This window comes from Uloborus diversus, chromosome 6 (genome assembly GCF_026930045.1).
Source record: "Uloborus diversus isolate 005 chromosome 6, Udiv.v.3.1, whole genome shotgun sequence".
Classification (NCBI taxonomy): Eukaryota; Metazoa; Arthropoda; class Arachnida; order Araneae; family Uloboridae; genus Uloborus; species Uloborus diversus.
In genome coordinates, this window is record NC_072736.1 from 58,803,795 (window position 1) to 58,947,973 (window position 144,179).

The 144,179-nt window shown below is 34.6% G+C and overlaps 2 protein-coding genes across 2 annotated transcripts; one reads left to right on the top strand and one right to left on the bottom strand.

Annotated features, from left to right (window-relative positions):
- Nucleotides 1-3,028: 3,028 nt before the first annotated feature.
- LOC129224668 (conserved oligomeric Golgi complex subunit 8-like) lies at nt 3,029-5,138 on the bottom strand. Its single transcript, XM_054859211.1, has one exon. It carries the CDS (start codon nt 5,067-5,069, stop codon nt 3,126-3,128), a length of 1,944 nt encoding a protein of 647 aa, XP_054715186.1. The 5' UTR covers nt 5,070-5,138; the 3' UTR covers nt 3,029-3,125.
- A 471-nt stretch (nt 5,139-5,609) lies between these two features.
- Nucleotides 5,610-68,630, top strand: LOC129224665 (probable ATP-dependent RNA helicase DHX37). The gene is made up of 26 exons (XM_054859205.1): nt 5,610-5,743; nt 6,127-6,315; nt 11,601-11,701; nt 20,578-20,998; nt 23,242-23,390; nt 29,159-29,345; nt 30,229-30,342; nt 31,905-32,006; nt 38,575-38,655; nt 46,400-46,638; nt 47,703-47,874; nt 47,981-48,088; nt 48,367-48,494; nt 49,690-49,786; nt 49,872-49,937; nt 52,184-52,262; nt 54,752-54,963; nt 55,779-55,844; nt 55,930-56,086; nt 57,160-57,280; nt 58,753-58,807; nt 60,687-60,801; nt 63,383-63,523; nt 65,488-65,656; nt 68,203-68,300; nt 68,506-68,630. The coding sequence occupies exons 1-26, from the start codon at nt 5,663-5,665 to the stop codon at nt 68,583-68,585; spliced, it is 3,528 nt and encodes a 1,175-aa protein (XP_054715180.1). The 5' UTR covers nt 5,610-5,662; the 3' UTR covers nt 68,586-68,630.
- The last annotated feature ends 75,549 nt before the right edge of the window (nt 68,631-144,179 follow it).

Below are 144,179 nucleotides of genomic sequence, written 5' to 3' on the forward strand. Positions count from 1 at the left end.
AATCTTAACTTTCACATTAATTGATTACATTAAGTTATTCAGTTAATCAGGCTCAAATTTACGTTCAGTGTATTTATCACTTAAATAGCATTTGCATATTTTTAGATGTGGCAAATTTAATAAAATATTTTCTTTCTTAGTAATTTTTATATATACTTGAAGACACAATACCTTGGTGGTAGAACAACTAAAACATACATATGAAGAAATGATTTGGATACAATTCAAGCAATAAAAGAACACTTTTTTACTTTATTTACAACCTTTAAAAAATTAAGTTTAAAAAGTTCGCCTACTATTCCTGGTCTCCCCTACTAGTTGAAGGCCAGATGTTTAATCGTAAATAATATATATTTTTGAAGAAACTTGGATTTGATAAAATTACTAACCATTGAAAATTAGTGTTGTGATCCTGTTTATTTTTAAAAAATCTTATCTAAAAATTAGTCATGACAGGACTGTTTCTAATAGTATAATTTGCCTTGCACTTTTAAAAAGTTTTCAGAAGGTAGCCAAAAAAAATCAAATTATTTTTTAAAAACCCATGCATAATTTCTCTTGAAACCAAAATCTATTAATCTCAATACATTTGAACTTTAGCTGTTTGTGTTGAAGGGAAAAAAAAAAAAAAAATACAAGCTCAATACAATATGAACTGGCATCTACATACACAGTAGTTAACAAACAAATATGGTCAATTGAAAGTGGAGACAAAGTAACTTAGTCAGACTCCATGGTGCTTGAAAAGCTATTAAAAGGGAAAATTCATAAAACAACTTTCGTCTGATGTTTGATCGAAAACTGACTATTGATAAATTGTTAAGGAAGCATGAAGGAGTATTGTAAACACTCATAGGACCAGATTAAATAGGTCCAGGATGCCAAAATTTGTGGGGCATCAATTCTGTAGCTATATTTCAAAAATTGGAATAATTTCATGTTGCACTATAACAAAATGTACATATTGAATGTAGAAAAAAAATATTTTCTCTTAAAATTTCAAACTCTTTTGCAAGTAGTTCCAAAGTCACTCCAGGCTTTACTCAATATTTTCACTCTTACTACATTTAAAAGTTATAAAAGATACTTTTGATATTTACGTCTTCTTAAGGGGTGTTTGTGATCCAGAAATTCAGAAAGTTTTGGATTGAGGAAAACATTTTCTAAAACTGATAAATTATAATAATATTCAAAAGAAAAAGACTTAAGACTTTTAAAATGATTTTTGTATGCATATTTGAAGCGTTTTTACAGGGGAGGGGGGGGGGCTTCCTTTCTGAAATTTCATTGTCTTCAGAAAATTTTACCATTTCACTATCACGCCCAGTCTTGTTACAGCCAGGCAAAACTTAACAAATTCTTATATTCTCATTAATATTTATTGAAAAAATGTTTGAACTGATATAGTGATGTAATGAATAGTAATTTGGGTGAATACCGAATATTCTTATCAAAAAGTAAACCACAGGTTGCTTTTAAAGCAGTTTTGTATGGTTAATAGTTCAATTTGCATCATAAAAGATTTTAAAAAATGGTTCGGGGCAATTTTTTAGATTTGCAAACATTATTTAAAACTTTAAAAATATTCATCCATATTTAGCTGAAAATTACCAAAAAGGACTTTTCTTATCATGTAATAACTAACAAGTATTTTCAAACATGCATGTATTTGTTTTCAAAATTACCTAAATATCTCAACATATCGTACAGTATTATCTTTTACAGTAGTTAGAAATACTCATCGTTATCATTCTGCCTGTATATGAGCCATAAACAGTTTTTTTTTTTTTTTTGCAAGTAGAACAAATGTTCCTAGATTTATTTCCGCATTGTTCCATTTGACACTGTTTTAATCTTTTTCTTGAGGTAGAGACTTTATTATATGTAGCAAAATTGATCAATGGAGGTGACTTGGAGGAAATAGGAGAAAATTGAGAGTTCTGTTTTTGGATTTTCTTTTTCTTTCGGTGTTGTACCCTTTTCCCTTTACTGGTTTCTATATCTTGCGCATCAGTTTTTATTAGTGAGGTTTCTTCCGATTCTGAAATTTTTTTTTTCTGCAAATCTAGGTTCCGAAAAATGTTTGCAACAATCTTTTAAAAGCAAGTGGACCCGAAGTCATTTTAATCCTGGGGCTCCATATTGTTATGATAGGGACCTGCCCTGTCCCTCTCCTTGCAGTGAAGGGAGACTGTTAGATGGTAAAACAGCCCCACTTAGAGCACAAGTTGTTGCATTAAAATAAATCAGTTTTTGGAACTTCAATGTTGAAAATTTCTGAGCAATGAGGTTCAAAACATCCATCCCTCTTGTAAAGTCTCAACATAGCCTAATATTTGGTTTTTAAAACTTCAATGTCAAAAAATTGCTATGGGCAGCCTCAAATTTTTCATCTGACGAGATTATTAGTTCTCGAAAGATTACCTGAAACTGAGTTTTAAAGTTTAAAACTTCAAAAAATTCCAAGGAAGATTCCTAGATAGGGAGTTTAGAATATTCAAAGGTAGCCTAAAATGTTTTTAAATACTAATTTCAATAAAGCTCTAGGGAAGGGTCCACGAAACTTCCACCCCTTTCTCAAATATAACAGCTTAAAATTTAGCTTTAAGAAAATTCTACGAGACAGCCCCCTCTCACTTCTTAAAAGCAGACAAAAATTTATGTGTTTTGAATTCTCTCCCCCGGGTCCTTATCAAAATAGCCTGAAATTGCAATTTCAACACTTCAATATCGAAGAATTTCTGGGGGGCCATCAAATCTTCTACCGTAATCGCAGTTAGCTTAAATTAAACCTTAGTAAAACAAATATAATTTGAGGAACTGCACTTCCCCCCTCTCAATACAGAAATGAATGTCATAGCATTTGAGAATCATATCATAACAAATGAAACTTGATCTTATCCTCAATTCCAGAAGAATAAACAAATTTTTTGAGAAGGCATTAACCATTGATTATAAAAGAAAACTAATGGGAATAGAGGAAGTGGGTAGCTTGCAAAATATAACATGTCAATAAAATTTTATTTATTTAACATTTTGATTTTATAAACTTCAAGAATATAATTTGTACATTAATATATTTTATTAAATATAATAATACTATGGCTATGGCAAATGAAGAGCAATTAATCACATTTTTGTTCCTTTTCATTAATTGTCTTTAAATCAGCTTCTTGATTCAAAGCCTTTTCTTCATTAATATCACTGTCTTCAGGAAATTTTAAATTGGAGTTAGTTTCATCAACTGCACTTGTTTGTTGAGTATCTCCGATAATTTCTGAATCTGTAACCTGCTCTTGATCATTGTTATCACTATCCTTGTTCTTCAAATTATCGTTTTTTTCACATTTTTCACTTTCCTCCATATTTGATATTACACTAGTACTTGTTTCATTTACATCTTCCTCTTTCTTAGAATTAAAAGACATTGTCAGACCTATATCTACATCATCGTCCTCACTTGGAGGTAATACTGCATTAAGAGTTTTCAACAAGTCGTCTATATCTAGCTTGCACAAAAATTCAATTTTTTTGAACTCTAAAGATGTTATTCCCAAAACACGAGAAATATCATCCGAAGAGAAAAGCACATTCAAACACTTGTTAAAATGAGGCAGCAAATCCGATGATACTAGAAAACAAAATTGCATAAAATTCTTTCTTTCAATTTCACTCATTTTGTGATATTTTTGGTTATGAATGTCAACTAAAGTTTTCACCACTTTGGATATTGATTTTGAGAGGTATTTTGTAACATCTGATGCTACTGCAAAGGATGGACATAATTTCAGCTCATTGAAAACACCCAACACATCATTACAGTATTGTGCTAACGGATAAAAGTCTAAAAGACTGTTCGGAGGCTGTAAGGAATTTTCTGGTACTGTGTTGGACATCAATATAGTGGTATTTGTATAACTAGAAAAAACATACATATGCATGTTCTTAATAAATCCAAAAGTGGCAGAATCGACTTCTGTCCGAAATTTTGAGAGCATCACATTTTGAAATATTGGTAACAGAAGAGACCTGAAATCTATGTTCACACGGCTAAAGGATAATCCGAAATACATACATTGTGCCAACACCGAATCTATCCTTCCACCCAGGTTTGAAGATATATCATTTTTTAGGACACTCAGGAACCATGATATTTTCCATACCACCCAACTATGAAAAATGGATGAATTACACTTTGAATTATCTCGCACCAGGGACAGAGGATCATCATCAGAAAATATTGCACGATACTGAGTGATGATGTCAAATAGATGGATTCGACTATTTTCAATGACTTTCATTATGTGCGTGTACAGATCTCCTTTCTCGATATCACCAATAACTTTCTGAAACCAAGCGTCTCTTGCCTGCAAGAATTTGATCCGTAACTCGGTCTCATCAAAGACGTCCATGCGTCTGAGGTACCCAACCACCTTTAGGCACTCAGGCAGTTGGATGTTTGACCGCAATTTTGATAATAACTGTGTGAGCATCACATTCAATGCAACCCGAACATCCGCCACAATGGTTTGGACAAGAGATATATCTGAATGCTTCCTCTCGAGCCTTTTTACATACGCTGACAACTCCAAGGCTTCGTCGTAACATCCTGTCCTGACGTAATTATCCATCAACTGCGGCATTTCCAGGAATTCGAGTAATTGCGGATGCTTGGACAGCGTAGAAGAAGCTTGATGCCATCTTGCGTTGATCTGCTGGGCTTGCTTACTAAAGTCAGAACATTTTCCTTTGAATGGAGGCAATTTGTTCAGCAGAGAATCCAACCTTGTTTCGATTATGTTGAAATCTTGGAATATTTTCTGAGAGCATTCAGCTGCTTGGATAAAAGTTTTGTAGTTGTGAAATGCCAGATCTTGTGTTTGTTCTAAAAGGGCCGATTTTTCCTCATTTAAGCGTTCCGGCTCTTGACTTAAACGCTGCAGACCCAAAGAACCCAATTCTGACAAGTATACCAAAACATCGGGATTATCTTTACCGTAGTCTTGAAAGGATTCCGGTAAAACGGCAAGCACTTCCTCATAGTCTGCAATATTGTGTTCCGTCGACATTATAAGAATAAACTATTAAATACTTAAAATATTTCATAACAAACACACTCAAATACAACACACGTCAGATGCAAACATTGATTTTAACGTTAACTGCCACAGAAAAAAGATATTTTCTTAGATAGTTTTGCTTTTATCTTTTTAAAAAGTATTCGGGAATTAAAGGATAAAATAATTCATCATTTTCATCGAGGTACTACTTTTTTTTGCCTGTAAATAAACAATTTTTTTAGAGACATCTGAAACCATTGGGTGCGTTCGACGAGCACGACCGAGAGCGACCGGTTAGTTAATCACGTGACAGCTAATGATCACGTTCTCCAATCAACCAATCAACTGCTTAGAATGGTAACTGCTGTGGTAACCGGTGATCATAGAACGCTTTGGTTAGTAACCAGTTACTTACCGGTCGACCGGTGAGTTTCGTCGAACGCAACCATTGGGGCGTGGTTGGAGCATTTTCGGTGCTTTTTACGGACAAGCTGTGTTACGAGTTTTTCCCCCAATTGCAAGATGTAAACAAAACTTGTGCTCAGACGTGATTTTTTGCTTTACACGTGAATATTTTATAATTTTTAACAATATCTTTGAAAATGGGACGAATGAGGAAACGTTTTAATGAGAAAGCACGCATGTCATCTGAACGTGGAACTGAAATAAAAAACGAAATTGAAGTAACAATAACTTGTGTTATACTATTTTATTGATTTCATATCTTTTTTTGACTTTCCAGATGAAATTTTTTTGGTTTTGTTCTTCAATTTCCATCGGTGTTTCACGATATTTTTTTTTTTTTTTATTTCTCAATTATTATTTAGTTGTCTATTTCTTCTACTGTAGAACATACAAGTTACTACATGATGTTCCTTTTTTTTTAAATTCTTCAGTAATAATCTTAGCCACATATTAAATTAACTTCTGGACCTAATTTATTCACCGTCACTTTCAAAAAATTTTGGATATTAAAAAGGATGTAGTTATTCTCTTCTCGTTTCTTTATTTATTTGCTTATATTTTATAAGGTGTTTATCAAAAAACATTTTTTTTTTCCCTTTAGGAAAATGTTCAAGTGGAATTCGAAGTAAAAGAAGACCAGTACGATCAGAGCAATCCTCTTATATTAAGTAAAAAGAAAAAAGTAGCTAAACCCAACAAGAATGCTGCTGCTATTCCAGTCAAGAAGCTTTCCAAGAAGCAACGAAAAAAGCTGCAGAGTGTGATTGAGAGGAAAAAAAAGAAAGCAAATGTAAGGTTTTTACATGTGCTGGAACCTAAACACATTTAAATTGAAATACAGTATAACCTCGATTTAAGGATTATCCAGGGGCTGGAAAAGGTTATTGTTAAATCAAGGACATAGTTAAATCTAGGAGCATATAGGTACATTGTGTTGCAGTTAAATCCAGACCAATGAAATGTATCATTAAATTAAGGAAATTGTTAAATCAAGGTTATACTGTTTTCAAATCCTTAAATACAGACGTGAGAGCCCCTGATCAAGAGATGTAAAATAGGTCTCAATTTAGTCCAGAATTACACTGGCAGTGGTGGCTCCTGAGAGCCACCACTGCTCTCCCCTCATTTTTATTTAACTCACAATAATTTATAACTTTTTAATTTATTATCTTTTTTTTAATTGCGTACGTGCTTGAAATTTGAAAAAATGGATTGTACCGTATTTTTCTGTGTATAATCCACGGATTATCTGTTAAAAAAGTAAAATTAATGAGGTGCTCTTTATATACTGCCACATATTATCTATGTATGTGTGTGTGTGTTTTTCCATCATCAGCAATGCATTGAAGCTCAATATTTACAGTAGGATTCACCGAGACCGTTACCAAAGAATCTGTTACCCTGCTTGTATAATGTTTATTTTACTTAGCTTGAATGCTATTAATATCTTTCGTGATTTACTTATTAGATTAAGTATTTTGTAGCTTGTCCTGTGTTTAAAATGAATTTAATTTTATTTATTTAACACAAATATTTATTTTAAGTTTAAATATTTCTTTTCTTTTTTTTTTCAAAAAATGGGGGGAGGGGGGGGGACTGCGAATGCACCCATGATCTGGCACCCTCACTTTTTCAAGACACGAGCCGCCACTGGTAGGGAGCCATAGGGCAGACAATGCCATTGAAATTTTTTGAGAAGTTTTTTTATAAAGATTTTAATCTCTTATAGATTGTGGGGTTTTTTTTTAGGGGGGTTATAAAATTAAGGGGAGCTACCGCACTTGGGGAGGAAAATAGGACCCCTAGCTACATCATATACATAACAGGGGTCTGGCCAGAGGAAATTTGGGTCCGTTAACGGACCCTTCACAAAAATCCGATCAACCAAAACGGACCTTCCACAAATTCCTGACCAACCAAAACGGACCCTTCACAAAATTCTGATAAACAAAAACGGATCTTTCACAAATTGTTTTTTGGAAGAGCAAATCTCAAATCAAAATAACGAGATAATGTTTGGAACCTTTTTTAAAGTTAAATTAGAGGGATCAACTTATACAAAATCTGCTAATTTTTCAAGAAAAAAAAATCGGCACTCTTGTGATGCTCCTGCAAGCAATAAATAACAACTAAGACCAAATAAATATAATGCTTGTTGTTGGTTTCTTTGAAAGAAATTAACAGCTGAAAGTGAGTTTGGTTTATAATTTTGCTTGTTTGTTTTATGCAGCGGTGTTGTAAACTTATCTGAAAAAACGTCAACCTTCAGTCAGTCCAGTCGTGTAAGCACTTTTCTCCCCGCTCATGATTTAATAAACAATAATATACAGCAAAATGAACTTAGAACTGCAAAGGATAGTAGGGATGGGGGGAAAATGTGATCATGTGATCGCTTCAGATAGGGTTACCATTTTTAAACTTAACGCCACTTAGCGACTGACGAGAGCGATGTTTAACTGTTTATCGCCACTTAGCGTCTGGCGGGGCGATGTTTAATTGTTATTTTGAGGAGAAAGTTATATGGGTTTGATTTTTCAATGCTAAAAAGGATATTTAATTTTAAATAAACTCTTTTATTTCTCGTTTTTATCTTTATATGTCTACATTTTGAAAAGCGCAATCTTTTTACACTCGATATGAGAATCATATTTTATTCTTTTTTCAAGCTAACTTCGCTTTATTAGGATGCAAATAAATGAAGTCTCTTTATTTTTATATCAACGCTTATTATAAGTTTTTAAAGCGGAATTCCATTTTCTTTTATAAGTCAAAAATTTAAATGCTGAATCAAAGGTTCATTTTTTATTTTATTTATTTATTTATTTATTTCTTTTTCTTTTTTTTTTATTCAACTGTGTCCAGACATTAATGATATGTTTATCATAGGACTCTAAAATGCAATTCTAAAATAATTTTGTCAAAAATATTTATTTTGCGAGCTGTTTTTATACTTTATATGTTTTCACTTGAGGATTGCAATCTCTTTGCATCCGCTATGGGAATCTGATTTTTCAAATTCTCGATGTTTAGTACACTTCGTTAAGAGGTAAACAAATAAAATAGTTTTTTATTTTTGTAAAAATTAGAGTTTATAAGTTTTAGACTAAATTCTGTGCTCTTTAACAATGTCTTGGTTCAAAAGGTTAAATGCTAAACCTCTGCCTGAATTTCTTTGTTACAATTATTTTAAATACTGTACATATAACATTTCTAGAAAAATGTAACATAATGTAGAATAGTAAATAAATATTGATACTTGAGTGGTGCCCATCTCCCAGAGAGCGATGCCGCCTTCCCGTACCCCAATACTCGAAAAACACGCAAGAATGATATTATCAACAGAAAAGAGGGAAAACACTCAACTTTAAGTGTCAATGATGCAGTTTGCGCCATCTCAGAATTCATTTTTTTTTTTTTTTGCAAAACTTGATTTTTTACAAAATTAATTGATTTTTCACAAAAATAATTGATTTTTCGCAAAAAACGGACCCAGGGAAAAATCCTGGACAGACCCTTGCATAAGCTCTGAATTGCAGAAAAGTCATCGAACATCTTGATAAGCAAATATTCCAGCAATTTAGTCGAATAATGATAGTTAGAGCAGGGTACCCATTCGGGGGGGGGGGGGGACACTTAAAGTTGATTATATCATTGAAATTAGCAGAGAACTTTTTTTAGTCTCTTAAGTAGGGAGTCTTGTTTTTTTTTTTGGGGGGGGGGGGGGGGGAACAGTGTTGTTTGGTAAAATTAAAAATTAGGGGGGCCATCGTACTTACTGGGGATTGGCAACCCTAGCATTATTATCTATACATTAAGATCTGCACTAGAGAAAAGCCTACGGAAATCTTGAAAAATAAATATTCCAACAATTTATTCTAATAATAGCTAAAGCTGGGGTGCCCATTAAAGAGGAGGGGGGGGGCATGAGCCGCTATACCACTGAAATGATCAGAGAATTTTTTTTAAAAGATTTTAGACTTCAATAGGGGAGCCTGTTCTTTTTTGTGGGGGGAGGGGGAGACACTTGCTAAAATTGAGGGGTGCCGTTTCACTTGGGAAGATGTGCTTCCCTTGCTATATTATTTTTGTATTGAGTTCTGCAATAGAGAAAAGCCATCAGACATTTTGAAAGGTAAATATTAAAGTAGTTTATCCTAATAATAATTGCTAAAGCAGGGATATGTTATTTTAAAGGAATTTTATTGTCTTCAACAGAGGATCCTGTTTTTTTTTGGGGGGGGGGGCTTGGTAAAATAGAGGGGAGGGACAACACACTTGAGAAAAATTGGCACCCCTAGCTATAAAAGTCATCAAAAATCTTGATCAGTAAACATTTCAGTAATTTTCCTCATAATAGCTAAATTAGGGGTGCCCATGCATGAAAAGGGGGGGGGGGGGACAAACTTTACCAAAGAAATTTTTAATGAAGTTATTTTAAACGGATTTTAATCTCTTTTATGAGAGGTCGTATTTATTGGGGGGGGGGGACTTGGACTTATATCTATGCATATAAAGATCTGCAATAGATAAAAGCCCTCGGACATCTTGATAAGTAATATTCCAGTATTTTTTTCTGATAATATTCGCTACAGCGACCCTTCCCCCGCTGATGTGGTGAGTAAAGCCCTAAATCGTAACTTAAGTAGCGACACGTCCACCAGCTTGGGGCCGAAAGATGCTTTCTTTTATGTCTGCTATGGTGAAGTAGTATATTTTACTACTTGAATGTGGTGTTTCTTGAGTGCGGATTGACATGGAGTTAATAAGAAACCTCAATCAAGAAGCAAAACAACACTACTTCACCATAACAGACGTAGAAGAAAGCATTGTTTCGCCCCAAGATGGTGGGCCTGTCGCTACTTAAGCTATGATTCAAGGGTGAGGAGGGTCACAGCAAATGGTGCTTGAAAAATTTCAAATCTTTATCAAACAGATCAGTGAATTGTATTTTTAGGGGAGTGGGGGGGGGGGGCGTAACACCCATATTTAAATCATCTGCACATTAAAATTATTTTCCTTTACATAATTTGCAAAAAGCATACAAGTTCAGAAATGCAAGTTCATTTTCGATTTTATACGAAAATCAATGTTTCCCAGAAAACCGGAAATCCTAATATATGCTACTCTAATTCCGCAACCTATGTTTAATAAGTTATATAAACCAAACTATCGGATCTTGAGGGAAAAAGATATAACTCCGCTAATTCTGATCATTTCGAAAGAAAACGCAATTGGTATTTCCTTGAAAGCAAACTCACAATCATCGATATCGAAAGACATATACAAACGGCTTTACTTCTCGAACTCCGTAACTAACCTACAATGTCGGAAGTTCTCAGATGTGAGGAGTTATTCATTCAATCGAACGAATTACGTTTCTTGGATTCTATCTGAATTTCTTAATGCAACAAGTGAATTCTCTTACAGCAACCCTGGTTTCAACTCGGCGCGGTGCTGCATTCTAGAAAACGCTTGTAGCGCCAAAACTGGCAAGATACAATTTTTTTGTTCCGAAAAGCACAAAAATACTCGAAAATGTTGCTGGTAATCAAAACAAGGGAAAAAGACATGAAAATCCGTAAAACTTCCGGGAAATCTGAAAGAGTTGACTGGTATGATCCACTCATTAAGCACAAAGAATTATGAATAAATATGTATTTTTAAGTCATTATTTCAATTAGTTCTTAGGTATGTCCGGTCCAACGATATATCAGACAGATTTAAATCTGAATATTGTTACTGTGGTAATAAATATATATTGATATATTACGGTATATCGCCCAGCCCTAGTTATGACTGAATTTTTTTTCAATTATGTTATGTCATCTACTGCTATTTGGATTCTGTATGTTCAGGAGTAGATTTTACACAATAGGATGTTAATTTGGCTATTTTTTCTGATATACTGCATACTTATGATGTGCAATCCTGCTAGTGAAAAATATTACAGAAACATAAGTAATTATGTTAAATGCTTTTTCGTGCAAGGAAACTTTTTAAATGCATGTTTGCTACTTTTGAAATGTATTTATTGTTGTAATTTTAAAAGATTAATTTATTGACTTTTAAATTCAGAGAGCAGAGCTGTTGGAAAAGTTGCAAAAAGTTCAAGCAATGCCAGAAGATTTACAGCACTTGACATCCACTGCTGACATGCAAACATATGGGCTGAAAAGGTATTAATTAGTTTTCAATGCCACATAAAGGGGACGCATTATAATCAGGGTTCGTACGGCCTTGAAAAACCTTGAAAAGTGCTTGAAAAAAAAAAGTTCATTTTCAAGTGCTTGAAAACCTTGAAAAAGTTTCAAAACCTTGAAAAAGTTTTAAAACCTTGAGAAAATATAAAAACTACTTGAATTTCACAAAAATTCATTGAATTTTGTATTTTTCTCTCTCTACGATGTACCATGTGCCAAAGAACGAGAAAATGAATCACCTTCCTTATCGCTCTGTTCTTTGTTACTGCACGGGGAGGGAAAAGAGACGCGTTTTGATTGGTCAGTCTTCTGTGAGTCAGCCGGCACTTTCGAAAGGCAAACTGAAACTTGGTTTTCGAGTTTTGAAGACCACGTGATCGCAGCTACCCTTCGCTCCGAGCTGGGAGATCGTGCGTAATGTTTTGGGATGGCGAGCTTCACTTTAGTGTTTGTGCGCATAAAATGCGGCATATTATTAACGCTATTTGAACATCGAGCTTGTAGGTCTTTTGAATTATTTTTACTAAAATAGTTTTTGGAATACAATTCTTTGCTGAAATGATTTTTTTCCTTGGGGGGGGGGGGGTCGTTGAAGTTCGATAAACGAACTTTTGCGGCTTTGACTTTTACTTTTTTCTTGCCTTATTTTAAGGCAAAAAATAATTTTCCAACTTATGCTGGCGACTCCCCTTTACATTGCATTTAAGCAACTATTTGTAAGGGTGCTTTGATCTTGGGAAGAATTTTCCAGCTTGCCGATGGAAGCTGAGAATTTTCCCAAATGATCAATTACGAATATAGACATATACTTACATCTAATGAGAAAGGCATTAAACATTCTTTTCTGTTTCTTTTCTTTTTTTTTTGAGTGAAAAAAGGCAATTTTGCAATGCTGTCTCCAAATTTGACGACTTTTGTCCAACAAGGAAATTGTTGGGAAGTCACAGTTCCTCCAATTCGGTGCATTCTTATTGCACACGTCAAAGCATTTCATTCATCAGTTTCCATGCTTTATATCCGATGACTCCAGGGGAGGACTGACCCACGAGCCAGTGCTCCCTCCCGTCCGTGTGCCTTCGGTTTGCCCCCCCCCCCCCTGAGCATGTGCTCCTTTTTTTTTCTCGCGCCCTCGAAACTGCGACTTCGTCCCCCCCCCCCCCTTCCTTCGTCTTCGAATCTACGTGCCTTTGGGTTTTTTGATAATAATTATTATTTTACTTTTTGCGCCCTTGAACTTCTTTGCCCTTTGGTATTCAAGGTTGAAGGCCTCTAGTTTTAGACTCCGATGACTTTTTACAAAATAATTCCCGTTCTTTTTTTTTTTTTTTTTTGTATCTGGCGATGTAAAAAATATGTAATTTGCAAAATGCGGAGTAAAAAAAAAAAAAAAATAGAAGCAGCATGAATTCGTCGCTCGCAAATCGTAACCAGCAACAGACTTTTCTTCAATTAATCCTATCACTCGATCAGAAGATGAGGAAAAGGGGATTTGAATTAGAATGTTATTGTGCGATGCTGATGAGGCAGTTCTTAACCTTCAACTCAATCATGTAGTAACAGACGAACCATTTCATTCGCGTCGAGTTGAGGCAAGGAGCAATGGATTATTGTTTGTTAAATGTTTCCTTTCAGGGACCGCTGATGATAACTTAAAGAAGCGTTAGGGTCCCAAAGCTTTAGGTTCTTACGTCAGAGGGGAAAATACTGATTTGTGCCACCCCCCCTCCCCCCGCCCAACAGTCTCAACAGATTATTTTTTCTAAAGGGGAAAACGATAAAATTTTAGTTCTTTGATCATAATCTTGATACTTTACTCGGGGGAGGAGGGAGGTTGCACCTGCAAAAAAATCTCCACTCACTTGTTCTTTTCAGCTTGGAATACTGACCCCCTGCTGCTCCCCTCTTTTCTTTTCTCTCCACTTTCTTTACCAAGAAACGGAGAAATTCGCGAGGGAGCATCCTTCACACTCTCTGAGGTCAATGAAACAAGGGAGTTCTGTTTCATAACGTCTTTGGCATGACCTTCAAATAGTTCTTAGTTTTTGTTTATTCTTCCACTCGTGCCTGTGTATAAGTCAATCCCTTTCCAGTCAGCGAACAATGGCTGACCCCTAACTGGATGGGGGTGTGGACAGAGGTCGTCTGGTCGTTGATTGACACTTGACAGTTGACAGTCCTACTTCCCCCTTTTACATCGTTCTACTGACACCTATCTCTTTAGTCCGGCACTGGCCTGAGTAGCGGACACCTACAAAAGATGTCCCTCGGGGGAGGGGGAAGGGTCTTGGTCGAGCTTTTATCTGGTTACTTTTCGGCAAATTCTAACCAACGATGCGTGCGCTGACTCCGTCCACGCATCCTTTGATGATGAATGTGTCGGTCTATAATAATAGTCAGCACATTTAGAAATTTAAGGATGCCCTTGGCCGTGTGTGCTTTGATGTCGCACGCGCGGCTGTAAAGCCAGACTGGATGTCTCCTGTGTTGACATTCCCACAAATTAAGACGGATATAGACGGATTAAGACTGGCTGTCGGTCCGCTCTTTGCGGCCCCAGAACTCATCCAAACAAAAAGGGCGTTTCCTTAAGAAAACTGGCGCCCGTTTTTAAACAAATCAGAGATCGTTGACCATATTAACCAGCCCTTTTTGGTGACAAGTAAATTTCAATACCCAATCCAGATTTTAGGGAGGGATGGGGGGTGGGGGGGGGCGAATTTTAGGAATTTAGAACCTGCCTCTTCTTTGAACCACTGTATCTCATTTGAAAAGGGAAAATACTGAAGTTCGCTGGGAGAAAGTGGATGCAGTTCCGTATTCTGTTCATGTGTTGAAAGATGAAGTGTATCTTGCTTTAAAGTTAGTGATTTTGCTGCTGGACATTTTTAAAATGACCAAATGTGTTTTTAATAATGCGTGGTTGGTAATGCCCAACTATCGAAACTGGTTGGCATGTCATTTGACAGATGTGCATTCTGCAAAATGCCGCTTGTGCAACAAGACCTTCAGCATTGCATCGATGGGAGAAAGTGCCCTCAAAAGCCATTTAAAAAGTAAAAAGCATGATGAGTTAGCCAAAATAAGGAATACGGCTAAGAGTATATCTGTGACTTTTAATAAAAGTTCGGAAACACCTGAACCAGCTCAGATGAACACTTTGGAATCTTCTTCATCTCTTCAAGATCATGTGATTAAAAACGATGTTTTAGATGCAGAAATTATATGGACCTTTAAAATAGTTAAGAATCATGCATCTTTTAAATCAAATGAAGATATTGAAAAGGTTTTCCGTCGCATGTTTCCTGATAGTGCAATTGCAGGGAAATTTACATGCGGTGAGCGTAAAACAGCATATTATGCAACTTTCGGTCTTGGGCCATATTTTAAAAATATGGTTACTGAAAATTTAAGAAATAAACCTTTCGTATTGCTTTTCGATGAAAGCCTAAATGAAATGAGACAAAAAAAGCAATTGGATCTACATATCAGGTACTGGGAGCAAAACAAAGTAAAAACTACATTTTACAATGCAGTTTTCATGGGCCATTGTACTGCAGAAGACATTTTGGAAGCTGTGCTAAAGTCTGTGGAATCATTGAAACTGTCTTTAGCTGTTCAAGTTTCGATGGATGGGCCAAATGTAAACTGGAAATTTTATAAGTTGCTCGAAAACTATTGTCAACAAGAATTTGGAAAAAAGCTCCTAAATATAGGAAGCTGTGCTTTGCACATTGTGCATAATGCATTCAAAACTGGGTGTGTAGCCAGCACGTGGGAAGTTGAAGATTTTCTTCTTTGTTTATATAGTTTACTTAAAAATTCGCCTGCAAGGCGTGAAGATTTCCTTCAAATTTCTGAAAACGATTCATTGCCACTCAAATTTGTTCCACATAGGTGGCTGGACAATGTTACAGTTGCAGAACGTGCCATTCAGTTACTCCCTGACATTGAAAAATATGTTAAAGCTGTACAAAGTAAGAAATATACAAAACCTACATGTAAATCCTATGCAGTCATCGAGAAGCATTTAAATGATAATCTTTTGGGTGTAAAATTAAAAGTTTTTGTTTCCATCGCTAAAGTTCTTCAGCCATTTCTAGTGCGGTACCAAACAGACAAACCAATGCTTGTCTTTTTATGTGAAGATGTGAAGAAAATTTTGGATGTTCTTTTGCAAAGATTTATTAAACCTGAGGTACTGAAGCCTGCCAATACAATACTTAAGCTCTTGCAGCTGGACATACAAGATCCTGCAATTCACAAGACTGCTGATAAAATTGACTTGGGTTTTATCGCAGAGAAGGAATTGAAGTCTCTACAGAAAACAAAAAAAAAAGTTAGTGACCGGGTCAATTTCGACACTCGCATGGAATGCAAACAGTTTCTTGTGAGTTTAGTTGATAAAATTTTGGAAAAATCTCCAATTCAGTATTGTTTAGTGCGCAACTTATCTTGCCTAAATCCAAAGAGTATGGCTACAGATAAAAGTGGGTGTTTAACGAAAATGAAAAATATTTTGCATTCATTAACTGAAGCTAACCAGGTATGCGAAAATGATTGCGAAGATATATTGCAGCAATTTTCAGCCTTCATGGATGAAATTTCAGTGAACCAATCAGAATTCACTGATTTTGATGCGGAAAAATCCAGGCTGGATGAACTGCTTTGTCAGAATATGAAATCAGAGAAGTTTTTGAAATTGTGGAAGACTGTTGAAGTTCTGCTCTTAATGAGCCACGGACAAGCATCTGTTGAGAGGGGATTTAGTGTCAATAAGAATATTGAAGTTGAGAATCTAAAAGAAATCTCCTATGTGTCGCAAAGATTAATTTGCGATTATGTTCAAGCAACTGGTAATAATGTTCACGATATTGATATTACAAAAAATATGAGGACTTATGTTTCCAATGCAAGACAAAAATACTTGCAATATTTAGAAGATCAGAAGCAGCTCCAATCTTTACAAAAGAAGAGAGAATTAATTAATGAAGAAATACAGAGCTTAATGAACAAGAGGAGGTGTTTAGAAATAGATGTAGCTGCATTAATTAAATCTGCAGATGAATTTGCCGAAAAGGCTGAAGAGCATAATGATATCACATGGATAAGCAAATCTAATAGTCTTAGACGTACTGCCAAGGAAAAACAAGAAAAACTATTAGAAATAAATAAAATGTTAGAAAATGCTGAAAAATCATAACTAATAATTATAAATTAAATTATGTAACGAAGGAACACATTGTTTTCTAACTAATAATAATAATGTTTTAAAATTTTCTAATTTCATATGGTTATGTTTTTTTTTATGGGTAGGTTAAATTTTAATTACATATGGGGGGGGGATCTCTTTTTAACTTCATTTCTGTAGCATTTCCTGTGGCAAAATTTGTTTTAAATTATTTAATAAAATGTAAAAAGCTTTCAGTTATATGCAAAAATTCAAAGTAATACCATGAATCTTAACATTTTTCAAAAACATTGCTATATTCGATAGGTGGGCGAGTACAAGTTTTAATATGTTTTGCGTAACTTATAAGTTGCATCATAATATTTTCTTGATTTTTTTTTTTTTTTTTTGTTCTAGCTACATGCAGTGTTGATTCTTTTATTTTCATTAAACACATATATATGTTTGGTGCTTCTTTTTAAAGCTTGTTAAAGGTATTTTACTATTTCAAATGCAGTCGGATAAAATTTTCTTTTGATGTACGGTTCATTTTTAAATTGTTTGTGTGATAAGTTTTCAAAAATCTTTAATAATGCTTACAACTGCAGTGTAAGATGTTAATTATTTTAGAAGTTTGACTTTTCAAGGTATATTTTCAAGGTATAATGATTTGCTGGGAATTATGCAATTTAATTGAATTCCATTAGCTTTGATTTACTTACCTTTTGTTGATTCACATGAAATTCGAAAAATATCTGAATTTTCAAAAACATAATTATTTAATAGATAGGTGAATACTATTTTAATATTTTAGGTAACTTATAATTAGAATATTGTTTTATTTTTTGTTTCGACTATCTTCATTTTTTCTTATTTCCTTTAAATACATATTTTTGGTGTTTCTTTTTAAAAATTGTATTATAGGTATTTTACTAAAATGCAGCGGGATGAAGTTTTTATTTTGATATATAGTTGTAGCACTTTTAAATTGTTCATGTGACAAATTTTCAAAAATCTTTAATGATTGTCATATAACTGTAATGTAACATGCTAATTATTATTGACAACAAGTCTTGTTTCAAGGTATGGTTTTTTTTTTTTTTGAGAGTGATAAAATTCAATTAAGTTACATCAGTTTTGTTTTATTTATCTTTCAATGATTCATAAGTAGTAGAAAAATGGCTCAATATTTTTACCTTTTTGAAAAGCATTACTTGATTTGATAAATGAGTGAATACTATTTGTAATTTTTTGGGTAAATTCTAATTAGAATGACTTAATTTTAATTATTAGTTTGAAAAAATAGTTTTGACTATATCAATGTTTTCAAAACATAACTGAAACATATATATAGTTTCATATTGCTGAAATATATATTGTTTAAAATTACTGTTATAGATATTTTACTATTTCAAATGCTGGTAAATCAAAATGTTTCATTTGATGTATGGTCGACTTTTAAGTTGTTAATGTTATGAGTATTCAAAAGTCTTTAATTATGCTCAATTGCAATTTAAACTAAATTATTGGTAGCCTCTCTTTCTTTAAAGTATATTTTTAGTTGGAAATGATGTAATTAAAAAAAAAAACCTTTGTTGATTCATAAGTAGAAGAGAAAATGTCTTAAAAGATTCTATATTTAGGGGACAGTTCAATTTGTATAGGTACATAGCATGTGCAATCTGAAATAATATTAATTCAACATTGTGTCTGTTTGTCATTAATATTAGCATTTCATTGAATAAAATGATTCAAATTTCAGTTAACCAACCTGTATATACGTCATTGGTGTTTTATAAATTTCATTAGAATTTAATTTAATAGCTATTTCATGGAAATATCCGTGATAAACAGTAAAATGAATATTGTATTAGAATGCTTTACTTGTTACTTAGCCTTCCTTTACATATTAATTAGAAGGTTCAAGTATCTGAGGATAATCAATAATTTCCAATATAATTGGAAATTTAGCTAATTTATTTAATGATTTGTAATTCCCAATGTGTAAATTATCAAAAAGAATTTCATTAACAGAAATACAAATAAATATGTTCTCAAGAATTGGAAAAGTATAGTTTAAGATGGTGCAAGCATACAGTAATATCCAGTGTAAATTTTTGTTTCTAATTTTTATCTGTATGTGGCCAAAAGTAAAGCATCTTCCTAATACGTATACTTTTATGCATTTGTAAAATTGTCAGAAATTATCTTTTAATCTTTCCTGAGATTAGTTCAACATTCATTCCACCACAAAAACTCTTCTTTTATTTATTTCATTTATTTATTCCTTTACTATTATTATTGTTATTTGGAGTGCATAAACCATATGTACATTTTTATGACATAAGGTTTTGAAATATAGATGTTGCAACACAGATAGAATTTTTCACTTATTTCCTTGCATGATGAAATTCAGTAATTTTACTTTTTGCACTATCAGTGAAAAATGACATCAAAAGCTTTGACATGGCTAATAACTACCATTTGGGACAGTTAGGGAAGTCATACCACAGAGATATTTACATTCTCTTTTCCCCCAACAGCGATAGCACACCTCTCAAAGGTTACCGAACACCCCAATTGAGAATTTGAGTTCAAAGAGAAATTAAAAAGACCCTTCAAAGCAACCTCCTTAAAAGTTTTGAAGCGAAATCTTTGCATCCTTGTAAATAAGAACGCTTTGACAAAACACCCGCTCAAAAGTTACTCTGGCTGCTTTATGACTCTGAAGAATGTATCTATTTCCTATTATTTATGTATAGATATGAACGTATGGTGTTAATAGTAGTGCCTTGAAAAGTTATTTTTTTGCCTTGAAAAGTGCTTGAAAAGTGCTTGAATTTTTTTCTTCCTGAAGGGTATGAACCCTGATAATATATCCTCCCCATGGTCTTCCTCCCAAAACAACAACGCAAATAAGATTTTGTGAACTATATTCCTTTAACAGTATTGGAAAACGAAAAGATGCCTATTGTTTCCTACTCTTCCCCTGTTGCTCAGACATGTCTATTGAAAACTGCTAATCAAATTTCATGTTAATTTTGTTTTATACATTTTTGTCTTTTCCATAATTTAAAACCAGGATGCAAGGATTACTAAAAAGTGCAAGAAATTTTGTAGTTACTGGTCCATTGAACAAACTAGCTTATTTTACTAAATTTCTACCCCTGTATTGTAGCTAATTGAAATTCAAAATATTTTAATAGGAAGATATGTTTAAAACATTTTTATTAAATTTATGTTATTTACCTTTTTTTTTTTTTTTTTTTTTGAGAATTCATGTTATTTATTGTTGCAGTAATTATTATTTACTTTGCCTCAAACACTTTGTGGAAAGTGTCAAAACATCCATCTTTTCCTTTTAAATGTCAATTTTTGACTGTCTCAAAGTGTCCCACCAGGCACCACGTAGTTCACCTTGAGGTAAAGTACAAGTTCACTAAATATATTTTTGTCTATAATAGATATAAGAATGAAACCTATTTAATGATGTATGCAAAGATTAAAAGAGTGTCAGGTTAAATTTTAATAGCAATTGATGAATGTTAAAAAACTAGAAAAAGGAAAGAAAAATCCCAAAATGAACCATTCTCCCCTACTTCAATGTGAATAATTATTTGTTCATTTCCTGTCCAATTCATTGCCTTTCATTTTGCAAAAACTTATTTTCTTGTTTCTTTTCCAGAGTCTCTGAAGATTCCATAAATGTGTCTTCCCGTTCTACTAAAATAAGCAATATTAAGCGTAGCAAGAAGGATCGTTATCTTCCTCCATCAAAAAAAGTGAAATTATCCTCAAATGTTGTGGATTTTGAGCTGACTTCTTCTGACAGTGATGAAAGTGATGACATTGAACCCGACAAAGAAGAATCAACTGAACAAAGTTCTGACATCCCCTTCAAGGACAAAAACCTTAAATTTGTGGAAACGGAAAAAGTGGAATTGCCCATACAAGTGGAGGAGACTAATTCTTCCTGTATGAAAGAAAGCCCGAGAAACAATGAAGTGTCTTCTCCAACAGTTGACCTGAAGCTCTCAGATAAAGGTGTCAAAAAATCATCTGCCCCTGCTGTTTTTTTACCTGTTCACAGACTGCCGGAAATACAGGTTATATTTGATGTTTAATTTGTAATACAATGAAATCCCTTTATAATGAACTCCTAGGGACCACACATTTTATTTGTTGTAACAGAAATTTTGTTGTATAGTATCAAGCTATATAATGGCAATTAAATCGGGACTGAAAATTTATTTCTCTGAGATGGATAATTTGTATTGTTACTCATTGTAAAGGGATATCACTGTAGTTCATTAAACACAGTTCTATTAATGCTGATGAACTCATTCAATGTAAGCATGAGAGCTAGGATATGAGGCAATTATCTCATACAGTGTTTTCTGTATGATGAACTACATCAGTGTTTTCTTCATGTTACACTAACCAAAATTAGAAATTAAAAAAAAAAAGTTGAATTAGAAATAAATTGAATGCATATCATCGTCTCAGAGCAACAGTAAGATATCTTAGTGTTATTTCTTTGATTAGTTATCTTACTGTTGCTCTAAGGCGACAATATATACTAGGGTCAGTCAGAAAGTTAGTTGCACTGCTCAAGAAAACAAAAAAGGATTGAAATTTTATAGTAACTTTAATGTAATTTTGAAGTTCCATTCAAAATCTACTTTTTAACGTAACGACCTCCATTATCTAAGCATTTGTCGAGGTGTGGTACAAGTTTTTCGATGCCTTCTGCTAAGAAATCCCGTCCAATGTCCGATAACCATTGTTGGATTGCAGCTTTCACTTTGTCATCCAAATGGTATCATCACTTTGAAAGTTCTTGTTTTATGGGACCAAAAACATTGAAGTCAGGAGGTGAAAGGTTAGGGTGACTTGGGAAGGTGATTCCACACTTCCCACCTAAACTTGGTTTTCCCTCATGCTCAGCGTCGTCAATATCTGCACGTTCATTCTCAAACATGTTGCACCGTTTCACTATAGCTTGACGTGATATTGCATTTTCACCATGAACTTCATGCTACTGCCCATAAATTTCAGTTCAGTTGCACCTTTTTTGCCCACAAAATTGAATCATTGCACGCATTTCCAATTTGGATGTTACTGCAGCTGTCAAGACATGTTTGCGACTGATAATCAGAAAAACTAAACGTGTCTTGGGGAAACCACTGTGTCACTCAATAAAGGTACATGTCTTAAGTATTGCCACAGAATTTCATCAAAATTGTCTTTGATGGAACAGATTTACGAAGAAGTGCAACTAACTGTTTGACCGACCTATGTATATATTTTATATTTTTTTGTGTATAAATTGGACTGATTCAGCAAATGTGAGTTTTTTTTCCCTTGGATAGAAAACATAAACTCTCATGTTTATTAAGGTGTTTCTATAATTCCTGTGAACTGCTTAACCATATTGAATAGCTTAAGTTCCATAGTGAGAAAAAAAAAAAAAAAAAACCTGTAATATGTTTTCAGAGTAATCTCTAAATCAATTCTAAGTTCAGAGAAAATTTTATTTTGCATTATCATTTTTTTTTTTTTTTTTGTTATAAACATATGCCAGACCTAGGCTTAACTGCCTCCAGTTTTTGTTGGGCAGCCCAACATAGTTCAGAAAAAAAAAAAAACTTGAAATGATAAGCAGTATTTTCAACTACTTTTATCATGAAGTTCAGGACATGAGTTTAAGTGATCACCACTCATGTCAAAATTAGCTGAGTACAGCGGGCAAGTGATGTAGTCTGCCAGTCGAACTAAATGTAGATTGATGTTTCCCAAGATAGTCATGTACCCTTTTTTTTTCCAAAATTTGCAACACCCTCAGGTTTGGGAAATCCTTTTGGAATAGGATTATCTGAGAAAGAACCTCAGCTCTTTTCCTCTTCTAGGTTAGAAGTCGGCAAATAGGAAGATTTGGTTGTAAAAGGTTAGATCTAGATCTCTAGCAAGAGAATCAACACGCTCTTCACCTGCAACAATACAATGATTAAATGATACAGAGGGTGACAAAAGTCTTGTTCGGCAAAAGCAGAGACACAACAAGTAGGCGATGAACACCACCTCATATAGATAAAATGTGCAACAAGTTTTTTTTTGTTATCTACAATAGAAAAATCAGGGTTTGGTTACCAATATAATTGTAGTACGTTTTGTCAACATTGTTCAGCATTCTGCTCTGATTTTAATATGAATTCCCGCATTGCCCAAAAATGTCATTCATTGAATTTAAATAAATATCTGTTTAAATGGAGATTTAAGTTTCTTCACCTAAACATGTACGCCTGACATTTGTCTGATTAATTGTCTTTTTTTTTTTTTTCTTTTGCAGTCTGCCAGAGAAAAGTTACCCATCTTTTATGAAGAGCAATCTATCATCGAAGCCATTAAAGAACATCCTGTGGTTGTTATTCATGGTGAAACTGGAAGTGGCAAGACAACTCAAGTGCCCCAGTTCTTGTATGAAGCTGGGTTCACACAGTGAGTGACAATTATTTAGCTACCAGTAGACTTTGTTATTTGCATAATTTGATATTTGAATCGAGTATATTTCAGAATGGGTCCTACAGAAATCCATTGGACTCACACCCTTTCTGCAATAATCAATTTATTTGGAGATGAACAATTTTCGCAAAATTCATCAAATTGCAGAAAAGCCCCCCCTTCAATGTGGAGAAAGATTTGAACTTCTAATACTAAGCAGAACATTTTGTGGTTTCTGCTTAGTCACAGTTCCTTTGATTATTAGTGTCCTTTTTAATTAAAAAAAAAGTTTAAAAATATTTTAGGCACTTATTTTTTTAATTTTCGTTAACATGAATTTTCTTATTTTTTGTAAATAAATTTGATTTGTGAATCTTTGAGTTGATGTCTTTTTCAACAACCATTTTTGCAGGGAATTCAACTGAAACGCGTTCGATCGAGTCAGGAACGGTCGAAATTCTCCTTCGAATTCGAACGTTTTCGGAATCGTTCGAATTTCGCACTTCAACTTACTTTTTGACGTTCGATCGAAATGCATAGGGTGCAATCGAATGTTTTCCTCGCTCGACGTTTCGTCATATGGCCGGAAGTTTGAGGCAGCTAATCACAAAATTGAATGAGGGAACGAAATTTACCTGTAACTGCAGCTGTTGTCCTTGTTTACGTTTGTCATGTCATTCTCGTTTCGTGTGTTTATTTTTCTGGATATCTGCAAGTTATCTTTTAGTGTTACATACAAATCTGAAAAAAGACACACACACATTTTTTTTTTTCTAGAAAGCTACCAAAACTTTATAACCATAACCATTTATTTGTGTGGTTCTTTTTCTTCTTAGAATAAAAAATATTTTTTTAATCTCATGAAGTTAAAATGTATTATAATTTTAAATTTTCATGGTTCATTGTAAATCGCAAAAAAATATATTGATTTTACTTTTTCCATGTAACTTGCATCACAAACAATTGTTGCTTTTATTAGTTTTTAGTTATAATAATAGCTTAGCTCAATACATTTTGCTTTAAGTTGAATTTTTAAAAGTATATTGAAGGGGGGGGGGGTAACCGCTGCTCAGATGCAATTTTATTTTCACAAAGCACAATTATTGTGAGAAATGTCAACGGAAAATCATGGACTTGAAAACTCTGAATATAACAGATACTCTGTACATAAAACTTTGAAACAAAAAATCTTTTCAATCACATTTTGATTGTTCAGTGGAGTCTATTAAAAACAACAGCATAGTTGAAATATTGAAATTTAATGAATAGTTATTAATTGCAAATTATTGATTTGTTTTTACACTTATGATATGTATGTTTTCTGTATAAAAGTAACCTTTTAAATAATTAGAACTTCATTTTATCATTGGATTTAATATTTTTACGAAACAAATTACAGTTAAGTGTTCAGTATTCTGTAAATATTTAATGTTGTTAAATTTCTTTTTACTGATTTATTTTTTTTATAAGAAACATTACTTTAAAAAAAAAGAGAGAATGTTTGGTTTAGAAAATGACAAAAAATGCAATTTACGAGTAGCAGTATAATTGAGAGAAAGATGCAATCAATAATCAAGTACGGCAAAACAATATAAAAAAATTATTTTAACCTTGAAATACTTCCTGCTTTTTGTAAATAGCATTACAACTTTTTTTTTTGAGCAATCATGATTACTTTTTGTTCTCACTTGACTGTTTTTGGCGTGCTGTGATTTTATTTTCCCACTGCCTCCCTCTGCCAGCACCATCGTCGACTGGCCTCACGATGCTGCTCCTCCAGCAAAAATCATCTACAGGTTGCGTCCATATCCTACATACACACACGCATGCCTACACAACACACACTTACACGCATACCCACACACTCATGCCTGCACACAGACACATACCCACGCACACACCTGCACAGAGACAAATACCCACATACACATGCCTGCACACACGTAAAAAATATGTGATTGCGAAAACCATAATTTGAATTCAAGATGTCAAAATTCAAATTATTTTTTTTTTAAATCAGTCTTCACAGAAATTACACTCCTCCCCCTTCCTCAAAAAAAAAAAAAAAAAAAAAAACAGTTCCTGTAATTAGCCATGCAATGTTTCATTAAATAATAACTACCATTAATTTTAAATTTATCAAAATGATATAAACTTATCAATTGTGCATAGTTAACATTGTTTTCAATAAAACAAAACATTTATTACAAGTACAAACTCATTTATTGCAGATTTGTGCTTCACAATTTCTAACATTATTTGCTTTCACAAATGCGGAATTATTAGTTTCCTTTGCTGTCATCATCAGTATCTTTGGCACTCATACTTCTCTAATGTAAGAATCGTATGTACAACCTGACCATCTTTCAACAACTCCAATTATTTGCAGTTATTGTCAGAGACCTAAATTACAAAAGATGGATAAGAGTATCAATGCATTATCAAAAATATGTAACACACAAGGCCGTCCACAGAGATTTTGGATCCCATCACAAAATGAGTTTTCCGCCCCTCCCCCCCCTTCATATTGTTTACTTCTATATTCCAAGCCTAGTTTTGAAAATATTTGGCCCCTATCGGGCACGGGTGTCCCTTCCCTCTCCTGTACACACTCCTGATAACAAATAAACTTTTTATTGAGTACACTATCAGGAGTCTCGTCATAAACATACACGTCAAAACAAAAAAATTACCTACGGTAGGATACTTGACTAGATTTTTTCTTGGCAACAGGAAAATAAGCTGACAGCAAGCGAAATAAGTAGTTCAAAGCACTGTGTCGAGGTTTGAAGAGATATTAGGCGTTTTACTTTAAATACATAGTTACTCTGTCAAACTGCTGCATTTTTTTTTGCTATAATTTTTTTAATTAATAATTTCAATTTTACAAGCAGCAGTCTGTAGTAAATGTATTAGAATGGAATGTGCCAGCCAATAACTCAAAAACAATTTTCAATCTCTTCTGATTCGCCAAGTAGGTAGCTATAATTTCTGTAAGTTACAGCCCATTGGCCAGGGCTAAGGCAGAAATACATGAAATACACCGCCAGCTCCGTCATTCCAGCCGAGGACTGCAGTTTTGTGCTTATTAGCACTCAATTTGTTTGGCACTCTTGGCTTCCTTAAGAGGTTTTCCACCTCCAGCTCAGTCACTTCCTATGCCAGGCTGTTGAGTGCTAATAAGCATGAAACTGCAGCCCTCGGCTGGAATGACTGAGCTGGCGGTGTATTTCAGGTAGCTATAGTTCGGCCAAACCTAACCTGGCAACGATGCAATACTGAAATAGGATCTGTCTAGCCTTCACAATACTATCAAGTTAGGTTTGCCCCAACTATAGTAAGTATAACATTTTATCTGCTAACTCGATTTTTCTACCGAACCTCATTACTTGACTCTGAAGAAAGAAAACAAACTTATCCGTGAAAAATATATATTTCAGAAAGTTATATGAATTAGTTTGAATATATTAATCAATAATTTCAAAAATAGTGTCGTAAAATGAATCATAATAGATATAATCGAGCTGTATCTCGATATAAGGTCACCCTTCCGGACTGTTTGAAATTGATCTTAGAAGTGGGTGACCTTATTAACAATTCATATTCATTTGTCTACAGTTTCTTTTAAGCTTAATATATTCGTATACCTAGTGCTGTACCCAGTATCCAGTATATCGTTGCTCAGAGCAACAGTGAGCTATCTCTGTTGCTCTGAGGTGACGATATGCTCACTGGCCCCTAAAATTTAATGGCGCAGTCTGTCTGCGCTATGACACCCCTGTTTAAAGTATATGCTCAGTGCTGGCCTGATCAGAAAAACCTCAAACTTGTAACTGGAGGGTTCCGAGTTCGCTGATGGTGACTGGGGCATGTTAAATATGCTGTGGTCACAAAGTCCTCGAAGTGAAATGATACTTCTGATGGTGCTGGACCAGGGATTGCTCAATTTTTGGTACAACAAGGTTAATCAAAGAAAAGCCAAATAAAAAGCAGCTTTGAAATTGATCTCCTCAGCATTGGAAATCACCAGGCACCAGTTCTACAAATATACTGGATCCAACATGTCACACAGGTGACTTAAGAAAAAAAAAGTCTAGGCAAGACTCTTTCAGAAGATCTTTCAGATTTTTCCTATTAACTCGGATAAATAATTTGTTGGTAGCCTACAGTTTTTTTTCTGGCAACCAAGAGTTCACAATTTTTGTCGGACTCTGCACATGCACTGTACGTGTATATACTATATTAATTTTACATGCATATGTAACACATCATGTTTTTTACTCACAATTTGATATTCACAGCAAATTTACCTCCTCTGTTCAAGTAAGGAACCCAATAGGTACCTGCACCTTTGTTTGATCAGTTGCATTCCGTCCGTCATTTTCATATTTCTTAGGAACTGAAACTTTTGGAAGAATTCCATTCTCCTGCCCCCCTTGGAAGATTCCAGCGTTGAGAAGGTGCAAGTGGACAGCATCTGGAATGTCAAAGAAATTGCTAAGAATAATATGATTCAAAGTTCTCAAAATAATGTATTTTTTAATGAGGAATAATAGTTTTTTATTCATTTCCTTAAAAAATATATATATATTATACTCATTTATACAAATAACAAGCATTTAAACGCTTGGAAGAGGGGAGGGGGGAGGGAGGAGCAATATACAAAACTGTTTTCTTGAAAACCCTAGTAGTTTAACTAAACCTAGATGCTTCAATTTGTTTATTGAAATCTAATCAGTTACAAGAAGCAAGTTTTTATAGACATAGTTGTTACTCATAAAATTTAAAATAAATTTAAAAAAAACACTAGTATTTTCAGTAATAAGCAATATTTTTTAATTAACCTTAGATGTAAGCAGTAAAAGAATTTTCGGAAGTAGATATATTCATTAAATAAAGTAATAATTCATTAAATAATTTCATAATTCATTAAATAATTTCATAAAATAATCAAGACTCAATGCTGTCACATGTTACAATTACTTCGTAATTAGAGGAACTTTTATAAAATAGCTTCTTGGCAAACAAATTTTGATTTAATTTTGGAAGCTTGCCACGATGTTATCAAGTTTAAAAAAAGGATGAATGTTCGAACTAGATAAAAACTTAATTTTAAGCAGCAATCATGGTTACAGAAGTCATTAAAGTATTTATTTGTAATAAAAATGTAACACTCACCTGCAAATCAACTGCGGATGCGAATATAGCAAAATATTTGTCATCGGCGATAGCGATTTCTGGCCGCTACACTTCATACGCCATTGCTGGAAGATAAACAAAAATCAATCGAATCTTCCCAATCGTTCGAATCCAACCACTCGGATGGGTCACGTGGTACAAAACGTTTGAATCATTTCAGTTGAAGCCGGAGACGCTGCTTTTGATCGAAGCGTTCGATGGAAAAGGGGAAAACGTTCGAAAAATGTTTCAGTTGAACCTGCCCCTTTGTCACTTCCAATAGAAAAAAACACATTTAACTTCTTATAAATTATTTTCTGTATTTTAGTCTTTTTCCGTGATAATACATTCAAACCTTGTTAATACAAAATTCTTGGGACCATGATAATTATTTCATCTTATTTGATACATTATTTAGTGACTGTTAACTCTCACAGGACAAAACAAGTATTTCATGTTTCTTGAGAATGTTTTGCATATTGACAAGGTATAATGCAATATTAATGAATGTAAGGTAAATCAACTGTGTAGATATAATATTCTCTAGCATACATTTAGAATCCTATTATATCTTTTTCATTTTGAAGAAATAAAAAAATGATTGGCATTACTGAGCCGAGGAGGATTGCTGCAATGACCATGGCTGCCCGAGTGGGGGAAGAACTGAACTCACCTGAACTGGTGTCTTACCATATAAGGTACAAAAAGACGGTGGACGAGAAGACTGAAATCAAGTTCATGACTGATGGGGTGCTGTTGAAGGAAATGAGACATGTAACTATGCGATAATCGCCACCTTTCTTATAATTTGGAGTTTTCTAATGAATATTTTGTGACAAAAATTTTATACTGTAATATTGTTTAAAGTTTCCAAATTTAAATGAGGAGTCCACATACCACATTAGCGATGTCTTGCTTAGAGGGGCGGAGGTGAGTTTGTGAAATTGTGAGTTTGTGTGATCAAAGTAAGGGTGAAGGTAACAAGAAATGTGACATCACACATATTTTGTAACATTATTAGGGGACTCCGCCCCCTTCTCACCTACACCTGTTTGCCATCTGCTTTGGATCAATGCTACCTGTAGTGTCCAATAATTGACAGTTTTAATGCTTTTCAGTGTGTCAGAACATCCTCAGGACTGGATGTCTGGCCCCTTAAAATTTAAAAGGTGAGACAAGGCAGAATCGTTTTCCCTGGATGTTCTGTATCTAACAGTACCAGTATTAATCTGGTAGACATTGTTCGGATCAATCTGGAAGAGTTAGGGTTACAGACAGAGACATATATAGGTTTTAATAGTATGAATGCATATTCAATATAGCATGACATGTAACAAGGGGAGGGGGTAAGGTGAAGTATGACTCTTTGTGACAAAGAAGGGAGGGGTCAAATATGATTAAAAAAGAGTGACATCATATATGAACAGCCTTAAATTAAAATATAATCGTCAGTGATATTAATATCCTAGTATATAGGCTGAGCCTTTTCCCAAAATTATTTTTTGAAGTATCATAATAGGAGTTCCTTTTTCTTTATTTTTCCTGAGAAGAATAATGTGAGGAGATCTCATTGCTAATGTCTAAAAATTTTACTCACACTTTGAGATTTTGGTGTTCAAGCATCATTGTTTTATTTTATTTTCATTTCTTATTTCAGGATTTTCTTTTATCCAAGTATTCAGTTATAATCATTGATGAAGCACATGAGAGATCAGTGTTTTCTGATGTCTTGATTGGCCTCCTTTCTCGTATTGCTCCTCTGAGACAAAAAGTAAAATTTTATCTTGTATTGTTATTGTAAATATTAAGTGAAAATTAAAATATATATTTTATGTACTACTTTTTTCCTTTATGTATGTTTGATGGCCACGCCCATCATTTAGGGGGTGTCAGGAAGTCGATTGCTCTCAATCAATGCAATTGCTCCCAATGTGCTTATGCAATTTTGATGTGATCTTTTAGTGTCTGTTTCTTGGTTGCCATTTTTCTGATAATTTCCTGAATCGTACACAGTGTAAAGCCTATTTATCTAAAGTACAGTGTTATTTTTCTTGCCCCTTATGTTTTTTTTGCCCCCTCCTCTCAAAAAATGAAAGGAAAATCCTGTTTAAAATTGAATGACATTGCACTTTTAGGGCTAAAATTTAAGTTGCTACAATTTTATTTTGCAAAAATTGAAATGCTGGTTAAAAGTGTAAATAACTCACAAAAGTTAATGTGAATTCGAAAAACCTTCACAAAAATAGATTGGCCATATTGCTTTACATAAAAATTGAATGTTAATGTTATACTTTCTCAAAAGTAGGTAGTAAGATAACAATCTTGGATTTATCCCTTCCCCATAGAGATGAACAGAACTATATTACAGGGTTTAAGCTGGGTTCAAAAGTTCTTTAGCATAAAAGCTAAAATTGATGGAAAAATGTTAGCAAAATGCTAAAAATGTTACACATTCTCATAGATTTATGTACGCCTCAGTGTGTTTCATCTCCAGTTGAAAATAAAATTCATATTTCATTTGTGACATCTTTGAGGAAATAAGTACAACAGCAATTTTTTTAAAACATAAAATAAAAAAAGAAAACACGATTGGTGTTTAGAACGTTGCAGTCTCCTCCTCCTAATAAATCAGTTATTGGGCGGACATAATGCTGGATAGGACTAATAGTTGTTGAACTTAATTGTAGCTTCAACATCTTAGCCAAGATTTAAAAAAGATTAAGTTGATTATTGCCATGCATGCTTCCTCTCTAGGATCATACATTTCTCCTTCTTTTTTTAAAAATTTATTTATTTTTTATTCGAGCAAAAAAGCGAAAATGTATAGATTTATTTTCCCAATTCAGATAGTGTTTTCGCATTATGCGAAAAATGCGACCCTAGCGGAAACCCTGCTATATTATATGTTTTTCATGTGCCTTTTTGAATACCCTTTGAGGCAGCTTCTGCTGTAAGTCCATTTGTGATTGTGACGTTTGGGACTTGTTAACACTGTACTGTTTTATGATACCAAGTTAGAAAAGTGTTGTATAAAGCATACCTACCAATTCTACTGATTTTTCTATGAGATTCCTGGATTTTGATCATTTCTCTTGATTGTGTATATGATGTAAGGAAAATTTGGTTGTTTTAAGAAGGATAATAAAAAATCTCTATTCTTCCCTAATTAACAAAGAAAAATCCAACATAATTATGTACTAAATTTTTTAATCATCTACTGGATTTTTTCCCATTAGATGTTGGCAGGTATGCCAAAGAAAATTATTTTATCTATACTGATTATAATAATTAAAATTTAGCTTTTTATGAATAATAGCATAAGTGTATTTTCAGAAAGGAGATCCTTTAAAATTGGTGATCATGTCGGCCACCATGCGTGTACAAGATTTCATGGAAAATAAGAGACTCTTCAAGCGAGAACCATTTCTAATAAGAGTAAGTATTTAGATTTTAGAGAATGACTCCTAAGTCGAAGTTCTTCAGTGTCCGTGCTGTATCCTAACATATTTTAAAACTAATTTATAAATCCTGAAAGATTACTTGATTAGATTTTTGCCCGAAACAATTCTTGAGAGCAAATATTTTTAATTTCTTTTCTTACTTCCTTTTACGAAGTATAGAAAATATTGTATGTCCCAATGTTGCAGCTTGGGTGGGAATGTTGTTCTCCAAAGTGCGGTAAAACCTGTAAAGTTGACCATCTGTTTATGTTGATCACTATTGTCAGGTACATAATTAGTAATGGATCATGTTTATCAACCTCCATAAGTTAAACATTAAAGTTCTGCATCACAAGTGGTCAGCTTACGCCCCAGTGGCAGAAACGGCGTGAGACGACAACGCGACATTGTCGCTGACAAGGACACTTTATTGAGGACAATTCTGTCCGCACTAAAAAAATAAAACTGCTTGCAAAAACGAAAAAAAAAGCGTTGTCCGCCAAAAAAAAGAGTTGTCTGCAAAAAAAAGCTGTCTGCAACTCTGGGACATTTATTTGCATGAACTGCTGCACTGGAAGGGAAGAACTTCTGCGCAAGGAGGGAAAGTTTCAAGTTATGTCAGGATGCACACACATGAGTTTTCTGAGTGTTTCGCTACACCTATAAACCAAAACAAAACAGATCTTTTTCAGATTGTTTACTGAGAGGCAAATCCGAAGTAAAGTAAAATTTATGCATATTTCTCATATTTCTGTGTATAAAAAAAGCACACTTCTGTGATGCAAGCAATAAATAACTTCCATAGTGCCAAACATTGTGAATAATTTTGCTTGTTTGTTTTATCGTATTGTTAGCAGTAAGCAGTGGTGGTGTTATAAACTTCTCTCAAAATGCAGTGTCAGGACTTTTTCTCTCCCCCCCCCCACTAATGACTTAAACAAAAACAAAGAAAAAAAAAGCATTTATCAGCGAATTGAAATATTGTCTTTTCAAGCAGGGTTACCAGCTATAAAATTATTGCCATTTAACATAAAGCCATTTAGCACCTTTACTTATCCCTTTTTTTTTTCCTGACTCTGAATTTTCAATGAATATGTCAATGATTATTAATAATATTCATCATGCAGACCTGTAGAATTATAATTCTAAAATTATTTTACTTTAAAACACTTTTTTATTTATTGCTTTTATACTTTTAATGCCTTCATTTTGAAAAATGCAATCTGTTAGCATCCGGTATGAGAATTGAATTTTTACTTTTTTTGCAAGCTAACTTTGTTATATGGAGGCAAATCAATGAAAAATCTATTAAAACTATCTTTTCAAGATTTTAAACAAAATTCCGTTTTAGTTTGAGTAAAAAATTTAAATGCTGAAAATAGATGTTTTAATTTTAGTTTTGCTTCAACTGTGTCAACAGATATTAATGATATGTTTGTTATAGGCTTCTAAAATGCAATTCTAAACTAATTTTAAAAGATTAATTTTTTTATGATCCGTTTTTATCCCTTTGGAGTCTTCACTTTGACAATCTCAATCTCTTTACATCCGCTATGATAATCGGATTTTTGGAATTTTTGATGTTTAGTATGCTTTGTTAAGAGGTAAACAAATAAAATCTCCTTTTATTTTTATTAAAATCACGAACTTTAGTTAAACAAAATTCTGAGATTTTTTAGAGTTTCAAAGAGTTAAATTCAGTTAACATTTATAGCGTACCCACTAAGGACAGGGGAACGGGGGGTCATAAGATTGCACAGTTGAAACTTTTTGGTGAAGGGGGGGGGGAAGTAATTTGAGAAAGATTTCGGTCTTAGTTTGGGGTCGGGGCAGTGGCGTAGCTAGGGAGGGGCGGAGGGGGCGGTCTGCCCGGGGCGGCACTTTTCGAGGGGCGGCATTTTCACACTATTGATGCAAAAAAATTTAACGTGTTTTCCCAACAAGTAAATACAAAACATTTGTTGTTCTTGTGGACATCTCAACGTTATATTTTTTCTCTCTCTTCCTTTGTCTAGAGCTACAGACTTAGGGCGGCGTCACATTTTTCGGAAAGAGCAACCGTACCTTCCTATCCCTTAACGTCACTAAACAGCCCAAAAGAGCAGTTTTAGGCCTTGGGCATCGAAACATTTCCAAGGGATAACGCCCATCCTATCCCTTCACATCTCATCTTTTAGACCAATATTGATTTTTTTTAAACTTCAATACCAACAAATTCCTAAAGGCCGTCAACCCCTGACCCTTCTTGTAACGTTATTAAAGATAGTTTAATATGTGTGTTAAGGACATCAACTTCGAACTTTAAAATCCCTATCGCATCCCATGTCTCCAAAAATAGGTTAAAATTGGGTTTTTGAAACTTAAATTTCAGAAAAATTCTAAAGTAGGGACCCCAAATGTGCACGAAATCACCTAACGTCATCACAGTTTTCTCCAAATTTCGTTTTTAGAAATTTCTGAGGGAGGATCGCAAAGCCTTCTTTTCTCAGTGATGAAGAGCAGCAGTTTCGAAAACGATTTCGGGTGTGAAAGTGAAACCACCCTCCGGACTTTCTCTCTTGACGTTGTCCGTCAAACAACGGCTAAAGTCGTGTTTTTAGGACGTCATTTTCAAAAAGTTTCATAGGGAGACGGGAAAACCATTTGGCTTTATAACATTTTTGGAAATAGTTGGAAACTTATGCCGTCAAAGATAGCCTACAATTGCATTTTTGAAACTTTGGCATCAGAAAATTTCTAGAGAGCTCCCGAACATTTCCTATTCTTTTTAACCTCATCAAAGATAGACTAAAATTGATTTCAAGTCTGAAAATATTTCGGGTAGAAAATCCAGTCTTTCTTGGAGTTAGGGGATGCCCTTACATCACTAGATACAGCCTACATTTACGTGTTTTTCAGTTTAGTTGAAAAGCTTTCTGGACAGGGCCGCTGAACCTTCCTCAATATCTTCACGTGTCCAAAGATAGCCTAAAATTGCTTTTTTAAGACTTCAATTTCGGCAAATTTCCTTGAGAAGTCCCTTCCCCCTAACGTCACCAAAGAAAGCATGAAGCTGATTTTAATTTTGAAAAAAAAAAAAAAAAAGAAAAACTATAGCTCAACGTCTCTTTTCTATAAGCGTTACCAACTAGTATGTTGTGGCCATCACGAAACTTTCTTCTATTATTTTTCTTTTTTTTTCTGATCCCTCCCCATGCTTGACAAGGAAGCAATATTCCCAACAAAAACTAAATTACACATGCAAAAACTTGATGACCATCCCAATGTCTGAATTATTGCGAAAGCAAAGCAAAGAGCGAAAATTGAAAGTTATTTTAAAAGCCTTGCTTGAATTAATTACAAATATTTTATTTGTTAACAAACATAAGATGGCAACAGTTAAAAATTTTAAATCATTGAGCTATTTCCATAGTCTAATAATAAGAGTAGACCGAGCTATGGCAACCCTTTTGCTGTTCATAAACCAAACCATGTGACTGGAGAATATCCTAGCAACAGCGGCCGTTGATTGTAGCAGACGATCAAAGCCCGCAAGAAATAAAATAAATAGAATTGATGGAACGCGGAAGAATGATCTTTTATGGAGTACGATTTGTAAATTTGTTATTCTAAGTTGTAAATATTTTGTTAATATAGTGAGTTTTTCGTTCAGAAAGTATTGTGCATTTTCTTTAGTCAATTTCAATAACTCTCTAAGCAATTAAAGATGCAAGCGCCCAAAAAGAATCCGCAAACGGTAAGATTTCAATTTAAGATACCGGACCTACAATTTCAATTTAAGATACCACTTAGTACATTTTTGCGTTAATGCAAAACGTTTACGCCATTACGTTCACGCGAACGCAGAGGTAGCAGTTCCAAATGAAATAAAAGTTACTGAAAAGTGTGATCAAAAACTAATTACTAATGTCAAAATAATGCATAACTAAAAGAAAAACAGTTTAATCTCTGGACCTGGGAAAAAATTATAATGAAAACACATTACGTCTTAAAATACATGTCGAGTGCCAAACTATAGATAATGTTGCCATCTAGCAACCATGCTGCCAAAGTTTTCGCCAAGCCTTCCACCAGTCACATGATGTATCCATTAACCAATTTTTTCATCAGCAAGTCCGAGAAAGCTCGGTCTACTCTTATTATTAGTCTATGGATATTTCCGATCATTCCCATACAATTAAAATCACGAGAAATACGCAGACGACAATCTATTACGATTTATCTTTCTTATTGTTGCATTAATAAAGCTATTTTTATTCGCAAACAAAAAAAAATCAACACCTCTTGGAGCGATTGGCGTCAAAATTGAACCAAAGCCTTTCTTATGGATTCACATATATTCCAAATTTCAACCAGAACGTAGCATTACTTCTTGAGATAGGGCACTCACAATGGAAAAAAAAGAACGGGCGATTGCGCTACCCCCTTTTTAGCAGTTGTCACCAAAATAAAATCAACTCTTACCCACTAAGGGCTACTTGCCGATAAATTTTTCTTTCATTCCGTCCATTATTTCTGGAGATACAGCAGTCACAATTGATGACAAAAAACGTTCTATAGCTCAACCCCCGTTTGAGTTATTGACACCAAAATCGAATCAGCACCTGTTCCTGTTAATGGCAACATATGGACCAAATTTTGTTTGATTCCGCCAGTTACTTCCTGAGGAATAGCAAGCATGCGTAACTCAAAAAATGTCTCATTGCTCCACCCCCCTTGGAGGAATTAGCGCCAAAACCAATGGGCACAAGTTCACATAGGGGCACATATGTGTACCAAATTTCGTTCGATTTCATGCGGTAGTTTTTGCTGTAGAGCGGCCACAAAAAACTGGTCACACACAGACGTTACACACACACACACGGACACACACACACACACACGCACACACACACACACAGACAGACATTTTCCAAAAATAGTCGAAATGGGCTCAGCACACCTCAAAGCGTTCGAATCCGTCAAAATTCGAAATTCGAAAATTTGCACGAATCCAATACTTTCTTCTATATATTAGATATAGAAGAAAGTAAAAATTGCCTAAAATTCCGAATTTCGACTTAACTTTTGGAACTTTCCGGTGGGGTTCTGAATTTCTTTTTTTTCCTTCTAAAAGAAAAATAAGGAGGAAAAATTTTTTTACTTTCATCTTTATTAAAATCTTATTAAAACACTTTTGATTCTTTAATGTATAAACTATTTCCCATCAAAAGGGCGGTAAATTGAGGAACTGCCCCGGGCGGCAGAAAGCGTAGCTACGCCACTGGGTCGAGGGTCTTGTTCTTGAGAGGGGGATGCTTCATAAAATTTAGGGAGGTGCACCATAGCCTTTGGGGGGAGGGGTGGTCATCACCTGCCATGTTTCAAATAAAATTATTTCCAAAAATATTTGTTTATTTTATTTATTTATTTATTTTTGTTGAAGCATTGTGCAAAATTTTGCAGACAGATTATAAAGTTCTAAGCTTGTTGCAGACAGCTACAAAAGTTTCTGCCACTGGGGCTTACACAAGTTTCAGTTTATTTGGCTCATTGTAGTACAAATAACACAAATTTAATGTCAATTAGTTTGCAATTTACATAAAATTTGCCTCATTTTTCAATAGGCATCAAACCACCTTTCTAATTATTTCCTGAATTGCAAATAGTCCAAACCAAAGCTTATTCAGTCAAAAATGTAAGGTACTCTCCCCTCCCTCCCTCCCCCCCCCAAAAAAAAACATTAGAAATAGTAACATTGGTCTGTTTTAAAACATAATTAGCCTGTGAAAGTGAATACAGTAGACGCTTGTTTTATGCAGGTTTTTTTTACGCAGTTTTGATTATACGCTATTTAAAATTTGATACCTTTTTTTTAAATTTTCGCGGATGAGTTTCGGTTTTACGCGGATGTGGTAATGCAAACAAATAAAACTTTCCCCTCTTTTTAAAAATCTAAACTCCTATAGATTGCAGATTACTTAGAATAAACTGTGTTTTGGCATGCTAATGATCAAGCTTGGGCCACGACAGATTTTATGCGATTGGTTCCAGAGCTCTTTCCAGAAGTAAAGTTTATTAAACTCACACAGTTCAGAACTCACTGAAAATAGAGCTTTTAAGAGTGACAAAGAAGGACAAACCAACCAGGATACCGACATTGATGACACACAACCTATACGTTTACATTGAAAATTTTGAGCCATTCCTAGAGAATAGAAATGATCTTTCTGATTTGTAAGTGAAGGAAGAGTCGATCATGAAAATGATGCAAGTGATCATGGATGCATTAATGCTCTGCAAATAACTTCAGAGAAAAGTTCTTAATGACAATTTGGCTTTTGTAAGTACTATGATTCTCACCTTACATTTCCAGTGGAAATATCTGAAAACGATACAATTTTGCTGCCATTATATATGAGCACATTTGTTTAATGAATTTATTTCAATTTGAAACCTTGAGTTTTATATTGATAAATTAATACGAATTGTGTGATTTTATTGAAAAAGTTTAATTCCTATGAATTAAGAAGAAAGCAATATTTCCTGAAAATAAAGTAATTTATGTATTTTATTGCTTTCAGTTAGATTCTAGGCAGTATAAAGTAGTGGCTCATTTTAAGAAACACACTCCTGAAGATTATTTGGAAGCTGCATATCAAAAGGTAAGCCCCCATTGTTCTATTCATGTATTTGTATTTAGAATTTTAACAATTGCGTAAGAGCTTGGTACACTAAAAAAATTATTTCCAAAGCACTTTTAGAACCACGTATAAAATGCTGTATAAATTTGTACACGTACCCGATGTTTGAAATGGACTCTCAATCTGAACAGGGCTGTCCAAACGGGGGGGGGGAGCAATCGCCCCGGGCGCCATGAAATGAGGGGGCGCCGCCGAGTGCCCCCCCCCCTTCGTGTTTCATAGATGCACAGTCATAAACACACAAAACAGAGGATCATTGCAAAAATTCTCTATTTTTTTCCTAGTGCATGAAAATATTCCTCTCTCCCACTCTCCAAAACATTCGTTTCTTTGTGTCACATTGAAGTAGATAGGGTAGACTGGGGCACGTTTATGCAGATTTTTTTCAATGAATTTTCTAAATTATACGTTTAAACTTAGGAAATTTTAGACATTGTGGTTTTACGAAGCAGTTAATGGAGTCAAAATTGGTATATTCAGTTGTTGCTCAGTTTGTGTTTTTAACCGTTAAAAAAATTATTTTTGGGCCCAAGTCGGTTGCGTAAACATGCCTGGCATACGAGGCACGTTTACGCATATTTATTTTGACACCTAACGTTGTTCTGTTAGTGTTTTGAACAAAACGTCTTACCATCGTTAAAATAAATTAAATTTACTATAGACTGAATAGTTTATAAAGTAAAAACTGAACGGGCAGGAAGACAGCACTACATGATTTTAAACTCACGTTTAAAAGTAAGACACAGTAAGAACGGGCATAAAGGTGCTCAGACCTCAACGCATAAATTTGCCCCGTCGCCAAGTTTGGATTTATTTTTAAGGTGCGAAAAAATTTAATAGCATTTCAGTTCATACAAATACAATTCTCAAAAAAAGGATAAAGTTCTGCTAATTTTTATGTATTTGTTCTTTCTTAACTAGTTTTATTCACAATAAGGTTCAAAACGTTCAACTCAAAATTTACTCGACTTGGTAGAAAACAGATTATTCTTTCTGCATGCTAGACTGCAACATCAATATGTTACGACTGTTGGTTCTCCAGCTGTAATTCATTTTGAAAAAAGAGCACTGCATAAACGTGCCCCATGCATAAACATTCTCCTGTCTACGCTACAGATTCTGGGATTATAACTGTTTAGGATCAAACAAAAGGCCCCCTTCTCCTTTGTCTAGTTCCCACCAAATTTCTTGGAATTCTGCGCCAGTGCAGTGCTTTAACCAGAATTTTTTTTTTCGGGGGGGGGGGGGATTCTATGAAAAAATAATTGATCTGATACAGGGTTGGCTTTTTGCCGGCAGAAACTGGTTTTTGCCCTGCCAGTGGCAGAAACTGGTTATAACCGGTAAAAACCGGCTGAAACTGGTAGAAACTGGCAAAAACTAGAAAATGTTTTTAATAGCTCTAGTAATTACTTAATGACAGGCAATTAAGTAAAATAAAAAGTATAACCCCATTTCGTCATTTCAAAAACTTAATATAATAGTTATTTAAAAATTAGTGTAAAAATATGTTAAATAACAAGACTGACATTTCCAAAGCAAAGTAAAATGTATCATAGTTGAAATTGCTATGTGTTAGAAATTTTAGCCTTGTAATGTTGTAAGTAACAAATTTCTCAGTTTGTTTATAATTATTTGTTTGCATTCAATATAAATACAGATTTTTTTTATTTCATTAAACTCTAAAATTCAGGAGCTTGTCATTTTACACTTAATATAACTGAATAAAGCTATTCTCAAAGAGCTCCTGCTGCTGCAACTTACTGTACTGATTTAGCGGAAAATGCAATAATAAAGCTTGAAACGAAATATGACTACAAAGTATTATCTTTAGTAACTGGTAATGAACACAAGATGGAGTTAATGAGGAAAATTATTGAAGAAGAAATACCATCTGTTACAACTTATGGGTGTTCAGCTCATTACTTATATCTTCTTGGACTGGATATCACACCAGATTCTCTTATTAAAAATGTGGTTTCAGTCCAGAAATATTTCAAAAACCATCACAGGTAAGGAGCTTGGCTAAAGGAGTACCCAAAAGCTGTGAAACCACATACACCTTGTAATACATGGTGGAATAGCCAGGTGGACTGCTTAGAGTCCTTTATGAAGAATCGCCCATATTATTTACAAATACTAGAAGAATATGAACATGATATTCATGACAAAGGCATTATTCAGATTATAAATAATCAGATGATTCACAAAGAAGTTAAACACTTGCTGCTGTAGATAAAACTCTGGATTCAGTTCAAAAAGAGAACTGCTCAATTGCAGATGCTTGCGATGTTTGGGTTCATTTAACAACGCTCTTACGTGTGCTTTTGAGAAGGAAGTGATGCAGATTTAATCAAGCAGTTACTGATAACCATTTACTAGCCTATATGCTCCATCCAAAGTATTTGGGAGTAAATTTATCATGTAATCAAGAAGAAAGTGCCCGAATTTTACTCACAAATATTAACCCTGATTATGTACCTTATACCATAGCTTTACAAAACAAATTAGCCCCTTTTCCCCGAAACCTATTTTTCCAATCAAGTTATAACAACTACGCCAACTACCGCATGGTGGTTCAATTTGAAAAAATGTGCTATAGATGAAAGTTTTGTGAATCCTGCTTGCTTTTTGATGATAATGCCAGCTAATTCTGCTGGGATTGAAAGAATCTTCTCAAATTTCTCCTTTGTGCACAACAAATTGTTTAGGTTTAGAAACAGTGTCAAAACTTGTATTTTGTTACAGGCTGCTGCAGTGTGAAAACAATGTAAAATTTGATTTTGAATGGTGATAGTGTTGTAAATAAATTGTATTTGGGTTAATATTTAATTATTTTTCTTATACATTTTCTATTGTATGTCAGGAATTGCATTTATGTCATTTTTTGAGTTTCTGCCAGTTTCTGCCATAAATGTGGCAGAAAGGGGTTTTTGCCATGCCGGTTTTAACCGGTTTCTACCAGTGGTTTTTACCACCTCGGCAGAAACCTGCCAACCCTGATCTGATAGGAAAAGGGGCGTCTGATGAAACTTTTAGTTTTAAAATTGCATTTTTAGACTTTCTTTGCAGGTGCTACATGGGAAAACGGTATAGGGGTCTCAGCGAAAATTTCAGAAATTTAACCTTAAAAACTCGATTATAGGCCATATTTATTGACGTTAAGATATGGACAGAGCTCTGGGACTGTCCCCGATCGATTAAAAAAAATAGATTAAAATCAATTTCTCCTCCCCCTATAAGTTTTTGAAACTGAAGTATCAAAAACGCAATTTTAGACAAACCTTGAAGATTTTATGAAAAGGAGGATCTGAAGCGATTCCCTAGAAAATGTTAGAAAATTATGGTCCAAAAAACTTCAGCAATGCATTATATTCATGGGCTATTCCACTTAAATTTTTTGTAAGTGTCGTTTAAAAAATCCATTGCTTGTGATATTAAAGAAAGGGGGAATGGGGGACCCTTACTCGAATATTTTCTGAAACTCAAGTCTTAAAAATGCAATTGTAAGGCCATATTTTGTAATACAGTAAAACCTGTAAAGTTGACCACCCTTGTAAGTTGACCACCTGTCTATGTTGACCGCTTTTGTAAGGAACGGAATTAGCCCTATCTCATATAATGAAGGAAAACCTCTGTAACTTGACCACCTGTCTATCTTGACCACTAATGTACGCCAAATTTGGTCTGGAGTATTGTAAAAAACCCTTTGTAAGTTGACCACTTGGTTTTTTTTTTTTTTTTTTTTTTACTTTCTTCAGCATATTATTTTATTATTAATTTATTTATTATAATAATTTTTTTTTTGATAGCTTTCAAAAAATGTTTTTAATGCTTTGATGACATACTAGCATTTTTCTAACTAAACAGCAGCATAAAGCTTATGCTGCTCTTTATTCTCCAAACTTGTTTTTTATTTGTTGTTCTATTTGAGATAGCTTCTTGTACTCTGTTCAATGAAAATAGGTGTCAGTAGAAAACTTCAGTCTTTTCTTTCAGTCGCAATACGTTGTGGCAACACAGGAATTCTGCTAAAAAGAGCAGGCCCGGATCTATGTGGCCAGTAGTGCTATAAGTTTTACATAAAAAGGCTTCAAAAAGAAAGTTAGTGGAACTTGAGATTAATTAAAAGTATGAAATATTAAAAGTAATTGAAAATGGAGAAAGCCAGAGGAAATTAGCTGGCATATATGGAATTTCTAAAACTACAGTGTCTAATATAGTTAAAAACAAGGAAAACAAGGGGAAAATAACAAAAGTATTTGAATAGTATTTTTAATTATTGTTACTTTCAATAATGTTAAACAATGAAAGTGGAGTTGAACAGAAAGAGTAAGGGTGAATTCCTCAAAAAAAAAAAAAAAAAAAAAATACATGGTGCAAGAAATAACAAAATATATTTTTAAAAAAAATTACCGCCCTTTATAAGTTGACCACCTGTCTAAGTTGACCGCCAAAGTACTGCACCGCGAGTGGTCAACTTACACAGGTTTCACTGTATTAGGACCAGTAATTTATCGAAATTAAAGCTCCAAAAACGCTATTCTATGAGATTTTCCATGTTGCTGAGTTTTTCCCTTGAAACTTACAAAAATTTGATACAAAAAAAATGACATCTTTTGTTTTTAACACATATGAAAGCTGGTGTTAAATTGGTACAAGTAAAACCAAAAAATTCTTGAAAAAAATAATTTGATGAGACCAGATCAAAATTTAATTTTAATGTAATTTATCTATAAATTCATTATTTTTATCAACAAATTATTTATTCGTGTTCTTAGCTTTATCAATATGAGTAACTAATTCAGTTTTAATTGTTTGTTTTTAATCTTGTGGGGTAATATTTTTCAAGATAAATATTTATATTTTAAACATTTCCATTTTTTAAAAAGTTTTTGGGGTATTAATGTATAATAAATATTAGAAACAGATTCATTGCTTACATTTTAATTTGTGTTATCCATAGCCCTCTGATTGTTTTGTTCATTAATATTTAAAAAATGCAAGTTCACACGTATGATGCAATGATGTTATAACTAACTTGATTTTTCTCTGTGTATGGGGGGGGGGGCGCCAGGAAACTTTCACCTCAGGTGCCGTCAGCTCTTTGGACGACCCTGTATCAGAAAACTCCCTAATGTAAACACACCAGGGTGGCGACAGATCAGGGAGAAGAGGGAAAGGTCAGTGAACTTTATTGATCAGGGAATTTCGAAAAAATAATAAAAATTCAGGGAAAAGTGATCAAATGTTGAAAATTTTTTAAAATTTGCATTGCAAAATTAAATGCTCTTTTTTCCTGTGCAATTTCTGCTAATTTTTGTTAAAAAAGTAAATTTAGTGATGTGCGATTATACACTGATGCATATTTGTGCACCTTTTTTCCTCAAGGTCAAAGTATTGAATGTTATTAACCACAGGATGAACTTCCTAAGCTTCTGTGTATGTAAAGTTGTTTATTTTACATAACTTGAATTTTTCTGCCACGTGCTCCATGCTATGTAAAATAAATAACGCTAGAGGCAAAGAAGAAGCCATCATTAATGACTTGGCTCCTTTGCTTTCACTCATTGTCTTGAAGTTATTAGTGTACTGTGATCACGATTTCAAGAAAAAATCTTTGTTTCTCTAAATTGATATTGCTAAAAGCTTAAAAACTATTAGTTGGCGTTTTCGGATCAATTGCTAAAATTGAATGCTAAATGAAAATCAACTTTGTTTTTTGCCATCATATTATTCGTTGTCACCTCCCTCAGATTATACGAAGGGTGTTTTTTTTCCAGACTTTAAAATTCTTTTATTTTAAAACCAAGTTATGTACTGTATATTTTGAAATTAATAATTGTTTTTTACATTTCAATGTATTTTGTTACAGAAGATTTTTTCTTCAGCTAGTATTGAAATCATTCTAAATTGAGTTCTGTGCATAAGTAAAAAGTTTTACTATTTTTTAATAGTTAAAATGCTGTAAGCTTTCAGTACCGTCAAATCTAAAGAAAGCGGTTCAAGATCTGGTTCCCGCTGACAAAATTGAGCTTGTTGCCGCATTAAAGAGGGTATGGAAACAGCGTCAGAAATGATTAATGTAAACAGGTGATAGAATCCGTGTAATAAAGGATTAAAGTATTGAATCCAACAGAAAATGACGCATTCTACTACTGATATTGTTGCTTTTGAAAGTGTTATTTCCCCCTTTAATTTGAATATTCTAATTTTTTGACTCAATGTTAATCTTCATTACTATAAACTTTTGGCTAACGACCAAACGGCACGACCTTGAGGTTCACGGATTTGGACAAAATTCTAGATATAGGTCCATTCCCACTAGATATGAGCTCAGGTACAGCGGTTTGACTGCATAGGCCCTAATTTGGCCTCAACGAGGGTCCAAAGTTGTTAGTTTTGCCCCTGCAATTCAATGTCGTTTCCGTAGGAATTTCAGACTTCGACACAATGCTCGTTCTCCCAACACATTTGGGGTCTTTTTGTTAGTACAACGAGTGGAAGGGGTAACCTATTTATTTATAGACATTATTTAAGTTACTTGAAAAGTCGACAGGATTTTGTATATATATATTTTTTTTATGTGCCATGTGCAATAAATCAGATTTTTTCCTTCACTTCCACTTCTTGCTAATCATTGTGGAATATCGTTGATAGCAGACAATAAACATCAAGTTAAACTAAATATTTTTATTAGCAAACAATAAATACTTCTTACTAGCAGACGATTGATATGAGACAAAAATAATTAGTGTCATTTGCAAACGATAAATATCCTGTAATTATGGTTTTTTGGCAACCATGTTTTGAAGTTAAAAGTAGTATCCAATTTAAATTTGAGAACTACTTATTAAAAAATAGTATTAAAAGTAATTAATTTTGTTCATTTTCAAAACATATTAAATGAAAAACTTGATTTGTTTCAATAACTATTACATTTCAAGTATCATTTTTCCCTAATAGTGACAAATTAAAAATCTGTTATGATCCCTGAGTAATGGAAATGAGATCTAAAATTTTTCTTTTCACTTAATATGAATTGTCTGCATGGACGAATACAAGCGCGTCCCATCCCTTAAGGGACCATGCACCAGTAATTGTAGTCCTAAAATGCAAGTGTTGGACCATTTTGATGACGTTAAGAAAAGGAATTGACTTTAAATCTCCTTTCCGGAAACTTTTTGAAGTTGCAGTTTCAAAAAGTCGATTTTAGACGATCTTTGGCAATGTTAGGAGAAGTTTCAAAAGCCTTCCTCCAGACAATTTTGCAAAATTTAAAGTTACCCTATTGTAGACATCAAGAGTATTGAGTGTTTGGGGAAGAATTGGACCTAGTGACCATCCTCTGGTAATTTTTCGAAAGTGAAGTTACAAAAGCGCAATTTTAAAGGACCTTCGATGATGTCAAGGGCAGAAAGTTTCGAAACATTCGCTTGGTATTATTACAAAATTGAAATGCTAAGCTGTAATTTTAGAATACCTCTTTCAATGAAAAAGAAAACATAATTTTGGGAACCTTCTTGGCTAATTCTCTATATTTTCATTGTGTTAGATACATTGTAAGAGGTCAGCTAAAGATTCAACCGCCTCCTCCTTGTAAACTTTCTGGGTCGGCTCTTGATTGTCTGCCCTAAAGATGACAAATAAAAGTGTTGAAGAGTATTTTATTACATAAATATTAGTAAAATGTGTGCACTTTCAGGTGTGTGAAATTCACAGCAAAGAACCTGCCGGTGCAATTCTGGTGTTTCTGACTGGGGAAAAAGAAGTCACTCGACTCTGCAAGATGTTGAGAGAAGCTTTCCCCTTTCCAAATCAAGATCAGTATGAAGAAAAAGAGAAGCCACCCACCACCCCACGGTTGGATCCAAAACCAAAGAAGAAAAAGAGACATGTGGTTGACTCATTTTGTTCACTCCCTGAAAAAATTAATTTGGATGAGTAAGTCTCAGAATTTTTAGCAACATATATCTCTTCTATTGTATACTGTTATATTTTATAAAGATGGCTTTTAAAAGTTCAGCATGAGCACATTTACAAGGTTCCTCTCAACACAGTTCATTATAACTGAATTTTAGATTTATGTAGTATTTATATTAGAAGTGACTGGAAGCTTATTTGGTTGAGTGCCTTTTACTCTTTGAAAAGCTATATTGTCCTCCTGATGTGCTCTGTTGCCTTTTTGGAACACTTGTCTGGTGCCATTTGCTATTTTTTTAAAGTACCATGTGCACCAAGGGCACCCATATAGGGGGGCAAGGGGGGCTCTAGAAATGAAAACTTCCTTGCTTTTAGTACTTTTTTCTTTGCAAAAATGTAAAAGCATTTCTTCTCCAGCCATTAATGAATAAGTTATTAAAAATGTCAAATTTTAATGACTCTAATCTGTCTCGAAATCTGCTTCCATGGGGAAAATATCCTGATAAACCATGGTTAAAATATCTGAGCCCTCCCCCTTCCCTTACAATTTTGCATATGGGTGCCCATGATGTGCACTCATGCAATACGTGTATGCAACATTATGATCAATGCCTTTTTTATTGGAATACTTCCTCTCTTTAGCTGTCTCCCCATCATCAGTTCCAATGTATGTTAACTCTACTTTTTAGACCTTTTAAGAAAATTGGTTTTTATACCAAAAAATGCTGAAAATTTCTTGAAGATTCCGTTTTGTTATCCATATCTTTTTTTGTTTTATCATCCTTCAGCATTAAAAGAATCTTTTAGGATGATCCAGGCCCTTTTAGAGGGAAGTGTCCTTTTTGTAGGATTTGAATGAGTCATTGAAATCCTGGAAAGTCAAAAAGTAATATAAAAAAATCAAACCTGGAAAAGGCATGAAAAATTAATATTTTCATTAAAAATCATCGGCAATCACTTTCTCAAAGATGTGAGGCAATTGTCCCTTCCTAAACCTCTTAAATGATGAGTATGATTAAATACACAATCAATTGTCCACATCCACAAGACTCACTCTCCTTAGATTTCTCTTTCTCCGTTTTCAGCTTCTCTGCAGAGCCATTGGACACTGAAAATATGCAGCATCAATATTCTGATGATGAAGAAACTGCACATGGCGAAACAATTCAACGTTCTCCGGTCAAGAGTTTCTCAAGTGCTGGCCCTTTATATGCGCTGCGGTTGTTTTCTGTTCTTCCTTTTGAGGAACAGGAAAAGGTATATTTTATAGATATTCATTTTGTGGCTTTGCTTAGACATTTTATAGACATTTTTAGACTGAAAATATTCATGGCTATGTTAAAATTTTCTTTATTTGCTGTAGGTCTTTAAACCACCACCTGCTGGGTCCAGGTTGTGTGTTGTATCCACCAATGTGGCTGAAACATCCATCACTATTCCGGGATTGAAATATGTCGTAGACTCAGGAAAAGTAAGCTTTCAAGTTTCAGTTATAAGTTTAGAAAATGTATGCTGGTTTTGTGAGACAGATTCTGATGAAAATGAGTCAAATTGATCTAACACAAATTATTTACAACCTTTAGCAAATGCAAGTAAATAACGGAACATGCTAACATACGAATTGTTCTGCCAGCTGTTCATTAAATATTAGGTGTTTCTTGTGTCTGAGATGTCTTTACGGTTTCTATGTTATTATTATTATTATTATTGTTTTTTCAGTTAACAGGATAGCTTGTTTTCTCTTTTCAGATGAAAACAAAGGTATATGATAAATTAGTGGGAGGGATATCTCGTTTTGCAATCACTTGGTGTTCAAAAGCATCGGCTAACCAGAGAGCCGGAAGAGCGGGACGTACAAAAGATGGGCATTGCTACAGGCAAGCATTCTTTTCTGTTTTAGTTTATTACAATTATTGTCTCATTTGTTTGCTAAACCAAAAGTATAAAAATGATGTCATAGAAAATTATAAAAATATTGCACATACTTATTGTTATTGATCGATTATATGTCAGATCATCTACAGAATTGACTGGTGGGACTGTAGGGGTTAATCCAATTTCGTATACAGTTCACAAAAATATGAACCTGGGAAACAAATCATTACAAATATATATTTGAACAATTTATATACTCTATGTGTAACATAAGCATACTACTTGAGGAATATTAAAATTATTCACTACTTATAAATTTGTAGATTTATTTCTTCAGAAAATCATTTTAGAAAGGAAAAGTTCCTGCTTTTTTAGATTCAGGCACTTCTCTTTGTTTTGAGATTAAAGTATTTTCTTCGGCTGCATTTTAGCTTACCTTCTTTGAACCTGACCGTCTTCTTCATGGATATCTTTAAATTCATACCTGCAGATTTTTTTCAGCAGTGTGCAATGCAGATTTAAAAACTCAAAAATAGTCTGCAAGGAAAACCATCATTAGGTTTAGCCGTTATTTATTATAAATCATTACGAAGAAATGTCTGAAAATAAGATGATAAATTTAAAAATTATGATTAAGATGTATTTTAAAAAGCTCCAAAACAAAGCAGAAAACTGAGGTGCAGGTAGACTGCAGAGCAAGTGCTCTTGACAACTGAGGACTCCTGTATAGATTTAAACTCTTTTGTTTTATTTTTTCCTCTCTGTTTCATTCAGAGTTGCATTTTTCTGCTTTAAGTTCTGTCATTTCATGCAGAAAAGAAAAAAGATTCCTTCCAGTTAAGAAATAGTCTTCATATCTCCTCAAAAATCTGCGATGGTTGTTGCAGTATTACAATGTTTCCTCTACCGGAGTAATATGCTCAGAACCTGGATCATCAGTATCACGATCAATTTACTTAGTGGTATTGTTTTCATTGACATCTTTTTCACAAGTATCAAATTTCGCTGAATTTAAATCATGAATGGACATTTCCTCTTTCTCTTCAAATTCTACCAAAAATATAATTTTTTTTCCATGTTTTAATGGAGTTAAGTGTTTGGTAAAATTTTTAAATAACAAATTCAGCTCTTGGGTTCTATTTTAAATGCTAGTAAAAGTTCTGATTTATGTTATTATTGTTATTTAATTTCTCACAGGTTATATTCTTCGGCAGTTTTCGAACATGATTTTCCAGATTTTTCTCCTCCGGAAATCCAGAGGATACCCGTCGATGATGTCTTGCTACAGATGAAAGTAATTTCTGATATACTTAAATGTCTAATTGCACTCTAATTATGCCATTTCTAAGGGATTAAATCTTTTCCCTTGACTTTTTCAGGCAATGGGCATTGACAGAGTCGTCAACTTTCCCTTTCCTGCTCCTCCTGATACAGAAGGATTAAAAGTTAGTTTAAAGAAATTTTTCAAGTAGTTTTCTTTGCAAAAAGAATAAAATTCTTCCTTGAAGTTTTATTTTTATTTACTTACTTATTTTGAAATTTTATTTATTATTGCTATTTCCCAGTGTTTCAAAAATTAATACAAATTTATAAAGGATGTGTAAGTCCCATTACTGATATCAAGACACAACACCTTTTCTAAAATCATTGATTCAATTGCATGAATTTTTTTTTTCCTTCCTCTCAGTTCAAAGTTTTATTTTTGCTCATTATTTTTACAGTTTAAAAATGTTTCAGTTGATAAAAATAATTTTAATGGTTTTTGTAAAACATTTAAAATTTAAATGGCATCTTTAAAAAGAGAGGGTGCTGTGACCAAACTTGTCTGAAGTTTTAAAACTCTGAGAGGACCAAATGTGCAAAGGAACTAGTTATGTGTTCGAGCGGGTGGCAACAGCTTAATGAAAACATTACGAATTAGATTAATCGCCATATTAAAATTATGGGTTGTATGCTGGTGGCAATTTAAATGTGCCCCTTTAAAAACTTTCCTGTAAATCTTAAATATTTGTACTTACGGATAACTAAATTTCAAAAACTACACTCAACAATTTTATTCCTGAATTATTTCAAAGTGAAGATACCACAATTGGTTTACCACAAACAACTAAACATTATTATAGTTTGGATATTTTATTCATTTGTAATTGTATAAAGAAGATTGATTATTGTAAGAATTTTTGAGACTGATGTTATACATTTCCTGCACCCTTGAACTCTCAGTATTAATTTTTTTTACCAAAATTGATTTTCTTGGTGTCACAACATGTTTTATGATATACTGAAATGTTGCAACATGTTTTGTTTTATTTAAATCATACTTATGCCTTTTTTTAAAAAATACCCTTTCATTATTTGTGAAATGTATTAGAAAAGCTTTTTTATTATATACATATAATTCATGTGTTAAAAGACAAATAACCAGATTTTAAAAAACATTGGATTGGAAAATCGGCCAAACTGGTTCCTTTTTCATATACGTTTTAAATAACTGTTACTTTTTCGCATGTATTAAAGCAACTTGGAATGCGACCTTGGCCAATCTTGAACGGGAATTTGCAGTAAACAGAAAACGCTCTGGGCGTTGATATAGTTCCGATGCTTCTTCCCTAGATTTGGATAAAATTAATAGTTTTCTGCCTGAGCGACGATCAAAATGGCAACAGCATTGAAGGTTTTTAAAAAGTTATAAAAGCCCTGACACCTCGGAACTGGCGGGGTCGTCTTCTGGAGAGTTATCTGCAGTCGAATCGTTCTGTTTCCTTCCGCGGGCGAATTCAGATTTGCCGCGTCCGTCGAAACTTCGGAAGATGTCGATTGGCGTCGGAGAATGCATTTTCGAACTACTGGCCCTTGCCTGTTCGGGCCCCCAAAAGAACTTACCGCTGTGAGCGCGAAGTGCGGCCGCCGCTTCTAAAAATCTTTGTCTCCTCCCACCTCCCCCGGTGACCAGCGAGGAGTGTATTGCCGCAAATGCCTTTCGATTTTTTCAAGTTTCCAATGAACTGTTTATCTGTGTGCATAGCATGAACCGCCACGGATTCCTTTTTTAAAATGCCTGCACTTTCACATGTGATGCCAGCATGTACGCCGCCCCCTTTGGAAAATGAACTTTATCTTTTTGTGATGAACTACGACTGTTGTCATTTTGTAATGTGAAAGGTTTCACCGAATTAAATGAATAGTTTCTGCCAAATAGGTGAGTTCATTTTTTTGATTTAGTGTCCCCTTGTTTTTCTTCTCCATATAGTATCGAGCCTAGTAAAAATTACAAAGCCCCTTTCTATGTCTTAACTTGTCCCTGTAACTTATTTTAATCTTTTTGTCTCAAAAACGTTTTCTAAATTGTCCTGGGTTTGCTCGCCCTGTTTTATTCACACAAGTCATATACTAAGTTTTTTAATTGTAATATTCCTATGTGTTTCCCCTGGGTGCTTTGCATGTCACTGCTGGATTTCTCTGAATTTTATTTGCAAAAGGAAAAATATTTAGCTTAATGTTTTTTTTTTTTTTTTTGGGGGGGGGTTCACAATGCAATGATACAGCCAATTTCTTCTTTTTTTATCTATAATTAAAACTATTCATCATACTTGGTGTATTTATTTATTTATTTGATTTTAAATCAAAGTGCCATTGTTTTTCATGAAGTGTTTCCATTTCATTTCTAAAATATTTCATTCACTTGTTACAGGCTGCCGAAAGGAGACTAGTACTATTAGGAGCCTTGCAAGATTTACAGAAAGGAGACAGATATAAAGAAGTAGCCAAATGTAAATTTTTTTTTCTACTAAAACTTCTGTAATGAATATTTCTACTATTGAATATCAATAACATGCCAACATATTTATTTTTCAGCACTATCCAAGTGTCAGTCAGAAAAGTTAGTTGCACTGCTTCAGAAAGCAAAACAGGATAGAAATTTTACAATAACTTTATTTGTTCCTTAAAGTTGTATTAAAAATCTACTTTTCAATGTAATTACCACTTGTAAAGCATTTGTCACCACTTTTTTCGAAGCCTTCTGTAAAGATATCCAGTTCAATACTTGATAACCTTTCTTGGGTCGCTGCTTTCTCCTCGTAATGTCGTTGCTTTGAAAGTCCTTGTTTCATGAGGCCAAAAACATAAGCTTCCTCATAGTTTCCGAAAATTTCGCACTGTCTTCAGAAAAGTTTACTTGAGTCCACTATCACCCCTGAGTTAGGGTGATCCTAGTCGATTTTTAATCCCCAATGGAGATCAAAAACCCTTTTAAAACTATTCATCACATTGTAAGTAACAGCTACTTCCAGTAAACTATTCCATTTACCTAATAACCCTATTGGAGTAGTAATTTTTCTAAATTTCAAGATTAGCTTGTGATTTCAAAAACTTACAACAGTGATCCCTGGTTTGCTATATGTTTCGAATTTTAGCCCATCCACATCATCTATTTTAATAAGTTTAAGTTATTGAATTACTTCCCCTCATATTTTCCTTTGCATGTAATGTGCATATTATTACATTATAACTACATTACTATTTACTGTATTTGATACACATGGTCGACTCAGAGCAACAGTAGGATATCTTAGTGTTATTCCTGGGATTAGATGTCTTAGTGTTGCTGTGAGGGGACAACATATGAGGCAGTTAGAAGCAAAGGGATGTAAGTGCCAAAGCTAAAAATACGGAGATAGCCAGAACAAATGGTAAGAAAACCTCTCCTCCAATTTGGGGCTTGAGATAGTACTAGTATAGTGCCTAGAAAGAGTAGTGTGCCGATCGGCGGGGAAAAAGTGAGGTCAGATCGGAGGAAAATCCAGGTGGCGCTGCACTCGAGTAGTACGTTATGCTCCTCAATCAGACTCGTTTTAAATCAGCGATTGCATGCTCATTTCGCAGTTTAAAAGCCCCGTTTTTCGGATTAAACTTATTTCTACGCAAAAGACAAATTCTGTAATAACTGCTAATTGTTACATGGGTGTTCGTTTATTTTTTGAAGCATATAAAATTACCTTATTATAAAACTACCTTACTTCAATGAAAATAGTAGACTATAAGGGCCCATTCATTAAATACGTAAGGGTCCCGAGGGGGAGGGGGTTGGAAAAGCCTCTACGTACCCTTACTTGGGGGGAGGGTGAAACTCATTCTTACATAATATTTTCCAAGTCGATATTTCACATTAGACATTGCGCGGTCAAGTAATTTGGCAGAGATTATGTTCCATTTGCGTCTGGAAGGTAAGAAACGTGTTAGGATAGGATGTTTTTTTATTTGTTTTACAAATAATTTATAGTGTAAAATATAATAAAGGAGTCGCATTGCGTACGGCATGTTTTATTTGTAATTAATATTACATCAAAAAAAAAAGTCGAAAAAACATTCAGTTTAGATTCTTTTCAGTAACTATTTCTTTACGCAAAAGGTTTAATTTAATAATGTGAATTTAATAACGATTCCAGTGATGTAACGGCTCAAGATTTGTTATTTTATCATTTTGAAAAAACGAAATGGAATCTTACATAAGAATGCGTTATATATATAATGCGTTTCAATAAAATGTTTTTCGAAATGCAGAGCACAAATTGAGCTTTATTTATCAAAAACTTTATCTAACCTGGGAATTAACGAGTTCCACTTCTTTAGTTTTTCTTCATCTGCTGGAGCTTTAAAAAGCGAAACTTTTTCTTTGCATGTTTTGTATCCACTTTTGCACCCTGGTACGAAACAAGATGAAGCTTTACTTCTTCTAATATTAAACTTTGATGCCTCCATTAAAAGTCTTAAACGCTGTTTCATGATATATTCACGAAATAAAGGTAAAAAAGAGAAACGCGGAACTAAATTGTAACAAAATCCCGCGTCTACTAATGTAAACACCGCGAAATTGAACGTACACCTCGACCGCACTGCCCTCTAGCGGTTTTCATACATTTCGTCTTCAAGAATCGAAGGGGAAAAAGCGCCGATCGGCACACTATTCTTTCTAGGCACTATAGTACTAGTAAGTGCTGCTGTAGAGCAAAATTTAGAAAGAACTTCCAATGAAGGCCTACCAAGGATCTCAACTTCAAACTTGTTTTACTCAAAACTTGAAAAAGGCCGCTTACATCCCTTTGCTTCCCACTGCCTCATATGATACCAGGCTTCTTTTATTCAATTTTTTTTTGTTCCATATTTCAGAAATATTTCTGAAATGTTTTCCACTCTCATGCTTTGGAAGTATCTTGTTGGGTGGTACGTTTTCTGTAACTTTGTTTTTAATTACTTGCAGGGGAATATTCCGCAAAAGTGACTCCCCTCGGCAGGGCAATGTCTCGGTTCCCCCTGAGCCCGAGATATGCTAAAATGCTGCTGCTCTCCTACAAGCATAATTGCATACCGTATGTCATCGCAATTGTCTCTGCACTCACTGTTCCGGAAATATTCCTCTGCTTCCAAAATGAAGACGTCGACATACAGAATGAAGATACCAAGGTGGAGGAGGTAATCGGAATGTTTAACTTGTAAATTGTATCTTTGCTGTTTTCTTTTCTCAGGACTTTATCGACTATACAGTTCCATTTTTTTTTCTTTTCAAACAATTTTATGGGTTGTGGGCCAAATAACTGACATTGCCATGTAGTAATTTATGCAATATCAGGTGCATACCAGTTTTGCATTTGCAAGATTTTAGGCAATTCCCCCTAAACTTTTTAAATCTTTACCTTGATCTGAACCTTGGGACTTTCTGTAAATGTAAGCAGTTTATTTTGTCATTTGTGTTAGAAAGTATCTTTTATGAAAGGACAAGAATCTTTTATGTTTGTTGGTACAAAATCATTGAGTAATCAACTATTAAAGAGCAAATCTCAGTGTAGTTATCCTTTTTAGGACTTTAGAGTTAACTCAAAATAGTTCCTCAAATATTTCTTGAAAGATCAGTTTTTTTTTCCTTCTGTGCAAGTTAACAATATTATGAGCTCATTTTTGTAATTTTATTTCTGTAGTTAAATATAGGCTCTGGACAGTAATTAAAGCTTTTTATTTATTTCATTATGTGAAATTTCTGACATTTTATAATCAAATATTTATTTATTAATTAGTTTTTCTTTGTTTAACCATGAAACCAAATAGTTTCTCATAGAATTTCTTTATTGGTGTATTTTGATCTAGATGCAAATTCTTACCATTTTTTCCCACTCATTTAACATTTTTTTCTAAAATTATCTAAATTATATTTTGTAAAACTTAGCTATTGTCTTCATTATTATTTTTTTTTTTTTTTTTTTTTTGCAAACATTATTCAACGTTTGTTTTAGACTGAAACTTCGCCTGAAGAAACAAAATCACAGTGGACTGGTATAAAAAAGATTGGTGCTGGAAAGGTATAGTTAAATGTGTGATATTCAGTTCTGCCATGAATTAAAATTGATATTCAAATGTTTTATAATTTTGTTTGTTGCCTTATAGGGAAAATCTCTTCTTTTGGGTGATGTAATGGTGCTTCTGAGAACTGTAGCATTTTTTATTGATTCTAAGAATAAATATAATTTCTGCCAAAGAAATGGCATCAGGCACAAAGCAATGGTTGAGGTCTACAAAATGTGCTGTCAGTTGTGTCGAGAAAGTGAGTCCCATGTGCCTTACATCACATTTTGCAATTTCTCTTATTTTTACTTCTTGTTTCAACAATATATTTTTCATTTAATTTATGCATGATAATAAATTGAAGTTTTCGATCTAATAAACAGTTTGAGTAATGAATGGTTATAGTACAGAAAACAAGTCATTTTGATTTTTAATGCATAATTAGTTGTTCTTTGCAATATCATAGCCAGAAAAAAAATTCAAGAAGTGATACAGTTTGTTTTTATCCTTTTCTATGGTCTAAAAAGGAAAAGTTCTGGGTTTTGGAAGGGGATTTATCAACAAGTCAAGTCCTTTCATTCACTATATCACTAGTTCTTTAAAGTATAACAAGGTTATATTAGTGTACATGTATTAAAGTATAACAGGTATTATCTAAATGATCCAGGTCTATGTTAGAGATTGCAGAGAAGTTAAATGTATCACACACAAACACTGAAAAGTATTTTTTAAAAATTTATATGTTATGCATATCAATATTTGTTTTTCACAAATTGAAAGAATCTAACAAATCAATGTTTTTTATCTCAAATATACTGAAATCAATCCTTTTTTGAAAAAAATTTTCATTGGGAATAAAAATGCCAACAGAGTAATATCCATTTAAAATATTCTTGATACAAGAGCAATTAACTCTTCAAATCATGGATTTAAAACTATTTGCTACATCATCAATCTTAGATTTTTTCAACCTGTATTCTAAAATAATTTTCTATTAGGTCTTAAAAAATTTATACATAAAGTTTTTCTATGTATGTAAAATAAAGCTTAGAACCTAGGAAAATTAGGCAAAAGTTTGCCCTTCAGTAGTTTATTTCAGTTCATTTATAAGCATCATTTCATCTTTTTATTAACAAACTTACTGCAGGCTCTCAGTTGTCAAAATTTTGAAAAGATAAAAAAATGAACGTATATGAAAATAATATTAATGCATCTACCACTCATAAGTTGATAAAGAAAATACATGGAATGATTTCTTTCAATTATATAATAGTTCTGAATGTATTAAGTTTTCAACATGCAAGGTTTGATTCAGAATTTTTCTTTTCCCAGTGAACCGAGCTTTTCAAGACATTAGCTTGCCTAAAGATTTCAGACTTGACAAACCCACTGAAGAAATCATAGAAAAGATAAGAAAAATTGTAACTACAGGCTTTACTGACCATGTTGCTAGGTATTTTCCTTATTTCTTATGTTGATATATTCTTTATCTTCCCTTATGTTGTTTGTATCAGAAATGCTTTTATGCTACAACCATTGTTCCTGAAAGATGTATTTTTATTACTATCAAAAAAGTATTTCCATCTATGTTTTTTTCTTCTGTTCCTCAGACTCTTTTTAGAGCCATTTTTCAAAAAGGGCAAGAGAAAAGTTGCAACACCATTAGCTTCTGCCTTGTAAAAAATGACAGACTCGTGGCTCTCCCTTTTCTTAATTGAGCACTATTATTGAGCGCAAAAAAAATTTCACTCAAAAATCGACCTTAATTTCCATTTTGCTCACCCCCAAATGAATTTTGAGTTTTTTTTTCGACTCGACTACATGTGGATAAGTGCCTAAGAACTTATAGACGCGAAATATCCATTTTGACGATTCTCGAGTTAGTTAGAACGAGTTTTCTCGAGACGTCTGTATGTACGTATGTATGTATGTGCAGATGTGCGTATGTATGTTGCATAACTCAAGAACGGTATGTCCTAGAAAGTTGAAATTTGGTACGTGTATACTCCTAGTGGGGTCTAGTTGTGCACCTCCCCTTTTGGTTGCATTCGGGTGTTTTTAAGAGGATCTTTTGCCCCTTTTTGGGGGAAATCATTGTTAACTTCGATTAAACGCAAGTGGTGTTACAATTTGGCGCACACTTGGCAATATATCACCATTCTTTTGGTCAGCAAGTTTTGTCGCCAACTTGGCGACAAATTTGACGATTTTATTTATTTATTTTTTTTAATCTGGTTTCAATTTGGCCACTATTAGTGATATTTAGAGAGTAAACTATTGAATCACATTAAAATTACCAATAATGGGAAAATGACATTAAATTGGAGTAAAAGGAAGTCATGTGAGGCACACATCAGCTCGTTATATTTAATACTTAGACTGAAAAGAATTGACTCGGGAACATAAAGCTAAAATGAGCTACATCATGCTTTGGGAGTATTTAACAAAATGTAATTACTTATCTGGAGTCTGCTGATAATTTGTATGGTGAGACCAAAATCACACTCGTTCAGAACTTAGCAAATGAATAAAGTTATACAACTTTTAAATATTTTGAATCCTTGTGTTTCATGGCGACTAAGGACGAAAGATTTTGTTGTGGTTGTTGTTGTTGTGAAATCAACATAATAGTAGATTTTTTGCCGCAGCTCATCACTGATAATATATATATATATTAGTCATTTGCTAGTTGTTGAGATGTAAAATATATCATTCAAAAATGTAAGGGAGAACTTTAATATTTTTATGCTTCTCAAAAAACCATTTTAAGCTTCTAAAGTTAAAGTTCCATAAGTTAAATTTGATCCTCAATTAAATGTAAACAATAGTATTGAAATAACATTCTTGTAATGTCATGAAAAAATAATAGGTTGATTGCTGAAGAATTTAAAATATTATTAAATATTTATTTTTTACTATTTCTAGAAGAGTTCCAGTTGAAGATTCTAAAATTGACAAAAGCTTAAAGAATGCCTATCGTGTAAGATTTGCCTTAATTTTATTTTCCTTTTTTTCAACAAATGTATGTCTATTTGCAATTAGTTGTCATTTTTACTACTGATGAGTATAATCAATAGATTTGCATTTTTGAAATGATTAGACACTAAGTGATACTGTTTATCAAACAATCGGCAATTGCGTAAATCTCTCATAATCTATTGAATCAACAGTCAGATGAGCCTTTCGAGTACTCTCATGCAAATTTCTCTTTTATGTAATAATACTACTGTCGATTTCAATTAATAGAATCACATTCGGACGGAACCATTTTGGGCCTAATAACCGGCTGGTCCGATTAAGCAAACTGGACCTGTGTAGCTTGACCGAACATGCTATACACAAAACATTTAAATGCCCTTATGAGTATTGTGAGCCCCATATGTATGGTAAGTGTACAAAGAGGAAAAATTGCTGTTTATGAAATTTTTCCATTAAAAATCAAATTAAAGCAAAGCAAAAAATTGTTTTACACTCGTCCTAGACCAATATGGTTTTAGTTATTCCTTCCAGTTAGTATTGATTCGATTCAACAACCAGAAGCAAGTAAATTTTGAGAGTAAAAAAATAAGTGCTAAAAAGTACTAATTGGTCATTAATTATGTACTTGACAGCTAAATTGAAGGAATTTGAAATTTCACTGAAATTTTGATTTCTGCTAGAACAGTACCACCATGAAATGGAAGTTACTTTAACCATTTTTCTCCTGTAAATACTTATGGATTTAACTGAAAGTTACAAGTAATCATTATTAATTTTCATTGCGCTAACTATTAGGTTCGTTGACACACACTTCAAGTGAGCGATTTTTAATTTTTTCGCAATTTATTCTCATCTTCCTTGGCCCGATTAAACGGATTTCAGGTCCCAATAAGCAAAGAATATTAAGTTTGTGTGATGGGCTATGTTTTGGCTCTTTTAGATTTGGTCCGAAGAAGGGGCCGGTCTGATTAACCGGAATCCAACTAAGCGGATTTCACTGTACTATATAAACTTTCCTAGAGAAGCAATGAATCATCTGTGTTTGCTATATTAATGGTCACAGGGAAATTGGGAAAGAAATGAACTTTTTAACCTATACTTAGCTGCATGTCTTAATATATTTTCTGCTAATTCTTCTTTTGTATAATTAGGTGCACTGTTTGTTAATTACAACTTTGGGGGTGCCCAAAAGTGATGCGACTCTTTTTGCTATAAATTTGATATTTTGTTTCCTTTTGCATATTATTCAAGGATTATTATTATTTTTTTTAATTTGAAATTTCATTGAAAAAAATATAGATAAAGTGAGAAGGCTAATAATGATACTTGAAAAGGATTATAATTGATAAAATTATCATTAAACAATTTTTATCGTTAAAAGATTCTTCTGTCATATTCATGAATGTTTGATTCTAACTGAAATAATTTGTGTAAAACACATTCTGAAGAAAAGAATATTTGAGTTTTTGTCTTGAATCATTTATTAAGTAGCATGAAATAATAGTAATTTGAAAAATATCATTGTGCTATGATGCATGAAACTGCTACTTTTTTAAAAATATTTTTTTATTCATTTATTTTTATTTATTGAATTTTTTTTTTTTTTTAATTTTTTTTTTCAGAAATGAAGTTAGTATTAGCAACCATTTTCTGAAATAGGATTTTATCAATTTGATTCTTATTTGATAAACTAAAAATTAAGTTAAACAATGATGCTTCTTTGAGTCTGCTGGGGAAGGGGATTCAATGAACAAACAAAATTGTAAAGACATTGTTAAATTTGATTTTTATTGAACTTTTGTTGAAATTTGATTGTATATTGAAGTAAACTTTCATTTGTGTATGTACATACAGTTTTGAAAACTGCCTTTCATTTTTAGTGTTTGGACTTGGAGGAAGCTGTTTTTATCCATCCGAGTTCAATTCTGTTCTCTGAGCTTCCAGAATACGTTGTCTATCAAGAAATCTCTCACACTTCAAAATATTACATGAAAGGTAAAATTCTATTTTGGACAAATATATCTTCATTTCTATGTGTATTACTGTATTAGTAATAGTTAGATACTAAGTTAATAAAATACACTTCTGTATTTTATTAATACTCCATTATTTAAAGTCATTGGTGGTTAGCTGGTCCAAGTCCATTAAAATCCAAATTTTGGGCCACTGAAAAATATAACTCAGCAGTTCACAAGGCGAATATTCGATTGCAATCAATTGAATCATTTCATATTATTCCCTATTTTTTAAATTTTTTAATTTTCATACTTACAGTAACTTTGTGTATTTACATTTAGATACGTATGACACACTTTTCTACACTACCTAAATATTATGAAAATTAAATAATTCCTCAAAAAATGCATTCCAATTTATGTAGAAGCATGGTGTTTCATATTCAGTAAATTACCGCCCATTAGCCAGGGCTAAAGCAGAAATACGTGAAATACACCGCCAGCTCAGTCATTATTAGCTACCAGTTTGTTTCGCACTAATGGCTTCCTTAAGAGATTTTCCATCTCCAGCTCAGTCACTTTCCTATGCCGGGCTGATGAGTGTTAACCCTTACAGGCACAAGTCGTTAAAATTTTAGAAATGTAATAAAAAAACACAGTGGATGGGATAAATTGGTTATCTGGACATAGATTTAATTTTTTTAAATTCACCCCCTCCAGCTGGGATTGGTGTCCCCATTTGTGACCACCGCCCTCCTAGAGCAGAAATTGTTTTCTGAAGTGGTTATGTTTACCTCGTATGACAATTGGAGTAATTTCAAATATTTTAAGCTCTTAAGCATTTTTACTAATTATTTCAATAATTTATGCCATTAAGAATATTTAGAAAACAAAATCCAATATTTTTACTATAAAAATTCCGAGATAAAGATTAAGTAAAATTCAAGGAAGTTCATATAGATTATATAAAATTATCTAAATAAGCATCTTAAAATGTTAAAAATATTTTTGGCGCATTGTTCTTGCTTTATGTGTATTCTTTTTGTGCTATAAAATATTAAATGAAAAAATACTACTTTATAATACCATTTACAGAAAAATAATATCAAAGCTAAGAATAAAAAAAGTATACAACTGTCTGGTAGGAAAAGCAGATCTCAAATGTGTGCAGTCATGGGCCTTCAAATTCACCTGTTCTGGATCAAGAACCCAAAATAAATAAACAAAAGCCCGTTGATAACTATTCTTTTGGGCCCCCTTTCTCTGAAATAACAAATTACATCTTTCACCCACAACAGTGAGATCAATGCTCTAGAAAGGCGGTGTCCACATTTGGGGACACTTAGAAAGAAACTTTGTTTATGCATTCAAAAATGAACTGGAATCTTTTGCAAAATTCTGATTGATTAGCTCAGGATTCCTGAGGGAAAATGGTTGACTAATTTAGTTTATGGTGTAAATTTTAAAGTCTTGAAAAAAATATTGTATTTGAGCTTGAAAATCGAGGTATTTTAAACAAGAAATTAAGCCAACAAAAAGAGTCATATTTAATAGTGCTGCCATCTGTGTGCATTAAAGAGAAATAAAATCAACTAATGCAGCGATTTTTGAAGTTTTAAAGAAAAAACTTTTTTTAAAAGAAATTTTTTAAATTGGTGTCCTTTTTTGTGACCACCGCGCCGGAAAGGGTTAATAAGCACGAAATTGCAGTCCTCGGCTGGAAATGACTGAACTGGCCGTGTATTTCACGTATGGTGTTTCATATTATGCTTTCGATCAATGGAGGCCTCTTTTACACTTTGGAGTTCCTACACTTTAGAGCCAGCTGCATCAGGACCACATTGAATTCTTTCAAATCCATGTGATATTGTTTTTTTCGCCCCCAAACTGACCTGTAACAACCAGACAATCTCAGCTGAAATTTCACCATTCTTTCCCGGCTGCATTTTCAGACAAGGAGATAAAGTGGCAACCCCGTTTGTTTCCTGGGAAGGGGATAGAAGGACTTCTGGGTAGCTGAGGCTAAAACTGTGAGAATGACCTGAAACTTTGGAGAAGTAGGACCTACTTCTGTTTTCTGACTCTCCAGAAATCTGTAACTCATAACCTTACAGTTAATTCCTAAAATGATGAAAATAGTTGTAAAAATGCAAGTAAAGTTAATTAAGTTCACCCTTGGTAAACAATTGGCTTGAAAAGTCAACTTTGCCACGCAAATGCGTTACAACATTTTATGTTAATATTTGATAAAAAGACAAGGTGACATCGTTTACTTCTCAATTTATAATCTTAAATAATTTTCTTTGTATTTCTTCTTTTTGTATGTTAAATTTAAAAAAAAAAAAAAAACTTGCATTTATATCTGTCAATAGATTAAAATGTATTGGTTATTCGATAACAAGTGCAACATGTTTATTGGAAGTATTACATGTGTTTAAGTGTCACATGTTAATATAACGTATCCATACATAATCTGTATTTATAGGCGTCATTTAACTGTATACTACTTTAAAAATAATTACTTAGTAAACTATTATGCTATACCACGGTAATGCCCTCCCCCCTCCCACGCAAATGAATTTCCCTTACTTATGTTTTTGTTTCTCATAAAATTTTGTCAGGTGTTGTAGCCATTGAACCAGAATGGCTTCCATGTTTCGCTGCTGCCTCTTGTCATTTCTCCGTTCCAGAGAGCGAGGACCCACCTCCTGCCTACAATGCTGAAAAAGATGCCATTATTTGTGGTGTCAAATCAACATTTGGTAAGGAAATGTCTTATGACTTCTGTTCTGTCACCAGCCATCCCCAATGTGAGATGATCTTAGTTTTCAGTCTATGAGAAGAGCAACGGTTGATTAACTTTCTATAAAGTAATGTTTAAAAAATTAGAAACAGTCTGAGAATTATTTTCATTTCTTTCAAAGTTTTAGACAATGCTGTGTGAATATTTTTTTTTTATTAATACTGAATCTTGAAAATACTATTCTGAAGTTATTTGTGTTAACATTTGTATGCTATTTTTTAAACTTTTGATTCTGTTGTACCTGTGCTCAAAATGAGGAGGCTTTGTGCAACTGCTCCAGCAACTGATCTTGTTTCCTTTGAAATAGTCTACATACTTTTCTATTAAATAAAAAAATATATTTTCTTTGTTAAAATCGTGAAGTGGGAGAAGTAATGATTTTCAGCATTATCTTTCATGTTTTGAAATAGTCTGAAAGTATTGGACAGCTTGTTTTCCTTAATAAAAAATAAAAAAAAAAAGAAAAGAAAGAAAGGAAACCAAATATAGATCACTCACATGTAAGCAGAATAGAAGCTCGAATTTAACATATTACTCTGCCTCATGTTCCTGAACAAACAACATTGTTATAAAGAGCAACTTGCTTTGAGTTTCTTATGTTTATACAACCATATTTGCTGTTTTTTTTTATTGTTGCTGTTTTTGTCATTACAGTGAAACCTCTCTGAGCAGCCACCCTGTCCATTCCGCAAATTTTTGACCGTTGAGAGGGAGTGGCTGCTTTAAAGGGTTTTCGTTTTAGTTACAATATAGTTCTATAACACACAATATAAGCAAGTCTTAATACACAGAATGAAGTTTGAGACCGTTCTAAAAGGGAAATAGTATATTATTTAACTATTGTTTAGTTTTCGAAGAAAGGGTACAATTTGTGACTTAAGTTTTTAATCTTCTCCAACAGTTGTTTTTAAATTGGAATCCAAACTGTTGCTTGTTTCAATTCAAAATGTGTTTCAGTTCAAAATGATAAATAAATTGCTCTAACCAATTTATTGGTCATTGCATCTGAATTTCCGATGCCTTTATTTATTATCCCCAAAATCACTTCAGTTGAAAGTTTAGTTTGGTTGATTACAAAACGCAAATTCATTGTCAGAAGCCAATTTAGTGCCCAAAAGGCATAAAAATGTACTTTCTCAAAAGACGTTAATTACACACAGCAAACTGATTAGTTAACTTAAACCAATCCTAAACAAAAAATTAGATGTGATTGAAAAATGCTTTTTTTTTTTGCAGACTCGTCAACCAGAAGACGTTTTTCTCAGGCCGCAGTGTAATTATCAAAGTTCTACAATGCTGTTTCGTGCTGGAAAGAATTCAAAATCGTACTCTACGTTGATTTTCTGCGTTCATATTGCTCAGAATTTCATTACGTAATTCGTGATTCGTAAAATGATCTCCGATAGTGTTATTTGCAACCCAGATTACACGTACACACTGACCAACTAATGAAATAAACACAAATGGCAATTTTACTCGAAAATTATCACAATTTGTTAAAGGCCAATAAGAGTTCTCCTCTTGGAACTGAAAAGCTGCAGATTAAAAGCAGAAAGTGAATAGATTTTCCTGAAAAATGGAATGGACACATCCACTCGGCGGCCATTCAGAAGGGTTGGGTAGCTGTTGCTAGGGGTGTTTATAACATTAAGTCTATGGGCTAAAAAATCCGTGCCCCAAAAAGTGACCGTTAAGAGAGGTGGCTGCTTAAGACAGGTGGCCGCTCGGAGAGGTTTCACTGTATCATTATGTTGCTATTCAATAAATTACAAAGACTGATCTGCTGAAAACAGTATTTTCCGTTGTAGAGTTTGAGAAAACAGCAAAGATAGTGTTAAGTAACCTGTTTACAAAATGTTGTTGTCATGTATGCAAATATCTGTGCTTTATAGTAAAAGAAGTTAAAGGAGTAGTGTATTTCAGGTACCTGGCAGTGGGAACTTCCCAGTGTCAAAATGGACATGCCACGGAGCCTGGCAAGGTACAGCTGGTTCTGTTTCTTCCTCTTGGATGGAGCTGTTTTCAAGTTCTTCAAAACATACAAATCTCAGTTGCTTTCACACCCATCATACATGCTCAAATCATGGGCCAAGTGAGTTTGCAATTTTATCTCTCTCTCTATCCAGTGATGGTTTTAATGGTTATAATCCATGAAAAATATTCATATTGAATGAATCTTAATTCAAATTTGTTCACTTACAATCAGAGCCCCATGCATTGGATTTCCATTTATTTAACAACTCGATTCATTTTCGAAAATTCCCCTGATTGATCCATGCATGAGTAACTCTGCCCTTGTATCTCAGAAAATATCAATGTACAGAATTTTTAATTTTGTATATTGATCAAGGTAACTTTATTTCCATAATTGACCAATTTTATGGAAAAAAAATTGTCTAAATTTTCACAAAAGTAAGTCAAGATTTTCTTTAGTACCGATGCTTTACTTAGACATCTACTGACAGACAGGGCACAGTTTCCAAATAGGCAGAGTAGGCAGCTGCCTAGGGCGGCAAAATTTACTTAAATGACTTTTTTCTACTATTCTTGAAATTGAAATAGGGTAACTGCACCAGTAACAAACATGCTTAAGACATCGCTCTCAGATTAACTCAACTTTCTAAGCCTTTTAATGTATTAAGGCTTTTAAAACTATTTTTCTCTCATGGAACTACATCTCATCTAACATTTGGATGCTTCTGAATCCTTTGGTGAAAAGTTCACCAATACAACCGAAAGTTGCGAGAGAACTTCAGTCAGTTCTCTCGCGACTTTCGGTTTTGTTGGTGAACTTTTTGCACTGATGAAGAGTCTCCATTGTAGCCTTGAAATAGCTATATGCTGTATTTTCTTCAGAATTTGTGCTTTATTTACATTGGTTCTTCACTTTTTTAATCATGTGACCACAATTTCTTGATCCCCTCCCCCTCCATTTTATTTCTTTAACTATTCATGTATTAAATTAAAAAAAAAAAAATCTTTACAGAGACTGTATTTGTTTTGGATCTTAAATTCAATGCCTTTTGAAACGCTTCCGTATTTTAGAATTTTTGTTTTTACCGGAAATGATTTCAGTTTCAAATTTTAAGGTGGAATATCCTCTACTTCTATTTAGAAATCTACTCAGTCAGTACTCTGTTGTTATGTTTTGACAAGCATAAAACTTTGAATAATTATTTATAAATAAGATATTAGAGAGATATTTAGAATGGTATGAACTTTGATATTTAAAAGATTTTTCTTTTCAAAAAATCTTTAGCATATTAAAGGCAAGATTCTTCAAACCGAACCTAGCCTTAAAAAAATCCGCCTGGTTTTTATTTGGGCAGGCATAACCTAAGCTTGAAAAAACCTATAACCTACTATCTCAGCAAAGTGGGTTTTTCACAATTTTCTACATTTTGAAACATTTACTTCAGAAAAAAACTAAATATTGATCAATACCTGGTCCAGAAGTAGACATCTTGCTTTCTGAACCCTATATCAAATATTAGAAATTTAAGCTGCATTATAGCCCCCCCCCCCTTTTCTTTTGTTGAAGTACACTTGTTCGACTAAAATAAGCAATTATTATTTCGATCAAATTCCAAGATTGTTTTTTTTTTTAATTGTGGAGGTAAAATGCTTTGATTAATTGGGCATCTCTTTTTTAACAGAATCTCAGTGCAAGGTTTTTAAGAGAAAAAGTCAGATTCAAAAAGTCAATTTTGATCGCCCCTCTCTTAAAATTCGCCCTTACTCGAAATAACTTCGATGTAAGAAAAAAAAAGGTACACTGTGTTCCAAAATTTTAAAAAAAAAACAGATTGTTTTGCTTTTGATAAATTAAATGCCGAACGTATTTTATTCCAATTCACATTTGTTTACCAAACCTCCCCTCAGGTGTTAGCTATATTTTGCTTGAACGTTACTGCACAAAGGGGCTGAAAAGACTTTTGCAAAAGGTGCCGATCAGGCTCGGCGTGGGTCTGCCTGCATATAATGTCCAATTCGTAATTTTCAGCATACCTTTTCAGAATAATTCTTCTGCTTTGTCATAAAAGCACCCCTGGTGTATTCTTTATATTTGAGCGGGGGAGGGTGCAGCAGATTTCAAGTCCACCTAGTGTCAGGGAACTAAATTCGGTTCTGCCAGCAGGAACAAGTGATCAAAGCATTTGTCTCCATCTGGAAACTCTGCAGTGTAGAAGAGATCTTCCTTGGAATATATAACGTTAAGGCATTTGAATCCAAAAAAGACAAGAGAGAAGCAGGCCCAGTTGCCATTAAGGCCCATACTGCATGTATGAGGTGTTAATCCAAAACCTTGCAAAGATCAGAGTTCTGCCAGAAAGTCATGCTCTCCGATAATGTTAAGCACAGGGCAATCTGTCCTTCAAATTTAAAAAAATACTAAATAATCTAAATCCATGAAGGGTAGCTCTTCGTTCCCCAAAAGACTCCGAAGGTAGCTTTGGTTGGAAGGTTTTTTTGTTTAAAACAATCAATAAAATCAATACAATATGTTTGGTGACATATTGGGGTATGATACAAGAATGGCTGACTTTCGCGTATGCTACACTGTGCTCTACTGCAACTCTTTTGTCTTTTTTTTCACATACTCTTAAGCTTACAAATGATTTTTAATAAACTTTTCAGACTGGTGCCTCGTGTTCGTTTCCTACTACAGGCTGTAATCACCAAGGAAATTGATTCCAAATGTGCGCTTAAAGAAGCTTGGAAAAAAGACAAGAAATGTAAGTTGATTTGATAATATCCTTTAATATAACTTTTTAGTCACTTAAGATCATGTTTGAGCATTGGTGTTTCGTAATTCATATACTTGGTGTGATAAAACAAAATGTATTTTGTTAATCTCCATTTAAATAACCCACAAGCTGCCTCATGTCTGGTAATACTAGAGCTTCATTGATGCCCTTGACCAAATTCTAAATTTTTCAGATCTTTTACGTGAATTCCTTGAATGGTTACCTGAAGACAAACATTTAGAAGTGGAGTGCAGTTGGCCGCCAAGCACTTAATTAAATTTGTAAAAAGATATTGTAAATAAAATTTTATGTTCTTAAGCCTTTTGTGTAGTATTTTAATTTACAAAAATGAATGACCTTTTTCAATGCAAAGATGAAATTCTTTCCATGATCTGATATGAGTTTCAGAAAATGAAGTTTTGAACAATTGCTATTTATTAGTAAACTAATATTATCATTTAACTCACAACTTAAAAAGAAAAAGTTTAAATTGAGGAGATTGGAATGAAACTATCCTCGTATTGGTTACAATTTAAGTGACATATGAGGTATTAGTCCGGTCAATTTAGACAATGGAAATAACAAAAATTCCGGGAAAGCTGAATTTTTGTAGAGACCTTGGGTTTAGCATTACAAATAAAGTGCCAAAAGTCCCCGTCGATCCCATGTGCGCTAAAAAAGTTATTCGGGGTCAAAGGTCAAAATTTTAGGTTTTTTGGATTTTTCTCAAAAACGTTAAATTTTATCGAAAAGTACCTCAGACCAAAGTTGTAGATCTCAAAATTCTCTATAAAAATGGTCCTCATGATTTTTTCTCCAAGACCAAATCATTTCCCAGATTTTGCTTACTCTCAAAAGACATCCAGTCATTTACAGAATTCCCTCTACACGCATGTCCTTGAATAACATCTGGCTATTCTAGTCCATGTGGCATCGTTCACATACCCAGGGGTGCCCAACCCACTAAGGGCAAAGGTGCACTCCCCTCATCATCGCAGAGATCCCCCCAAAAGCAAGCCTCCCCCCCAATGAAAAAATACCCCTCAAAACAATCTCCCTAAAAATTTCGATTGTGCGGTCTGGGCCATGACCCCCTCCTAGGTGGGCACCCCTGACGTACCTCCTTCTTTTTGAGTTAAACGTGCAGTTCGAGTGAATAAACGTATTTATTACAAGCGTCTACTGTTGTTTGTGCTGATCAATATTTAAGAAAAATGTCACAATTTTGCTTTATTTACAATAAACTTTGGACTGAAAGTGAAACTGTTGTGCTGGGCAGTCGTGGAATGCCAACTTTAATCGATGCAAGTGTCGGGAGAAGTTATAAGAATGCTGATTATTTAAGAAGTCAAAAGTCCGTTACAAGTCACGTGGATTGCAGAAAATCATACACCCGGAAAAGTTCAATCTCTGCAGCAAAGTGAGGATGAACAGGCCAGTACTTCAAAAGTAAGTCCTTCTCGTACTGTAGCGCGATTAAGTGAATTTGAATCCAGCTTTTGTTTTTAAAAACACTGCTTATTTTGTGGCTGTGAAGTGGATGAGGAGGCTGAGAAGAAGAAAGCGCAGAATTATCGCAGAAAAATTCATAAAGCATCGACTAAATCATACTCAAAATTAAAACGTGCAAGGGCAGCTTTTGACACACATCAGAACGATCTTTAGCTAACTTTAAAAGGGATTCTTTGAATGCAAGTGTAGAAAATTTATGAATTTTTCTGCGATAATTCTGCGTTTTGTTCTTCTCAGCCTCTTCATCCGCTTCCTCGAAACAAAATAAGCAGTGTTTTTTGCAACAAAAACTGGATTCAGATTCACTTAATCCCGCTCTAGTACGAGGTGGGCTTACTTTTGAAGTACTGGCCATGTTCATTAGGGTGGATTGAAGAAAATCAAAATCTGATAAATGCTAAGTAATAGCCCGGAAAAGTTGCCTTTTGTAGAGATATTTGGTTATGCAAAAGGATTTTGACCGCAAAAAATATCTTGAGGTGTCGCTCGCGCCTTGAAATTGACCATAAATGCATAGAAACTGGAAAAAGTTATAATAATTTCATCAAATATCAAAATTTGATAAATTTGATGTTATCGCTCTTAAGAGCAGACTTTTTGTGTAGATTACACATTGCATAAGATCATTTTAATAATAAACTGTATTTTAAAGTTCCACACATGTTTTGAATCTTGAATTTGACCAATATAGGTCAGACTAGAATAATACCGTGTTGTTCCATACTTAGAGAAAAAATATTAGAAGTTATGATTTGTAAAAGCTCGCTTTCATATTAATTAATTCTTACATAGATACGGAAAAAATAAGTAATAAAAGCATTTCTTACCTAGTAAAAAAAAATGTTAATTCTCCACTTAGCCCATAACTTTGGCTCAAAATGTCAAATTTACCTATGATAGAGAACAAAGGTTAAGTATAAAAATTTAAAAAAAAAAAAATGTGGCTTGCAACAGCCCACATAAGTCACCCTTTGAAACAAAAGACGTTAAGAAATTTTAATGGGTTTTGAGCCCTCAAACTGTAACCACATTGATTACAGTAAAACATGCGTGCGAGTTGAACTATTTTACTTCTCATATTTTCATTCTTGATTGAAATTGTGGCTTGATGGTATTGTGGCTTAAAATTTCCAGATTCTAATCTGACTCGAATAAATCCATCCCTTTTGGTTAGACAACAAACTGTACCTGACATTTCTTTTTCTTATTTTACCTATCGTCTCACTGCTTTAGTATGACATGTGAGGTTTTGAAAACCATACTACTCAGTAGGTACACCATCAAGCAATTTCTTTCAAAGTTTTATCAGAAATCCCCTTTTTGAAAGAGGGAGCTGGCGAGTTTTATCAGTTCTGCTTATCGATGAGCTCATAGTAGTCTCTCAGCTTCAAAATTGAAATCTGGAATTATACATGTTCATTGTCTATCTTCGAACTGGTCGTCGTAATCCATCTCAAAACAAGTTCTCTGATGATGTTCATCCGCAATGCCTAGTGTTATATTTTTTAGATTCTCAAAGTAACCAGTTTGCAGAACGAGAGCTGATAATCGAAACAGAGTACGATGGCAAGTTTGAAGAAAATTTACAATTCCAGACTTCAACTTGAGTTCTTTGATAAGCAGAAGTGGTAAAACTCGGTTCATCTTATTAAAAAAAGGAATATCAGATAAAACTTTGAAAGAAATGGTGCTTGAGGGCATAACTACTGAATTATATGATTTCCAATACCTCACGTTATACTAAGCAGTGAGATGATGCGCAAAATTAGATGAAGCAGCGTCAACCACGGTTTGTTGTCTAACCAAGAGAGATATGGATTACTTAGAGTCAGATTAGAATCCAGAAATCTTACCCACAATGTATCACTAAGGCCAAACATTGTCAGGAGTCAAGATAATAATGCGACTCTCCAGCCAAACTGTTTTATTGTATGAAATGTGGTTACAGTTTGAGAGCTCAAAAAACATTTAAAGGGGGGCTGTTTTGAGGAGTATTTTTCTCGGTTTTTGGAGGGGGCTGTTGCTTTTAAAGGGGGGGGGCTCCATGATATTGAGGGGTGCGCCCATGCCCTTAGTGGGTTGGGCACCCCTGGGTATGTGAACGACGCCACACGGACTAGAATAGCCAGATGTTATTCAAGGCCATGCGAGTAGAGGGGATTCTGTAAATGACTGGCTGTCTTTTGAGAGTACGCAATATCTGGGAAATGGCTTGGTCTTGAAGAAAAATCATGAGGACCATTTTTATAGAGAATTTTGAGATCTACAACTTTGGTCTGAGGTACTTTTCGATAAAACTTACCGTTTTTGATAAAAATCCAAAAAACCTAAAATTTTGACCTTTGACCCCGAATAACTTTTTTAGCGCACATGGGATCGACGGGGACTTTTGGCACCTTATTTGTAATGCTAAACCCAAGGTCTCTGCAAAAATTTAGCTTTCCCGGAATTTTTGTTATTTGATCGCTATTTTTATGTCTAAATTGACCGGGCTATATTGAGAAGCAAAGGGATGCAAGTGGCAAAATTAAAAATTTGGAAATAACCATAGTAGCCCTGGTAGGTGCTGCTGTACAGCATGATTTAGGAGAAAATTTCAATGAAAGCCTACTTAGGATCTGATCTTTAAACGTGTTTAACTTGAAACTTAAAATAGTCCACTTGCATCCCTTTGCTTCTCACTGCCTCATATGTCAATCCATGATGCCTCATTATTATATCAGGAAATATGTGAAGAAAAATCAAAAATGAATGACAAGTAAGAGGAGGAGGAGGAAGAAGAGAGGAAAAAATTTAGAGAGAGAGATAATTGCATGGTTTAATTGTTGCCTCTATTCTATGAGAATAATATTTGCTCTTTGATTTCTTGTAGAGTTATTACTTTCAATAACTTCAAATGAATGTGGATTCTTATATGCTTAAATATTCAGAAAATCTGGATTTGTGTTTGACATTTTCAGCACTGTCAAGGGATTAACAGATGACCTATTAGACAAATGCTGCAACAAAAGCATTAGGAAACAAAAAAAAATTCTTCCAGAACTAGACGGTCTACATTCCTTTATACCACGGTTTCTCAACATTTTTTGACTTGTAGTCTATTTATAAGCTTTAAAATTTCGTGATCCCCCTGGTATAAGCTATGTATCAATTCAAGAAAAGCTCACAATCTTGTTTGCATCATGCATGGGAAAATCCGCATTTGCAGTGGTCTCATAAATATTCCAGTAGATCAAATCTGATACATTGAATCGACTACAGCAAACAGAAAGACTGCTGCCTAAAAATTAAAATGATGTACTGATGTGGAATTTGCTGACTGACAATTGTGAAAGAATGTAGAGAACAATAGAGCAGGAGGGCTACCGCCCCCCCCCCTTGAAAATCAGAACTTTCTTGCTTTTAGTATCAATATTAGACAAATCAATCATCCTCATCAATATTAGACAAATGCCATATTAGGGACAAATATGCTGCTCATTTATTAACAGCCTATGTAGATGCTGTAAATTTAAATCCAAATAACCTTATGATCAATCGTACATCCCTTAAGAGAGCAAGAGAAAATCTTCGAGAGGTAAAATCAGATTTCATGAATTTAAATTTAGATTTTTTAGTTATTCCCTGGGATACAGATACAGATGTAACTGGAAAAAAACGCCGATAGGCTTACCATGATAGCTTCAGTTCCCAATGTTGAACAGCTACTCAGAATTTCTGAGATATTTCTTCACTTGTATATGATATCTTAGATGATTTCTCTTTATTGTTAACTGTTCAAGCTGTATTGTTTTATACAGCGGCTTACAATACCGGTCGTATAAATTGTGCATGTAATGTTTTAGGGCAAAAGCTGAACGGTGATATATTGCATTTGTATTGCTATCATCATGCACTTGAAATCGGACTATAGAGTGTCTTTAAAGAAGTTCTTGCCTTTCTTAGTTCTAGACTCGATATTCCATTATTTAAGCGCTTCAAAATTCAAAAAGTACACATACCTCTTAAATTCTAAAAGAAGAATTTGTTGAAAGGTTGTGTAAAGCAGAGTTCTTTCTTTTAAACCAATGGAGAAAGCGATTGCATTCAACTCCCGCCCTTAATCGCTTATTACTAAACAACACAATGACATAAGTTCACGCAATTTAAATTTAGGAAGAGCCTTAGTAAACATATCAGCAATTTGTTTATCAGTAGAAACATATTCAATGTATATATTTTCAACATTCAAAATATTTCTAATAAATTTTAACTTAACATCAATATGTTTCAATCTACCAGAACTATTTTCATTAGTTATACATTTGATTACAGACTGATTATCTTCATATATGACAATGTTATTTACAGTAAGAAATTCACATGCAATATTTTTATAATACACTAGATCTAATAAAGACTTACCAACTGCAAGTACCTCAGCTTCAGTAGAAGAAACAGCTATTGAACTTTGTTTCTTCACGCTCCATAAAATTGGACACTTTTTATAAAAAATAACGTAACCTGAAACTGATTTGCGATCACGCGGATCTGATGCCCAATCTGAATCAACATACATAGATAAATCTGCATTAGAGTCACAACACTTACTATACACAATTTTATAATCCGATGTACCTTTTAAATAGCGTAAAATTCTTTTAAGTCCGTTCCAAGCCGATTATGTTGGATTCTCCTGCAATTGACTGAGACAGTTCACAGCGAACAGTATATCGGGTCGTGTTGTCATCGCAAGATACAATAAAGATCCAACTAGTTCACGGTAAGGTCCTTTGAAGATAGTTCCTTCCTCAAAGTCAGCTGGAGTTGACTTTGCTTCTAAAGGTGTTGCACTCGGCTTGCACTTACTCATGTTAAATCTCTTCAATAGTTTAAGAATATACTCCTTTTGATCTAGCACTAATTTAGTAGAAGTAAATTCCACACGAATTCCTAAAAACTCAGAAGCTGGTTCGAGTTTGGACATCTGAAATTCATTTTGAAGAAGTTTAATCACAATCATTATTTCTGAAACATCTGATCCAGCCAGGGGCGCCAACTTGCAAAAATTATTGAGGGGGCTAGGCATCACCGGGGCTTAGGGGGTTATGTACTTCCACGGAGGTCCCCCCCCCCCCCCCCCCAATAAAGGTCAGATTTTTGTTCCTTGAAAATGCCAATTTACATAATTTCTGGTGTGTATAATTTAAACAAACAAATGTGATATGGCGTTTTCAAAGTAAAACAATCTAAAAATTGGTTTACAAATTTTCTGTTTCAACTAGATCATGTCACTTGTCTTAGTAAGAGACATTTTTTTGTTAATTTTTACGGGGAGTCGTGCAGTGCCGTAGCTAGGCATTGAAAAAGGTAGGGCACTTGACTTGCATAGAAGGGCACACCCAGAGACGCGGACTAAAAAAAATATATTGTGTGTGTGGGGGGGGGGGGGCATACCGGAGGGTCTTGCAGCGGGAAATTTTCTAAAATTGAGATGAAAAATAGTGAGTTTTAAAGCATTTCAAAATTATATAATGAACATTAAAACCTCGAAAACTCGACAAGCCTGAAACATTTTTTGGCTTTGAAAAAAGGAATAAATAAATACAAACATGCACAGTATTTTTTGTAAAAAGGTAATTTAATTTACACATGTTTTTTAAGACCAGTTTTTTTTTTTCATTAATGATTTTGGCTAACATACTCATATGTAAACGCGAGTCTCTCAATGTCTAGGTCATTTTTGAAAAGCAGTTGATTTTTCAAAATTTGTTTCACCTCTGTTTAACAAAAGCAAGCACTCTTGTTCAACTGCAATAACCTGTGGGAGTTCAGTTGATGTAAACCGCCCAATAATGCAAGATTGCGCCATTTCGCAAACCTCATCAATGTATTGCCTTGTAGTGCTTTGGGATTTCCTATTCCTATTCAGAGTCACAACTGACTACAACTGTATTTATGTCGAGGACTGCATACTAAGTGCCTTGCCTCCATTATTTTATATACCGATAGATGGCAGCACCATCACCGGTTTGAACAGTTAATGAGAATTTAGAACTAGTTCAGGAGCTAATAGCTACCTGGTGCACCCCCAGAGGTATTGTTTCACTTGGAGGACATTGAGACCACGATTATATTTAACGTCGCCCAGTCCCCTTTAATGACGACGGTGGATCTTCGACCATCGAGGTTCGAACTCAGGACCCTCCGGCGCCGAATCCGACACTTTACCGATCGGGTTACCACGGCCCCTTTGGGATTTTGAAAGTGTGCGGTGAGCTGGTTTCGTTGTTTTCATACTTCTTTGGTATACGTCGATTCTGAGAAAACGAAGGATGTTGAATTTGTTCATTTTGTGAAGGTTTTTCTTTTAAACACAATACCCAAAAGTATTCAAAACTACTACGCCTCTCATTTAATATACAAATCAAACCCTCGTATATTTTTTCCAGATCAGCAACACTTAGCTGAGCGCGTCGCATCGCTGCCCACCAGCAACTGACTTGACCAGTAAGATCGCGCACTGGGACAAATTCTAAGTGTGCTTGCAGCACCGTAACACTATCATTATTCACACCACTCGTTTTCAGTTAACCTGCTTACTACCGCAATAATTATTTGTTTTAACTTGTTACTGAATGTATTTTAAAAGAAAAGCTATCTTCAAAGAAAGAAAATAAAAGTAAAATTTATGAGTTTAGAAAGCATAATATAACTAATAATTTTCATGATTTATTGGGGGGGGGGGGCTCTGCCCCCTCAAAAATATTTTTGAGGGGGCTTGGGCCCCCTCAGGCCCCATGGAGTCGGCGCCACTGGATCCAGCGATAAGAATATCATCAACATATAAACAAATTATTATTTTTCTTCCATTCACAATTCTGATGAAAATACACGGTTCCGAGTTTAACTGCTTAAAATTAATTTTTAACATAAATTGCGAAAATCTGAAGAACTATTGTCTAGGAGCTTGTTTTAATCCGTATAAACTTTTATTTAATTTGCATACTCTGCCAGATGAATCGTTGAATCCTTGCGGTTGTTCCATAAAAACAATTTCTTGCAACTCACCATTCAGAAAAGCTGTTTTCACATCCATCACATAAGCCTTTAAATCCTCTTGAAGAATCGAAACAAGAACTAATCGTAAACAAGGCATCCCAATGACTGGCGAATAAGTTTGTACGTATTCCTTCTGCTGGTCTCCACTTGCGCAAAGTCTGGCTTTGAGAGTTCCGTCTCTTTTCTTCCTAAACACCCACTTACACTTTATGGGGGTCGCGTTATCAGGGAGATCTACCAGTTCCCAAGTTTTGTTTATCTGGATGGAGCGCAATTGTTCCCCCATCGCGACTTTCCACTGGGCTTGTTGTTCTTCCGGTAGTTTTGAGATGTCATAAAAGGTCAACGTCTCTTCTGACGTGTACATTGCTTCATATCGTTCTGGCTTTTTACTTTTTCTTTCTGATCGTCGGGGTGCAGCTGCGGGCGTTTTGGTTTCGTTTTCTCCTAACTCTTTATTTACATTTCTGTCGTGTTTTTCCTCGTCATTTTCTTCTCTTTTCGGGAGCTCGTCTGGTGAATTACTCCTATCTAGCACATATACTTTATTTTCATTGAAGCGAACATTACGTGACACAATAACTCTGTGCGTATCAGGATCCATTAATCGATATCCCATGCTAGAATATCCAATGAAGATCATTCGTTTAGATTTCGGATCTAATTTTTGTCTGCGAGTATCAGGAATTTTGGCATAAGCATCACAAACAAATAATTTTATTTGATTTAAATCCGGTTTCTGGGAATATTTTAGTTCAAAGGGTGACATTTCATTTATGCTTGAACTAGGGATTCTGTTAGGAATATATGCTGCAACTTGAGTAGCACATTCCCAACAGTTCTTAGGTAAATTTGCATCATATAAAAGTGCACGGGCTTCATCAAAAAGTGATCTGTTCATCCGCTCTGAAATTCCGTTCAATTCGTGAGTATAAGGGGGGCAGAGATCTATCGTAACTCCAAGTTTATTTGCTATCACTTTAAGTTCACCTGAAACATATTCCTGGGCATTACCACAACGATTTTTTCGAACGCTTTCATTCAATTTGAGAAACTTTTTGATTTCCACGGAAACATCACTTTTCTTTTTAAGAAGACGAACTTCACAAAAACGAGAATAATCATCAACTAATGTTAACACATACCTTTCACCCGCTTGAGTTGATGGGTTGACCGGACCGCATAGATCAGAATGGATTGTCATCATGGGAGCTTTTTCTCTTCTTCGGTTTCCTATTCCTATAGGGTTCGCGGACTGCTTCGCTAACACACAGTTTTCACAAAATTTATCGCTTATTGGTAATCCTAGTTTGCTCAGAACATGGTTTCCGGAGTGTCCTAACCTGCGATGCCACAGTTCACCTCCATCTTTTTCCGCAACAAAGGAGTTTAAAATGAAGGGAACAAAATCACTTGCATATTGACCTTTTCAATTCAGTTTGCACAAAACGAAGTTTGTACTTCCCTTTTCAATAACTGCTTCGTCATTTTTGAAGCTCACAGTGTATCCAGCTTTTTGTATCTGTTTCACTGAAATGAGGTTTCCATTTAGTTCTGAAACATATAACACATCTTTCAGTAGGATCTCCTGCACACCGTCACCTAATACACCGCGAATAGTTCCTATTCCTTTTACTTCCAGTTTACTGGTTTTTGCAGCGCATGACACAGTTCCTGAGGATGGTTTTAACTCCTCAAACCATTCCCGATGTGCACACATATGAGCTGTAGATCCGCTATCTACTATAAATGACCGATGTTCTACTTCGCCAACAACGAAAGTCACTGCAACTGCTCCATCCTTTGATGATGTATTTTTTCTGTCTGGACTGTGCAATTCCTCTTAAAATGTCCTTTTCTTCCGCACTGGTAGCAAACTATGTGCCCTGTTTTGCGACACTTGTTACACACTACCCGATGATTTGTAGAAAAGGCTGCACCATTCGATGACTCTGTTTTCCAAGATTTGGGCTCCGAGACTCGACGATCTCTCATCAGCGCTTCAGCATCCAGAAGACGACCGCAAACAAACTCTAAAGTCAAGTTCTCCGAAGGCTGATTTTCTATTGCAGATTTCGATGCGTCATACTCTACTGGAAGAGACATCAAAAGATAGACAATACTGTCCATGTCACTCACTTTCACGCCACACGATTTCAGTTGGGTAACGAGCCTGTTCACTTTATCAATATGCTCCTGCATGGATGAGCCCTTTTTCATTTTCAAAGTTGAAAGTCTCTTTCTAACCAATATCTGACTGACCGCTCCTTCTCGAACATAGATCGATTTCAATTTTGTAATTACTTCAGAACAAGTCTTTTCTTCCGAAAGCGAAACTAAGACTTTATCACTAAGAAATGATAACATCAAGGCATAGGCCTTCTTACTCGCTAAAAGTTCATTAGCTTTCGAAGAATCCGCTTCACGTTCCAAATACACCTCTAAATTCTTTGCTGCGAAAACCGCTTCCATTCTCCTGCACCACAGAGAGAAATTCCTTCCGTCAAAAGGCTCAACGGAATATTTTATCTCGTCCCCCATGTTACTCCGCTACTGCAGTTTAGCTGGGTGAAACTTAGAACTAACCACGCTCTGCTGTTAAAAGGTTGTGTAAAGCAGAGTTCTTTCTTTTAAACCAATGGAGAAAGCGATTACATTCAACAGAATTTGATGACATATTATTGTTCGTAGAAAGCGGAATTAAGAAATATTACAGAGAATTCTCATAACGTGTAATAATATTTCTTGGTGAAGTCCTCCCTCCTACAGGGATAGGTTTTCGGCAACATGGAATTTATCTGTGAGCCAGATGGGTGGCAAAAGGAATTTATTGTTTGAATATTTATATATTTAGGAAACAATTTAAATTGACCTTACTTGAAGAGAATGCCCGTAAATGCTGTTTTACAGTTAAATGTTGTATGAAGATGTAGTTTTTCGCAGCAACTCATTTTAGGCCTTTTAAATTAATATAAAGTCTAGTGTCTAAAATAATCTGCAGCGTACAAAATGATGACAAACATGCAGCAGAAGCAGTGATTGAAAAATTCATAAATCACTTATGGTACTTAGCGGATGAACTAGTAGCTTTGTCCGTATTGGATGAAGGAATTAACTTTGAAGATAAGAATAGACTACTTCAAAAAACATTTGCTGAATAGGAAGACGTGTCTGATGAATGTATAAAAAATTTCAGATAACAGTAAATGATTTGGAATACTTTCTTAGTAAAGATCTTCCTCTTTATAGAATCAATTACAAGTCAATAAAACTGTTTGATAAGTTACAAACACTAAAAGATGTTTTCCTATTTCATCCTGCTTTATGGCAAAATGAAGGCAGCTATTTAAAGGGAAGAGATATCGTTGAAATGCTGAAAGTTGTGAATGATACAACTGAAAGAGGAGCACGATTAATCGAAGAACTTCACAATCAATTTACCAAATATGAGTCACAAAGCAATTTAGTATTTTACAGACAGTGCAAGACTATCGGGAAAAAAAATGCACACGATTGAGATACATTGAGAAAAGCGTACGATTAAGGCGCTACGATTAAGGTTTCTAAAGCGTACGATTAAAGCGTACGATTAAAGTTTCTAAAGCACTATTTCATTAATATTCAGCGTAAAATCTTTAGACGATATGAAGTAATTAAAAAGATTAATTTTAGTGCTACCTCGCTGTAAAAATATTTTGCAAACATAGGAGAAACGATGTATGGGGTCTGAACAGGGGCGGCGTTTCAGCATTTCATTTGGGGGGTCGAGTTTCTTAAATATTAATTACCTCAGTATGGAACAAAACACATATTGGCTAACAGCAAGTAATCATGATATGGGTTTAGAATTAATACAAATTAGTGTTCAAAAGCAATTAAAATTTTTGTGACAAAATTTGTAATTTATTTTATAATATCTTGTCATACAAAGTATCTTGATATTACAGTTTTCATCTTTTAATAAAGTTTTGATGCTTGATCTTTAAAATACGGAAGAACAGAAAATCTGGTTACTAATCCAGCAATGCCCATCAGTGTCATGCTTTTTTTTAGTAAGTTTTTTTTTGTCTCTATTGTACCTCGAAAATAATTCTCTATTTTCCTCAGACACGAAAATGATTTTTTTTCTACTAGCTGAACTGATTGGAATAGTTGAAAAATAATTGAAGTAACAAAGTTACGTATGAAAACATACGTTTCACATCTTGCTCGTTAAAATCACCCTGGTAACTTTAAAAATTGTTATGGTCTTCATTTTTCATCATTGAACAGTCTAGTCTAATCTCTAAACAATTCTTCTTGCCTCATGCTGTAAATTTTACTCATAATTGAAACATTTTATTTTTTGTTTTCAATATCCAATCCAGATAATAGAGAGCTAACAATACAGGAAAATGTTTAACATCAAATCTTGTGTTAATTTTATTAGAAACTGATTCTATTATTTTATACAATATGTTAAATCAATATGCATTTTGGTCACCGCTTCTAAACTCATTTGAATATTCTTTGCAGTTTTTTAAATTATCTTGGAGCAAGAAATTTTTTTGAAATGATCCACGCTTGGTTGAAATTTACATCTGCGTTAGATTTATTAATAGTTTCAATTATATATAGTAGCTTGAACTGAAGCTTAAACATTCCAAAAATTAAGTTTAACTGATTGAAAATGTTTTGATAGAGTAAGGCATTGTTCAAAAACTCTCCACAATACAAACAAAGCGAATAAGCATTCAAACGAAGACGTGTTAAACAGTAGCTTTTTCATTATTGAAAGAGTCGTTTTCCAAAATCACTGCTTTGAAATTATCGAAGAGGGTCTTTATGGTTTTAAAGACCATCTTGTGTTGTCTCTTGAAGACCCTCTTGTGTCACTTCGAGATTGAATAGTTAAAGGGCCCCCAGGAAAGATATTTGTTGATGTGATATATATTTTTTTTTTCAAAAATAGTATATATTTTTGAGAAGTATAATATAAAATCATACTATGCATTTAGTAGCTGAAATGTGTTTCTGGAAAAAGAAAATGGTGGTGAACACTCATTAAATAGACACACTTAAAATATGAGCATAACAATGAATGTAAAATACCAAGGCATTTATTGTGAAAATCATGCAGCCACACCATTGCACGGGCCTCATAACCATAATTACACAGAGCACACAAGAATGAAATATTTAGCCAATATGAGGAAAGTCTTTAGTTAAAATTAACCATGATTCTTCATCAGTTTTTTCTGTTCTGAAAGGGCCGGTAAAGGATTGATGAGTTTCTAATAAATCATTCAAAAAACGAAAAACACTCGCTCATGTTTGGAAATGTGTCAAGTTTCATCAATAATTACGGAGAACCAGCAAGATTCTTTTTTCATGAACATTGTTTTGCGATTTACGTAAATTGAAGTTGCTCATTGTTTATCACTCCTCTAAAAAAATTTGGGGGTGCGACCGCCCCCTCTTGACCCCCTTATTTGCCGCCCCTGGGTCTGAAGTAAAAACTCGAAGATTTGTGCGAAAATTATCAAAAGTGTTAAAGTTTAACGGATTAGGGGCACGTGTTATTATTGACCGATCGAGTTCAAATTTTGCACCGATTACTTTTCATTATAGTGTCACAAAACTAGGGGGCGTCACTTGTTGAATTCCGAAAAAAAAAAAAAAAATTCCCATATAAATAAGGACCACCCTAATATATATATATATATATATATATATATATATATATATTGCTATTTTTTAAAAAATCTTAAAAGCATTGTTAAATGCATATCCATGTACTTCTTACTTTAAGATATCAATCTTTAATAGCGAAAAGTAAATAAAATTAATTACAAAAGGAGCGAACTCACCAAAAGTCGAGATATTGCTTGGGGGGGGGGGTGAACCGATGTTCAGACCTTGGTCAAAAGTTTATCAATCTCATGCCATGATTTTAGCACATATTGCCAATCCTAATGTAGGGTTTTATATGCATGCAGGGACAGTTATGACCCTTCCCTAGAAGATAAATTCTGGTTGGTACTAGTGGTTTTCCTTCATAATCGAGCAATGGGAATCCAAAACAAGATTATTATTATTATTTTATTTTTTTTTTTATTTCCGAATGAAATACAGTACATTTTTTCCAATTCTGAGAACTCGTGGAACGAGCAAAAGCATTCAGATTATGAAGGTGTTCATTGCATAGGTACTCTGGATGATAGATTTTTATTCACTGGGACCATCAAGATGTGTTCAGATAGAGAGTCCTCTGTACTAAGACAGTTATCTATCGATTTAAATATTCTTAAACCAATCGCATTGAAAAAAATCTCATGTGGACCCCCGGGTTCTTTTCACGCGTTTAAAACTTGTTTTAAAAATGCAAAATAATGGGTGCGTGATGGAGTAGCGTCACTACTGGGAGACGAGAGGAGAGGTCTGCCCTCGGGGAGGGAGGGGGGGGGGACACTCAAAACATATTTAACAGTTCATGAAAAATATAAATGCTTCATTTCTGAATTTTCCCCTAAATATATCTTACATATCAAACTTCCACGAAAACGGACCATAGTATTGCGTAAAGGGGGCAGTTACATATGCGTCTAGGGCAAATTTAGCTTAAAATGCATTTATAATTTATACCTGTGTTTTAACGTTACCTTTTGTCATACCAAAAAAAAAAAAAAATTCTTTCTGAAAATTGCACGAACTTCATGTTTACATAAAACATTAAAAGTTTTTTTTTTTTTTGGAAGAGATGGGGGGTGACACTACAAATTCCCTCCCCAATTAACACCACTGCTAGAAGCCATTGGCTGAGTGTACTCATGTACACGTATTAAAATGAAAACCTTTTAAATGCATAATTTTTAGACACTTTGTTACACATATAAAAATAAAGTAAACATGGAGAAAACCACTTTCAGAACATGAATGGTTTTGTTAGCCTTTCTCAGAAAATAAAAGTTAGAATGTTTGAGAAAAAAAATCTCATGATGAAACATTTAAGAACTGGAACACTTTCGTAGGCGAGTGTAATCTAAATCGCTTTATCACTGACCTACGCCTTTTGTTTTTATTTTATAAAGTTCAACTTTACCTAATATCTTAGCTTAGAATACTTTCCTAACAACCTGTCACGTATATCTTTTTCTAACTCATCAATCAGATATATTTCCTTTTACTTTTCTGAAAATTTTACGCCGAAGGTGTCTAAAAATGGTTATCGTGATGTTCTTTTTTTCTTCGTAAAAAGACTTATTTAGAATTCAATGACATTTTAATGTTTTTGAAGCTTGTTGAAATTCAAGGAGTCGGGTGAGACAAACGGTTATGAGTTTTGACAAACTCATGTTTACAACAGCCTGTTAGAAGATTTAAGTCAAGTTTCTTGATTTTATAATTTTCTGCTTTCTCAGTGCGGGGGGGGGGGGGGGGAGGGGAGGGAAATTTTCGTATTTTAAACTTTTTTCATTATTTATTGTAATGATTTTTTTTTTTTTTTTTGTTTCTCTTTATGTTTTTTTTTTTTTTTTTTTTTTTTTTTTTTGAGATTTAAACATGCACGATTTTTGGCTTGGTGATGTGCAGGGGCGGAATGGGTCCCCCAAGAGAGCACCAACCTTTACTACCAAAGGACGAAAAGAAAAAAGAAAACAAAGAAACTGGGGTTCAAGGTTGAAAAAAAAAATCGAAGGCTCACAGGTTTTAATTGCGAAAGAAAAAAATCGAAGGCACACAGATTTGAGGGCATAAAAAAAGAAGGGGCACAGAAATAAATAAATAAATAAATACGAAGACGCACAGTGCACAGAGGGCGTTCGAGGGAGCAACGGCCCGCCGACCGATGAGTCAGCGGGCCAGTCCGTACCTGGTGATGTGCCTCCTATAGTGTTTCCCCGAAGATGAGACCCGGCCTTATATTGAATTTAGTTGCAAAATATACGTTAGAGCTTACTTTCAGGGAATGCCTATTTTTAGACATAATAATTAATCTTGGTTCGTGCACCAAAAAAAGAAAAAAGAAAAGAAAGAAAGAAAAAAAATCAGGATCACAAGAAATACATTTATTTAAATTTTAGATGCTTATTCAAGTTTATGCTTGTTCAAGTGCAATACATTTTATATTTATTCAAGTTCAATACATTTTATGCTTATTCGAGCTCAATACATTTATTCTCGTTTGATTAATGTTCAAAAATGGACAAAATTTTAAAAACAAGCATGTCTTAGAGCGCAGATTCAAGGGGATCATGACCTTCCCTAAAAGCGACCTTCAGTTTCGACAAATCATAGGGGTTGCCATAGAGCCCTTATTTATGCCCAAATATAACACTTCTACCCTCTTATCTGATTTCTGTATCAAGATGTTAGGCCTTTTGAATGACAATCTTAATTCTTAGCTAAATTTTATTGTAGGGGTGCAACTTATATTAAAAAAAAAAAAAAAAAAAACTTGGGCTGGGGCTTATTTTTTTGGTTAGGTTTTATTTTCGGAAAAACACGGTTTAGTTTTTATTTTTCTTCTATTTTTCGTAATTTTATAACTCATTTGAAATTTAATTTCATAAAAAGTCATAGGCGTGAGGTAGAAATACTTAATAGAAATGACTTTCAGGGAACAATTACCTGCTGTAAAAAGATTTGAGGAGTACGCACTCTCTAGAAAAGTAACAAAAGTGCTTGACACGGGGACGGAGGGGGGGGGGGGACTTTACAACTAACTTACTAAAGAAAATGACTTCTGGAACTACTGATGTACACAAAAGAATTTCAGTGCATTTAGAGCTTGGAGTGTAGATGCAAAGTCACTTAAAAACAAACTTGCGAACAATAATGTTGTTGAAATCAGTTACAAAAACTTGAAGAAAAGTGCTCAAAAAATATATTTTTGATTAAATATTAGGAAGACTAGAAAGTAATGCCGCCCCCCCCCTTTCCCGAAACTAATATTTTTTAAATAAAAGTTTGTATTTTTTATAAATCATGTAACTGCCCTCGTTAATAACCTTTTGCCAACTAGTTAAAACTTTTTCAATCCTGGATTGATAAAAAAAATATTCCATTTTGGATTAAAATGTCTCATGATAGCATTTTCCGCAGTCTTACAATTTTTCGAATTTTTTTGTCACATAGTGCACAATAATGAGAAATGAGAAATCAGAAGGCGTAATGTCGGCAGAGTAGATTCCAGCGATTGTCAGCAGAAAAGGGGTAATTCTAGCATATCACGCATCCATTATCCCTTGTTTGTACAAGACCACATTCCCCAAGAGAAACTCTGTAAAAATAATGACTTGCGATGGGTTGCCTCACCTACCCTACTCTCCTGATATTGCACTGTCTGATTTCCTTTCATTCCGACCGCTGTATGACAAAAATCTTGAAAATGTGGCTAATATTCAAAGTGCACGCTAGATGGCAAAAAGGTTTTTGATAACGAAAGTAATCATGATGAATCAAAATTTAATCCTTACAAAAAATTATTCGTTTGACAAATACGGCGTTACTTTCCAACCCTTCTAACCCCACTTCGTCCTGCCCATAGACTAATAATAAGAGTAGACCGAGCTATGGCAACCCTTTGGCTGCTCATAAACCAAACCATGTGACTGGTGGATATCCTAGCAACAGCAGGCGTTGATCGTAGCAGACGATCAACGTCCGCGAGAAATAAAATAAAAAGAATTGATGGAACACGGAAGAATGATCTTTTATGGAGTCCAATTTGTAAATTTGTTATTCTAAGTTGTAAATATTTTGTTAATATAGTGAGTTTTTCGTTTAGATCGTATTGAGCATTTTCTTTAGTCAATTTCAATAACTCTATAAGCAATTAAAGATGCAAGCGCCCAAAAAGAATCAGCAAACGGTAAGATTTTTACCTAAAATTTCAATTTAAGATACCGATTAGTACATTTTTGCGTTAACGCAAAACGTTTACGCCATTACGTTCACTCTAACGCTGACGTAGCAGTTCCAAATGAAATAAAAGTTACTGAAAACTGTGATCAAAAACTAATGCCAAAATAATGCATAATTAAAAGAAACACAGTTCAATCTCTGCACCTGGAAAAAATATTATAATGAAAATACATTACGTCTTAAAATACATGTCGAGTGCCAAACTATAGATAATGTTGGTCTATGGTCCTGCCTTAACAGCCGCAAATTGTGTTCCTTGTAACGGGACGTTGTACTGGAATTGAAGCTGTGTAATGAAAATTAAAATGGGACTGAACATTTGCTTCTTCGTTGTATTGGTATTCGCTGTAATGGTCTAGTCTAAACAAAACAGGAAAAGTTATTGCAACGAATATCTTTTTGTAGCGACAGATATGCGGATTTTTTCCCTTTTTACTTTCTTCTATATCTAATACATAGAAGAAAGTATTGGATTCGTGCAAATTTTCGAATTTCGAATTTTGACGGATTCGAACGTTTTGAGGTGTGCTGAGTCCATTTCGACTATTTTTGGAAAATGTCTGTCTGTCTGTGTGTGTGTATGTATGTGTGTGTGTATGTATGTGTGTATGTGTGTCACGTCTGTGTGTGACCAGTTTTTTGTGGCCGCTCTACAGCAAAAACTACCGCATGAAATCGAACGAAATTTGGTACACATATATGCCCCTATGTGAACTTGTGCCCATTGGTTTTTGGCGCGAATTCCTCCAAGGGGAGTGGAGCAATGGGACGTTTTTTGAGTTACGCGTGCTTGCTATTCCTCAGGAAGTAACTGGCGGAATCAGACAAAATTTGGTCCATATGTTGCCATTAACAGGAACAGATGCTGATTCAATTTTGGTGTCAATAACTCAAACGGGGGTTGAGCTATAGAACGTTTTTTGTCGTCAATTGTGACTGCTGTATCTCAAGAAATAATGAACAGAATGAAAGAAAAATTTATCAGCAAGTAGTCCTTAGTGGGTATAAGAGCTGATTTTATTTTGGTGTCAACAGCTAAAAAGGGGGTAGCGCAATCGCCCGTTCTTTTTTTCCATTGTGAGTGAATTGAAAATCTCAAGAAGTAATGCTACGTTCTGGTTGAAATTTGGAATATATGTGAATCCATATGTAAACAGGCTTTGGTTCAATTTTGACGCCAATCGCTCCAAGAGGTGTTGATTTTTTTTTTTTTGAATAAAAATAGCTTTATTAATGCAACAATAAGAAAGATAAATCGTAATAGATTGTCGTCTGCGTATTTCTCGTGATTTTAATTGAATGGAAATGATCGGAAATATTATCTCAATGATTTAAAATTTTTAACTGTTGCCATCTTATGTTTGTTAACAAATAAAATATTTGTAATTAATTCAAGCAAGGCTTTTAAAATAACTTTCAATTTTCGCTCTTTGCTTTGCTTTTGCAATAATTCAGACATTGGGATGGTCGTCAAGTTTTTGCATGTGTAATTTTGTTTTTGTTGGGAATATTGCTTCCTCGTCAAGCATGGGGAGGGATCAGAAAAAAAAAAGAAAAATATAGAAGAAAGTTTCGTGATGGCCACAACATACTAGTTTTTTTTTTGAAATGCCAACTTTTTCAGCTCCATTTGTGAACTAATAGCTCTTTTTTTTTTTTTTTTTTCATTTTGGCAACTACACCCCTTTGCTTCTAGGCTATTCATATTCAATCGATAAGTTCAGTTTTGAAAGGAGCTTTTCGACTGAAAGAAACTTTTGGTGTGCTCGAGGTTAACCATCTGCATGGACACGGTCATGACATCTCATTCTAATCACCACATTATGCGTAAAAAAATTTGCCTAAATGTTGCTTGAGGATTTCGGGAATATCAACCCGCTTATTAACGGCCATTTAGTTCTGATATCTTCCCATAATGCAGAGCAGAGTGAGACAAATGATTCCTTCGATGCACGGGTGATGAAAAACGAAAACATCTTTAATGACTTTTTAAAGGAAAGCTGTCCAATGATGGGCGTAATTTGTGCATCAGTGGTCAGCAATCTCTCTATGTGATGTCACAGAGTGTCCTTCTTCATTTTACTCCCTACTGTCTCCCTGTTACATGTAATGCTATATAATACAGGGCCGTATTTAAGGGGTAAGTTTTAAGGATTCAAATGCCCTCCGAAATTTTTCCAAACTATTCCAAAAAAATGCTGTTTTTAAAAAAACTTTTTCCTTGAAAAAATTATTATTGTTATTTTATATTTTATTTATTTCAACATACATTTTTTAATTTCACTTGAAAAATGAAATTATTATCACTGATAAATTTAAACTCAGGGCTTACTTTGCACTATTTATTTTTACTGCAGGTATCGCGAACACCCTTTCTTAAAAAACAATACAGCGATTTCCTTCGAACTTTGAAAACCCGATGCTAACAGAAACATCAAAATTCTTTAAATTTGAAAATATGTACTAAACTCTATAATAAACCTATCATAAAACTGTCAAAAAGCATGAATTTAAGAAGTATTACTTCTAATGCGCGTATAGAGACATGTGTCTATTCTTTTGAATTGTTAAAAGGACATCGAATGTTTAACAGGAGTGAAGTTAAAGTAGTGGCACAGCAAATTTATTTTCTTTATTCGATACATACGTTATTTGTGTCCTTAAAGCAGTACCCCTTCATTTAAACAACCTGTTGTAACAAAAATCAATAGAATGTATACAAATGAAATCAAATTTTATTGATCATATAGATTTGATGAGAAATGTATTAGGAAAAACCCAAAAGCAAAAATCTTGTTACGGCCCTGATATAATATACACAGATTAAGTTAAGTTGAGTTAAATAAATACCTTTGTTCTGAAAAATAAAATAAGAAATAACAACGTCAAAAAGCACAAATTGCTGATTACTGCAGACACCTGTTTCGACGTTACAAGGAACGCCTTTTTCATCAGCTTATGAATGAAAACACATCCGTCTGCAATTTGTGCTTTTTGAAGTTATTTCTCATTTTATTACACACATATTGTTATAAAAAAGAATGATTCCACAATACTTATTTTTATTATTACGCGATTTTAAAAAAAAAAATATTATTACACTATCGTATGGATTCCTAGCACTCATCCTGAATAATAATAATAATAAAAATCATTGTCTATTTTCCATGACCGCAGAGAAGGAAGAAAAATGAACGAATGCAACTCCTGAAATATTAAGGCCTTTTCCCCATAAATCAGTCCAGCTCCGACTCCTGAAATTTTAAGACTTCAACTCCTTTACCTCTCAACCTCAGTCAGACTTCCCGATTGTGACTCTACAACCCTGCTATTTTCAACAAATACATACCATTCACAATTTGCTGACGTGAATAAAAATAATTATTTCCTTTTTTTATTCACCAGATTAAAAAATATTTTGCTCTACTTTTCAGCTATTTTGCTCAATTTTATTCAATGCACGCAAGAGCATTATAGCTCTTAAATACAACGAAACACTTGAGATTCGATGCCGAAGGCGAAATTTCTCGTTCTCCTGATAGTCAAGGTTGTTTTTCTATTCGAGTAGGTGATATTGGGCTGCTCAAATAAAACATTATAGTTGTAAGAAATTAAAATAAAAAAAAACTGTTTCTAGCGTATGACTCATGCTGAAGCTTACTCAGGAGCGTGCACTTGGGGGGGGGGGGGGAGAGAAGGGACACGTGTTGGCCCAGACCCGAGCCTGAAGGAGGCACGAAAATTTTAAAATAAGGGGTGAAATATATGAAGGGACATGGGGTAAACAATATGGAGGGGCTCGTAAAAGTCATTTGTGGCGGGCACTAAAATTTCTGTGCACGCCCTTGAGCTTACTACATCTTGGTCGCCTTGATAAAGAGATTCTTTGAATTGCAAACACGCGTGCATTCAATGAGCTAACTTTGCACCATATTTTTTAAGCATATTTGAACTTCAAAAGAAACATAGAAAGGTCAAAGGCATATGCTACCGGATCCAGCATCTGTTTTGGAGGAGGTCATCATTGGAAGGGAAGGAGGGGGGGGGGGGGTTCCCATAAGTGAATTAAAGTTTTGAACTAATAAGGAAGATTTATTTGAAAACAATATTTCAGATCTGAACATTGTTATTATTGCTATTATTTTATCCTTATCATAAAAAATTCCTTTTACAACGTTGTCACATTTCTACGTGTGCACCATTCCTAGTTCTGAGAAGATTTAGACGTTTTTCAACTTCACACCAGGCACTAACGCAGCTAAGATTTAACCTCTGGGGATGAGGGCTTAGTCATCACAGTCCTTACCTACATGGATATAAACTGTCATTTTAGAATTGGCGATGTGCAGTGGCGCACCCACGGAGGGGGCTAAGGGGCTTAAGCCCCTCCCAGGGATCAGGAGGAATTCAGAAATGGCCTTGACCCCCTTGATCAACCAAAGAGAAGGCCTCAAATTGCATTTTTTGGCCTTTAATTTTAGAAATTATACAAAATGGTTGAAAATTACTTCTGTTAAAATTACGGTTGCTGTAAAATTCCTTTCTCAGTAGACTTTTCTCTCCACAGACGGGTCAACCTCTTTTAAAAAATAATAATTGCTGCAGATTTATTTATTCAATGTTTCTTCTTAATTTGAGCCTAATTAGGTTGGTGTGTATCTTTAAGGATTCAAATTTAAACTGATTTTGTAGTTCGACAGATAGAGAGAGAGAGAGAGAGGACTGAGAACATGAAAAAAAAGAGCAATTTTATTCTTCCCTAAAATTATATAAAGTCGATATATGATTAAAATAAAAACTGTCACGAAACTTTCCTAATACGAAATTATAAAAAAAAAATCTATATAAAACTGGGATGAGTTGAAAAAAACACTGATTTTGCCTCTCTCTTCACGTATCAGATATCCTTTAAAAAAATCTAGCCCCTCCCAAGAAAAAATCCTGAGTGCGCCACTGGCGATGTGCCCCTGGGAATTTTTTCCTTCATAGACGACATTTTCAATTTCGATGTTAGCGCCACCTGTATACCGTTATTCAACATTGTACTGGTGATAGAAACTTGATGAGATAGGTAAGAAAATGAAAAAGAAGAACGTATAAATTTTTAAAGTTTTCCTTTTCTTTTTAAATAAATTTTCTTCATCAGCGCGACTTTATAAACACCCTGTGTAATGTTTGGCCGCAAGTAAGACCCTGGAGCGAATGTTTTAAAAATAATGTAAGTCCCTTAAAATGCAACTTTTAGCCAATTTGGCGGTAGCTTAAAAGAGAGTCATGTGACCCCCATCCCTCATAACCCCCTCTCTTGGATTCGCGCTTGAGAAGCCCAAAAAGTTCACTCTGCCGGAAAGGTTTTATTTCGCGAAATTAGTTGGCGGTACTGTATGCAGTTCATTGCAGAATCCGATACAGGCCTGGATCTGCGTACCTGCAGACCCTACAGTGCGGGGGTAGGGTGGGGGGGGGGACACATATCCTCAAAGGGCCTCACGGTCTAGAAAATTGAAAAAAAAGCAAGCACTAATACTTATTAACGTTGCAAATATGCACTGCTGGCTTTTGGGGAGGGGCCCGGCAGATTTTGTTGTAGGCCCAAAATTTACAGATCCGGGCCTGATCCAATAATTCTGAAATTAATGTTTGAAATCTTGAATGCTAATTTTAAGATGCGGAAATCTTTCTAACACTATATTGCCATATTCTACCCTTACTTATTCAAATATCGTGATGCTATGAAATGAAAATAGAGAATTTTTGGAAATGTAGAAATTTATTTTTCTAGTTCAAGGTTCAAGGTGTCCGACTGAAGAAATAAATGAAAGCTTCATTTACCAAATAGAATTGCCATTTTCGTTGCACGTTTCCACTTCTAATGCTCATTAAATTGAAAAATATAATGAATTTCCTACAGTTGGGGGTCTTGTATAGCGATTCGAATATACTTTTTTTATCTCCTGCAAAACAGATTTCGGAAGCAAGTCATTTAATGGTCATTAAATTTTAAGCGAAAAAACCTCCAAGGAAAAAACAGGAAAACGAAGAAAAAAAAAATCTTGCAATTCATTGTTTTCTAGAATACTACTAAAGAGAGAAAAGAAAAAAAAACATTTTGTTTTGACGCCAGCTTTCAGAAATATAACATGAACATGAATTAACTGTTGCCAGATTACCTTATTCAATAAGCAGAAAACAATCTGCAGCAAGAAGAGGAATGAGAGGAGAATCCTTTTGATCGTCCTTTATTTCTTTTGTAATTTCTGAGAATTTTTCTAACCTTGCTTTTATATACAGCTGCAATAACTAAAACACATTGCTGCCCATTAAGTAAATCATTTTCTGAAACTTGTTTAATTTAGTAGCTTTTTCTTTGGACAAATAAAGGGCTAAGGGAATTAATTTATAGGAATCGCATAGTAATATAAATTACGTTTTTCACACGCATAGTTGACACTCGTTTTTTTTTTTCTCATTGTGTACCAAGACTGCGTGACTAATGAAATACAGGTGTCCCTCGTATAACATGGCACGGCAGAAAAAAAAATCTGCAGCAAAAAGGGAAACGATGCGAGTGTCCTTTTTATTCGTCCTTAATTTCTTTTGTAAACGGGGTTGTTTCCTTCAGTCAAAAGTACTACTTTTAGTCACTGAAATTGATAGAATGAGTAAAAAAAAATAAAATAACATGCACTCAGAAAATACTTTCATTTTCCCAACAGTTATTTTTTAATTAATTTTTTAAAATGTCCGATTTTGAAAACAAAACGTGGTCTTGATGACGTAACAAATGATGCAATTTGGCGCATCTTTCTACCACGTTTCCACGTTATGATAATCAAGAAGCGAATTAAAATTGCGCTCTACGCTTGTTATCAACCATATCGTTGCAACACATGTGAGCAATACACGTGAGTAAAGATGCGAATTAAATATTTTGCTCTGTGAATGGCAACATTAAATGGAATTTCATCATTTGTGACGTCACACTTCAGAAGCGTAAACAATGAAAGCGCACCGATTTAAGTAATTTTTTTAAAAATATTAAACTTAAACAAATTATTTAAAAAATGGTCAGATCCTATGTTTTTAAGCATAATCTTTCAGAAAAAAATACTTTTGAAATTTTGGAAACGAACCCATTCTGAGAATTTTCAAAGCACGGTTCCGATATTACACGGTACGAAATTTGCGACTATTGTAACACAAATTCGATTCGATGTAACACGGTTCACATTGCTCGATTTGCATTATTTTAAAGTCTCGTATACGAGATGATTTTATCAGCCATGCAAAACATTGAAACCTCTTAAAGAAACTATTGTCTTCAGGTCCTTCAAGAGCAAAGCTGGGCCCCATGTGACTGTGGTTACCGGGGCCCCTTCTCCATGAAACTAAATAAATTTATACTATTTGGACTCCAAAGGCCGGGCCCCTACTTTCCGACAGGGCTGACATAGCATTTCATTGGCCCTGGTTGTCTTTTCGCTCCATTTAAAAAATCAAAGACTTAGAAGTTCATGCTGTCTTTCAAAATTGGTTTTGGATAGCCAGAATGTGTCGAAAATGGAAGTAGTGATTTTCATTGATTACCCTTGTCTTCATAAATCTTGCTCAATAATCTTGGCCGGAGAAAACGAAACTTTACAAAATTAAGTATACTTCTCAAGTTTCATCGAGAACTTGCTCCAGATCCAAGATAGCACTTTATTTGTTATGCTAGCATGGCAAATGCAAAACACTATGACGGCTACTACAATAATTTATCCTCAATACTCTTTATTTATTTTGTTTTCTTAAATTACTATGGGAAATAATGAATTTATGTAACAATTAACTCGATGAAGGAACCTTTCTAATCCTTCAGCGGAACCCACTAGAGGAGTTACCATTCTATGGTTTTTGAGTTATGCGATATACATACGCACACACAGACGTCACACAAAAAAAAAAAAAAAAAAAATTCGTTATAATTAAACTCGGGGATCGTCAAAATGATCGCTTCGACTACATTGTTGGGTACATATGCACGCGCGGATGGACCGAAAAAAATAATGCAACTCAACATTCGTTCAGCGGCGAGTCTAATGGAAATTCAGGACAAAATTTGAGGCAAATTGTTTTCGTGATTACAATACTTCCATTGCTATGAAAGAGGAAGTAAAATGGATCGATGTTTTGAAATATCGATGCTCGAAAACATTGATGTTTTTTGGTCGATACCAACGATATTTTAATTTCTAAAATCGCCGTTGTGAAACAAAAATGTTTTGGCACCGATGTCGCACTACTAGTATGTCAACGCTGCTTGCTATAGTAACGCATAGAATAATTAAGAAAAAAAAAAAACCTTGGATACGATTGACTAATGATTTCGAACTATAAAGCTAAATATATTAGTTACGTTTTCTTTTCGCGGTGGGATTCCTTTATTGTGACAAAAGAAGAACGACTGACACTACAATCACATTGTTTTACACAGAATTCAACGTTTTATTTTACTTTACAAATTCATAATAACTCACATTGCCTTAAAAAAATTCTATCAATATCAAAAATGACAACGACAGGTGCATTTGTTCATCACAGACGATAAAAAAAGAAAAAAAAATGTAGCGCTAGCGATAACAAATCAATTTTAAGGCTGAACTCAAAAACAAAAAAATCCCTCAACTATCCAAATCTGAGCACACATTAAGAATATTTGACAGTTGAAAAAAAAAAAAAAAAAGCTGGCGAATTTCGACGAAAAGAAGAACTTGTTCGTCCTTAATTGGGAGCGTCCGCCTGATAGAAGGATGTGCTAAGAACACATACCTAGTCACCTGGTGACCCAATGTGGGCAGGTCAACACGACACGCGGAGATGAAACAAGACAAAGAGACGTCATTAAGATACAGATTAAAACAAATGATTTGCTCTCAATCCTCGGTATCGTTTGCGGAGGACATACCTCAAAAGGAATCTGATAGGAATATTAGGAATTCGATTGGAAGTGATCTTCATTTTGTTCGCCCACGCAATGAAATCAGATTCAGTTGCCCTGAAGACCAGTTGCCCCTGGCTCATGTCTGGAATCTTTCTTGTAACTTGTGCGGAAAGTAAAGCAATTTTGTTCGGTCAATTTCAACGGTTATTATCAAGGCTCGGCTCGAGGCTCGATTAGCCTATGAATTTAGGGAAAGCTCAGTCCCGTTTCAGGACCTCCCAGTTTTGTTTGACGACTTTTTTTTCTAAATTCTACACACATTGAAACAAACCTCATACATATTATTATCAAATTTGGACAATCAGAATTCAAGTTAAAGCCCCCCCCCCTTTCCATCAACACAGTAAGATGTAGAAGTTTTGCATATCATGCATGGTTACACTGCAATTGAACGGTTAGTTATTGAATTTAATTCTCGGTAGAATTCATCAAATTTTATGAAAGTATACTAAAACATTTTCGATAATTTTAGTACAATCTCTGTTATCTTTATACATAAAGGGCTAATCTCTGTCTGGATGTCCGGAGTAAACTTCAAAACTACTCGAGGGATTTTAACCATTTTTTCACCATAGATAGCTACATAATCGGGGAACAACTTAGGCTATAATTTATCGCTAAAAAACTTAGTCTAAAAACGTCGTGATCGAAAACAGTAAATGTCATGTAATTTCCACATCAAATGATTAAAGATTAAACCCATTGTTTCGAAAATTCGTTGCCTAACAACAGCAATATTAAAAGTAATCATAATGTAAATTTTGAATCAAGGCTTCTCTGGAGCAAGCATGACATTGTTTTCTTAGGAATTGCATCCTCATCTTTATACATAAAAGGCCAATCTCTGTCCGGATGTCCGGGGTAAACTTCAAAACTACTGGACGGATTTTAACCATTTTTTCACTATAGATAGATACATTATGAGGGAGCAACTTAGGCTGTAATTTATTCCTTAAAAACTCATTTGTAAAAAGTTATGGTGGAAAACGGTAAATTTCATATCATTTCCCCACTCGCAATTAAATTCGCAACTCCAATAAATTATAGGGGGCGCAACAGCCACTGTCTAATGGCGGATGAAAAAAGGTGAAACAAACGAATGCCATAACTTATAGCTTGCTTTGACGTTTAGTGAATGACAGTACTTTTTCATCGTATTTGTGCGAAGCTTTCTTTTTTATTCTTCTGAAATTTCATTGCACCACAAACTGCTTGAAGCCGGAAATTTACCCCAAAGAAAACTCGTGGAATGGAATGTTTTACCTTTTTCTTCAGTATTGGTAATCACCGCAAGATAGCGTATTCGAGCTTTGAAGTTGCGAATATAAAACCATTGTTACAAAAATTCGTTGCCTAACAACAGCAATAGTAAAAGTAATCATAATGAAATTTTTGAATCAAGGCTTCTCCGGAGCAGACATGAGTTTAAAGTCGTTTAAACATTTGGAAACTCTACTTTTTGCATCCTTAAAGAAACATAGTAGAGAGCTTTTTTTTTCTTTTGAGTGTGTGCTATTTAATTAAATAAAGCGCACGGTTTTTTCAGTGATCTTTGTTTTTGTTAGTTCATATTTTGGAAATTCTTCAAATTTTTATATGCTTAAATTCGTGCTTTCGTTTCTAAATGAATATTCGTTCGTTCTTTATACTTATTGCTATTTTACTTTAATGGGTAAGGAAGAAGCTCGATTTTTAATCACGTCAAAGTGATATGTTTTGAGTTCTTTCAGTTAAAACAGAAGACGAAAGGAAGAAGCGATTGTTTCTTACATTTATTTCTGACCCAGGCAACGCCGGGCATTTTTGCTAGTATTTCATAAAAGAATTATACGTCTCCAATTTCTATTGTAAAATAAAAATAATTGATTTTTTATTTAATTACTTATATGACTGCCACAATAAATCACTTAAGTTTCTTCTAAAATGTTAAAGGCCAGCAAAAGTCACTGACCAGCACACATAAATATTAAAAGTAATTAAATAAATAATTCCACCACAATTTTACTTTTTTCAGACAGTTCGACATTATGTCTTTCATTGACAAAATAAATTTTATTTTGCAAGTATGCATAAGATATTTAAAGAACTTTTAACCTCGTACATTTTCTTCCCCTTTGCTGCTTTTCTCTTGATTGCCAAAAGATTTTTTTTTATAGCCGTTTTGTAAAAAATTCAGCGATCTAACTACAAGAGAAATGATTACGCGAGTATTAAAGTGGTTTTCTCTGCGGAATCCCAATAACAACCAAGGAGCCATCTAAAGGGTCTGGGTCATACTGAACGTCTAATATAATGATTTCGCTGGAATTGTAACAATTTCAACGCTACATTAAATATTTTTAAGTAGTATATGGCCGTTAAATGACAATCATTGGACTTTGAAACGTCATAAATAGAATAGTGTGCGGCATTTTAAATATTATTAGTAGTTAAACATGATTTTAATTATTTTTTCTTCTGAAACAACAAAGCAGTCGATTTAAATTGAGCTCATATTTTGTAAGCTAAGTCTCTTCTTCACCAAATAACATGAATTTTGACAGCATAATTACATTAAACCACAATGTTTCTAAACCTATTTTGTATCGAAATGATGCATGAAAACCGATGTAATTTTAAAGGAATCATATATTTTAAAACTCTTTAATATAGATAAAGGAATTACTAAGGGAATTACCGTAATACCCCGTATTAGCAGGCATGTGGCAAAATTCGGAGGTCACCAGATTTTCAATAACACTTATCTGATCTTTTCCGGCATGCCAGAAAAATCGAGGTTAGGAAAAAAAGCACTAAAAAATATATGTTCAGCTTAAAAAATAATACAAGTTCTTTACATATATTATTAGCATTAATAAACATGTAGAAATATTAACTAACAATGTCATTTGTTATTTTAACAAGAAAAATATTATTCAATAGCGAATACTTTTATGAAAATTAAATTTAAATTTAAGCAAACATTTAAGCAGTAAGTTAAAGCACTTGGCCAGTGCTAAAGCGTTTACCATAGCTATTCAATAATAAAAAAAAAACTTACTTCCCTAAAAGATTACCACGAAAAATAATTTATTTAAAAAAAATATGAACGAGAGAGAGAATCGCAGCAATAATGGTTTGCTTTCTGATTGGAACTGAATCAGGAAATTTACTTTTGTTTTGTAATAAAATAAACCTCAAATTATCAGGCATGCCGGAAAATTCGAATTTCCTGGCATGCTGGTTAACCTTGCTTTTTTCCGTCATCCCGGTTAATGCGGGGTAATACGGTACAATTTTGTTTTTGTATAAATTTGCGCACGATTATACATTTTATCAAAATATTGTTACAAATCCTGTAAATAGTAATTATTGTAGTAACGTAACCTGTAAATAGTTTCCCATAATGAATATACAACCCCTTTTCATTCCGCTAAAGTATGAGACCCCTATTTCCTTTTCTTTTCATTGATAAAATTTGATAACGGTCTACGCATTTCTCGAAGCAGAAAGAATGTTGTGGAAAATTCTTCGATGTTTATAAAAGCCGTTAGCGATGGATAAACAGGGGAGTTTCGATTCAGATTTCGAACTGAGAGCGGATTTGCTCTCTTTATAGCGAGGCATTTCGCTGTGATGTTTTCGTATTTGGAAGTAAATACGTGTGTAAACGTTGAGTTTACGGTGTTGTGTGATAATTGCTTAATTGCTGATGAATAATTTAGCAGTTGTTGAAGATCTTTCCTGTACATAGTGTAAATAAATTTCCTGTGCTTTTATCAAGAACTGTGTCTTCATTTCAAGAAAGTGGAAGTCGCACCGAATCCGTTACAATTGGCGCCCAACGTGGGGCTTCTTCTGAGCTTTCTTGGAGTAAGTGTGACTTTGGACATTTTTTCATAAAGACTTTTTTTGAATTAGGACTTTATTTTTATGGTGATTACTCGCGCAATGGATGAACAATTAAAACAACTTCTTGACGCAATCACCTCTGTGAAGAGTGATATGGCGGATAATCAAGAACAATTAAAAAGTGACTTGACTGCAAGTTTTACAGCTAATCAAGAACAATTAAAAAGCGACTTGACTGCAAGTTTTACAGCTAATCAAGAACAATTAAAAAATGATATGGCAGCTAATCAAGAACAATTAAAAAATGATATGGTGGCTAATCAAAACCAATTGAAAAGTGATTTAACGGTGCTGAAAAATGACCTAGTTTCTAACCAAGAGGAAATTAAAAACGATCTTACTTCGGTAAAGACTGTGATGGAAAATAAATTTAATGAGATAGAGCATCGAGTTGATGCTATTGAAGGAAAGTTTGAGGCAGTTGAAGGCCGATTCATCGCAGTGGAAAATAAAATCGAAGAGAAATTTGAAGGAAAATTAAGTTCCGTTGAAGGCCGATGCAATGCTGTAGAAAATAAACTGGAAGAAGAAGATAGAAAATTTCATCAACTTAAAGAAGACATCTTTAAAGACCTGGAAAGGAGATTGGCGACCGCGGAAAGCAGCTCTGTACAGTTTGGCGCTCCCACATCGGTTGCTCGACCGTCCACTAAACTTGCCACATTTGATGGGAAAACTTCGTGGCAGGTTTACAAAACTCAGTTCATGATAGTGGCGGAAGCGAACGGATGGGACTCTGCTACCAAGGCCTGCCATCTTGCAGCATCCCTGAGAGGTGACGCAGCGGACATTCTTCAGACCCTTCCGGACGGCCAGCGCCTGGATTTCGCCGCCCTCACATCTGTGTTGGAGCTTCGCTTCGGTGAGAAGTGCCAGAAAGATTTCAGCCGACTCCAGTTGAAGTCCCGTTTCCAGAAAACCGGAGAAACCCTGCAAGAGCTTGCGGCGGACATCGAGAGACTGTCTCATCTTGCTTTTTGCGACTGTCCTGCGGATGTTCGAGACAACCTGGCACTCAACTACTACATCGACGGGGTTCGAGATCCGGAAATCCAAAAAGCTCTACGGATGGCGGATGTCAAAGACCTGAATTCTGCTGTTGTGTATGCGATGAGATACGAGGCCGCCCAAGAAGCAACCCGTGTGGATCGCCATCTAATCCGGACTCAGGAAGCTGATGAGTCTGATTCCAGGTCGTCCCACCTCGCTGAACTTGAGAGACAACTCGGTGACTTGACAAGACATCTGAGCAGCATAACAGTCCAAAAGAAACAAGAGCAGAAGTGCTGGAAATGCGGTAGTGAAGGACACCTGCGAAGGAGTTGTCCGGCTCGCCAAGCTACGCGAGGGAAGGAAATCACCACCACTAGAGCTCTGCAGATTTCCTCTTCTAGTAGTGGCAGTGATGGACTTTTCATTTACGCACATGTAAATGGGAACCCCTGCAGACTGATTGTCGACACTGGAGCCAATGTGACAATCATTAGGACAGATGTGGCTCGTGAATTTGGATTGAAACTGCTGTGGACATCGCTACGCGTAAGTCTCCAGACTGTGACAGGTGACAAGATCGAGATTGACGGTAAAGTGGACTTGGAAATAGTGTTTGGGAATGCCACCTACCATCATACGGCATTCGTCGCTAATATCACGGACCCCTTCATTCTCGGATTGGACTTTTTGAAGAAATATGACTTCACTCTCGACTTCAAGACTAATGAGCTGCACTCGATGAGAGAAGACATAGCCGTTTTCCCTGCAGAAAGTGATGTAAAATCCGCTCATCAAATAATTGCCCAAACAGATTTATCAATTCCCTCAAGGTCAGAATCATTAATACCCGGCTCCATTGAAGAAAGCAATAGTTTTCGATTTGGACTCATTGAATCTCCCAACTTAAGCAATAACCCAAAAGGAGTGCTGGTAGCATCTACGCTTGTGGACCTTTCGAAGGATGTAATTCCTGTGAGAGTCGCCAACGTGAGTGAAAGGCCAAGGAATATCCGGAAAGGTGAAGTGTTAGCAACTTGTACTCCAGTAAACTGCATCATTAGAAGAATCAATTCCCCCGAGACTATGTCTTCTGAGTCCTTGACATCGAAGTTAATTGGGAGTGCACCATTAACGAAAGATCAAAGAACTGCTGCGGAACAATTGGTGGACGACTTAAAGCATATGTTTTCATCTACATCGGAGGATGTGGGCCGGACGAATTTAACGCAGCATAGGATCTACACTGGAGAACACCCCCCTATTAAACAGCATCCAAGACGACTACCGTTCGCCAAGAAGGAAGAGGTTGAGACCCTCCTGAAAGAGATGAAGGAGAATGATGTAATCGAACCGTCATCCAGTCCTTGGGCCTCTCCCATCGCCTTGGTCCGAAAGAAAGATGGCTCCACCAGATTTTGTGTCGATTACCGACGACTGAATGAAATCACCAAGAAAGACAGTTACCCTCTTCCACGGATAGACGACACCTTAGACACTCTTTCCGGACACAAGTGGTTTTCGACCCTGGACTTGAAGAGCGGCTACTGGCAGGTTGAGATCAGTGGCGGATCACCGCATAGGCGCATGAGGCGATAGCTGGGGCCTCCAGAAAAGCAGGGGGCCTCGAAACTGCGAAGTGGCCTATCCTCAAAACCAAAATTTTTTGTTTTGAGGATTTGCCGCTGACAGCCATAATTTTGAGTGGAAAATGCTCAAAACTCATGAAAATTGATATTTAATCATGAATTTTAGGGGTGGTCTGATTGCTTCCAATAGGGCCCCCTGAGGCTTAGGGGGCCCCTGGCTTCAGGCGCCTTTGTTTGGATTTTCCCTGGAGTTTGGATTTTCCTCTTTCTTCCCACAATTTCAGCATAAAATTGTGTTTGTAAATGTTCGACAAAATTATTCTGATAAAATGCACAGTTAGTCTTGCTAGCAGGCCCGGATCTGCGTACCCGCAAACCCCGCAGTGCAGGAGGGGGGGGGGACACAACCTGAAAGAGCCCAACGTCCCAAGAAATTTAAAAAAATAAAAAAATAAATAAACTAGCATTAAGTTCTTATTAAAGGTACGAATGTACACTGCTGGCCTCTGGGGAGTGGCCCTACAGAGTTTTTGCAGGGCCCCCCAAAATTTATAGATCCAGGCCTGCTTCCCAGAAGAACTTTTCCCGTTCCAAGTAGTTCTTTGACCACTTACTAGTCGGTTTCGTCTGAGTAAGGAGTATGCATCTTGTTTTAAAAAAGCACTATTGATATACACATAAAGATATTTGCTTTAATTGGAATAGTCATATAGCTAGGAAGTGTCGAGAGAGGGGTAGAGAGGGGTGAGGCACCCCCCGTCCCAAATAAATGATAACCAGTCGTCATTTTTGTGTCAGTATTATATCAGTACTCAAAATATACCAGTCGTCATTTTTGTGTCAGTATTATATCAGTCCTCAAAATATGCCAGTCGTCATTTGTGCGATTATGCCCAGGGCCGTATGCAAGGAGGTGGTTCATAGGGTTCAAACCCCATCCGAAATTTTTATCCAAAGAAATACTTTCCATTATTTATTTTATTTATTTATTTATTTATATTTTGGTGACAAAAATATTAGTGTTGTTATTATTACTATTTCAATTTTATTTGTGAAGTGAAATTAGTATGACTGAAAAATTGTACAAACTAATTGTGTGGTTACGGTAGTTATTGAGAAATTCATTTATTATGTAACAATATGGCGTTTTGTAAGAACATCCCCTCCCTCCATTTAGAGAATCATTGTAACAAAAATCAGTAGAATACACATGAAACCAAATTTGATAGATCATATAAATGTTTCAAAAAACGTGTTTGGTAAAACCCCCTCCAAAATAAAAGTCTGGTTACGGCCCTGATTATGCCCAAGTCGGTGTTTATCTTAATAAGGGGAGCAGGCAGCAGGATTTACAATATGGGGTGTAAAACTCGACCTCTTGGAATGGTCACTTTTCTTGACGAACAATTACTTATATTGCCTTTCCAAATGCTGAAGGGAGAAGAGACAGATCTGGGGGGGGGGGGGGGGGGGGGGGGGGGGGGGGGGGTCCAGATCGAAGTCGTTTTCACACGCCGGGCACAGCTATTTTCTTTCTTTACTTTTTGCTAAGTTTCCCACTTTCCCACCCATGACCAACCCGTAACAAGCTAGTTTTATGACATATTTAACTCAATAAGTAATTTGAAAAAGGCAGGAATTTTTTCTTATTTTTGGACGAAGAAGGAAGAACCTGTTAATTCGCTGTTTTGATTCACTCGCGCTCGTAAACGTGCTTTTGCTGTGTGTCTTCAATCAACGACAAGACCATTCCTTTTGAGATAAGTTTAATATGTTTTCGTAATTATTTAATTTTTTAAATTCTGCTGCAATCTTTGTGTTAAATGATAAATTTTGAAGTATAATAGCCTACAATTAAAGGTGTACAAAGGTATTGCTTTTGAAAAAGGAATATACTGTTAATTCTTCTTTAAATTATATTTCCATTACAGAGTAAAGAATCATTTGTCACTTCATTACAAATACGCTTTATAAAATTACTAAAAAAATTTTAAATGCCTCTGCAGCGAAAGTAGTTGATTTTTAGTGTTCTCCTTCTTTCACTGGTGCCATTTTTTGTAATATATTTTACAATTTCAACTTCATTAAGATTGATTTACTTATTAAAGACAAACGTTTTACATAAAAACTGTAGTTGGGGCAAACCTAACCTGATAGCGTCGTAATGGAATAACTAAGATCTGCGTAGCTTTCTTAATGCTGCCAGGTTAGGTTCTCCCCAACTATTGAAGTGTTTCAGTTTTATTTTCAGGAGTGTACATTTACATTTGCCATTTACTAAAGAGCATGTTTCACTGCTTCAAAAAAGAAAAAGAAAAAATTGATGGTAATGATTATAGAAAAAAAAAAACAAAAAAAAACATAGGCTTTAAGATTTGCTTGAAAACTTCTGAAGAATCAGGATTTTCAAACAGTAAAGGAAATTAAATTACGAATTTTGAATTTCAGAAATATATAAATACTTCAGGAAAGTAAAAATATGAGAGTAAGAATTTCACTTGGATTCATCATAGTTGCGAACTCATTATTATTTTCCACCTTATCACCCCATTTCTTAGCGTACGCCTTTGGATTACCATCCGGGGGGCACCGAAGGCCGATGAACTCTTTGAATTTCAGAAAATACTCGAGCAAGGGTCCCCGAACAAACTTTTTCTTTAATATCATAAAAAAAATTAAGTTTTGTAAACTACACCTAGAAAATATTTAAATGGTATAGCCCCTGAATATAAAATGTTACTAAAGTTCTTAGGACCATAATTTTGAAAAAAAAAAAAAAAAATCACAGAAGAGCCCAGCACCTCTTTCCCGTAAAATTTTTTATCATGTAATTTTTGTCTGAAAATTGCTTTTTTGAAACTTCAATTCCGAAATTGGGAAGGAGGGATGGGCAGAGAATTGATTTCGATCCATTTTTTAAAAAAATGATTAAGGGCACTCCCTGGGCTCCATCCCTTACCCCTAACGTTAAATGGCCTATAATCGCGTTTTTAAGGCTTCAGTTTCTACTACTTTCCGCTGAGACAACTGGATCTTTTTGTCCCCAAACATCAGCAAAGAAAGTCTAAAATGACGTTTTTAAACCTTCAAGTTTCAAAAATTTTCCGGGGAAGAACCCCCCGGACCCCCCTTTTCTTATTAGATCGGACGTTTTCTCTCTCTCTCTCTCTCTTTTTTTTTTGCTAAGTGCCTCACCCTCCTTGGACTTTTTTCTGATGCCACCACTAATTATACTTGCATTGGAAAAACTGGGGAAAGTTGAGATTTCGCTTAATGACCAGGGGTAGGAATTGTCCTAAGGTTCCTAAAATTTCGAGTTTCGTCCTAAAATGTCTATAATGTTCACACTATATTCCCAACTTGCGCAGTAAAATGAAACTTTTCCTGATGATATGCCTGTATTTAAGGACAAAATTAACTTCGTAGACCTTAAGAATTTTTTTTTTTTTAAAGAAAGAGAGAAAAACTGCTGCTGCTACTTTTTTTCTAGAGAAAGGCGCGGGGGGGGGGGGTGCAGTTAACAAAAACAAATGCTCAATATAAAACTGTTTTATCTATACTTTCTAAATCTTAGTCATTCTTCTTTATAAAATAAAATAAGAACTCAAATGTAAGCACTTGGTTCAAAAAGTATATTTAAAGCAAAAGTTAAATGGTTTGTCCCCAGGTGTACTGAGAAGGAATATTTATTTTTAAAGTGCTTATCTTGCGTTGTAGTCTGAGCATTAGCTCGTTCTTCCAATACAAAGAGTCAGTTTGCTTTGTGTTTCGGTTCAGTGTAGTTGGATTATTTCTTGCACATATAATTTTTAAATTTAGTCACTAACTTTCTGTTTTAAAATGTGAATAGTAATTTGTTTTATTAAAATGCCATAGGAAACGAAATTCTCTTCCTTGTGGTTGAAAAAGCAGGCAGAAATAGATGCAAAATTAGCACATGGTGCCATGCATAAAGGGATGAATTTAGAGCATTTTATTTTTACAGATATTGTCTCATGCTGATGCAGCGAGACATAAGAGGTTGACAAGTAGCTTGAAAAAAATCAAGCTGTATTTTAAATTCCATGTTCTTCGTCTTCTATTGAAAAAAAAATGGTTACGATGAAACAATCCAAAGTTTTTATTTCGAATTCACTCCAAGATAAAATTTCATAAGCGGAGGTTTTCATATAGTTTTAGTTGTCATAAAAAACAATTATTCATTTCCATCTTAAAATGATTTTTCTGGAATTTACAGGGATATTTTTGATGATTCTGAGATACTAAAAAGTATCAGATTATCTGTTAAAAAGAAAAGTATGCAATAAATTTTGGACTTGCTCCTTGCATTCTACCTTTAATCCCTCCTTATTAAGGACATTTTTTCAACAACAGCAAAGCAACTAAAGAAGCAATTGGACATATGTACATTTATTTTTACTTCATACTGGTCACTGTGTTAAAGAATAAAAGATTGAATGCATTGTATTGTAATCTTCAAGATGGAATTTAAAACGTTTTATCATCCAATGCGAAAATGAAGCTTATAAATTACGTTTAAGTTAAAAAAATTGATATTTGTTGTCCCAAAAATTACTAAAATTTTATCAAAATTGTGTCCTAACAATTTTGAAATCTCCACTCCGACCCCTGTAAAAGCCAGAAAACGGGGCTCGGAGGATCTCTCCCCCTGAACTGACTAAATTACGAACAAATATAGGCGGCAAAATTTTTCACTGTGATGTGTTTTTTTTTTTTTTTTTGTCAGGAATGTTGTTTTTTTCCCCTTTTAAATAAGAATGTAACTCCCCCCCCCCCCCGAAAGCTTGTTCGTTTATCCAAAAAATAAAAAAGGTTATGATTTCCCGCATTGTTAATATTAGTAAGACTCTATTGTTCTGTTGTGAGGGCCTCGGGATCTGGCTGCGCCTGAGGCCTCACAATCCCATGATCCGCCACTGGTTGAGATACACCCTGATGACCGAGAGAAGACAGCGTTTACAACTGGACAAGGCTTATGGCAGTTTAAAGTGATGCCCTTCGGCCTCTGCAATGCACCAGCTACGTTCGAGCGTCTTATGGAGACAGTGTTAAGAGGACTTTCCTACGAATCCTGTCTGGTCTACTTAGACGATATCATCATCGTGGGACGCAGTTTCGAAGAACATCTGGCAAATCTTAGGAAGGTGCTGCAAAAGCTTAAGGAAGCCAATTTGAAGTTAAGCCCGTCCAAATGTAATTTGTTCCGCCGGGAAGTGAACTACCTTGGTCACATCATCTCTTCTGAAGGTGTACAAACCGATCCAGAAAAGGTATCTGCGGTCAGGAGTTGGAGTCGTCCCGAAAACATCCATCAGCTGCGAAGTTTCCTGGGGCTCTGCACGTACTACAGGAAGTTTGTAAAGGGTTTTTCCAACATCGCACGACCTTTGCATAAGCTGACGGAGAGCAAGCAAAAATTTGAATGGTCCAAAGAATGCGAAGATGCATTTCTACGACTGAAGGAGGCTTTAACATCAACGCCTATCCTCGCCTATCCTCAGCCTGAAAAATCCTTTATCCTGGACACTGATGCGAGCAACGAGGGCATCGGAGCTGTTTTATCCCAAGAAATTGACGGAAATGAACATGTCATCGCTTACTGGAGCAAATGCTTATCAAAGTCGGAGCGAAATTACTGCGTCACCAGAAAGGAGTTACTGGCCATAGTGAAAGCTGTAGAACACTTCCATCATTACCTCTACGGCCAAAATTTCTGCTTCGGACAGATCATGCCTCATTAACTTGGCTTTTGAACTTCAAAAATCCGGAAGGCCAGATAGCCAGATGGATACAGCGGCTCCAGGAATATGACATGGAGATCAAGCACCGAAAAGGGTTGTCTCACGGTAATGCAGACGCTTTATCAAGGAGACCCTGTTCTGAGAACTGCCACTATTGTTCCCGAATCGAGAAACAGTATGGAACGACTAGCCCTACCGCCTATCAGGTGACAGTGACTCCAATATCATCAGAACCTGATCCATGGAGTGACGACCAAGTTCGAAAAGATCAACTTGAAGACCCCGACATAAAACCAATTTTGGAGTTCATGGAAAGTGACAGTCGACGCGCTAGCTGGCAGGACGTTTCCATCTTCAGTCCAGCAACAAAAAGATACTGGGCTTTATGGAACTCGCTCCATTTACGGAACGGCGTGCTACACCGGAAATGGGAATCTGACGACGGCAAAACATCTAGGTGGCAGTTACTACTTCCCCGATCAAGGATTTCAGATGTTCTGAAAGAAATACATAGTAGTGCGACTGGAGGACATTTTGGTGTCTTGAAAACCCTCAATAAAGTTCGGGAGCGCTTCTTCTGGAGCAAGGCGAAGGATGACGTGGAGAAGTGGTGCCATTCTTGTGACGCCTGTGCTGCTCGTAAAGGACCGAAGAAGAGAAGCAGAGGGAAGCTACATCTGTACAACGTTGGAGCTCCTTTCGAACGAATTGGGATCGACATCCTGGGTCCTCTACCAAGAACTGCTGATGGGAACAAATACATTCTTGTTTCCATCGACTACTTCACCAAATGGCCGGAAGCATATCCCATTCCAGATCAAGAAGCTACCACCGTAGCAGAGACTCTAGTTCAAAATTGGATCTCGAGATATGGAACACCTTTGCAGATTCATTCCGATCAAGGGAGGAATTTCATCTCTGCTGTGTTTAAGGGCCTATGTCAAATTTTCGGAATTGAGAAAACTAGGACAACACCACTACACCCACAATCGGACGGCATGGTGGAGAGATTTAACCGCACAATCCTGAACAATCTCTCGCTTATGGTCTCCAGAAATCAACAGGATTGGGACAAGAAGCTACCTTTGTTCCTGCTGGCCTACCGCAGTGCTGTCCACGAGACTACCGGATATGCCCCATCTCAGATGCTCTTCGGACGAGAGCTTCGGCTACCTTGTGATCTCGTCTTCGGTCGTCCTCCGGATGCGCCTGCATCGCCTGAGGAGTACATCCAGGATCTCCAGGCCCGGTTGGAAGACGTTCATAACTTCGCACGAGAGCGAATCAACATCGCGGCGGAGAAGATGAAGACCCGATACGACACAAGGTCTACTGGACATGAATTCAACGAAGGCGACAAGGTTTGGTTATGGAATCCCATCCGACGGAAAGGTCTGTCACCCAAATTGCAGTCGCATTGGGATGGACCCTACAAAGTCCTTAACCGACTGAATGACGTCGTAGTGAGGATCCAAAAATCACCTAATGCAAAACCTAGGGTTGTACATTATGATCGGTTAGCCCCATACTATGGCCATAGTTCATGAGTATTACGTAAACAACCATGGTTGATAACATAAAAGTTTTTTTGCTTTTAATGTTTAGTAATATTTCTTGTTATTATTGTGTTTTCTGTATCTGTTAGTTATTAATTAATGTGAATATTTGTAAACTTGTGATAGAAGTTCGACACCCTTTCTGGGGATTGTACTGCCCGGGACGTGCAGTCCTTAGGAAGGGGGCAATGTTACAAATCCTGTAAATAGTAATTATTGTAGTAACGTAACCTGTAAATTGTTTCCCGTAATGAATATACAACCCCTTTTCATTCCGCTAAAGTATGAGACCCCCTATTTCCTTTTCTTTTCATTGATAAAATTTGATAACGGTCTACTCATTTCTCGAAGCAGAAAGAATGTTGTGGAAAATTCTTCGATGTTTATAAAAGCCGTTAGCGATGGATAAACAGGGGAGTTTCGATTCAGATTTCGAACTGAGAGCGGATTTGCTCTGTTTATAGCGAGGCATTTCGCTGTGTTGTTTTCGCATTTGGAAGTAAATACGTGTGTAAACGTTGAGTTTACGGTGTTGTGTGATAATTGCTTAATTGCTGATGAATAATTTAGCAGTTGTTGACGATCTTTCCTGTACATAGTGTAAATAAATTTCCTGTGCTTTTATCAAGAACTGTGTCTTCATTTCAAGAAAGTGGAAGTCGCACCGAATCCGTTACAATATGCATAATTTATACAAAATTTCTGAAGACAATGTTAAACATAACTGAAAAAAAAAGCAAAAATTTTGCATAACAAGTTTCTAGAGGTATGTGTATATCTAGTTAGGAATTAACGTACGACGAAGAATGCACAGACACTTTGGTTTCAGAAGAAAAAAAAAAGTTCTCTTGGGAATTCATCTTTAATTTAGTTCAGAGAATTTAAATCTAGATGGCTCAATTCAGCATGCAGGACCACAAACTTTGAAATACAATATTATTTAAAGCTGTGCAGCAAAGAAGTTATCTGTAGAAAGTATCCTATATTACAAGAAAAAAGAGAAAAAAAAGGCGAGAAATATGGTTAAAATAAGCGGAAAAATAAAATGGAATAAATTTGTTCTTTAAAATATTTATTCATCTAATTCCTATTTACGTAAAGTTTGAGAAAAAGTTGTAGCTGCCCTGCTGTACAGGGTTGCTTAGCAGGCAAAAAGGATTTTTCAATTCGTTTTGAAAAACTGCATGGGTCACCACATTTGGAATTATTTTGGAACAATACTTCTCATCTTGCTATTTAAATATGAATCCTAATTTCCCAGATACGAACAGTGCATTTTCAGATAATAATCAAACAAGTTAATGTTGTAAATCCAACTCAACATGGAAATTGACATGCTCAACATCCTTGTACTTTTATTGATGACTATTCTAAAGTACTCTTAGCTAAATTTCGACGGTCAAAATAGTTTCAAACATCTTTCTTCTTCTTGCATTTTTTTTCCCTGATTCCAAATATTTTGGACTGTTCTAAATCGGCTTAATGCGTTCTCCTTTAGGTGGAAAGAAATTGCATCCATTGTGAAGAGAAGGGTAGTAGGTATGGAGTGACAGCGGCACAAAGAGAGAGGGAGAGAGAACGAAAAATGCTTGTAACATGTTTTCAAATTGCTTCCAGTGAAATAATTGTCAAAGACTAGTCATACACTGTAAAAACAATTCAGAAACGTTCCTGGAAAATAATGGGCAGCTGATATGCCCAATTTCTGCCAGTAACATATCTTGCAAAGTCCAGGAACGTTTTCCGCTAAAATTCAGTAACCTTCCTGATATTGTCTTGGAATATTCCTGAACAATTCAGAAATCGTCCCGTTAATAGCCAGACGTGTCTTTGGAAAATTAGAGTAAACTTAGGAAAGTATAGTATAATAGCTTGGCATCTTCCCGATTTATCAAGGAAGTTCCAAGAGCATTATTGCGAACGTGGCCAAAGCTACGCCACAATTGCAAATAAATAACGATAATTTTACTCACCTGCTATTCTTGCAAAGCTACGTAGTCCATACTTATTTGTTCCCTTTGGGAACTTATTTAGTACGGACGGGCCGTGATTGAACTGAAGACGACTCACTTTATAAATACGCTCAGTTAATATTTAAACTGGGAGCTAAAAATATTTTTCACAACAGTGAAATGTCTGCATTCGTACAAGTTGTAGCAATTTAGGAAACGTTTTGACAATGATACTTGATTTTTCCAGGAAGTGGATAGAAACTATTAAATTCCCGAAACGTAACACGGGAATACCCAGTAACGTTTCGGAATTTTTTTACAGTGTATTACAGCAATGTTTATTATTTGTATTTTAAAAAATCGTAAGATGTTTTAAATAACTTTAACCGGAAATATACGAGTAAAAGTTTTATTTTTTCCATTTCCTTAGTCACTCACTTGCCCTTTGATAAAAGTTAATTTCAAGTGTAATTACAAATGTAATTGCGTTATGAATAATTTATTTCAACCATCAATTTCAGCAATACTTTATGATTTTTTTTTTTTTTTTTTTTTTTTTTTTTGAATATTTTCTTACCCATACGATATTTAAGAGAAACCTTTTTTTTTTTGTTCGTACAACAAATGATGATTTGTTGTCCCCAGTATTGGTGTGATATTTTGCCTCGCTGTATTCCTGTAGAGCAGTGGGGTCGTTTCAAAAATTTTAAAAGTATTTTTTTTTTCTGGAAGAGCATGCTGAAAAACATAGGATCTGACCATTTTAAATAATTTGTTTAAGTTTAATATTTTAAGAAAATTACTTAGATCGGTGCGCTTTCATTGTTTACACTTCTGCCGATGACATCACAAATGATGAAATGCCATACAGTGTTGCCATTCACAGAGCAAAATATTTAATTCGCATCTTTACTCACGTGTATTGGCAACGATATGGTTGATAGCAAGCGTAGAGCGCAATTTTAATTCGCTTCTTGATTATCATAACGTGGAAACGCGGTAAAAAGATGCGCCAAAGAGCATCATTTGTGACGTCATCAAGACCACCCCTTGTTTTCAAAATCGGACATTTTAAAAAATTAATTAAAAAATAACAGTTGGGAAAATGAAAGTATTTTCTGGGGCCACGTTATTTTTTTTGCTTATTCTATCAATTTCAGTGACAAAAAGTACTACTTTTGACTGAAGGAAACAACCCCATTATATAGTGGCTTGAAAATTTGCATAAAGGAAAGGCATAATGAACTGGAAACTATTTTCAGATAATTATACTATTGTAAAGAATTTTGAAAAGAAAACGAGAACGAATGAAAGGAACTAGAAAAGATCAAATTTAGTTAAGTTCATCGCAAATTTCAAACCACTGGGTTAATGGATATGTAAAATCAAAGACGGATCCAGAGAGTATTCAAGGAGGGGGCGAGTGATCTCAGATTTTTATAGTCCCATACCTCTGCCCCCTTACATCATAGAAGATCGTCTCAAGTTAAGTTTTTTTTTTTTTTTTTTTTTGGTTAGAATTTTTATTTTAAAAAAATTCTTGAGGAGTGTACTGAACCTCATTCCTTACCTTAACATCATCAAAGATATCCTATAATTGTTTTTTTTTTTTTTTTTGAACTTCAATTTGAAAAACTTTCCGGGGAAGAGCCATATCATCTAAGATTGATTAAAATGGTTTTTTTTTGAAGTTACGGTTACTATATCTAAAGCTACAATTGCGTTTTAAAGACTACAATTCTAAAACAATTACGAGGGAAAGTCCTCTGTTTTGTAACATTATTGAAGATCGTCGAAAATTACGTTTTTGGAACTTCTGAATGTCTGAATCTCGGTTCAAGGAGTCAACCCTTTGTCCCGCACTTGACGCGGTAGATATATTTCCTTAAAAAGTAATAATTTTGAAGGGAAATGACGAAGTTTATTGTTTAAGAAATCACACATAAGTTTGTAATTCGTTGAGCAGATAAAATGTGTTCATTAACATTTTAAAGTATTATTTTTAATGAAAAATATGAAGCGTCACGTGTGGGACAAAATGACCGTTTTCCGTGGAATGGCCCTAATAATTAAAAAATCCGGAACCAAGCCTTCATTTGAATTTTGACGTCTTAAATTCAAATTATGTATCTCGCGATCACGAAGTGCGATAGGACCCTTCTCATAGGGTTTCTTGTTTCTATAAATGGAATCGAATGGAAATGTCCAAGAAATTTGTACCCGTCATAATATGACTGGGGATTTTCTAGAATTGGTAATACGAGGCATATCCATAAGAAAAGAAATGGTGATTTGGTTGCGGTAATAAATAAAGCTAAAGTTTTTACTGCCGATATCCATCAATGCACTTAACATAAAGATTATTTACTGCGTATAACTTTATGTATTTTTATTTCTTATCAATCTTTATTGATGGGAATCAGTAATCTGTAAATTTGCCATTTAGATGAAGTTTTCTGTTAAAGTTCATCTCTGTAGTTGATTTTTCCAGAAAAAACGTAATTTCACCCCCCCCCCCCCCCTTTTAATGTAACGTCTGCTTGAGTTAAACCTTGAAAAAATGTGAATAAAATCAAACCGTATACGACTTGTAACTATGGCTACGAAAATTTCAGTCTAAAAAAAAAAAATTCGAAAACAACTGTTGTCATGGTAATCTGAAAAATCAGAGCAACATCAATTTTGATCAAGTGAGGATAATAGGCACCTCGTGATTGTTTGAAGAAAAAAAAAAAACCCAGACAATTACTGCTTTTATTCGACACACACAAAAAACAATTTTTCCAAAACCAGCTCGCAGGAGACCGAATTAATGCACCAAATCGGCAGAATTGTCAAACGAAATTTGCCGAATAAGGATGTTTTTGGGAGGTCTCAGTGACCTCCTGCTCCTGATCCAAGGTTGTATGTAAAAACAGAACAAGAATATGAAAGATTCAAATCTTGCTCGATTCTGTCTAAAAAAAGAAAAATTCTAGCATTCTTTATGCAGAAATTGACATTTCACCGTGATGTTGACGGGCGATTACGAACAATGCGTTTAATCGAGATCCTTCTTCGAATAAAAGGCGATTTTATTTTTATAGCTTCCGCTTGTCCGAAGAGTTGTCCATCTCTCTCTTCTCGAACTGTGTTACTTTGTTCTCAATAAATCGGGTCTCAAGAAAAAAAAAAAACTGAATAAATCTGCGGCGCGAACTTCTCCAGAGAATCGAGGTTGCCTCCAGTTCCGTCACTACTGACACAGTGCCCCGTCGCCGGCGGTAGACGGCGCTCCATGTTGCCCGTTGTCATGGAAACGAATCACAAACTAACACGGATTCCAGCATGAACGTACGCGCTGTTATGAAAACCGTGCTCTCTCTTCGCACGTTTTAATGTTGTTTTAATGTGTTCGTATGTACGTCTTGTGCCGTTTAAGATGAGTGAATTGTACGACTGATAAAAGCTGTGAAAAGTACTAGAGCTGGCGAATGGACTAACGTCTTGAAACGAGGTAAGAGGGTAAACATTGCCATAGCAACGTGTTTTCAAAAATGTTTGTGGTCAGTAAGTTTAGAAATGCTATTTCCATCACCCTATATTTTCATAGGATTTTTTTTCCAATGCTATTCATATTCAAAATGTTGTATTCATTGTGGCTTTGTATGCACTTAAAAATACCCGTACCTGGGCCCTTCCCCCCCCCCCCCCCCCACTCCAAACGGCTAGTGCAGGACTTCAAATGTTTATCGAAAATTACCAAGAAATATTGTGTAAATTTAAGTGGAATAATAAAACACATCTATATCTGTTGAGCAAAGTCATCTACTCTTTAGAAATGAAATAAATAGTTTGGACTTTCATCTTTTCTCTTCGTTCAATTGAGGACTCGTGTAAGGAAGTTCTGCCATTTTTTATGAGTAAAATCATACAAGTGTTAGGATAAGGTGATGTACAGCTTTTTAAACTTTCCTTTTACATTTGGTTAAATCCCACCGGTCAACTCCATACCACCCGGGTGAGGGTTTGGATGTGGTGACTATAAGTAAAAGAGCCTAACAAAACTGCAGCAAAAACCACATAAAATTTCTTTTTTCACTGAGCTGCTTCCTGAATGCAGATAATTCATTTACATTATGCGGTCAACTTGAGACTTACCGCATAGATATTTGTATAAGATGCAATTCACGCTCACTGGGGCATCGAAGATCCTCCCCCGAAATTTCTCGTAATTGAAATCTTAAAAACGCAGCTTTAGACTGCATTTGTTCAATTTAAGGGGGGGGGGAGTGAGTGAGTGGTGTGATGGTCACTGTTTGCGCACTTTAGACGTCGGAAGGTAAAGTCTGAATGCACTAGTACTCTATTACCTAAGATGTGTGTATTAACAACAACTGGAAACAAATAATTTTTGATGAGCAGTAAACACGAAAACTCCTTGAGCACTCACTCAGAGCAGAAGGAACAGCCTTCGATTGCAATGGGTGAAATTTAAAATGAAATTGCACCTAGCGGTTATCTAGCTTGCGATAATTTTTGAAAACAATTCTCTCGTCTTCCTAGAGCCGACGAGAAGCCATGTCAAACTAGTAGGAAACTAAGGGATCGGAGCAGTACAAGGTTTTATGTTTCATAGTGGGAGGGGGCCCGGTGACGAAACTGACAAGGGGCCCGCCGTGGCTCTCAGCGATCCTGCGTCTTCCCCTAGCAGTACGTATCATCTTATGTACGATCTTGCTGGAAATGTCTCCTTTTTATGGTACTGTCTGAATATTTCAGATATTCAGTTCATGTGTTACTAAAACTAGGAGTTACCCCCCCCCCCCCCTCCGCTCCCCAGAAGCGAAGGTGTACAGAATATCGTTTTGTGTACTGTAAAAGCTACGGATCACCTCGAAGATCGATACCTCTCAAAGAGAGGATGTGGAGGTGGCGTGGCATCAGGGGTTAGTGCCCTACCTTTTGCTAGCAGATGCCTTACGCCTACCACTACCTTTAAAATTACAGGGGGGAGGGGCGAATTTGCACACGTTTCTCAGCTTCGCGCCATTTTAGCTTGAGAAAGAGGAGGGACACCTCTTGAACCGGAAACCATAGGGGCCGTTCATTAATTACGTAAGGATGATTTTGACAATTTTTGATCCCCCCTCCACTATGTAAGGATACGTAAGATTTTTCAAACCTCTCCCCCCTGTTCTTACGTAAGATTCCATTTCGTTTTTCAAAATAATAAAATAACGAAACTTACATCACTGTAATCGTAATTTAATTCACTATTTTTTTTTATTAAACTTTTTTGTGCTAAGAAATATTTACTAAAATGTTGGAATTTAGACTAAATGTTTTTTCCATTTTTTTTGTATATGATGCAATACTAATTAAAAATGAAAGATGCCACACATAGTGCAATTCTTTTATTCTATTTTACACTATTCAGTCTTCGTGAAACTATGAAAAAACAGCTCATCCTAATACGCTTTTTACCTTCCAGATCTAAATGAAATATCCCGGCCAAACCACTTGAACGCGCGATTTATAATATAAAATATCGACTTGAAAAATATTATGCAAGAATAGTTTTGACCCCCCCCCCCTCAAAGTAAGGGTATGTAGAGATTTTCAAAAACCCCCCTCCCCCTCGGGACCCTTACTTAATTAATGAATGGCCCCATACATCTTTCTTCAGCGATACTTTAAGTCGCATGTAGAATATAGTCTTAGGACAGCATAAAATAGGAACAACTAAATAGTTCTATTAAATGGTCTTTTCTGTATCGGTAGGTGACTAACTAGAAGTGTAAGTATTTTAAATATTTTTCTACTCACCCTGAAGTCCTATTATGGTGTATTAATGTTCCACTTTCACGTTCCTTTTAAACTTTTTGCTCCAATCTTTGATTTTAAGGGCTAACAAAAAACATCGGCTGTGTTTATATTGGCATTCTTAATGCTTACAGTACTTTTAGAAGTGCAGGAACTTGCCCGTAGAGCTATTTATTTAAGAAGCATTGCTTCTAACGCGCGTACATGAATACACGCACTTTTTCTTTTGAGTTAAAAAAAATCGATTTTTTAACAGGCGTAAAAGGAAGGAAGCAGCATGAGATCTATATATATTAGAATTTGTAATTGCACGGCGATCCAAGGCCATGAATAAAATGTGTAGAATTCATCCTCTTAAATTTTTTTAGGAGCATTCTGCCGCGCAAGTCACCGTTTATATCAGTGTTCTGCATATTAATCTCCCAAGTGAGCACCACTGCTAAAAGAAACCTGTACATTTTTCAATTGGGGGTGCAACTTTTTATATGATCTTTAATACGAGACTGAATCTATTATTGTTATTTCTCATTTATCATGTTAAAAGTATTGAAAATATGTTAAGTTTAAAACATTTGAATAAGATTAAACGGAGATATAAGCGTTTGGTTAAAAACCTATAATTTTATACTTATGGTTCTGGGGGGGGGGTGACTTTTGGGAAAATACCCCCTCCTTAGGTTCTAACAACTGGCCGAAATTCAGCTAGTCCCTAATTTGTTCCGACATTAGGTCATTTTTGTCCTTTATTGACTGGGGCTATTGGTAGGCAAGATGTGTGGAGAAACACTGGTATATGTTTTATTCATTAAAAGTTTGTTTAATTTTAGGGCATTGAAATGATAAAAATGGTACACTCATCTTCAAAGATCATAAATGAATCGCGAAAACAGCAGAACTTTCGCAGACTAGTTCTTTGAAAACGTATAACAGGAATCATCTACTTTTAATTAGCAGGAAGTAAAACAGTTTAGATATAAGAACAAGGTAAACATCAATTTATTTTTATTTTATCGACGAGCCCGCGAAAGAGCTTGAGGCGAAACCCAGCAAGTTTGGTTCGAGATTTTTAAAAACAATGTAGCAACTTTTTAACAGTGACAATCATCAGAATCTATTTTTAAAAACTGGAAGAACCAGTGTCACTCATTCGCAGGTACTGCTTAAAATGATTTAATCTGGTTTTCCATGGAAATGGGACATGGATCGCTATTTCTTAGCTGCCTAGCTAAAAAGGTTTTGCCTGGATTTTTCGGATAATGGAAACAGCGTCAATTTGGATTTTCAGTGAGCGAAAACCTTAGTTTTGTGGATCTTTGGAAATTTAAAGTATTGCTAATACACTTCTCTGGGTAACAAATCGTGACTAAAACAAATCACCAAACGATCAGAAATACGTCGAATGGAACAACAATTCCGAATATATATTCAAAACGTCCATTCCAAGTATTTTCTTGAAACGTAACTAAGTTACTGCTGAATCCACGAAAAGTCAAATATTTACAGAGCTTTTCAATTTATTAACTCCGGGTTTCCATAAAAGAAAGTTATATTTAATATTGGAAAAATAATAACTTATAATTTGCAGTACCATTAAAATGGTTGAAAATTCCAAAGGCGCTGCTCATAAATGATGTCGCACTTCTTTTGAACATGTTTGGCCCCCTTCCCTCTTAGTCATAGTGTGTAACACTGCACATTACACCTCTCCTCCCTTTGTCACATGTCACGCTGTTTATCATAAACATTATGTTCATTTAAAAAAATGTGTGATGTCACAATTACAATACTACCCCCCCCCCCCTAGTCACGACATCCCCCTCAAAGCGTGATATAATTTGTGAACGATTATACACATTCATTTTTAATAACTAGGATACTAGTTGTAAAAATAATCAACTGACTGATGTATAAGAAATTATTTTTACGGTAAGAGCAAAGTTTGAGCGTTCCTTTTTTTTTTTCAGATTTTCTTTTCTTTTTTTTTTTTATCATACCTTCGTGAATGTAAACTTCTAGATCGGAGCTGCCCAACCTACGGTCCAATGGCTACATATGGCCAGTTCGTTTGTTCGATACTGTGAAATCCCGTAACAACGGATCTTAAATTTGGTTCATTCTAATGGGAATTTCGTTGTTTTGGACTTCAAGCAATGCAATGAGAATTAAATTGGGACTGCACATTTATTTCGTTGAAACGACTATTTTGTTCTATTGGTATTCGTTGTAACGGGATTTCTCTATTACGAATCGAAAACTATGTTTTGAAAACTTCCAAAGCAACTAATTATTACTTTCAGAAGGGGTTCCCACATGGGGGGGGGGGAGCATGGCGCAAACTGCGCCGTCGAAATTTTTAAGGGGGAGATTGAGGGGTATTTTTTACTTTGGGGGGGGGGCGGGGCAAATGTTTTTTGCGGAGGGAGGGATTTTCGTGATATTTAGGGGTGGGGGATGCGCCTTTGATCTTGGGGGGGGGGGGGAGAGCACTCTTGCTTTCAGTATAAAGAATAATTGCTGAAATTCGAAGCCAAATGGTCAGAAATTAGTTACTAAAACCAGATGGAAACTTCGCAGTAATAAAATAGGCATATTATAATGATAGTTGTTGGTATGCGATTTTACTTCCTTTTCAAAGCGTTCCCATGTTATGTAGGGGGGATAAACTATATTTAAATTTTATATGCGTTCTGTCCCACGAGATACATCTTGATATAAGGTGCGACCCTCGGGTAAAAAAAGGTTGGGAACCATTGTTCTAAATCAATGCGTTTGAATCATAAAATATACACACGAGTAGAGTCAAGGATTTTTATATCTAATTTATCGCCTGTAGGTTTTCTGCTTGCTGTTTAAATACTCGTACATGGAGCTCATGGAGGAACTATTCTTTCCTCCATGGTTAAATCTCATCATTTGCCACACTGTATTTCTCTGAAGTGTTTCTCTAATAATTACTTCCCCCCTTTCATGTGAGACTTTTTTCTGTTTGAATGAAATCTTCCTTTAATGGTCTGCAGGTCCATTATTACTTATTGTTTTTTAAATTAGACCACTAACGTGTTGTTGCAATGATACTTTTATTGCTGTTTTAGAGGTTATGTTACCTTTTGTTTGTATAATTCGTGACTTTGTCAGGCAGTTAAGGTTTGTAAGTATTATTTTCCAGGCGGACTAATTTTTTTTAATACCTACCTTAAAGTAAGCGCAATAATTATTTATTGTTTCACATTATTTATTCTTTCAACTGCTCGTTAGACCGTTAGGCTAACTTACTTGTTACAAGTGCATACCAACAGTCCGGTTACGATATCCAGAGACATGTCTCATTTCTGCATATACTGCCGTTTACCTGCACACGTCAGTATACTTCTGCGTCAGACCGGCTAGAGGATGGCAACTTACAGTTTATAACTTTCTCATTTCATACATTTCGAATCCTTATTTATTTTTATCCTCTCAAAAGTGTGACTTTATTTCTGTTCCTCACCAGGAAACATCACGAGTTCAGTAATCATGAAAAAAGTTAAAAATGGTCGCATTCGAAAGAGTATCTTTAGAAAAAATTTGACCCAAATATTGTGTGCCCTCGTCCTTTTGTTTTTGAGATATGGGGGGTCAAAGTCTGTCGAAATCTTACGAAAATTCGCCAAATTTAACCCGGGAGAACTCGCGGTACTTTTCGTTACACGAACGCTCGCGGGGGTCTCCGTAGGCCCGGAGTAGTTATTTCAGTAAAGTTTGCAAAATAGAAAACAAAATGTGTTTTCAACACTGAATTATAAATAGCCTCTAAAATATGTTTTAAGAAGTAAGGTTTAAGAAAGTTTTATGGTACATGAATTTAAATCTTCTTCTGAGCATTACTGATGATCGCTTTACTGTTCTGTGTCAACTTCTTCTTCATCATCTTCATTAAGGGGTTCTACTCAGTTGAAACATCAACCAACAAGGTCTGCAACCTCTTCATTTCATCTTTGTAGCTTAAATAGCGATGTATTTCACAACCTCTTCCTTTACATTCACAATCTGAAATGAAAAGCGTGAGCGCTCGCTCTGGGCTTCTGAGGCCCGAACCGGAATTTTCTGGGGAAAGGGGGGGATGTACATTCCTGAAAAGCATGTGGTCAGTATGTAAGTCACCTCGAACGCACTGTGAACCTTATTCATTTCCGTTGAAGGGGTGATTTTTGGCAGCGTAGTTTTGTAATGACCGGGCCTGAGAGGCCCGATGCGAGTTCTCCCGGGTTAAAGACTTGGCAAGAAATGGAAAATACCACGTGATTTCATCGCCTGCGTCTAGCAAGATTCTCATTTCCATTTCTGGTCATCTGCAAAGCGCGTAAACGATGTTTCGAATTAACCCTTTACTTCTGTGGGTAAAATTAAAAAGTAACTATGAAGCCTGTGAAATGGAAACTAGAGAGCTTTATCCAGAGGAGCTACAACTTTATAACGAAATTGAACGTAGGATTTAACTTTGTAATCGTGATAATAATGCATTTCAGAATTTAAGTGCATTTCAAGTGTGTTTTACTTAACTAATTTAAGTTTGTACTCTTGTAATGAAATGTGTTGTAAATAATTAATAATTATGTACGAGAATTAATATGAATAAGTAAAAAAAAACATGCTTATTAAAGCTTATATATTGAAAATAAAATGGATAGTTTTTGATGTTGAAAGAACATGATCATGGATTGTAGTATCCCAGCTCTTATTTATTTTTTCAAAAGTTATTATCATTCATGAAGTTTTATTGTCTGACCACTGCTAGCGAAAATGTTTAATTTAAAATCGAAAAAAATAATAATTAAAAAAAAGAGAACAACGGATAGTAAATGTCAAAAATTTGCACAGCAAAACTAACGATGTCGGAAATTACTTCATAACAGATTCTTATCAAAAATTTTATAGTCGACGTTCATTACAACAACCCCTGTAGTTCGAAAAAGTCTGTCACTGCAAATGAAAGTCGCTATAACGTAAATGCACATCATATTGCATGTTATTTAGTCATTTTTAAAAATACTGAAGTCACTTTTACCAATTATGTTTCACGTTTAAAAGGAATTCAAATACGAGCAAAATAAAAATTAATACAGTTTTTTTTTTTATTTGACTTGTTAGAGGGTTTACACATAACTTGAAAACGATACACATAACGAAAAACACACTGGAAATAACTGACAGAAATCGTTTTTTTTTAATTTGAGAACATGGTTTGAAATCTTTAAAAATGTCGTTTTCTTCGTATTTAGATACTGTTGAAGACTTCAGATTTACAACTTTTCAAAAAAAAAAAAAAAAAGACTTTGAAGTGTGTTTACCGTTTCTCTACGGTTATCATATTTTTTTCAAAACAGTTTCATCATCGAAAAAACTCTTTCAGTGGAAATATTTCACCCGCAGAAGCATAAAAGTTTTAAACATTAGTTTTTTAACAGTCTTAAGAATAACAAAAAATTCCATTGCTTTTACAATAAAATAAAACAAATATTTCGGGCTGTGGCGTTTTCCCCTATACAGTTGCACGTTAATATCCCGGAACACAAGCCCCTAAAAATTTCAATGCCGCAGTCTGTGCCACGACACCCCGCGCCATGGTAGTCACCCCGAGTAAAGAATTAATGCGATATTTCACACGCGCTTTGGTGGTGACCAAATATGGAAGTGAAATGTCTTGTCAGATGCAGATGTTGAATTCGCGCCGTACCTTCCATTTCTGAACAAAACTCGCTAAATTTGGCGACTTTACTAAAAATTTCGGCAATTTTTAAGACATCATATTTCGATAACGTGGTCACGAGGGCACGTAGTTTCAGTGTCATAAACATGTTTTCCAATGCTCTTTCGAATGCCACCAATTTGGAATTTTTTTGAATTTCCTTGATCGTGATGTTTCCTGGTCAGAGCCAGACTAACGGACGTCACATAATCGCTACTTTACAGGAGCTAGGAAAAGCATTTGTCTGGCACATGCAAAGAATAGGACGCGCGCTTTGTTAACACTGGTAAATAATTCCGGAGTTTTTTTTTTTTTAATTACATTTGCATAGCTCGATATGGACTAGAAATCTACATGCAATCCTCATATAAATAATAGCCGATGATAAAGTAACCCGCGTGTTTCCACAATGAAACTCGCGCCACGGCATGATAATTTGATAATATATTTTGGTAATGTTTAACATGCATGGAAAAGCTTTATTGTGACAAGGCTGAACTCGATCCGGCAACTTAACAGTTTTACTGGTAAGACTGTCATTTTAGGAAAAAGAAGGAACCAAAACAATTCGCAACCCCAATAAACTATAGGGGGTGCTTCAACCACTGTGTAATGGCGGATGAAAAAGGTAAAACAAACAAATGCCGTAACTTATAACTTGCTTTGACGCTTTGTGAATGACAGTAATTTTTTATCGTGTGTGTGGGAAGCTTTCTTTTCTATTCTCTTGAAATTACATTAGACCACGAACTGTCTGAAACCTGTAATTTACCCCAAGGAAAACCCGTGGAATGGACTGTTTTACCTTTTTCGATAGTATTGTTAATCGCCGCAAGGTAGCATATTCGAGCTCTGGAGTTGCGAATTAACTCTATCTACTGGAGTTTACGGTTAATCCACTGGTGTTGGGGTTAAAATTTTAAGTATCAAAATATCACCCAACAGGCAATGGCTTCGTTCAAATGTAGAAACAGTTTTCACACGTCATACCATGACGGGCGACTTTATAGTGTAGTAATAAACAGGGATTATTTTTTTTGAGCAATCACGATTGCTTATTGTTCTTACTTGACAGTCCTTGATGTTGTGGTTTCTTTTTCAGCTTGGACCAGGGGCCTCTGCGGTACCACCGCCCACCGGCACGGCTCCTCTGGTCCTGAGCACTGTCCACCGGAATCCGCTTCTGCTGGGCGGTGGCGTCTATGTTCTACACACGCATACACACTCACACACGCGCGCGCGCCTTTACACACATACACACGCCTACGTGCACACACGTAAGCCTATGCACACACACTCAACTATACATACGTAACCACCCAGGAGGAGGGACATGCTTGGGGTGTGTGGGGGGGGAGAGCCGTTACTAGAAACAATAACTCTAATGAGTAGAGTCTTGTCACAACTCGTGATTGCGAAAAACATAATTTGAATTCAAAGTTTCAGAATTCAAATTAGAGTTGATTGGGGGAAGTGGGTCACAGGTATTTTTTTTTTTTTTTTTTTTTTTTTTGCAACTTACGTCAGTCTGGCTCTGAAGTACAGATTTTATGCATTATTAAACAAAGAAAAATTTTCTGGGTAGCATGTTTTTCTTCAGCAATGTGGGAAAGAATCTGGTTAAAAGCAATGATTATGAAATAGTATAAAGCTGTCCACCGTTTTGTTCATTTTGAAGTTTAAAGACTTTTTATGATTAATTTAAAAATGCAGTGTGTTGCATACTTGGTTTTTTTGCTGGAGCTTTAATAATTGAGATTGAAATAAAACTATTAGGAATTTTTACCGTTTTCTGAAAGTCAACATGAAGTCGAACTGCTGTCAATGAACATGTTGTAAAATTGTTTGTGTTGAACGTGGAAAACAAATGACGAAGGTAATGCTTTATGAAAAAACATAAAAAAAGAAAAGAAAAATTTGACCAATAATGTTTCTAGTGTTTCAGATATTTATATACATACACAAAATATAGATATGACAGTATATAGTATTGTAAAATTCCTGAAATTTTACAGTAAAAAGTACTGAATCCATGCTGGCAGTATCTTTTACTGTAAAATCCTATTTTACAGTATAATTTTACGTTATAAACAACAGAAACGCTGTTTCACTGTAATCGGATTTCACTGTATACACACACATTCGTAGTACACAACTCTTCTCTCCCTAACACCTTCCATTTCATCCTTAACAGGTAGGTAGCTGATACCATAGTAGTGAACAATGTCATAATTGTTTCGTGAAATTGATCTCTACTGCGGTCTTCACTATTTTCGCATATTCCACCCCCTCTAAAAATGTCGAGTTCTATTTTCACTCTTAACCCTAGAACTACCAATCCGTTTTTACTTCCTTTTACAAAAAAGAATGTATTGTATTCGCGAAAAAATTTTCACTCAAAATTTGGCCCTAATTTCCATTTTGCTCACCCCCGAATTGATGTTGAGTTTTTTTTTTCAACCCGGACACACGCGTATAAGTGCCAGAACGTATAAACACCCGAAATATCCATTTTGACATTCTCCGAGTTAATTCAACGACTTTTCTCGTGACTTCCGTATGTACGTGTGTATGCGTATGTGCGTATGTATGTCGCATAACTCAAGAACGGTATGCCCTAGAAAGTTGAAATTTGGTATGTAGACTCCTAGTGGGGTCTAGTTGTGCACCTCCTCTTTTGGTTGCATTCGGGTGTTTCTAAAGGGGTCTTTTGCCCTTTTGGAGGGGGGGGGGATCATTGTTAATTTCGATGTATACTCAAGTGGTGTTATAATTTGGCGGACACTTGGCGATATATCGCCAATTTTTTGGTCGTTTTGGTCGCCAAGTTTTGTTGAAAACTTGGCGACAAATTTGGCGATTTTTTTAAAAATCTGGTTTTAATTTGCCCCCTGGTGGTGATATTTAGAGAGTAAACTATTGAATCACATTAAAATTGCCAATAATGGGAAAATGACATTAAAATTGGAGTAAAAGGAAGTCATGTGATGCACGCATCAGCTCGTTTTTTTACGTGCAAACAGCAAACCAGGGTAAATATTTATTCCATTGGTCTTTTGCTCGTAAAATCGTTCTGAAAGCTGTAATCTGACTCATAAATACACAATTTTTTTTTCATGTCGAAGAGATTGTGAAGAGTAAATTCAAATTTATCATGGTTTAGCTGATGTAAATACGGTTTGAATAGCCAAAAGTACTGAAAACCTGGTTAAAAGTGCTGAAACCCAGGTTTACCTGGGTAGATACACCTTTGTGCGAATTAATGGAATCAAGTTGGGAATTTTTAATTTTCGAATTTCTTAGGTTGTTCAATCTTTGTTTATAACAGCTGTTTAGACTACCAATTAATCAGGCGCTATAACCTCACGTTTTTTGGCATAAATATTGTGTTTTGCTTAAGTGTTATAAATTTCTACATATTTTTGCTGTTCTTCTCTATCCGGTTACTTTTTATCTTTTTGTTAGCCGTGGATATTTCTCCACGCAAGAGCCAAGCCATTGCGACATTGAATGAAAATCTAATTGCACAACAAAAGAAAAAATGGTTTGTGCTTTGCTAAAAACATGGTTTATAGATCAAGAATTCAACGAAAAGTGCAAAACTCTAGTTGACTATATGCCCAGTAGAGTGAAAATGATGCTGGACAAAAAGGGGGTGGGGGAATATTAAGTGGTGATGTTGATTTTATAATTAAATGATGTAAATAAAGGCGATTTTGTAAAAAAAAATGGCTTGATTCCATTAATTCGCACAAAGGTGTAGATATCTACCTCAGTTTGTAGTTGAATACCCTCTCAGTCTGTGACGTTACAGTTAAACTATTGAACAAAACACTTCTATCCTATGAAAAAGGTTTTAAAGTGTTCTTTTGGTTTCGGAATTCGGTGAATAATCGCTTTTCCCACCCTCCCTAGACGGTGGTCGCGGATATCCGAGTTGGATGTCCTCTTCGTCAGGCGGGGCGAGAAATGATACACCTCGAAGACAAAAGGAGCCGGACACGATCCTCCGCCTCTGAACAGGGAGGATGAGCTGATGAATGGAACACAGGTGGATTCTCGTGAATGATAATCTTTTGGATATGCATCACGGGATGGGTAAACACACACTTATTTATTTTTGAATCTTTACTTTGCCATCACAGGGTTTAATTTCTGAATCTATATCGACTAGAAGATCGCCCGTCATGGTATGGCGGGTGAAAATAGTTTCTACATTTGAACGAAGCAATGGAGTCGTTTCCAAGTATTTTTTTCGGAAAGAGCATGCTTAAAAACATAGGATCTGACCATTTTTTTAAATAATTTGTTTAAGTTTAATATTTTTTAAAAATTACTTAAATCGGCCCGCTTTCAATGTATGCTTCTGTCCGATGTCATCAAAAATGATGAAATGCCATTCTGTGTTAGGGCAGGGTAGTGGAACCTTGGAACAGCTTACCGGAAGAGGTGGTAATGAGCAAGGGAGTAGATAGTTTTAAGAGGGCCATTGATCTTCACTGGGGACTGTAAATTGACTAGGACCAGTCTAGCTGGGCCCAGATCCTGTTGCTGGTCGTCACTTTTGTATTTGTATTGATACTGCGCTGTCCAAGAAACAACTTTTACAGAAATCATGTAATATTTGTATTGAGAAATACCGAACAAGCAGCTTTTTTCGACAGAATTAGAGGTCAAATATGTGATTTAGCTAATTCGTAATGTTTCATGGGAGGAAGAAAGGAAAAAAAAAAGAACTGACATATGCGTCACATTGTTTTCTATGCATTGACACTGCACTGCCTGAGAAACAACTTTTTTTCTTTTGGTTCGTCTGTATATTTACAAATAATGGATGATAAATTTCTTGCCAATTTGCTACGTTCATTTGCTCACCCATTTTATGGTAACTTGCTCGTACATGTTATGATAATTTACTCGACCATATTATGATAGTTTACTCGTCCACGTTATGATAATTTGCTCGATAAAATGTTCTTAGTTTGGAATAGAAAAAGAACAAAATCGGATTTTCAAAAAATCGCTTCGAGGTGCTCACCCCGATGCTACGAAGTGATTTTGTGCCAAATTTCATGAAAATCGGCGGAACGGTCTAGGCGCTATTCGAGTAACAGACATCTAGACATCCAGAGACAGGCTTTATTATTAGTAAAGATTATGAAATGAGCGGTTTTTTCGACTGAATTAGAGATCAAGTACGCGAAGAAAAATCGTGATGTTTAATGCTCGGAAGAAAGAAATTGAAAAGAAAAGAAAATATGAAATCTGCGTCAGATACACTGTGTGACCAAAAGTATTGGGACACTTTTCAAAAATTCATATTTTCAATGATTTCTCAAGAAATAAGAGATTAAATGCTTTGTAACTTTTGCCGCATAAAAAGTATTCTCCAGCTGTCATTTTCGAATAAAAGTTGCCCATGCGTTTAGGGGATCAACAACAAATTGAGGAAAACAAAAATGTTTTAAGATCATCATTCATCGTAAATAGCCGAGAATAAGCTAAAAATTTCAGAAAACAGTTAGCTTATTATATACAATTATTTTACATACTTTTGAGAAAGTATCACTGATATTAACGAAGGTATAAGCATTTCTTTCAAAACTACGAGTTTTATTTAAAGACTTTTGGCCTATAACACGCAAAGTTTTCCATTTAACAAGAAAACAAGAGAAGTATAATGCTAAAATTTTAAATCAAGATGTTGAAAATTTGATGAAATATAAATATTAAAGCAATGAACTTTTCACTGCGCGTCCGTTAAAGATAGGAAATCATAACTTTCAAAATTTAAAACCCAACTTGATTCCCCAACTCATAATAAAATTCCAGCTCAATATCTTAAAAATTAAGGAAGTTATCAGCGATCTAACGAACCGAATTTCAATAACTTTTGGATAGGCGACGAATTGTAAGGGATCGTTTCCAAATAATCTATTTTTATCACTAAACGATTGCAAGCACACGTTGCAAACTTGCAAACGATCCCTAACGATTCGAAACCTATCCAAGAATTATTGATATTCGACTCATTAGATCGCTGATAACTTTTTGAATTTTTAAGATATTGAACTGGAATTTTATTATGAGTTAGTCTTAGTTGGGTTTTAAATTATGAAGTTAAAAATTACAATTTTTCTCGCATATGCAGTGAAAAATTAATTTCTTTAAACGTTTCTATTTCATCGAATTTTCAACAGTTTCAACTTTGTGTTATGAGCCAAATACCTTGAAATAAAATTCGTTTGAAAGAAATACTTATATCTTCATGCAGGCCCGTGTCCAGGATTTCATAAAGGGAGGGGTTGAAACTTTTTCCCTTTGTAACTTACGTTGCAAAGGAAAACTTTTTCCCTTTGTAACTTACGTTGCAAAGGAAAACTAACTACGCGTATTGCTAGTTTCGTTTTTTTTCTTTTGTTTTTCCATCGAATAACATTGAACGGGAATTTAATGAAAATAAAAATTTTATTTAAAAAAATGCTGTTTCGCATAGAGACATTTTTCTATTGTGTCAAATGACTAATTCATCCAACATTAAAGGCGTACCATGGTAAAAACCTAATAGTAAGCAAAGTAACCATTTTCCCTGCCCCTAAGTTTTTTTTTTTTTTGGGGGGGGGGCTACATCGTTGTCTAATATTCTTTTAAATAATTTTTCCTTGCATGCTTACAGCATTGCCGGACTTTTCAGCCATTCCTCCATCGTTAATTTTTTCAAGCACTTATTAGAAGCGAAGGTGCTTGGGAACCCTACAATTGAGGAAAACGTTAATTGTTAAAGATGGGGAAATATTAAAGAGGGTGAATACTGTATCAGAGTTTAACTCTAAAATTAATTAAAACTTAAAATACGTTTTGGAAAATCGTTTAATGATTCATTGATTTTTTTCTTCAATGGAAGGAGTTTAACCCCCAAAACCCTCCCCTTGGACACGGCTCTGTCTTCAGGAATATAAGTGTTACTTTCTCGAAAGAATAAAATATGTACGTTGTAAACTAATCTCTGAAATTTACAGCTTATTCCCAGCTATTTACGATAAGGAATGATAAAAAAAGTCTTTGTTTTCCCCGATATGCTGATGATTCCCTAAATGCATGGGCGAATAAATTTTTACTGGTAAATGACAGTGGGAGCATAATTTTTATCTGAAAAAGCGACAAAACAATTGGTCTCTTACTTCTCGAGTAGTCCATAAAAATGTAAATTTTTGAAAGTGTCCCAAAACTTTTGGTGTAGTAATATGGTTTTTTCTGCGTCAACAATACAGTGTTCAAGAAAGAACTTTTACAAAAAAACATGCTTTATCAAAAAAGGGTGAAAGAAAAGAAAGTATGACAGATCCGTCATTGTTTTCTCTGCGTTGACACTGCACTGTTCGAGAAACACTCTTACAGAAGTCAGGTATTTTTATTGAGAATTATCAACAAGGGGCTTTTTACGAGAGAATTAGAGATCAAATATACGATTTAGCAAAATCATAATGTTTCATGGAAGGAAGGAAGGGGAAAAAAAAAAAAAGAAATATGCGTCATATTGTGCATCGACACTGCACTGTCAGAGAAACAACGTTCACAGAAGTCGTGTACTTTTATTGAGAATTATCAAGCGAACGGGTTTTTTCGACAGAATTAGAGCTCAACTATGCAATTTATCAAAATCGTAAGGTTTCATGTAGGAAGAAAGAAAAAGAAAAAAAAAAGAAAAGAAAATATGACATCTGCGTCATATACTAGTCATATTGCTTTCTCTGCATCGACAATACAGTGTCCGAGAAGCAACTTTTACAGAAAACATGCATTTTTATTGAGAGTTATAAAGGGGGGAAAAGAGAAAATATGACCTCTCTGCTTCATATTGTTTTCTCTGCATTGACACTGCACTGTCCGAGAAACAACTTGTACAGAAGTCATGTATTTTTATTAAGAATTATCAAACAAGGGGCTTTTTACGAGAAAATGGGGTCGTTTCCAAAATTTTAAAAGTATTTTTTCTGAAAGAGCATGTTTAAAAATATAGGATCTGACCATTTTTTAACTAATTTGACTAAGTTTAATATTTTCTAAAAATTTCTTAAATCGGTGCGCTTTTATTGTTTGCGTTTCTGTCGTGTAACATCACAAATGATGAAATGCCATTCAGTGTTGCCATTCACAGACCAAAATATTGAATTCGCATCTTTACTCACGTGTATTGGCAACGATATGGTTGATAGCAAGCGTAGAGCGCAATATTTAATTCGCTTCTTGATTATCATAACGTGGAAACACGAAAGAAAGATGCGCCAAATTGCATCATTTGTGACGTCATAACGACCACGCCTTGTTTTCAAAATCGGACATTTTAAAAAAATAGTTAAAAAATAACTGTTAAGAAAATGAAAGTATTTTCTGGGTCCGTGTTATTTTTTTTTTTACTCATTCTATCAATTTCAGTGACTAAAATTTGTACTTTTGACTGTAGGAAACAACCCCATTGAAGATTAAATATGCGATTTAACAAAACCGTAGTGTTTTACATAAGGAAGAAAGAAGGCAAAAAAAAAAAAGCCCGCGTCAAATTGTTTTCTCTGCATTGACACTGCACTGTCCGAGAAACAACTTGTACAGAAGTCATGTATTTTTATTGAGAATTATCAAACAAGGGGCTTTTTACGAGAGAATTGGCTATCAAATATGCGATTTAGCAAAACCATAGTGTTTCACGTAAGGAAGAAAAAAGTGGGGAAAAAAGAAGTCTGCGTCAAATTGTTTTCTCTGCATTGATACTGCACTGTCCGAGAACCAATTTTTACAGAAGTCGTGTATTTTTATTGAGAACTAGCTGTACCCGACGCGCGTTGCTACGCCAACAAAAAAATAAATCATTATACTGATTTTCATGACAATCGGTTGAACGGGGCAGAAGTTGCTACTCTGCAGTGCCACCTGGTGGTGTGTGACTTCAATGAGCATACTATGCACCTTCTCCATGGAAAAATACATATATATAGCAATTTTCATAATAATCGGTCCAGGTATCAAGTGAAGCCGTGACTATACTCAAATTTTGTACCCACGCAGTTTGCAAGATCAATCAATCGTTAAAAATATCAAATAGAAAAAGTTTTAAATCCCCCCCGTTGCATGAAAAGCCATAAAACAATAAGGAAAGAATTTATTTGTTCAAACTCAAAAAAATGGCAACAGCTAACTTCTTATCAATGAGATCTTTCACGCGAATTAATTTCTGCAGCCGATAATTTTATTCGTATTTATCCAATAGATTGTGACTTAAATTGGAATAAAAAAGGTACCATCGATCGGATTTTTTTCGAACTGGTCTATAAACATTCCCAGTACCAAAAATAACAATTGGTGAAAGTTTCAGCGAATCATTCCATGCGAATGCATTCCATGCGTTTTCATTCCATGCGAAATGAGCAAATCAGCTGTGGCTGACATGTCACAGATTTCAATGAAAAGTTTTATTTAGGTAAACCATACATATCTATAAGGGAATGCAAAGTATGGAAGTTTAAAAACTGTTTGTTGCTTTGTTATTGAAATTAGAAGTTGATGCTTACGCTAAGCCTAAATTTTCAGAGTCCATCACTACCAGTTTGTGACTCAATAACTCCATAAGTTATAAACGTACACTTAAAAAATAAATATTTCCGCATTCCACAATTTTCTATTGAGAAAGAGCAAAGTAAAATTTATTCGGATCTTTTTTTGAATCTGAGATATTAACAAAGATTGAAATTTTGCCAATTTACTTCAGATTTTGAATCACTCTTCTAGCTTTTTTAATGAAAAAAGAACAGTAAAAATAATTCAGAATGAACAAGAAGTTCCGTCTAGAACTAGACGAGTCTACTTTCCCGTATACCCATACTACTTTCTAGTACCTGATCAATATTCTCAAAAATAGCTAAAATCGCAAATTTTTTCAAACATATTTTTTTTAATATTTTAAGCTGATTTCTAGGAATAAAATATTCCTTACTTTTCTTCAAAAAAACGAACAAATAAAATAGCAGCACCTTTTAAACAAAGCAGCTAATACACTTCTTTCCATTAAAAATTTTTTTTAACAGCTTTCAAAACGAAAAAATAATAATAAGTTCATTAAAATAAATACATCATATAAAAAAAATCGCTTCTTTTTCCCCTGTTGCCGAAAATAATTTTTTAAACGAATTAATGCACTTACCAAAATAAAAAAAAACAATAAAATGTCAACTTAAAGAAATAATTTTCATTGTCAAAAAAAAAAAATCGTCTGCGCATATTTTTTGAGTTTATTCACCGAAAACTAAATACCTAAATTAAAACTTTAGCGTGAAAATAAAAACAAATCATATCAACAATAATTATTTCACAGTTAAAACCACAGCAGCGGAGTCGGAGTCAATCTCATTTCGGGATAAAAGAGTCGGAGTCGAATATCCAAGAATCGGAGTCAGTCATTTGTCCTCCGTGTATAAATGTTTGCCAAAGCTACGAAGTCAGAGTCGAAGTCGGGGAGTCGGAGTCCGATTAATTGTCGGGAACAGGAGTCAGAGTCGGTGTCAGGTCCCCCTAAATTCTCGGAGTCGGAGTCGGGAGTAGGTGGTCAAGAGCTATTTCCAACAAAGTTTGTTTGAAGTAAATCCGCCTTCAAGTACGGAATCTACATTGACTTTCAGTTTCCCCGTAGGCGCTAATGTTAAGGGATTTGAACTGTTCAAAATTGAACGGAAAATTGTTCAAATCAAAAAGATATCTTATATACAAGTTTTTTATCAAAAGCTTTTTCCTACAAAGTTTGTTTGAAGCAAATTCGCCTCACAGTTCGGAATTGCTTTGAATTTCCCCGTAGGCGCTAATGTTAAGTTTTTTTGAACTGTTCAAAAATTGAACAAAAAATAGTTCAAATCAAAAAGTGAAATATGGGAATGAGGTGTCCTCGCCGAGATCTTTCGAACAAAAAAAAGTTTGTTCGAATCGGACTATTCATTCAAAAGTTATTAGGGGGGGACAGACAGACAGACCGACAAACCGACAGACATTTTTCCCCATCTCAATACCCTACTTTCCAATTTTTAATTTTTCAATATTTATTTAATTATTTTATTTATTTTTGACTTTTTTTTTGTTTTTCACGATATTTTTAAGATGCATTAAGCCTTCTTTCATGCTTTTTTCTTCTTTTTCTGACTTTTACTGGGAAAGTAGGCTAAAAACTATCTATAACTAACTATCTGCTCTAATTTAGTAACTGTTTATTAATTTCTTGATGACGAAATTGTACTTCAAAAAATCGAAAATTTCCAAAAATTTCATTTTTTCCTCTGTTTCAGATGTTTTTTTGAAGATGAGGGAATGCTCTAAATTTACTCAATTTTTTTTACGTAACATATTGAAGTGTCTTCTAGATGCTACTAAATTTTAATCATTGGTATCAGCGTATTTTTGTTACTAGAGTAACTTGAACTAAGCTAAAATTTCATTAGTTACTTCATTTTATTTTGTAAGTTTAGCAAAACTAACCATTTCTTTCGTGTTTCATTTTCTCAAAATCATGTTTATGAAATACAGTCTGAAATGCACATTTTTTAAATTGAAATAAATGTTTGTTTTACTTGCTTTTGCATCATTTAGTCGTTCATCTAATTCTTTGAATTCTCGTAATTTCACATAAGGGTCAATCCATACAGGTTCCATACAGTACAAACTACTCATTCATGTTCAAATATTTCTAAGTTATCGAATTAAAATAATTATTTTGAAAATTACAGTATGTTTTTTCAGTATAATGTATTACATAGGGCACAATATACGTAATTTAAGAAGGTGCCATGACGTTTTCACACTTTTTATTTCTGTTTTAGTGTGTGAATTGACTCGCAAAATTGCTTAATTTCAAAGACCTGTATCTTTTTTACAAACCAAATACAAAAAACAATATGTATAACATGTATAGTACTTGAACGGAATATTCAATTGGCCAGGAAATTTTATTTTTAATTCTATCCTCTTTTGTTTTATAGGGGTCTAAAAATGTCATTTTCATCATTTTCCCGATTTTTGAGGGGCTGTAATCTATAAAGGGTGCACAAACACACAGCAACAGTTACGTATTCTTTTTAGCATGGTTCCAGTGATTAGTTTTTGTTGTATTTCATTTTGTGTTTCCGTCCCCTACGTGAGTTATCCTCCTTTGAAATGAGTAAAATTTTTACATTTGGTCTTGAACTTTAACCTGTTGCCATTATTTTAAGTATTAACTTACAGCTACATAACTCAGCATATAAGACTATCAACTCATGTACTTTAACATCAAAGTGTTAAATTAACTGTCATAAATGTAATTCAAATAGATTTCGGCCAAAATGCAAAGGTCCCATTTTTGACTACGAAAATCACTTTTGATGACCTCTAAAAAATCAAAGGTCCAGTTGAGAGAAAAAATAAAAGTGGTTTTAAACATCTTTCATATGCAGCTTTTAGGAATATGAATTTCAAAAAAAAAAAAAAAAAAAAAATTAAAAATGATCGACCGCACCCATCCGTCGAAACTGTATGGATTGACCAATAAAACAAAAAAGAATGCTATTTTTCTGAATTTTATTTTACGTTTGGAAATCAAAAACCAATTTCGAGTTTCTTCAAGCAAATAGTAGAAACACAGCTCTATATTTTTGTAAAATTTTAAAATTGTCTGAATTTTCCCTCATTTGAATTTTTGTGTGTATGTGAAGGGGAAAATCATCATTTTACAAAATGTCACCAAGTTTAAAACTGATTATGAAGACAAAGGATTTAAAATACAACTTCAAAAGTAAGGTATTTCTTTTATGATGTTTAGCACATTATTGGGTATTAATTTCATCAAAGCTAATGCATTCCTTAAAGATTGAGATTAAAAAATAAAATGCTTAATTATGAGAAAATTGAAATATTTTCAGTTTTTGAAACTCGGTTAAAAGTTAACTATAATAACTTTGAAAATTTTACTGATATTAGATTAATTACCCTACTCCATAGATTGCAACAACATATAACTTTTATGTTTTCATTAAATAGTTAATAAGATAAAAGCCTTCAAAAGTGCAACATGTAGCATTTATGAGAATGCTGTTCAATTTGACCAATTTTCAATCGCATGTAACTATTAAAATAAAAAATTTTAAGCAAAAATATTTTAGATATTTTTATATAGGCATAAAAGGAACCTGTATACCAAATTTCATAAAAATCTGTTACCATGCAGCCACCCCTTTTTTGCGAATTTTGCTCATTTCGTATGGAATGACCCTTCAGCCAAATCTGCCGGGTAGTTTTTGAGTTCATGGATGACATACAGACAAACATTCATTTTTATACATATAGATTATGAAACAAGGGGCTTTTTACGAGAGAATTATAGGTCAAATATGCGTTTTAGCAAAATCGTAATATTTCTTGGAAGGAAGAAAGAAAGAAAAATCAATCCTGACCCTGATATACGCGATGTTTATTGGAGTTTTGCAGGCTGCACTGAGTTATAAGAACTAGGTGCATACAGGATTAGTAGATCAGATAAAATTGACGTAGGATTAGCTTGCATTCTACAGTGACGTATTGCGACATTCTACGATTGTGCTTTGAGTTATTGTACTCGGAATTATCATGAGTGTTGAGCAATACTATTTTTGTGTAAACTCTGTAAATAAAATAATTTTGTATTATTATTCGTTGTTGCAAATTGTTTCGGGGTTATAAGCAGTTTTTATATGGGTAAAAAGGTTTTATTATCCTTTCAGATTGTGCTTCTCCTTTCTGCGAAGAGGCTATAATATGTACAAAAGTTATAATTACTCGGTATTATACTTGTTTCAGAATTAACTTGCTCCAAGTTCAGTCTTTTCATGACACTTAGAAATTCTTCTCTTGAATTAGCATCCCATCCGGCTAATGAAAGATAAATAAATTTAAAGTGAATATCTGTAAATCATTGAATTTTTAGAAAGGTATATATATATATATATATATATATATATATATATATATATATGCTTGACTTTTTTAACCAATGCTCTCTCTTCTGTTCATTCGAAAAAAACTTTTTAAAGCTTCACGCAAACCTTATTTTTATCGATTTTTAAATGTCTAATTTGAATGGAAAAACAGCAGATTTTGCTGAGCTCTTGAGGAATTTTTATGGAGCCCTTGGGTTCCGCGGAACACATTTTACAAAACTCTGGTCTAGATGATTGCCTTGAACCTTGAATTCTTGTTGTAATGATACATTAATTTTTATTTCATACTAATCTTTTTTTTAATACGTATTTCTTTGAAACATTGAATTTGTAACATTTTATGCTCAGATTTCCTAAACCGCATCTCATATAATACCATGTCTCGCAGCAAAACATTTAATGTTAAAAGTTTAAGTATCATATAAATTGTTTAAATTTAAGGAAAAAAAGATTTACTTCAATAAAGGTAACTTTTTTACCTTGAACGTTAAACTAAGTTTCTTATTCAAAATCAGTCATTTTCTCTGTATACTACTTGAAAATAACCAATCAGTATTTTCGCGTTTCCTTTTGTTTTTAACTTCCTAACCACTGACCTAAATCCCTACTCTTGGCTTCAAGCCGTGTCATTACATTTGCGATAGGGCAATATAACATATGCCGTAGAGCAAAAACGTAAAGTTTCAGGACAGGAAGAAAGAAAGGAAAAAAAAAAAAAAATAGAAAATATGACATCTGCGTCGTATTGTTTTCTCTGCATTAACACTGCACTGTCCGAGAAACAACTTTTACAGAAGTCGTGTACAGTAGGGTGGGGCGAAAAATAAAAAGTTTTTCCGATCAACTAGTAATAGTTGCCAAAAGTTGTCTTTGGTGATAGTTAGCAAAAGTGCAAAATTTGATGAAGATCGGATAATATCTTCAGGGGGCGCTGTGGTCACAAAGTTTTATTATAGATTTTTTCCCGGATTTCATGGTTAAAATACGAAAAATAATGCTGTTAACTTATATCATTGCATTTTTTTACTCATAAGATTTATTTATGCACTGAAAGCATATGAAATAACCCATAAAAGTTCTTTTATGTTATTTATTTATATTTCCAGCATCTTAAAAAGAAACAAAAAAGTAAAAAATAGTGACTTTTAGGACAATACTAAGTAAAAACTGATGAATTTTACAAAATGTGACACAAAAATTATGAAAATGCAAATATATTGGACAAATAAAATTAAACAGCACTATTGAAACAATAATAAACAGTTTTAAAAATCTGTAAAAATTTACACTACATACGTGATACAAATTTATGTGTCACAGTTAGAGCTTTTACGAAAATAGTCTTTTTTACTTTCAAAGAAAGGCAGTTCCTTTCGAGCCTCTAAACGTGCACGAATGAAACCATCCCTAGCTTCTATTCCACTTACGGCCAGAGATGCATCCGTCACCAACTTTACGCAGCGCTCCACAGATTGAGTATGACAAGGAAATTTGCACATGTTTTGAAGAAAATGAGGAACATCTCCGGTTTTCACTAAGTCATGTAGCTCGTCCTCAGTTAGTATATTTGTTATAGGAGGTTTTGTTATAAGCACTTCTTCACACTGCCAATTGATCAAGTCGACATAGTCGGAAGAAGAAAAGTTAAGCTCAGGGATGGTAAAAGTACGGATATTATTATTGTTCACAGAATTAGTGTCTCGTACTCTCAAAATCCGACGAGCAGCTAACTGCCGTACATGCCTTCGATCATCATTTAACATCGCCAGCAAGATGTCTTCAGGATGTGCAAAAAAGGCGTTCCGCTGAATGACTGGATCGATGACATGTAACAGGTCGTCTGGCAAATAACGCGATAGATGAATAACGTGCCACAAGTTTCGTGCACCATCCTTGCATGCTGAGTTGCACTTAATTAGAAACCAGCAAGGTGTATAAACTTTAATAACGAATGAAACAAGCATTTTTAAATTTGCTGTTGGATATTCTGTGCCGATGTACAAACGCAAAATCCGACTGGCTGTCGTGAGCCATCTAGAATGACTCAAGGAACCAGGTACTCTTTCAGAAAGGTGTACGGAGCAGTTGCCAGTAATAACGGCTTCAAATATTTCCAGTAGATATTTCTGGTCAGTACTTAGGTCCCCTCGGTCGATAGTTGGCATGTTTTGAATATTGCACTCAAAGGCTTTATATTTCACTATCGGTAGTGATTCGCAGCCTATCAACATTTTGCCAATAGGACCGCTGAAACCTCGGGGATTAGTACTTGGTCCATCCAAGTATTCTACTAAATGGCGAAGCAGCAATTCGTTGCCATGAAGCTGGCATATTAACCACTGCAATGGTCTGTGAAAGAATGTTTCAAGGCGTAAAATCACGCCACTTTTTCTTCCGGTATTTACTGCAGTACCGTCACATCCGACGGCGCACAACTGAGTAATATCAATTTTGTTTTCGACAATGAAATCCAGTATGCCGTTTGCAATTCCTTCTGCGTTTGATCGATTTGGCGAAATATGTCCTAAGTATTTATTATCTGGCAGCATAACCAGTGTTACATGTTCTTCAATAATTATTTTTCGATGATAACTGCCGGACACAGATTGTTCCAAGAACAATGTACTCTCCTTTCGGCCATCAAAGTACAGACCTTGTACATCAGCACATTTTGGCCCTTGGTGATGAGCTTGCAGATTTTTTCTCACTTTTTTACGCTCTCGTTTCACTTTGCTTGGATCGATTATATTTGAAGATGTTTCAGGAGAAATTAAGCCCACGTCTTCTAATATGGATGATGCCAACGCGGCCGCTGATCTATTCGAAACACCGTATCGGTCACACGTTTTAGAAAATTTGTTCAAACTGACTCTTGCTTGCGAAGTGCTTGCTTTATAATTTATAACTATAAATTCAGGATCCTTTTCGTCCGTACCTTCTATTGAATATTCTTTATCAATTTCTGTTCCTTCAGAACCTTCTTCACGGGTATTAACTATGCTTTCCCTCTTCGCTCTTGATTCTTCTTTCTTTTTTCGTTCAAAACTCAGTTTTAATTTTCTTGTGGTTTGAATATCAATGTTTCCAATAAACATTTTTCTATCACCACGCTGATCAAAAAGAAAAAGTTGTTCTTTGGAAGGAACTTTGCGAGTCTTGTCGCAGTTACACGCACTGAAACGGCATTTACAACAAGCGATGTCGAAAACTTTTTCTCGAGCTTCGGATGAAAATAACTGCATCTTTGCGTTAAACGCATTTGTTTTAACAGATTTTTTGTTCATAGTTTTCTTCAGGTTTTTATATTTGCTGTGAAAATGTCGAATCATTTGAACGATTCGTTTATGTGAAACTATAGGAATAGAGGAACGATGCCATATCTCTTCTAACTTCGTGGCTACGTCTTCTGCTATCTCAGTCACTGTGGGCTTTTTGGAAGAACTAAACTGTTTCTTTTCGTGTGCAAGAAATAAATAATACTTAAATACGTCTTCATACGTAGGTAACACAGAATCAGACAATTTTTTTGGTGTTCCGAAAATGGAATCTTTTAACATTTTCCTTGTTTTTACTTTCGATCCAGCACAATAATCCTTCGAATGTTTTCCGCTCATTATGGTCAGGGGCGGACTGGCCACGTGTGAGATGTGGAAAATTCCACATGGGCCGTCCTTAACTGGGGCCGTTTTCTGTGCATTCAATGTGTATACGTACCATTTTCCTCAATTTTATTTTAAAAAAAAAGTTCTTAGCTAGGCCGGCCGTTCTTGTGTCGAGGGCTGCAGCCAGAACTGCTCTTTTTGTTTGGAGGGGGGGGGGAGGAGGAGAGGAGGACAACCGCTCCTTTTTCAACGGTCACTCTCAGGACGTGACTCTGTTCTTGCCTATAACTATTACCGTATCTTGTTACGTAGGGAAAACGAAACAATGTCTTTGTTGGGTGGTCTTCGTCCGAAGCGAAGCCTTCAGGGTCCATGGATATCTCTCGTATCTGTTCGGGATTGATGTTTCCTGGAATTCTGGTAAGGAGTTTTATTGGGGGTGGGGATCTTTTTTTGTGGCCATCAGAGAGGATCTGAGACTGTCTGGGAAAAGATTACATTGAACCTTTTTCTAATGAAATAAGAGAAAGGCGCCATCCTAAGAATAGAATGTATAGGAGCAAAACGTCTGCTAAAAAACTTCTTTTTTTTTTTTCCTTTTCATCCTTCGGTTTTTTTTTTTTTTTTTTTTTTTTTATGTTTCCCAGCACTTTGCAATAGATAGATCCATGACTTTCTCAACCAATTAGATAATTTTGAGATCTCCTCAATTTCGTCTCCGAGGAAAAAAAACGACTCATTTGTTTGACTCTCTCATCACCGAGTCTCATCACCGTGTTGACTGCTCAATGGGATTGCATGTGTTTTAAATTCAAATTCAACGGTGACAAGAATCTTTTATTGGTAAGTTTAACATTTTTAATCATCATGTGTTTTTTATTTATTTATTTATTTTTTTTTTTGTCATCAGCACTTTAAATAATAAGAACTTGAACTATCGGTTATAATTATAACAAATTGACGGTGTTACACAAAAATGAGTCAACCCACCAAGCAGTACTTTTGAGTAAATTGAGTTCTAAGCTGAACTTCATAGATGACATATTAATTCAGAATTTGGCTTGAATTGTCTTTGTATCCCCGTAGTGTATCAGTTTATCTGCCAACATATGTGAATAACTCATTATTTTTTTAAAAATTTTTGTTGGATAACTCATTTTTGTATAACACCGTCCATTTCATCTATTTTCGTTTAACAAAGATAAAATTCACAAAAGTACGAACAGTATAAATATTTAAAACAGTGATTTCCAACATTTTTTTATCCGTCGCCCCCTTACCTTTTTTCTTGAAAAAAGCAAATTTTAGATTAACGTAAAATCGATATTAGTATTTTTTGCATACAGTGAAACCTGTGTAAGTTGACCACTCGTGGTGCAGTACTTTGGTGGTCAACTTAGACCGGTGGTCAACTTATAAAGGGCAGTAATGATATTTTGAAATATTTTTTTGTCATTTCTCGCACCGTGTATTCATTTTTCGAGGAATTCACCCTTATTACTCTTTCTGTTCAACTAGCTTTCATTGTTTAACATTATTGAAAGTGAAACCATAATTAAAAATACTATTCAAATAGTTTTGTTATTTTTTCCTTGTTTTAAACTATATTAGACACAGTAGTTTTAGAAATTCCATATGCGCCAGCTAATTTTCTTTGGCTTTCTCCTTTTTCAATTCATTTTAATACTTCATAATATTTATTAATTTCAAGTTCAACTAACTTTCTTTTTGAAGCCTTTTTATGTAACACTTATAGCACAAAGAGCAACAAGCTCGACTCTCTCAGTTCATAAAGGCAAAATTAAAATATCCTATATCTTAATCCCTTGCACCCGAAATAAGCCAGACGGGCTCTTTAGCAAGCTCATATCTGCGTACCCGCAGTGCGGAGGGCTCACTTCCTCAAGGGGGCTAACGGCCCCAGAAATTCAAGAAAAAAAAAAGAAAGAAAAACTAGCATTAAGACTTATTAACTTTACAAATAAACACTGCTGGCCACTAGGGAGATGCCCTACCCATTTTGTTGCAGAGGGACCAAAATGTACAGCCCCGGGCCTTAGCACAATTCCAGTATTGCCACAACCTATTGCAACTGAAAGAAAACACTTTGTACTTTTCTACTGACACCTATTTTTATTGAACAAAGTACAAAAAACTATCTCAAATAGAACAACAAAAGAAAAATAAGGTTGGAGAATAAAGAGCAGCATAAGCTTTATGCTGCTGTTTAGTTAGTGAAATGCTAGTCCGTCATCGAAGCATAAAAACATTCTTGGAAAGCTATCAAATAATAATAATAATACAATTATAAGAAATTAATAAATAATAAAATAAAATAATTTACTGAAGAAAGTTTAAAAAAATAAACCAAGTGGTAAGCTTACAAAGGGTTTTTACAATACTCCAAACCAAATTTGGCGTACATTAGTGGTCAAGATAGACAGGCGGTCAAGTTACAGAGGTTTTCCTTCATTTTATAAGATAGGACTAATTCCGTTCCTGACAAAAGAGATCAACATAAACAGGTGATCAACTTACAAGGGTGGTCAACTTTGCAGATTTTACTGTACTTAATTTTAATTTAAAGCCAAAATACTGTACCAATTTAATCCACTTATTGTTACACAAATTTTTTTTTTTTTTTTTTTTTCAAGAGTAATTAATTTTTGAAAGGAGATAATAAACTAAGATTATTACTATACTTTTCAAAGACAGCAGAACATTTTTCTTTTTTTTTTTCCTTTTTTTTTTTTTGGTGTAAAATTTAGGATTTGGAAGAATAAAAAACTTTGGCAGTTTAAACTTGAAGAAAAAAAAAAGAAGAGAGAGAATGGTTTGTTCCGGTGTCCAGAACCTGCCCTGAATACAATTCGTATGCTTGTCCAAGATATGAGGATGTGCATGGCCCTCCTGAATTTAATTCATTTCTTATTTAAACTCATGATTTTTTGTCTAAACTCTGGACCATCGATTTTGCATACGTTTTCACTTTCAATATCTGTTGTTTTGTTTCAATTTTTAAATTCTTATGATTTATGTTTATTATTATTAATAAACACAAATCATTAGAATTTAAAAATTGAAAAAATATAATGATTTATGTTTATTACTTATGTTTATTATTATCATTTAAATTTTTGTTTTGAATGTTCATTGCCCCTTGGAGGAACCAAATCAACCTTTTGGGGATAATCGCTTCAGGTTGGAAACCACTGATTTAAAATATACTGGATATTTCACTTGATTAGAAATAAAAAGCAAAATATCCTTTTCATAACGTTCTCTTGAGGACTTTTGTTAATTTCAACATGAATATCAACTTAAAATTTCAGTTGACAATCAGCAATTATGCTATAGAATTTGTAATTCGTATTGAAAGTTATCCATAAGCTTTTATGTGATTTGTTTGATTTTTAAAGAGAAAATGTCTTACATTTTTAGATACATCTATTTAATTCATGAATTGTTTTTACATTTAGCTTTAAATTTTATGACGTAGTAACATTCCTGAAGTAAATTTCAGTTTTGCTGTTAAATAAACAAATTAGTTAAAGAAAGAAAAAAAAAA

Coding starts and splice junctions, on each gene's coding strand:
- LOC129224668 (XM_054859211.1), bottom strand. CDS start 5,069: ATGTCGACGGAACACAATATTGCAGACTATGAGGAAGTGCTTGCCGTT.
- LOC129224665 (XM_054859205.1), top strand. CDS start 5,663: ATGGGACGAATGAGGAAACGTTTTAATGAGAAAGCACGCATGTCATCT. Junction 20,999..23,241: donor ACAGACTGCCGGAAATACAG/GTTATATTTGAT, acceptor TTTCTTTTGCAG/TCTGCCAGAGAAAAGTTACC. Junction 58,808..60,686: donor GCTTAAAGAATGCCTATCGT/GTAAGATTTGCC, acceptor TTTCATTTTTAG/TGTTTGGACTTGGAGGAAGC.